Source organism: Schistocerca serialis, unplaced genomic scaffold, assembly GCF_023864345.2.
Source record: "Schistocerca serialis cubense isolate TAMUIC-IGC-003099 unplaced genomic scaffold, iqSchSeri2.2 HiC_scaffold_1362, whole genome shotgun sequence".
Classification (NCBI taxonomy): Eukaryota; Metazoa; Arthropoda; class Insecta; order Orthoptera; family Acrididae; genus Schistocerca; species Schistocerca serialis.
The window spans coordinates 45,000,964-45,145,142 of NW_026047583.1; positions in this window are offsets into that span (position 1 = coordinate 45,000,964).

Consider the following 144,179-nt stretch of genomic DNA (forward strand, 5'->3'; position numbering starts at 1 on the left):
TGTGCCTTTTGTATTTAATTCCGATGCAATTTCTGTGTTTCATCGTCAATAAGAAGGTCCAAGGATACAGTAAACCTGAAGTGAAGCATCGGAATCTATAACTAGTGTAACAGGAATGGTTCAAAACATAGTCAGTAAGAAGTGTCGTTCTTCATGTACTCAAGTCGGCATTGTGCTTTTTGCAATTAATTCCGATGCAATTTCTGTGTTTCTTCGTGAATAACAAGTTCCAAGGGATACAGTAAACCTGATGTGAAGCATCGGAATCTATAACTAGTGTCACAGGAATGGTCAGTAATAAGAGTCAGTCTTCTTGCCCTTAAGTCGGCATTGTGCCTTTTGTATTTAATTCCGATGCAACTTCTGTGTTTCAACGTCAATAAGAAGGTCCAAGGGATACAGTAAACTTGGAGTGAAGCATCGGAATCTATGACTAGTGTCACAGGAATGGTTCAAATCGTAGTCAGTAAGAAGTGTCGGTCTTCATGTACATAAGTCGGCATTGTGCCTTTTGTATTTAATTCCGATTCAATTTCTGTGTTTCATCGTCAATAAGAAGGTCCAAGGGATACAGTAAACGTGAAGTGAGGCATCGGAATCTATAACTAGTGTCACAGGAATGGTCAGTAGGAAGAGTCAGTCTTCTTGTCCTTAAGTCGGCATTGTGCCTTTTGTATTTAATTCCGATTCAATTTCTGTGTTTCAACGTCAATAAGAAGGTCCAAGGGATACAGTAAACCTGAAGTGAAGCATCGGAATCTACAACTAGTGTCACAGGAATGGTTCAAAACATAGTCAGTAGGATGTGTCGGTCTTCATGTACTTAAGTCGGCATTATGCCCGTTGTATTTAATTCCGATGCAATTTCTGTGTTTCATCGTCAATAAGATGGTCCAAGGGATACAGTAAACCTGGTGTGAAGAATCGGAATCTATAACTAGTGTCACAGGAATGGTCAGTAGGAAGAGTCAGTGTTCTTGTCCTTAAGTTGGCATTGTGCCTTTTGTATTTAATTCCGATGCAATTTCTGTGTTTCATCGTCAATAAGATGGTCCAAGGGATACAGTAAACCTGGAGTGAAGCATCGGAATCTATAACTAGTGTCACAGGAATGGTTCAAAACTTAGACAGTAGGAAGAGTCAGTCTTCTTGCCCTTAAGTCGGCATTGTGCCTTTTAAATTTAATTCCGATGTAATTTCTGTGTTTCATCGTCAATAATAAGATCCAAGGGATACAGTAAACCTGAAGTGAAGCATCGGAATCTATAACTAGTGTCACAGGAATGGTTCAAAAACATAGTCAGTAAGAAGTGTCCTTCTTCATGTACCTAAGTCGTCATTGTGACTTATGTATTTAATTCCGATGCAATTTCCGTGTTTCATTGTCAATAAGAAGGTCCAAGGGATACAGCAAACCTGAATTGAAGCATCGGAATCTATAACTAGTGTCACAGGAATGGTTTAAAACTTAGACAGTAGGAAGAGTCAGTCTTCTTGTACTTAAGACGGCATTGTGCTTTTTCTATTAAGTTCCGATGCAATTTCTGGGTTTCATCGTCAATAAGAAGGTCCAAGGGATACAGTAAACCTGAAGTGAAGCATCGGAATCTATAACTAGTGTCACAGGAATGGTTCAAACCGTAGACATTAGAAAGAGTCAGTCCTCTTGTACTTAAGTCGGCATTGTGCTTTTGTATTTAATTCCGATGCAATTTCTGTGTTTCATCGTCAATAAGAAGGTCCAAGGGATACAGTAAACCTGGAGTGAAGCATCGGAATCTATAACTAGTGTCACAGGAATGGTTCAAAACTTAGACAGTAGGAAGAGTCAGTCTTCTTGTACTTAAGTCGGCATTGTGCCTTTTGTATTTAATTCCGATGCAATTTCTGTGTATCATCGTCAATTGGATGGTCCAAGGGATACAGAAAACCTGAAGTGAAGCATCGGAATCTATAACTAGTGTCACAGGAATGGTTCAAAACATAGACAGTAGGAAGGGTCACGCTTCTTGTACTTAAGTCGGCAATGTGCCTTTTGTATTTAATTCCGATGCAATTTCTGTGTTTCATCGTCAATAAGAAAGTCCAAGGGATACGGTAAACCTGGAGTGAAGCATCGGAATCTATAACTAGTGTCACAGGAATGGTTCAAAACGTAGTCAGTAAGAAGTGTCGGTCTTCATGTACATAAGTCGGCATTGTGCCTTTTGTATTTAATTCCGATGCAATTTCTGTGTTTCATCGTCAATAAGAAGGTCAAAGGGATACAGTAAACCTGAAGTGAAGCATCGGAATCTATAACTAGAGTCATAGGAGTGGTCAGTATGAAGAGTCAGTCTTCTTGTCCTTAAGTCAGCATTGTGCTTTTTGTATTTAATTCCAATTCAATTTCTGTGTTTCATCGTCAATAAGAAGGTCGAAGGGATACAGTATACCTGAAGTGAAGCATCGGAATCTATAACTAGTGTCACAGCAATGGTTCAAAACGTAGTCAGTAAGATGTGTCGGTCTTCATGTACTTAAGTCGGCATTGTGCCTTTTGTATTTAATTCCGATTCAATTTCTGTGTTTCAACGTCAATAAGAAGGTCCAAGGGATACAGTAAACCTGAAGTGAAGCATCGGAAACTACAACTAGTGTCACAGGAATGGTTCAAAACATAGTCAGTAGGATGTGTCGGTCTTCATGTACTTAAGTCGGCATTATGCCCGTTGTATTTAATTCCGATGCAATTTCTGTGTTTCATCGTCAATAAGGTGGTCCAAGGGATACAGTAAACCTGGTGTGAAGAATCGGAATCTATAACTAGTGTCACAGGAATGGTCAGTAGGAAGAGTCAGTGTTCTTGTCCTTAAGTTGGCATTGTGCCTTTTGTATTTAATTCCGATGCAATTTCTGTGTTTCATCGTCAATAAGAAGGTCCACGGGATACAGTAAACCTGAAGTGAAGCATCGGAATCTATAACTAGTGTCATAGGAAGGGTTCAAAGCATAGTAAGAAGTGTCGGTGTTCATGTACTTAAGTCGGCATTGATCCTTTTGTATTTAATTCCGATGCAATTTCTGTGTTTCATCGTCAATAAGAAGGTCCAAGGGATACAGTAAACCTGAAGTGAAGCATCGGAATCTATAACTAGTGTCACAGGAATGGTTCAAAACGTAGACATTAGGAAGAGTCAGTGTTCTTGTACTTAAGTCGGCATTGTGCCTTTGTATTTAATTCCGATGCAATTTCTGTGTTTCTTCGTCAATAAGAAGGTCCAAGGGATACAGTAAACCTGGAGTGAAGCATCGGAATCTATAACTAGTGTCACAGGAATGGTTCAAAACTTAGACAGTAGGAAGAGTCAGTCTTCTTGTACTTAAGTCGGCATTGTGCCTTTTGTATTTAATTCCGATGCAATTTCTGTGTTTCATCGTCAATAAGATGGTCCAAGGGATACAGTAACCTGAAGTGAAGCATCGGAATCTATAACTAGTGTCACAGGAATGGTCAGTAGGAAGAGTCAGTCTTCTTGCCCTTAAGTCGGCATTGTGCCTTTTAAATTTAATTCCGATGTAATTTCTGTGTTTCATCGTCAATAATAAGATCCAAGGGATACAGTAAACCTGAAGTGAAGCATCGGAATCTATAACTAGTGTCACAGGAATGGTTCAAAAACATAGTCAGTAAGAAGTGTCCTTCTTCATGTACCTAAGTCGGCATTGTGACTTATGTATTTAATTCCGATGCAATTTCCGTGTTTCATTGTCAATAAGAAGGTCCAAGGGATACAGCAAACCTGAATTGAAGCATCGGAATCTATAACTAGTGTCACAGGAATGGTTTAAAACTTAGACAGTAGGAAGAGTCAGTCTTCTTGTACTTAAGACGGCATTGTGCTTTTTCTATTAAGTTCCGATGCAATTTCTGGGTTTCATCGTCAATAAGAAGGTCCAAGGGATACAGTAAACCTGAAGTGAAGCATCGGAATCTAAAACTAGTGTCACAGGAATGGTTCAAACCGTAGACATTAGGAAGAGTCAGTCCTCTTGTACTTAAGTCGGCATTGTGCTTTTGTATTTAATTCCGATGCAATTTCTGTGTTTCATCGTCAATAAGAAGGTCCAAGGGATACAGTAAACCTGGAGTGAAGCATCGGAATCTATAACTAGTGTCACAGGAATGGTTCAAAACTTAGACAGTAGGAAGAGTCAGTCTTCTTGTACTTAAGTCGGCATTGTGCCTTTTGTATTTAATTCCGATGCAATTTCTGTGTATCATCGTCAATTGGATGGTCCAAGGGATACAGAAACCTGAAGTGAAGCATCGGAATCTATAACTAGTGTCACAGGAATGGTTCAAAACATAGACAGTAGGAAGGGTCACGCTTCTTGTACTTAAGTCGGCAATGTGCCTTTTGTATTTAATTCCGATGCAATTTCTGTGTTTCATCGTCAATAAGAAAGTCCAAGGGATACGGTAAACCTGGAGTGAAGCATCGGAATCTATAACTAGTGTCACAGGAATGGTTCAAAACGTAGTCAGTAAGAAGTGTCGGTCTTCATGTACATAAGTCGGCATTGTGCCTTTTGTATTTAATTCCGATGCAATTTCTGTGTTTCATCGTCAATAAGAAGGTCAAAGGGATACAGTAAACCTGAAGTGAAGCATCGGAATCTATAACTAGAGTCATAGGAGTGGTCAGTATGAAGAGTCAGTCTTCTTGTCCTTAAGTCAGCATTGTGCTTTTTGTATTTAATTCCAATTCAATTTCTGTGTTTCATCGTCAATAAGAAGGTCGAAGGGATACAGTATACCTGAAGTGAAGCATCGGAATCTATAACTAGTGTCACAGCAATGGTTCAAAACGTAGTCAGTAAGAAGTGTCGGTCTTCATGTACTTAAGTCGTCATTGTGCCTTCTGTATTTAATTCCGATGCAATTTCTGTGTTTCATCGTCAATAAGCTGGTCCAAAAGATACAGTAAACCTCGTGTGAAGAATCGGAATCTATAACTAGTGTCACAGGAATGGTCAGAAGGAAGAGTCAGTCTTCTTGTCCTTAAGTCGGCATTGTGCCTTTTGTATTTAATTCCGATGCAATTATTGTGTTTTACCTTCAATAAGAGGGTCCAAGGGATACAGTAAACCTGATGTGAAGCATCGGAATCTATAACTAGTGTTACAGGGATGGTTCAAAACATAGTAAGACGTGTCGGTCTTCATGTACTTAAGTCGGCATTGAGCCTTTTGTATTTAATTCCGATGCAATTTCTGTGTTTCATCGTCAATAAGAAGGTCCAAGGGATACAGTAAACATGAAGTGAAGCATGGGAATCTATAACTAGTGTCACAGGAATGGTCAGTAGGAAGAGTCAGACTTCTTGTCCTTAAGTCGGCATTGTGCCTTTTGCATTTAATTCCGATGCAATTTCTGTGTTTCATCGTCAAAAAGAAGGTCCAAGGTATACAGTAAACCTGAAGTGAAGCATCGGAATCTATAACTAGTGTCACAGGAATGGTTCAAAACATAGTCGGTAATATGTGTCGGTCTTCATGTACTTAAGTCGGCATTGTGCCTTTTGTATTTAATTCCGATGCAATTTCTGTGTTTCATCGTCAATACGAAGGTCCAAGGGATACAGTAAAAATTAAGTGAAGCATCGGAACCTATAACTAGTGTCACTGGAATGGACAGTAGGAAGATTCAGTCTTCTTGTCCTTAGGTCGGCATAGTTCCTTTTGTATTTATTTCCCATGCAATTTCTGTGTTTCATCGTCAATAAGAAGTTCCAAGGGATACAGTAAACCTGGAGTGAAGCATCGGAATCTATAACTAGTGTCACAGGAATGGTTCAAAACTTAGACATTAGGAAGAGTCAGTCCCCTTGTACTTAAGTCGGAATTTTGCTTTTGTATTTAATTCCGATGCAATTTCTGCGTTTCATCGTCAATAAGACGGTCCAAGGGATACAGTAAACCTGGAGTGAAGCATCGGAATCTATAACTAGTGTCACAGGAATGGTTCAAAACTTAGACAGTAGGAAGAGTCAGTCTTCTTGTACTTAAGTCGGCATTGTGCCTTTTGTATTTAATTCCGATGCAATTTCTGTGTTTCATCGTCAATAAGAAGGTCCAAGGGATACAGTAAACCTGAAGTGAAGCATCGGAATCTATAACTAGTGTCACAGGAATTGTTCAAAACTTAGACAGTAGGAAGAGTCAGTCTTCTTGTACTGAAGTCGGCATTGTGCCTTTTGCATTTATTTCCGATGCAATTACTGTGTTTCATCGTCAATAAGAAGGTCCAAGGGATACAGTAAACCTGGAGTGAAGCAACGGAATCTATAACTAATGTCACAGGAATGGTTCAAAAATTAGACAGTAAGAAGTGTCGGTCTTCATGTACATAAGTCGGCATTGTGACTTTTGTATTTAATTCCAATGCAATGTCTGTGTTTCATCGTCAATAAGAAGGTCCAAGGGATACGGTAAACTTGGAGTGATGCATCGGAATCTATAACTAGTGTCTCTGGAATGGTTCAAAACAAAGTCAGTAAGAAGTGTCGGTCTTCATGTACTTAAGTCGGCATTGTGACTTTTGTATTTAATTCCGATGCAATTTCTGTGTTTCATCGTCAATAAGAAGGTCCAAGGATACAGTAAACCTGAAGTGAAGCATCGGAATCTATAACTAGTGTCACAGGAATGGTTCAAATCGTAGTCAGTAAGAAGTGTCGGTCTTCATGTACATAAGTCGGCATTGTGCCTTTTGTATTTAATTCCGATGCAATTTCTGTGTTTCATCGTCAATAAGAAGGTCCAAGGGATACAGTAAACGTGAAGTGAGGCATCGGAATCTATAACTAGTGTCACAGGAATGGTCAGTAGGAAGAGTCAGTCTTCTTGTCCTTAAGTCGGCATTGTGCCTTTTGTATTTAATTCCGATTCAATTTCTGTGTTTCAACGTCAATAAGAAGGTCCAAGGGATACAATAAACCTGAAGTGAAGCATCGGAATCTACAACTAGTGTCACAGGAATGGTTCAAAACATAGTCAGTAGGATGTGTCGGTCTTCATGTACTTAAGTCGGCATTATGCCCGTTGTATTTAATTCCCATGCAATTTCTGTGTTTCATCGTCAATAAGATGGTCCAAGGGATACAGTAAACCTGGTGTGAAGAATCGGAATCTATAACTAGTGTCACAGGAATGGTCAGAAGGAAGAGTCAGTCTTCTTGTCCTTAAGTCGGCATTGTGCCTTTTGTATTTAATTCCGATGCAATTATTGTGTTTTACCGTCAATAAGAGGGTCCAAGGGATACAGTAAACCTGAAGTGAAGCATCGGAATCTATAACTAGTGTTACAGGGATGGTTCAAAACATAGTAAGACGTGTCGGTCTTCATGTACTTAAGTCGGCATTGAGCCTTTTGTATTTAATTCCGATGCAATTTCTGTGTTTCATCGTCAATAAGAAGGTCCAAGGGATACAGTAAACATGAAGTGAAGCATGGGAATCTATAACTAGTGTCACAGGAATGGTCAGTAGGAAGAGTCAGACTTCTTGTCCTTAAGTCGGCATTGTGCCTTTTGTATTTAATTCCGATGCAATTTCTGTGTTTCATCGTCAAAAAGAAGGTCCAAGGTATACAGTAAACCTGAAGTGAAGCATCGGAATCTATAACTAGTGCCACAGGAATGGTTCAAAACATAGTCGGTAATATGTGTCGGACTTCATGTACTTAAGGCCGCATTGTGACTTTTGTATTTAATTCTGATGCAATTTCTGTGTTTCATCGTCAATACGAAGGACCAAGGGATACAGTAAAAATTAAGTGAAGCATCGGAACCTATAACTAGTGTCACTGGAATGGACAGTAGGAAGATTCAGTCTTCTTGTCCTTAGGTCGGCATAGTTCCTTTTGTATTTATTTCAGATGCAATTTCTGTGTTTCATCGTCAATAAGAAGTTCCAAGGGATACAGTAAACCTGGAGTGAAGCATCGGAATCTATAACTAGTGTCACAGGAATGGTTCAAAACTTAGACATTAGGAAGAGTCAGTCCCCTTGTACTTAAGTCGGAATTTTGCTTTTGTATTTAATTCCGATGCAATTTCTGCGTTTCATCGTCAATAAGACGGTCCAAGGGATACAGTAAACCTGGAGTGAAGCATCGGAATCTATAACTAGTGTCACAGGAATGTTTCAAAACTTAGACAGTAGGAAGAGTCAGTCTTCTTGTACTTAAGTCGGCATTGTGCCTTTTGTATTTAATTCCGATGCAATTTCTGTGTTTCATCGTCAATAAGAAGGTCCAAGGGATACAGTAAACCTGAAGTGAAGCATCGGAATCTATAACTAGTGTCACAGGAATTGTTCAAAACTTAGACAGTAGGAAGAGTCAGTCTTCTTGTACTGAAGTCGGCATTGTGCCTTTTGCATTTATTTCCGATGCAATTACTGTGTTTCATCGTCAATAAGAAGGTCCAAGGGATACAGTAAACCTGGAGTGAAGCAACGGAATCTATAACTAATGTCACAGGAATGGTTCAAAAATTAGACAGTAGGAAGAGTCAGTCTTCTTGTCCTTAAGTCCTCATTGTGCCTTTTGTTTTTAATTCCGATGAAATTCCTGTGTTTCTTCGTCAATAAGAAGGTCCAAGGGATACAGTAAACCTGAAGTGAAGCATCGAAATCTATAACTAGTGTTACAGGAATGGTTCAAAACATAGTCAGTAAGAAGTGTCGGTCTTCATGTACATAAGTCGGCATTGTGACTTTTGTATTTAATTCCAATGCAATGTCTGTGTTTCATCGTCAATAAGAAGGTCCAAGGGATACGGTAAACCTGGAGTGAAGCATCGGAATCTATAACTAGTGTCTCTGGAATGGTTCAAAACAAAGTCAGTAAGAAGTGTCGGTCTTCATGTACTTAAGTCGGCATTGTGACTTTTGTATTTAATTCCGATGCAATTTCTGTGTTTCATCGTCAATAAGAAGGTCCAAGGATACAGTAAACCTGAAGTGAAGCATCGGAATCTATAACTAGTGTCACGGGAATGGTTCAAATCGTAGTCAGTAAGAAGTGTCGGTCTTCATGTACATAAGTCGGCATTGTGCCTTTTGTATTTAATTCCGATGCAATTTCTGTGTTTCATCGTCAATAAGAAGGTCCAAGGGATACAGTAAACGTGAAGTGAGGCATCGGAATCTATAACTAGTGTCACAGGAATGGTCAGTAGGAAGAGTCAGTCTTCTTGTCCTTAAGTCGGCATTGTGCCTTTTGTATTTAATTCCGATTCAATTTCTGTGTTTCAACGTCAATAAGAAGGTCCAAGGGATACAGTAAACCTGAAGTGAAGCATCGGAATCTACAACTAGTGTCACAGGAATGGTTCAAAACATAGTCAGTAGGATGTGCCGGTCTTCATGTACTTAAGTCGGCATTATGCCCGTTGTATTTAATTCCGATGCAATTTCTGTGTTTCATCGTCAATAAGATGGTCCAAGGGATACAGTAAACCTGGTGTGAAGAATCGGAATCTATAACTAGTGTCACAGGAATGGTCAGTAGGAAGAGTCAGTGTTCTTGTCCTTAAGTCGGCATTGTGCCTTTTGTATTTAATTCCGATGCAATTTCTGTGTTTCATCGTCAATAAGAAGGTCTAAGGGATACAGTAAACCTGAAGTGAAGCATCGGAATCTATAACTAGTGTTATAAGAATGGTTCAAAGCATAGTAAGAAGTGTCGGTGTTCATGTACTTAAGTCGGCATTGATCCTTTTGTATTTAATTCCGATGCAATTTCTGTGTTTCATCGTCAATAAGAAGGTCCAAGGGATACAGTAAACCTGAAGTGAAGCATCGGAATCTATAACTAGTGTCACAGGAATTGTTCAAAACTTAGACAGTAGGAAGAGTCAGTCTTCTTGTACTGAAGTCGGCATTGTGCCTTTTGCATTTATTTCCGATGCAATTACTGTGTTTCATCGTCAATAGGAAGGTCCAAGGGATACAGTAAACCTGGAGTGAAGCATCGGAATCTATAACTAATGTCACAATAATGGTTCAAAACTTATACAGTAGGAAGAGTCAGTCTTCTTGTCCTTAAGTCGGCATTGTGCCTTTTGTATTTAATTCCGATGCAATTTCTGTGTTTCATCGTCAATAAGAAGGTCAGAGGGATACAGTAAAACTGGAGTGAAGCATCGGAATCTATAACTAGTGTCACAGGAATGGTTCAAAACTTAGACAGTAGGAAGAGTCAGTCTTCTTGTACTTAGGTCGGCATTGTGCCTTTTGTATTTAATTCCGATGCAATTTCTGTGTTTCATCGTCAATAAGAAGGTCCAAGGGATACAGTAAACCTGAAGTGAAGCATCGGAATCTATAACTAGTGTCACAGGAATTGTTCAAAACTTAGACAGTAGGAAGAGTCAGTCTTCTTGTACTGAAGTCGGCATTGTGCCTTTTGCATTTATTTCCGATGCAATTACTGTGTTTCATCGTCAATAAGAAGGTCCAAGGGATACAGTAAACCTGGAGTGAAGCATCGGAATCTATAACTAATGTCACAGGAATGGTTCAAAAATTAGACAGTAGGAAGAGTCAGTCTTCTTGTCCATAAGTCGGCATTGTGCCTTTTGTATTTAATTCCGATGCAATTTCTGTGTTTCATCGTCAATAAGAAGGTCCAAGGGATACAGTAAACCTGGAGTGAAGCAACGGAAACTATAACTAGTGTCACAGGAATGGTTCAAATCGTAGACATTAGGAAGAGTCAGTCTTCTTGTCCTTAGGTCCTCATTGTGCCTTTTGTTTTTAATTCCGATGAAATTCCTATGTTTCTTCGTCAATAAGAAGGTCCAAGGGATACAGTAAACCTGAAGTGAAGCATCGGAATCTATAACTAGTGTTACAGGAATGGTTCAAAACATAGTCAGTAAGAAGTGTCGGTCTTCATGTACATAAGTCGCCATTGTGACTTTTGTATTTAATTCCAATGCAATGTCTGTGTTTCATCGTCAATAAGAAGGTCCAAGGGATACAGTAAACCTGGAGTGAAGCATCGGAATCTATAACTAGTGTCTCTGGAATGGTTCAAAACTTAGACAGTAGGAAGAGTCAGTCTTCTTGTACTTAAGTCGGCATTGTGCCTTTTGTATTTAATTCCGATGCAATTTCTGTGTTTCATCGTCAATAAGATGGTCCAAGGGATACAGTAACCTGAAGTGAAGCATCGGAATCTATAAGTAGTGTCACAGGAATGGTCAGTAGGAAGAGTCAGTCTTCTTGCCCTTAAGTCGTCATTGTGCCTTTTAAATTTAATTCCGATGTAATTTCTGTGTTTCATCGTCAATAATAAGATCCAAGGGATACAGTAAACCTGAAGTGAAGCATCGGAATCTATAACTAGTGTCACAGGAATGGTTCAAAAACATAGTCAGTAAGAAGTGTCCTTCTTCATGTACCTAAGTCGGCATTGTGACTTATGTATTTAATTCCGATGCAATTTCCGTGTTTCATTGTCAATAAGAAGGTCCAAGGGATACAGCAAACCTGAATTGAAGCATCGGAATCTATAACTAGTGTCACAGGAATGGTTTAAAACTTAGACAGTAGGAAGAGTCAGTCTTCTTGTACTTAAGACGGCATTGTGCTTTTTCTATTAAGTTCCGATGCAATTTCTGGGTTTCATCGTCAATAAGAAGGTCCAAGGGATACAGTAAACCTGAAGTGAAGCATCGGAATCTATAACTAGTGTCACAGGAATGGTTCAAACCGTAGACATTAGGAAGAGTCAGCCCTCTTGTACTTAAGTCGGCATTGTGCTTTTGTATTTAATTCCGATGCAATTTCTGTGTTTCATCGTCAATAAGAAGGTCCAAGGGATACAGTAAACCTGGAGTGAAGCATCGGAATCTATAACTAGTGTCACAGGAATGGTTCAAAACTTAGACAGTAGGAAGAGTCAGTCTTCTTGTACTTAAGTCGGCATTGTGCCTTTTGTATTTAATTCCGATGCAATTTCTGTGTATCATCGTCAATTGGATGGTCCAAGGGATACAGAAAACCTGAAGTGAAGCATCGGAATCTATAACTAGTGTCACAGGAATGGTTCAAAACATAGACAGTAGGAAGGGTCACGCTTCTTGTACTTAAGTCGGCAATGTGCCTTTTGTATTTAATTCCGATGCAATTTCTGTGTTTCATCGTCAATAAGAAAGTCCAAGGGATACGGTAAACCTGGAGTGAAGCATCGGAATCTATAACTAGTGTCACAGGAATGGTTCAAAACGTAGTCAGTAAGAAGTGTCGGTCTTCATGTACATAAGTCGGCATTGTGCCTTTTGTATTTAATTCCGATGCAATTTCTGTGTTTCATCGTCAATAAGAAGGTCAAAGGGATACAGTAAACCTGAAGTGAAGCATCGGAATCTATAACTAGAGTCATAGGAGTGGTCAGTATGAAAAGTCAGTCTTCTTGTCCTTAAGTCAGCATTGTGCTTTTTGTATTTAATTCCAATTCAATTTCTGTGTTTCATCGTCAATAAGAAGTTCGAAGGGATACAGTATACCTGAAGTGAAGCATCGGAATCTATAACTAGTGTCACAGCAATGGTTCAAAACGTAGTCAGTAAGATGTGTCGGTCTTCATGTACTTAAGTCGGCATTGTGCCTTTTGTATTTAATTCCGATTCAATTTCTGTGTTTCAACGTCAATAAGAAGGTCCAAGGGATACAGTAAACCTGAAGTGAAGCATCGGAAACTACAACTAGTGTCACAGGAATGGTTCAAAACATAGTCAGTAGGATGTGTCGGTCTTCATGTACTTAAGTCGGCATTATGCCCGTTGTATTTAATTCCGATGCAATTTCTGTGTTTCATCGTCAATAAGATGGTCCAAGGGATACAGTAAACCTGGTGTGAAGAATCGGAATCTATAACTAGTGTCACAGGAATGGTCAGTAGGAAGAGTCAGTGTTCTTGTCCTTAAGTTGGCATTGTGCCTTTTGTATTTAATTCCGATGCAATTTCTGTGTTTCATCGTCAATAAGAAGGTCCAAGGGATACAGTAAACCTGAAGTGAAGCATCGGAACCTATAACTAGTGTCATAGGAAGGGTTCAAAGCATAGTAAGAAGTGTCGGTGTTCATGTACTTAAGTCGGCATTGATCCTTTTGTATTTAATTCCGATGCAATTTCTGTGTCTCATCGTCAATAAGAAGGTCCAAGGGATACAGTAAACCTGAAGTGAAGCATCGGAATCTATAACTAGTGTCACAGGAATGGTTCAAAACGTAGACATTAATAAGAGTCAGTGTTCTTGTATTTAAGTCGGCATTGTGCCTTTGTATTTAATTCCGATGCAATTTCTGTGTTTCTTCGTCAATAAGAAGGTCCAAGGGATACAGTAAACCTGGAGTGAAGCATCGGAATCTATAACTAGTGTCACAGGAATGGTTCAAAACTTAGACAGTAGGAAGAGTCAGTCTTCTTGTACTTAAGTCGGCATTGTGCCTTTTGTATTTAATTCCGATGCAATTTCTGTGTTTCATCGTCAATAAGATGGTCCAAGGGATACAGTAACCTGAAGTGAAGCATCGGAATCTATAACTAGTGTCACAGGAATGGTCAGTAGGAAGAGTCAGTCTTCTTGCCCTTAAGTCGGCATTGTGCCTTTTAAATTTAATTCCGATGTAATTTCTGTGTTTCATCGTCAATAATAAGATCCAAGGGATACAGTAAACCTGAAGTGAAGCATCGGAATCTATAACTAGTGTCACAGGAATGGTTCAAAAACATAGTCAGTAAGAAGTGTCCTTCTTCATGTACCTAAGTCGGCATTGTGACTTATGTATTTAATTCCGATGCAATTTCCGTGTTTCATTGTCAATAAGAAGGTCCAAGGGATACAGCAAACCTGAATTGAAGCATCGGAATCTATAACTAGTGTCACAGGAATGGTTTAAAACTTAGACAGTAGGAAGAGTCAGTCTTCTTGTACTTAAGACGGCATTGTGCTTTTTCTATTAAGTTCCGATGCAATTTCTGGGTTTCATCGTCAATAAGAAGGTCCAAGGGATACAGTAAACCTGAAGTGAAGCATCGGAATCTAAAACTAGTGTCACAGGAATGGTTCAAACCGTAGACATTAGGAAGAGTCAGTCCTCTTGTACTTAAGTCGGCATTGTGCTTTTGTATTTAATTCCGATGCAATTTCTGTGTTTCATCGTCAATAAGAAGGTCCAAGGGATACAGTAAACCTGGAGTGAAGCATCGGAATCTATAACTAGTGTCACAGGAATGGTTCAAAACTTAGACAGTAGGAAGAGTCAGTCTTCTTGTACTTAAGTCGGCATTGTGCCTTTTGTATTTAATTCCGATGCAATTTCTGTGTATCATCGTCAATTGGATGGTCCAAGGGATACAGAAACCTGAAGTGAAGCATCGGAATCTATAACTAGTGTCACAGGAATGGTTCAAAACATAGACAGTAGGAAGGGTCACGCTTCTTGTACTTAAGTCGGCAATGTGCCTTTTGTATTTAATTCCGATGCAATTTCTGTGTTTCATCGTCAATAAGAAAGTCCAAGGGATACGGTAAACCTGGAGTGAAGCATCGGAATCTATAACTAGTGTCACAGGAATGGTTCAAAACGTAGTCAGTAAGAAGTGAAGGTCTTCATGTACATAAGTCGGCATTGTGCCTTTTGTATTTAATTCCGATGCAATTTCTGTGTTTCATCGTCAATAAGAAGGTCAAAGGGATACAGTAAACCTGAAGTGAAGCATCGGAATCTATAACTAGAGTCATAGGAGTGGTCAGTATGAAGAGTCAGTCTTCTTGTCCTTAAGTCAGCATTGTGCTTTTTGTATTTAATTCCAATTCAATTTCTGTGTTTCATCGTCAATAAGAAGGTCGAAGGGATACAGTATACCTGAAGTGAAGCATAGGAATCTATAACTAGTGTCACAGCAATGGTTCAAAACGTAGTCAGTAAGAAGTGTCGGTCTTCATGTACTTAAGTCGTCATTGTGCCTTCTGTATTTAATTCCGATGCAATTTCTGTGTTTCATCGTCAATAAGATGGTCCAAAAGATACAGTAAACCTCGTGTGAAGAATCGGAATCTATAACTAGTGTCACAGGAATGGTCAGAAGGAAGAGTCAGTCTTCTTGTCCTTAAGTCGGCATTGTGCCTTTTGTATTTAATTCCGATGCAATTATTGTGTTTTACCGTCAATAAGAGGGTCCAAGGGATACAGTAAACCTGATGTGAAGCATCGGAATCTATAACTAGTGTTACAGGGATGGTTCAAAACATAGTAAGACGTGTCGGTCTTCATGTACTTAAGTCGGCATTGAGCCTTTTGTATTTAATTCCGATGCAATTTCTGTGTTTCATCGTCAATAAGAAGGTCCAAGGGATACAGTAAACATGAAGTGAAGCATGGGAATCTATAACTAGTGTCACAGGAATGGTCAGTAGGAAGAGTCAGACTTCTTGTCCTTAAGTCGGCATTGTGCCTTTTGTATTTAATTCCGATGCAATTTCTGTGTTTCATCGTCAAAAAGAAGGTCCAAGGTATACAGTAAACCTGAAGTGAAGCATCGGAATCTATAACTAGTGTCACAGGAATGGTTCAAAACATAGTCGGTAATATGTGTCGGTCTTCATGTACTTAAGTCGGCATTGTGCCTTTTGTATTTAATTCCGATGCAATTTCTGTGTTTCATCGTCAATACGAAGGTCCAAGGGATACAGTAAAAATTAAGTGAAGCATCGGAACCTATAACTAGTGTCACTGGAATGGACAGTAGGAAGATTCAGTCTTCTTGTCCTTAGGTCGGCATAGTTCCTTTTGTATTTATTTCCCATGCAATTTCTGTGTTTCATCGTCAATAAGAAGTTCCAAGGGATACAGTAAACCTGGAGTGAAGCATCGGAATCTATAACTAGTGTCACAGGAATGGTTCAAAACTTAGACATTAGGAAGAGTCAGTCCCCTTGTACTTAAGTCGGAATTTTGCTTTTGTATTTAATTCCGATGTAATTTCTGCGTTTCATCGTCAATAAGACGGTCCAAGGGATACAGTAAACCTGGAGTGAAGCATCGGAATCTATAACTAGTGTCACAGGAATGGTTCAAAACTTAGACAGTAGGAAGAGTCAGTCTTCTTGTACTTAAGTCGGCATTGTGCCTTTTGTATTTAATTCCGATGCAATTTCTGTGTTTCATCGTCAATAAGAAGGTCCAAGGGATACAGTAAACCTGAAGTGAAGCATCGGAATCTATAACTAGTGTCACAGGAATTGTTCAAAACTTAGACAGTAGGAAGAGTCAGTCTTCTTGTACTGAAGTCGGCATTGTGCCTTTTGCATTTATTTCCGATGCAATTACTGTGTTTCATCGTCAATAAGAAGGTCCAAGGGATACAGTAAACCTGGAGTGAAGCAACGGAATCTATAACTAATGTCACAGGAATGGTTCAAAAATTAGACAGTAGGAAGAGTCAGTCTTCTTGTCCTTAAGTCCTCATTGTGCCTTTTGTTTTTAATTCCGATGAAATTCCTGTGTTTCTTCGTCAATAAGAAGGTCCAAGGGATACAGTAAACCTGAAGTGAAGCATCGAAATCTATAACTAGTGTTACAGGAATGGTTCAAAACATAGTCAGTAAGAAGTGTCGGTCTTCATGTACATAAGTCGGCATTGTGACTTTTGTATTTAATTCCAATGCAATGTCTGTGTTTCATCGTCAATAAGAAGGTCCAAGGGATACGGTAAACCTGGAGTGAAGCATCGGAATCTATAACTAGTGTCTCTGGAATGGTTCAAAACAAAGTCAGTAAGAAGTGTCGGTCTTCATGTACTTAAGTCGGCATTGTGACTTTTGTATTTAATTCCGATGCAATTTCTGTGTTTCATCGTCAATAAGAAGGTCCAAGGATACAGTAAACCTGAAGTGAAGCATCGGAATCTATAACTAGTGTCACAGGAATGGTTCAAATCGTAGTCAGTAAGAAGTGTCGGTCTTCATGTACATAAGTCGGCATTGTGCCTTTTGTATTTAATTCCGATGCAATTTCTGTGTTTCATCGTCAATAAGAAGGTCCAAGGGATACAGTAAACGTGAAGTGAGGCATCGGAATCTATAACTAGTGTCACAGGAATGGTCAGTAGGAAGAGTCAGTCTTCTTGTCCTTAAGTCGGCATTGTGCCTTTTGTATTTAATTCCGATTCAATTTCTGTGTTTCAACGTCAATAAGAAGGTCCAAGGGATACAGTAAACCTGAAGTGAAGCATCGGAATCTACAACTAGTGTCACAGGAATGGTTCAAAACATAGTCAGAAGGATGTGTCGGTCTTCATGTACTTAAGTCGGCATTATGCCCGTTGTATTTAATTCCGATGCAATTTCTGTGTTTCATCGTCAATAAGATGGTCCAAGGGATACAGTAAACCTGGTGTGAAGAATCGGAATCTATAACTAGTGTCACAGGAATGGTCAGAAGGAAGAGTCAGTCTTCTTGTCCTTAAGTCGGCATTGTGCCTTTTGTATTTAATTCCGATGCAATTATTGTGTTTTACCGTCAATAAGAGGGTCCAAGGGATACAGTAAACCTGAAGTGAAGCATCGGAATCTATAACTAGTGTTACAGGGATGGTTCAAAACATAGTAAGACGTGTCGGTCTTCATGTACTTAAGTCGGCATTGAGCCTTTTGTATTTAATTCCGATGCAATTTCTGTGTTTCATCGTCAATAAGAAGGTCCAAGGGATACAGTAAACATGAAGTGAAGCATGGGAATCTATAACTAGTGTCACAGGAATGGTCAGTAGGAAGAGTCAGACTTCTTGTCCTTAAGTCGGCATTGTGCCTTTTGTATTTAATTCCGATGCAATTTCTGTGTTTCATCGTCAAAAAGAAGGTCCAAGGTATACAGTAAACCTGAAGTGAAGCATCGGAATCTATAACTAGTGTCACAGGAATGGTTCAAAACATAGTCGGTAATATGTGTCGGACTTCATGTACTTAAGGCCGCATTGTGCCTTTTGTATTTAATTCTGATGCAATTTCTGTGTTTCATCGTCAATACGAAGGACCAAGGGATACAGTAAAAATTAAGTGAAGCATCGGAACCTATAACTAGTGTCACTGGAATGGACAGTAGGAAGATTCAGTCTTCTTGTCCTTAGGTCGGCATAGTTCCTTTTGTATTTATTTCCCATGCAATTTCTGTGTTTCATCGTCAATAAGAAGTTCCAAGGGATACAGTAAACCTGGAGTGAAGCATCGGAATCTATAACTAGTGTCACAGGAATGGTTCAAAACTTAGACATTAGGAAGAGTCAGTCCCCTTGTACTTAAGTCGGAATTTTGCTTTTGTATTTAATTCCGATGCAATTTCTGCGTTTCATCGTCAATAAGACGGTCCAAGGGATACAGTAAACCTGGAGTGAAGCATCGGAATCTATAACTAGTGTCACAGGAATGGTTCAAAACTTAGACAGTAGGAAGAGTCAGTCTTCTTGTACTTAAGTCGGCATTGTGCCTTTTGTATTTAATTCCGATGCAATTTCTGTGTTTCATCGTCAATAAGAAGGTCCAAGGGATACAGTAAACCTGAAGTGAAGCATCGGAATCTATAACTAGTGTCACAGGAATTGTTCAAAATTTAGACAGTAGGAAGAGTCAGTCTTCTTGTACTGAAGTCGGCATTGTGCCTTTTGCATTTATTTCCGATGCAATTATTGTGTTTCATCGTCAATAAGAAGGTCCAAGGGATACAGTAAACCTGGAGTGAAGCAACGGAATCTATAACTAATGTCACAGGAATGGTTCAAAATTTAGACAGTAGGAAGAATCAGTCTTCTTGTCCTTAAGTCTTCATTGTGCCTTTTGTTTTTAATTCCGATGAAATTCCTGTGTTTCTTCGTCAATAAGAAGGTCCAAGGGATACAGTAAACCTGAAGTGAAGCATCGAAATCTATAACTAGTGTTACAGGAATGGTTCAAAACATAGTCAGTAAGAAGTGTCGGTCTTCATGTACATAAGTCGGCATTGTGACTTTTGTATTTAATTCCAATGCAATGTCTGTGTTTCATCGTCAATAAGAAGGTCCAAGGGATACGGTAAACCTGGAGTGAAGCATCGGAATCTATAACTAGTGTCTCTGGAATGGTTCAAAACAAAGTCAGTAAGAAGTGTCGGTCTTCATGTACTTAAGTCGGCATTGTGACTTTTGTATTTAATTCCGATGCAATTTCTGTGTTTCATCGTCAATAAGAAGGTCCAAGGATACAGTAAACCTGAAGTGAAGCATCGGAATCTATAACTAGTGTCACAGGAATGGTTCAAATCGTAGTCAGTAAGAAGTGTCGGTCTTCATGTACATAAGTCGGCATTGTGCCTTTTGTATTTAATTCCGATGCAATTTCTGTGTTTCATCGTCAATAAGAAGGTCCAAGGGATACAGTAAACGTGAAGTGAGGCATCGGAATCTATAACTAGTGTCACAGGAATGGTCAGTAGGAAGAGTCAGTCTTCTTGTCCTTAAGTCGGCATTGTGCCTTTTGTATTTAATTCCGATTCAATTTCTGTGTTTCAACGTCAATAAGAAGGTCCAAGGGATACAGTAAACCTGAAGTGAAGCATCGGAATCTACAACTAGTGTCACAGGAATGGTTCAAAACATAGTCAGTAGGATGTGTCGGTCTTCATGTACTTAAGTCGGCATTATGCCCGTTGTATTTAATTCCGATGCAATTTCTGTGTTTCATCGTCAATAAGATGGTCCAAGGGATACAGTAAACCTGGTGTGAAGAATCGGAATCTATAACTAGTGTCACAGGAATGGTCAGTAGGAAGAGTCAGTGTTCTTGTCCTTAAGTCGGCATTGTGCCTTTTGTATTTAATTCCGATGCAATTTCTGTGTTTCATCGTCAATAAGAAGGTCTAAGGTATACAGTAAACCTGAAGTGAAGCATCGGAATCTATAACTAGTGTCACAGGAATGGTTCAAAACATAGTCGGTAATATGTGTCGGACTTCATGTACTTAAGGCCGCATTGTGCCTTTTGTATTTAATTCTGATGCAATTTCTGTGTTTCATCGTCAATACGAAGGACCAAGGGATACAGTAAAAATTAAGTGAAGCATCGGAACCTATAACTAGTGTCACTGGAATGGACAGTAGGAAGATTCAGTCTTCTTGTCCTTAGGTCGGCATAGTTCCTTTTGTATTTATTTCCCATGCAATTTCTGTGTTTCATCGTCAATAAGAAGTTCCAAGGGATACAGTAAACCTGGAGTGAAGCATCGGAATCTATAACTAGTGTCACAGGAATGGTTCAAAACTTAGACATTAGGAAGAGTCAGTCCCCTTGTACTTAAGTCGGAATTTTGCTTTTGTATTTAATTCCGATGCAATTTCTGCGTTTCATCGTCAATAAGACGGTCCAAGGGATACAGTAAACCTGGAGTGAAGCATCGGAATCTATAACTAGTGTCACAGGAATGGTTCAAAACTTAGACAGTAGGAAGAGTCAGTCTTCTTGTACTTAAGTCGGCATTGTGCCTTTTGTATTTAATTCCGATGCAATTTCTGTGTTTCATCGTCAATAAGAAGGTCCAAGGGATACAGTAAACCTGAAGTGAAGCATCGGAATCTATAACTAGTGTCACAGGAATTGTTCAAAATTTAGACAGTAGGAAGAGTCAGTCTTCTTGTACTGAAGTCGGCATTGTGCCTTTTGCATTTATTTCCGATGCAATTACTGTGTTTCATCGTCAATAAGAAGGTCCAAGGGATACAGTAAACCTGGAGTGAAGCAACGGAATCTATAACTAATGTCACAGGAATGGTTCAAAAATTAGACAGTAGGAAGAGTCAGTCTTCTTGTCCTTAAGTCTTCATTGTGCCTTTTGTTTTTAATTCCGATGAAATTCCTGTGTTTCTTCGTCAATAAGAAGGTCCAAGGGATACAGTAAACCTGAAGTGAAGCATCGAAATCTATAACTAGTGTTACAGGAATGGTTCAAAACATAGTCAGTAAGAAGTGTCGGTCTTCATGTACATAAGTCGGCATTGTGACTTTTGTATTTAATTCCAATGCAATGTCTGTGTTTCATCGTCAATAAGAAGGTCCAAGGGATACGGTAAACCTGGAGTGAAGCATCGGAATCTATAACTAGTGTCTCTGGAATGGTTCAAAACAAAGTCAGTAAGAAGTGTCGGTCTTCATGTACTTAAGTCGGCATTGTGACTTTTGTATTTAATTCCGATGCAATTTCTGTGTTTCATCGTCAATAAGAAGGTCCAAGGATACAGTAAACCTGAAGTGAAGCATCGGAATCTATAACTAGTGTCACAGGAATGGTTCAAATCGTAGTCAGTAAGAAGTGTCGGTCTTCATGTACATAAGTCGGCATTGTGCCTTTTGTATTTAATTCCGATGCAATTTCTGTGTTTCATCGTCAATAAGAAGGTCCAAGGGATACAGTAAACGTGAAGTGAGGCAGCGGAATCTATAACTAGTGTCACAGGAATGGTCAGTAGGAAGAGTCAGTCTTCTTTTCCTTAAGTCGGCATTGTGCCTTTTGTATTTAATTCCGATTCAATTTCTGTGTTTCAACGTCAATAAGAAGGTCCAAGGGATACAGTAAACCTGAAGTGAAGCATCGGAATCTACAACTAGTGTCACAGGAATGGTTCAAAACATAGTCAGTAGGATGTGTCGGTCTTCATGTACTTAAGTCGGCATTATGCCCGTTGTATTTAATTCCGATGCAATTTCTGTGTTTCATCGTCAATAAGATGGTCCAAGGGATACAGTAAACCTGGTGTGAAGAATCGGAATCTATAACTAGTGTCACAGGAATGGTCAGTAGGAAGAGTCAGTGTTCTTGTCCTTAAGTCGGCATTGTGCCTTTTGTATTTAATTCCGATGCAATTTCTGTGTTTCATCGTCAATAAGAAGGTCTAAGGGATACAGTAAACCTGAAGTGAAGCATCGGAATCTATAACTAGTGTTATAAGAATGGTTCAAAGCATAGTAAGAAGTGTCGGTGTTCATGTACTTAAGTCGGCATTGATCCTTTTGTATTTAATTCCGATGCAATTTCTGTGTTTCATCGTCAATAAGAAGGTCCAAGGGATACAGTAAACCTGAAGTGAAGCATCGGAATCTATAACTAGTGTCACAGGAATTGTTCAAAACTTAGACAGTAGGAAGAGTCAGTCTTCTTGTACTGAAGTCGGCATTGTGCCTTTTGCATTTATTTCCGATGCAATTACTGTGTTTCATCGTCAATAAGAAGGTCCAAGGGATACAGTAAACCTGGAGTGAAGCATCGGAATCTATAACTAATGTCACAGGAATGGTTCAAAACTTAGACAGTAGGAAGAGTCAGTCTTCTTGTCCTTAAGTCGGCATTGTGCCTTTTGTATTTAATTCCGATGCAATTTCTGTGTTTCATCGTCAATAAGAAGGTCAGAGGGATACAGTAAAACTGGAGTGAAGCATCGGAATCTATAACTAGTGTCACAGGAATGGTTCAAAACTTAGACAGTAGGAAGAGTCAGTCTTCTTGTACTTAGGTCGGCATTGTGCCTTTTGTATTTAATTCCGATGCAATTTCTGTGTTTCATCGTCAATAAGAAGGTCCAAGGGATACAGTAAACCTGAAGTGAAGCATCGGAATCTATAACTAGTGTCACAGGAATTGTTCAAAACTTAGACAGTAGGAAGAGTCAGTCTTCTTGTACTGAAGTCGGCATTGTGCCTTTTGCATTTATTTCCGATGCAATTACTGTGTTTCATCGTCAATAAGAAGGTCCAAGGGATACAGTAAACCTGGAGTGAAGCATCGGAATCTATAACTAATGTCACAGGAATGGTTCAAAAATTAGACAGTAGGAAGAGTCAGTCTTCTTGTCCATAAGTCGGCATTGTGCCTTTTGTATTTAATTCCGATGCAATTTCTGTGTTTCATCGTCAATAAGAAGGTCCAAGGGATACAGTAAACCTGGAGTGAAGCAACGGAAACTATAACTAGTGTCACAGGAATGGTTCAAATCGTAGACATTAGGAAGAGTCAGTCTTCTTGTCCTTAAGTCCTCATTGTGCCTTTTGTTTTTAATTCCGATGAAATTCCTATGTTTCTTCGTCAATAAGAAGGTCCAAGGGATACAGTAAACCTGAAGTGAAGCATCGGAATCTATAACTAGTGTTACAGGAATGGTTCAAAACATAGTCAGTAAGAAGTGTCGGTCTTCATGTACATAAGTCGGCATTGTGACTTTTGTATTTAATTCCAATGCAATGTCTGTGTTTCATCGTCAATAAGAAGGTCCAAGGGATACAGTAAACCTGGAGTGAAGCATCGGAATCTATAACTAGTGTCTCTGGAATGGTTCAAAACAAAGTCAGTAAGAAGTGTCGGTCTTCATGTACTTAAGTCGGCATTGTGACTTTTGTATTTAATTCCGATGCAATTTCTGTGTTTCATCGTCAATAAGAAGGTCCAAGGATACAGTAAACCTGAAGTGAAGCATCGGAATCTATAACTAGTGTAACAGGAATGGTTCAAACATAGTCAGTAAGAAGTGTCGTTCTTCATGTACTCAAGTCGGCATTGTGCTTTTTGCAATTAATTCCGATGCAATTTCTGTGTTTCTTCGTGAATAACAAGTTCCAAGGGATACAGTAAACCTGATGTGAAGCATCGGAATCTATAACTAGTGTCACAGGAATGGTCAGTAGGAAGAGTCAGTCTTCTTGCCCTTAAGTCGGCATTGTGCCTTTTGTATCTAATTCCGATGCAACTTCTGTGTTTCATCGTCAATAAGAAGGTCCAAGGGATACAGTAAACTTGGAGTGAAGCATCGGAATCTATAACTAGTGTCACAGGAATGGTTCAAATCGTAGTCAGTAAGAAGTGTCGGTCTTCATGTACATAAGTCGGCATTGTGCCTTTTGTATTTAATTCCGATTCAATTTCTGTGTTTCATCGTCAATAAGAAGGTCCAAGGGATACAGTAAACGTGAAGTGAGGCATCGGAATATATAACTAGTGTCACAGGAATGGTCAGTAGGAAGAGTCAGTCTTCTTGTCCTTAAGTCGGCATTGTGCCTTTTGTATTTAATTCCGATTCAATTTCTGTGTTTCAACGTCAATAAGAAGGTCCAAGGGATACAGTAAACCTGAAGTGAAGCATCGTTATCTACAACTAGTGTCACAGGAATGGTTCAAAACATAGTCAGTAGGATGTGTCGGTCTTCATGTACTTAAGTCGGCATTATGCCCGTTGTTTTTAATTCCGATGCAATTTCTGTGTTTCATCGTCAATAAGATGGTCCAAGGGATACAGTAAACCTGGTGTGAAGAATCGGAATCTATAACTAGTGTCACAGGAATGGTCAGTAGGAAGAGTCAGTGTTCTTGTCCTTAAGTTGGCATTGTGCCTTTTGTATTTAATTCCGATGCAATTTCTGTGTTTCATCGTCAATAAGAAGGTCCAAGGGATACAGTAAACCTGAAGTGAAGCATCGGAATCTATAACTAGTGTTATAGGAATGGTTCAAAGCATAGTAAGAAGTGTCGGTGTTCATGTACTTAAGTCGGCATTGATCCTTTTGTATTTAATTCCGATGCAATTTCTGTAATTCATCGTCATTAAGAAGGTCCAAGGGATACAGTAAACCTGAAGTGAAGCATCGGAATCTATAACTAGTGTCACAGGAATGGTTCAAAACGTAGACATTAGGAAGAGTCAGTGTTGTTGTACTTAAGTCGGCATTGTGCCTTTGTATTTAATTCCGATGCAATTTCTGTGTTTCTTCGTCAATAAGAAGGTCCAAGGGATACAGTAAATCTGGAGTGAAGCATCGGAATCTATAACTAGTGTCACAGGAATGGTTCAAAACTTAGACAGTAGGAAGAGTCAGTCTTCTTGTACTTAAGTCGGCATTGTGCCTTTTGTATTTAATTCCGATGCAATTTCTGTGTTTCATCGTCAATAAGATGGTCCAAGGGATACAGTAACCTGAAGTGAAGCATCGGAATCTATAACTAGTGTCTCAGGAATGGTTCAAAACTTAGACAGTAGGAAGAGTCAGTAATCTTGTACTTAAGTCGGCTTTGTGCCTTTTGTATTTAATTCCGATGCAATTTCTGTGTTTCATCGTCAATAAGAAGGTCCAAGGTAAACAGTAAACCTGAAGTGAAGCATCGGAATCTATAACTAGTGTCACAGGAATAGTTCAAAACTTAGACAGTAGGAAGAGTCAGTCTTCTTGTACTGAAGTCGGCATTGTGCCTTTTGCATTTATTTCCGATGCAATTACTGTGTTTCATCGTCAATAAGAAGGTCCAAGGGATACAGTAAACCTGGAGTGAAGCATCGGAATCTATAACTAATGTCACAGGAATGGTTCAAAACTTAGACAGTAGGAAGAGTCAGTCTTCTTGTCCTTAAGTCGGCATTGTGCCTTTTGTATTTAATTCCGATGCAATTTCTGTGTTTCATCGTCAATACGAAGGTCCAAGGGATACAGTAAACCTGGAGTGAAGCAACGGAATCTATAACTAGTGTCACAGGAATGGTTCAAATCTTAGACATTAGGAAGAGTCAGTCTTCTTGTCCTTAAGTCCTCATTGTGCCTTTTGTTTTTAATTCCGATGAAATTTCTGTGTTTCATCGTCAATAAGAAGGTCCAATGGATACAGTAAACCTGAAGTGAAGCATCGGAATCTATAACTAGTGTTACAGGAATGGTTCAAAACATAGTCAGTAAGAAGTGTCGGTCTTCATGTACATAAGTCGGCATTGTGCCTTTTGTATTTAATTCCAATGCAATGTCTGTGTTTCATCGTCAATAAGACGGTCCAAGGGATACAGTAAACCTGGAGTGAAGCATCGGAATCTATAACTAGTGTCTCTGGAATGGTTCAAAACAAAGTCAGTAAGAAGTGTCGGTCTTCATGTACTTAAGTCGGCATTGTGCCTTTTGTATTTAATTCCGATGCAATTTCTGTGTTTCATCGTCAATAAGAAGGTCCAAGGGATACAGTAAACGTGAAGTGAGGCATCGGAATCTATAACTAGTGTCACAGGAATGGTCAGTAGGAAGAGTCAGTCTTCTTGTCCTTAAGTCGGCATTGTGCCTTTTGTATTTAATTCCGATTCAATTTCTGTGTTTTAACGTCAATAAGAAGGTCCAAGGGATACAGTAAACCTGAAGTGAAGCATCGGAATCTACAACTAGTGTCACAGGAATGGTTCAAAACATAGTCAGTAGGATGTGTCGTTCTTCATGTACTTAAGTCGGCATTGTGCCCGTTGTATTTAATTCCGATGCAATTTCTGTGTTTCATCGTCAATAAGATGGTCCAAGGGATATAGTAAACCTGGTGTGAAGAATCGGAATCTATAACTAGTGTCACAGGAATGGTCAGTAGGAAGAGTCAGTGTTCTTGTCCTTAAGTCGGCATTGTGCCTTTTGTATTAATTCCGATGCAATTTCTGTGTTTCATCGTCAATAAGAAGGTCCAAGGGAAACAGTAAACCTGAAGTGAAGCATCGGAATCTATAACTAGTGTCACAGGAATGGTTCAAAACATAGTCAGTAAGAAGTGTCGTTCTTCATGTACTCAAGTCGGCATTGTGCTTTTTGCAATTAATTCCGACGCAATTTCTGTGTTTCTTCATGAATAACAAGTTCCAAGGGATACAGTAAACCTGATGTGAAGCATCGGAATCTATAACTAGTGTCACAGGAATGGTCAGTAGGAAGAGTCAGTCATCTAGCCATTAAGTCGGCATTGTGCCTTTTGTATTTAATTCCGATGCAACTTCTGTGTTTCATCGTCAACAAGAAGGTCCAAAAGATACAGTAAACTTGGAGTGAAGCATCGGAACCTATAACTTGTGTCACAGGAATGGTTCAAATCGTAGTCAGTAAGAAGTGTCGGTCTTCATGTACATAAGTCGGCATTGTGCCTTTTGTATTTAATTCCGATGCAATTTCTGTGTTTCATCGTCAATAAGAAGGTCCAAGGGATACAGTAAACGTGAAGTGAGGCATCGGAATCTATAACTAGTGTCACAGGAATGGTCAGTAGGAAGAGTCAGTCTTCTTGTCCTTAAGTCGGCATTGTGCCTTTTGTATTTAATTCCGATTCAATTTCTGTGTTTCAACGTCAATAAGAAGGTCCAAGGGATACAGTAAACCTGAAGTGAAGCATCGGAATCTACAACTAGTGTCACAGGAATGGTTCAAAACATAGTCAGTAGGATGTGTCGATCTTCATGTACTTAAGTCGGCATTGTGCCCGTTGTATTTAATTCCGATGCAATTTCTGTGTTTCATCGTCAATAAGATGGTCCAAGGGATACAGTAAACCTGGTGTGAAGAATCGGAATCTATAACTAGTGTCACAGGAATGGTCAGTAGGAAGAGTCAGTGTTCTTGTCCTTAAGTCGGCATTGTGCCTTTTGTATTAATTCCGATGCAATTTCTGTGTTTCATCGTCAATAAGAAGGTCCAAGGGAAACAGTAAACCTGAAGTGAAGCATCGGAATCTATAACTAGTGTCACAGGAATGGTTCAAAACTTAGACAGTAGGAAGAGTCAGTCATCTTGTACTTAAGTCGGCTTTGTGCCTTTTGTATTTAATTCCGATGCAATTTCTGTGTTTCATCGTCAATAAGAAGGTCCAAGGGATACAGTAAACCTGAAGTGAAGCATCGGAATCTATAACTAGTGTCACAGGAATGGTTCAAAACTTAAACATTAGGAAGAGTCAGTCCCCTTGTACTTAAGTCGGAATTTTCCTTTTGCATTTAATTCCGATGCAATTTCTGTGTTTCATCGTCAATAAGACGGTCCAAGGGGTTACAGTAAACCTGGAGTGAAGCATCGGAATCCATAACTAGTGTCTCAGGAATGGTTCAAAACTTAGACAGTAGGAAGTGTCAGTCTTCTTGTACTTAAGTCGGCATTGTGCCTTTTGTATTTAATTCCGATGCAATTTCTGTGTTTCATCGTCAATTAGAAGGTCCAAGGGATACAGTAAACCTGAAGTGAAGCATCGGAATCTATAACTAGTGTCACAGGAATTGTTCAAAACTTAGACAGTAGGAAGAGTCAGTCTTCTTGTACTGAAGTCGGCATTGTGCCATTTGCATTTATTTCCGATGCAATTTCTGTGTTTCATCGTCAATAAGAAGGTCCAAGGGATACAGTAAACCTGGAGTGAAGCATCGCAATCTATAACTAGTGTCACAGGAATGGTTCGAAACTTAGACCGTAGGAAGAGTCAGTCTTCTTGTCCTTAAGTCGGCATTGTGCCTTTTGTATTTAATTCCGATGCAATTTCTGTGTTTCATCGTCAATAAGAAGGTCCAAGGGATACAGTAAACCTGAAGTGAAGCATCGGAATCTATAACTAGTATCACAGGAATGGTTCCAAACTTAGTCAGTAAGAAGTGTCGTTCTTCATGTACTCAAGTCAGCATTGTGCATTTTGTATTTAATTCCGATGCAATTTCTGTGTTTCATCGTCAACAAGAAGTTCCAAGGGATACAGTAAATCTGATGTGAAGCATCGGAATCTATAACTAGTGTCACCGGAATGGTCAGTAGGAAGAGTCAGTCTTCTTGCCCTTAAGTCGGCATTGTGCCTTTTGTATTTAATTCCGATGCAATTTCTGTGTTTCATCGTCAATAAGAAGGTCCAAGGGATACACTAAACCTGGAGTGAAGCATCGGAATCTATAACTAGTGTCACAGGAATGGTTCAAAACTTAGACAGTAGGAAGAGTCAGTCTTCTTGTACTTAAGTCGGCATTGTGCCTTTTGTATTTAATTCCGATGCAATTTTTGTGTTTCATCGTCAATAAGATGGTCCAAGGGATACAGTAACCTGAAGTGAAGCATCGGAATCTATAACTAGTGTCTCAGGAATGGTTCAATACTTAGACAGTAGGAAGAGTCAGTCATCTTGTACTTAAGTCGGCTTTGTGCCTTTTGTATTTAATTCCGATGCAATTTCTGTGTTTCATCGTCAATAAGAAGGTCCAAGGGAAACAGTAAACCTGAAGTGAAGCATCGGAATCTATAACTAGTGACACAGGTATGGTTCAAAACTTAAACATTAGGAAGAGTCAGTCCCCTTGTACTTAAGTCGGAATTTTCCTTTTGTATTTAATTCCAATGCGATTTCTGTGTTTCATCGTCAATAAGACGGTCCAAGGGATACAGTAAACCTGGAGTGAAGCATCGGAATCCATAACTAGTGTCACAGGAATGGTTCAAAACTTAGACAGTAGGAAGAGTCAGTCTTCTTGTACTTAAGTCGGCATTGTGCCTTTTGTATTTAATTCCGATGCAATTTCTGTGTTTCATCGTCAATTAGAAGGTCCAAGGGATACAGTAAACCTGAAGTGAAGCATCGGAATCTATAACTAGTGTCACAGGAATTGTTCAAAACTTAGACAGTACGAAGAGTCAGTCTTCTTGTACTGAAGTCGGCATTGTGCCTTTTGCATTTATTTCCGATGCAATTACTGTGTTTCATCGTCAATAAGAAGGTCCAAGGGATACAGTAAACCTGGAGTGAAGCATCGGAATCTATAACTAGTGTCACAGGAATGGTTCGAAACTTAGACAGTAGGAAGAGTCAGTCTTCTTGTCCTTAAGTCGGCATTGTGCCTTTTGTATTTAATTCCGATGCAATTTCTGTGTTTCATCGTCAATAAGAAGGTCCAAGGGATACAGTAAACCTGAAGTGAAGCATCGGAATCTATAACTAGTGTTACAGCAATGGTTCAAAACATAGTCAGTAAGAAGTGTCGGTCTTCATGTACTTAAGTCGGCATTGTGCCTTTCGTATTTAATTCCGATGCAATTTCTTTGTTTCATCGTCAATAAGAAGGTCCAAGGGATACAGTCAACCTGGAGTAAAGCAACGGAATCTATAACTAGTGGCACAGGAATGGTTCAAATCATAGTCAGTAAGATGTGTCGGTCTTCATGTACTCAAGTCGGCATTGTGCCTTTTGCATTTAATTCCGATGCAATTTCTGTGTTTCATCGTCAATAAGAAGGTCGAAGGGATACAGTAAACCTGAAGTGAAGCATCGGAATCTATAACTAGTGTTACAGGAACGGTTCAAAACATAGTCTGTAAGAAGTGTCGGTCTTCATGTACATAAGTCGGCATTGTGACTTTTGTATTTTAATTCCAATGCAATGTCTGTGTTTCATCGTCAATAAGAAGGTCCAAGAGATACAGTAAACCTGGAGTGAAGCATCGGAATCAATAACTAGTGTCTCTGGAATGGTTCAAAACAAAGTCAGTAAGAAGTGTCGGTCTTCATGTACTTAAGACGGCATTGTGCCTTTTGTATTTAATTCCGATGCAATTCCGTGTTGCATCGTCAATAAGAAGGTCCAAGGATACAGAAAACCTGAAGTGAAGCATCGGAATCTATAACTAGTATCACAGGAATGGTTCAAAACATAGTCAGTAAGAAGTGTCGTTCTTCATGTACTCAAGTCAGCATTGTGCATTTTGTATTTAATTCCGATGCAATTTCTGTGTTTCATCGTCAACAAGAAGTTCCAAGGGATACAGTAAATCTGATGTGAAGCATCGGAATCTATAACTAGTGTCACAGGAATGGTCAGTAGGAAGAGTCAGCCTTCTTGCCCTTAAGTCGGCATTGTGCCTTTTGTATTTAATTCCGATGCAATTTCTGTGTTTCATCGTCAATAAGAAGGTCCAAGGGATACACTAAACCTGGAGTGAAGCATGGGAATCTATAACTAGTGTCACAGGAATGGTTCAAAACATAGTCAGTAAGAAGTCTCGGTCTTCATGTACATAACTCGGTATTGTGCCTTTTGAGTGTAATTCCGATGCAATTTCTGTGTTTCATCGTCAATAAGAAGGTCCACGGGATACAGTAAAGCTGAAGTGAAGCGTCGGAATCTATAACTAGTGTCACAGGAATGGTTCAAAACATAGTCAGTAAGAAGTGTCCTTCTTCATGTACTTAAGTCGGCATTGTGCCTTTTGTATTTAATTCCGATGCAATTTCTGTGTTTCATTGTCAATAAGAAGGTCCATGGGATACAGTAAACCTGAAGTGAAGCATCGGAATGTATAACTAGTGTCACAGAAACGGTTCAAAACCTAGACAGTAGGAAGAGTCAGTCTTCTTGTACTTAAGTCGGCATTGTGCCTTTTGTATTTAATTCCGATGCAATTTCTGTGCTTCATCGTCAATACGAAGGTCCAAGGGATACAGTAAACCTGAAGTGAAGCATCGGAATCTATAAGTAGTGTCACAGGAATGGTTCAAAACATAGACAGTAGGAAGAGTCAGTCTTCTTGTACTTAAGAGGGCATTGTGCCTTTTGTATTTGATTCCGATGCAATTTCTGTGTTTCATCGTCAATAAGAAGGTCCAAGGGATACAGTAAACCTGAAGTGAAGCATCGGAATCTATAACTAGTGTCACAGGAATGGTTCAAAACATTGACAGTAGGAAGAATCAGTCTTCTTGTACTTAAGTCGGCATGGTGCCATTTGTATTTAATTCCGATGGAATTTCTGTGTTTCATCGTCAATTAGAAGGACCAAGGGATACAGTAAACCTGGAGTGAAGCATCGGAATCTATAACTAGTGTCACAGGAATGGTTCAAATCGTAGTCAGTAAGATGTGTCGGTCTTCATGTAAATAAGTCGGCATTGTGCCTTTTGTATTTAATTCCGATGCAATTTCTGTGTTTCTTCGTCAATAAGAAGGTCCAAGGGATACAGTAAACGTGAAGTGAAGCATCGGAATCTATAACTAGTGTCACAGGAAAGGTTCAAAACTTAGACAGTAGGAATAGTGAGTCTTCTTGTACTTAAGTCGGCATTGTGCTTTTTGTATTTATTTCCGATGCAATATCTGTGTTTCGTCGTCAATACAATGGTCCAAGGGATACAGTAACCTGAAGTGAAGCATCGGAATCTATAACTAGTGTCTCAGGAATGGTTCAAAACTTAGACAGTGGGAAGAGTCAGTCATCTTGTACTTAAGTCGGCTTTGTGCCTTTTGTATTTAATTCCGATGTAATTTCTGTGTTTCATCGTCAATAAGAAGGTCCAAGGGAAACAGTAAACCTGAAGTGAAGCATCGGAAACTATAACTAGTGTCACAGGAATGGTTCAAAACTTAGACATTAGGAAGAGTCAGTCCCCTTGTACTTATGTCGGAATTTTGCTTTTGTATTTAATTCCGATGCAATTTCTGTGTTTCATCGTCAATAAGACGGTCCAAGGGATACAGTAAACCTGGAGTGAAGCATCGGAATCTATAACTAGTGTCACAGGAATGGTTCAAAACTTAGACAGTAGTAAGAGTCAGTCTTCTTGTCCTTAAGTCGGCATTGTGCCTTTTGTATTTAATTCCGATGCAATTTCTGTGTTTCATCGTCAATAAGAAGGTCCAAGGGATACAGTAAACCTGAAGTAAAGTATCGGAGTCTGTAACTAGTGTCACAGGAAAGGTTCATAACATAGACAGTAAGAAGAGCCAGTCTCATTGTACTTGAGTCGTCATTGTGCCTTTTGTATTTCATTCCGATGCAATTTCTGTGTTTCATCGTCAATAAGAAGGTCCAAGGGATACAGTAAACCTGAAGTGAAGCATCGGAATCTACAACTTATGTCACAGGAATGGTTCAAAGCATAAACGGTAAGAAGTGTCAGTTTTCTTAAAATTAAGTCGGCATTGTGCCTTTTGTATTTAATTCCGAAGCAATTTCTGTGTTTCATCGTCAATAAGAAAGTCAGAGGGATACAGTAAACCTAAAAACAAGCATCGGAATCTATAACTAGTGTCACAGGAATGGTTCAAATCATAGACTGTGAGGAGAGTCAGTTTTCTTGTATTTAAGTCGGCATTGTGCCTTTTGTATTTAAATTCGATGCAATTTCTGAGTTTCATCGTCAATAAGAAGGTCCAAGGGATACAGTAAACCTGAAGTAAAGCATCGGACTCTATAAGTGGTGTCACAGGAATGGTTCAAAACATAGACAGTAGGAAGAGTCAGTCTTCTTGCGCTTAAGTCGGCATTGTGCCTTTTGTATTTCATTCCGATGCAATTTCTGTGTTTCATCGTCAATAAGAAGGTCCAAGCGATACAGTACACCTGGAGTGAAGCATCGGAATCTATAACTAGTGTCAGAGGAACGGTTCTAAACGTAGACAGTAAGAAGTGTCGGTCTTCATGTACTTAAGTCGGCATTGTGCAGTTTGTATTTAATTCCGATGCAATTTCTGTGTTTCATCGTCAATAAGAAGGTCCAAGGGATACAGTAAAGCTGAAGTGAAGCATCGGAATCTATAGCTAGTGTCAAAGGAATGGTTCAAAACATAGTCAGTAAGAAGTGTCGGTCTTTATGTACTTAAGTCGGCATTGTGCCTTTTGTATTTAATTCCGATGCAATTTCTATTTTTCATCGTCAATAAGAAGGTCCAAGGGATACAGTAAACCTGAAGTGAAGCATCGGAATATATAAGTAGTGTCACAGGAATGGTCAGTAGGAAGAGTAAGTCTTCTTGACCTTAAGTCGGCATTGTGCCTTTTGTATTTAATTCCGATGCAAATTCTGTGTTTCATCGTCAATAAGAAGGTCCAAGGGATACAGTAAACCTGGTGTGAAGAATCGGAATCTATAACTAGTGTCACAGGAATGGTCAGTAGGAAGAGTCAGTCTTCTTGTCCATAAGTCGGCATTGTGCCGTTTGTATTTAATTCCGATGCAATTTCTGTGTTCCAACGTCAATAAGAAGGTCCAAGGGATACAGTAAACCTGAAGTGAAGCATCGGAATCTATAACTAGTGTTACAGGAATAGGTTCAAAGCATAGTCAGTAAGAAGTGTCGGTCTTCATGTACTTAAGTCGGCATTGAGCATTTTGTATTTAATTCCCATGCAATTTCTGTGTTTCATCGTCAATAAGAAGGCCCAAGGGATACAGTAAACATGAAGTGAAGCATCGGAATCTTTAACTAGTGTCACAGGAATGGTTCAAATCTTAGACATTAGGAAGAGTCAGTCTTCTTGTCCTTAAGTCCTCATTGTGCCTTTTGTATTTAATTCCGATGAAATTTCTGTGTTTCATCGTCAATAAGAAGGTCCAAGGGATACAGTAAACCTGAAGTGAAGCATCGGAATCTATAACTTATGTCACAGGAATGGTTCAAAGCATAAACGGTAAGAAGTGTCAGTTTTCTTACAATTAAGTCGGCATTGTGCCTTTTGTATTTAATTCCGAAGCAATTTCTGTGTTTCATCGTCAATAAGAAAGTCAGAGGGATACAGTAAACCTGAAAAGAAGCATCGGAATCTATAACTAGTGTCACAGGAATGGTTCAAATCATAGACTGTGAGGAGAGTCAGTTTTCTTGTATTTAAGTCGGCATTGTGCCTTTTGTATTTAAATTCGATGCAATTTCTGAGTTTCATCGTCAATAAGAAGGTCCAAGGGATACAGTAAACCTGAAGTAAAGCATCGGACTCTATAAGTGGTTTCACAGGAATGGTTCAAAACATAGACAGTAGGAAGAGTCAGTCTTCTTGTGCTTAAGTCGGCATTGTGCCTTTTGTATTTCATTCCGATGCAATTTCTCTGTTTCATCGTCAATAAGAAGGTACAAGCGATACAGTAAACCTGGAGTGAAGCATCGGAATCTATAACTAGTGTCACAGGAATGGTTCTAAACGTAGACAGTAAGAAGTGTCGGTCTTCATGTACTTAAGTCGGCATTGTGCAGTTTGTATTTAATTCCGATGCAATTTCTGTGTTTCATCGTCAATAAGAAGGTCCAAGGGATACAGTAAAGCTGAAGTGAAGCATCGGAATCTATAGCTAGTGTCAAAGGAATGGTTCAAAACATAGTCAGTAAGAAGTGTCGGTCTTCATGTACTTAAGTCGGCATTGTGCCTTTTGTATTTAATTCCGATGCAATTTCTATTTTTCATCGTCAATAAGAAGGTCCAAGGGATACAGTAAACCTGAAGTAAAGCATCGGAATATATAAGTAGTGTCACAGGAATGGTCAGTAGGAAGAGTCAGTCTTCTTGACCTTAAGTCGGCATTGTGCCTTTTGTATTTAATTCCGATGCAAATTCTGTGTTTCATCGTCAATAAGAAGGTCCAAGGGATACAGTAAACCTGAAGTGAAGCATCGGTATCTATAACTAGTGTCGCAGGAAATTTCAAATCTTAGACATTAGGAGAGTCAGTCTTCTTGTACTTAAGTCGGCATTGTGCCTTTTGAATTTAATTCCGATGCAATTTCTGTGTTTCATCGTCAATAAGAACGTCCAAGGGATACAGTAAACCTGGTGTGAAGAATCGTAATCTATAACTAGTTTCGCAGGAATGGTCAGTAGGAAGAGTCAGTCTTCTTGTCCATAAGTCGGCATTGTGCCGTTTGTATTTAATTCCGATGCAATTTCTGTGTTTCATCGTCAATAAGAAGGTCAGAGGGATACAGTAAACCTGAAGTGAAGCATCGGAATCTATAACTAGTGTTACAGGAATGGTTCAAAACATAGTCAGTAAGAAGTGTCGGTCTTCATGTACTTAAGTCGGCATTGAGCATTTTGTATTTAATTCCCATGCAATTTCTGTGTTTCATCGTCAATAAGAAGGTCCAAGGGATACAGTAAACCTGAAGTGAAGCATCGGTATCTATAACTAGTGTCACAGGAAAGGTTCAAATCTTAGACATTAGGAGAGTCAGTCTTCTTGTACTTAAGTCGGCATTGTGCCTTTTGTATGTATTTCCGATGCAATCTCTGTGTTTCATCGTCAATAAGAAGGTCCAAGGGATACAGTAAACCTGGAGTGATGCATCGGAATCTATAACTAGTGTCACAGGAATTGTTCAAAACTTAGACAGTAGGAAGAGTCAGTCTAATTGTACTTAAGTCGGCATTGTGCCTTTTGAATTTAATTCCGATGCAATTTCTGTGTTTCAACGTCAATAAGAAGTTCCAAGGGATACAGTAAACCTGAAGTGAAGCATCGGAATCTATAACTAGTGTTACAGGAATGGTTCAAAGCATAGTCAGTAAGAAGTGTCGGTCTTCATGTACTTAAGTCGGCATTGAGCATTTTGCATTTAATTCCCATGCAATTTCTGTGTTTCATCGTCAATAAGAAGGTCCAAGGGATACAGTAAACATGAAGTGAAGCATCGGAATCTTTAACTAGTGTCACAGGAATGGTTCAAATCTTAGACATTAGGAAGAGTCAGTCTTCTTGTCCTTAAGTCCTCATTGTGCCTTTTGTATTTATTTCCGATGAAATTTCTGTGTTTCATCGTCAATAAGAAGGTCCAAGGGATACAGTAAAACTGAAGTAAAGTATCGGAATCTATAACTAGTGTCACAGGAAAGGTTCAAAGCATAAACTGTAAGAAGTGTCAGTTTTCTTACAATTAAGTCGGCATTGTGCCTTTTGTATTTAACTCCGATGCAATTTCTGTGTTTCATCGTCAATAAGAATGTCAGAGGGATACAGTAAACCTGAAAAGAAGCATCGGAATCTATAACTAGTGTCACAGGAATGGTTCAAATCATAGACTGTAAGGAGGGTCAGTTTTCTTGTACTTAAGTCGGCATTGTGCCATTTGTATTTAATTCCGATGCAATTTCTGTGTTTCATCGTTAATAAGAAGGTCCAAGGGATACAGTAAACCTGAAGTAAAGCATCGGAATCTATAACTAGTGTCACAGGAATGGTTCAAAACATAGACAGTAGGAAGAGTCAGTCATCTTGTGCTTAAGTCGGCTTTGTGCCTTTTGTATTTAATTCCGATGCAATTTCTGTGTTTCATCGTCAATAAGAAGGTCCAAGGGATGCAGTAAACCTGGTGTGAAGAATCGTAATCTGTAACTAGTTTCGCAGGAATGGTCAGTAGGAAGAGTCAGTCTTCTTGTCCATAAGTCGGCATTGTGCCGTTTGTATTTAATTCCGATGCAATTTCTGTGTTTCATCGTCAATAAGAAGGTCAGAGGGATACAGTAAACCTTAAGTGAAGCATCGGAATCTATAACTAGAGTTACAGGAATGGTTCAAAACATAGTCTGTAAGAAGTGTCGGTCTTCATGTACTTAAGTCGGCATTGAGCATTTTGTATTTAATTCCCATGCAATTTCTGTGTTTCATCGTCAATAAGAAGGTCCAAGGGATACAGTAAACCTGAAGTGAAGCATCGGTATCTATAACTAGTGTCGCAGGAAAGGTTCAAATCTTAGACATTAGGAGAGTCAGTCTTCTTGTACTTAAGTCGGCATTGTGCCTTTTGAATTTAATTCCGATGCAATTTCTGTGTTTCATCGACAATAAGAAGGTCCAAGGGATACAGTAAACCTGGTGTGAAGAATCGTAATCTATAACTAGTTTCGCAGGAATGGTCAGTAGGAAGAGTCAGTCTTCTTGTCCATAAGTCGGCATTGTGCCGTTTGTATTTAATTCCGATGCAATTTCTGTATTTTATCGTCAATAAGAAGGTCAGAGGGATACAGTAAACCTGAAGTGAAGCATCGGAATCTATAACTAGTGTTACAGGAATGGTTCAAAACATAGTCAGTAACAAGTGTCGGTCTTCATGTACTTAAGTCGGCATTGAGCATTTTGTATTTAATTCCCATGCAATTTCTGTGTTTCATCGTCAATAAGAAGGTCCAAGGGATACAGTAAACCTGAAGTGAAGCATCGGTATCTATAACTAGTGTCACAGGAAAGGTTCAAATCTTAGACATTAGGAGAGTCAGTCTTCTTGTACTTAAGTCGGCATTGTGCCTATTGTATGTATTTCCGATGCAATCTCTGTGTTTCATCGTCAATAAGAAGGTCCAAGGGATACAGTAAACCTGGAGTGATGCATCGGAATCTATAACTAGTGTCACAGGAATTGTTCAAAACTTAGACAGTAGGAAGAGTCATTCTAATTGTACTTAAGTCAGCATTGTGGCTTTTGAATTTAATTCCGATGCAATTTCTGTGTTTCATCGTCAATAAGAAGGTCCAAGGGATACAGTAAACCTGGAGTGAAGCATCGGAATCTATAACTAGTGTCACAGGAATGGTTCAAAACTTAGACAGTAGGAAGAGTCAGTCTACTTGTACTTAAGTCGGCATTGTGCCTTTTGAATTTAATTCCGATGCAATTTCTGTGTTTCATCGTCAATAAGAAGGTCCAAGGTATACAGTAAACCTGGTGTGAAGAATCGGAATATATAACTAGTGTCACAGGAATGGTCAGTAGGAAGAGTCAGTCTTCTTGTCCTTAAGTCGGCATTGTGCCGTTTGTATTTAATTCCGATGCAATTTCAGTGTTTCATCGTCAGTAAGAAGGTCCAAGGGATACAGTAAACCTTAAGTGAAGCATCGGAATCTATAACTAGTGTTACAGGAATGGTTCAAACATAGTAAGCAAGAAGTGTCGGTCTTCATGTACTTAAGTCATCATTGAGCCTTTGTATTTAATTCCGATGCAATATCTGTGTTTCATCGTCAATAAGAAAGTCCAAGGGATACAGTAAACCTGATGTGAAGCATCGGAATCTTTAACTAGGGTCACAGGAATGGTTCAAAACTTAGGTATTAGGAAGAGTCAGTCTTCTTGCACTTAAGTCGGCATTGTGCCTTTTGTATATAATTCCGATGCAATTTCTGTGTTTCATCGTCAATAAGAAGGTCCAAGGGATACAGTAAACCTGAAGTGAAGCATCGGAATCTATAACTAGTGTTACAGGAATGGTTCAAATCATAGTCAGTAAGAAGTGTCGGTCTTCATGTACTTAAGTCGGCATTGTGCCTTTTGTATTTAACTCCGATGCAATTTCTGTGTTTCATCGTCAATAAGAAGGTCCAAGCGATACAGTAAACCTGGAGTGAAGCATCGCAATCTATAACTAGTGTCACAGGAATGGTTCTAAACGTAGACAGTAAGAAGTGTCGGTCTTCATGTACTTAAGTCGGCATTGTGCATTTTGTATTTCATTCCGATGCAATTTCTGTGTTTCATCGTCAATAAGAAGGTCCAAGGGATACAGTAAAGCTGAAGTGAAGCATCGGCATCTATAGCTAGTGTCACAGGAATGGTTCAAAACATAGTCAGTAAGAAGTGTCAGTCTTCATGTACTTAAGTCGGCATTGTGCCTTTTGTATTTAATTCCGATGCAATTTCTGTGTTTCATCGTCAATAAGAAGGTCCATGGGATACAGTAAACCTGAAGTGAAGCATCGGAATCTATAAGTAGTGTCACAGGAGTGGTCAGCAGGAAGAGTCAGTCTTCTTGACCTTAAGTCGGCATTGTGCCTTTTGTATTTAAATCCGATGCCAATTCTGTGTTTCATCGTCAATAAGAAGGTCCAAGGGATACAGTAAACCTGGTGTGAAGAATCGGAATCTATAACTAGTGTCACAGGAATGGTCAGTAGTAAGAGTCAGTCTTCTTGTCCACAAGTCGGCATTGTGCCGTTTGTATTTAATTCCGATGCCATTTCTGTTTTTCAACGTCAATAAGAAGGTCCAAGGGATACAGTAAACCTGAAGTAAAGCATCGTAATCTATAACTAGTGTTACAGGAATGGTTCAAAGCATAGTCAGTAAGAAGTGTCGGTCTTCATGTACTTAAGTCGGCTTTGAGCATTTTGTATTTAATTCCCATGCAATTTCTGTGTTTCATCGTCAATAAGAAGGTCCAAGGGATACAGTAAACCTGAAGTGAAGCATCGGAATCTTTAACTAGTGTCACAGGAATGGTTCACATCTTAGACATTAGGAAGAGTCAGTCTTCTTGTCCTTAAGTCGGCATTGTGCCTTTTGTATTTAATTCCGATGCAATTTCTGTGTTTCATCGTCAATAAGAATGTCAGAGGGATACAGTAAACCTGAAAAGAAGGATCGGAATCTATAACTAGTGTCACAGGAATGGTTCAAATCATAGACTGTAAGGAGGGTCAGTTTTCTTGTACGTAAGTCGGAATTGTGCCATTTGTATTTAATTCCGATGCAATTTCTGTGTTTCATCGTCAATAAGAAGGTCCAAGGGATACAGTAAACCTGAAGTAAAGCATCGGAATCTATAACTAGTGTCACAGGAATGGTTCAAAACATAGACAGTAGGATGAGTCAGTCATCTTGTGCTTAAGTCGGCTTTGTGCCTTTTGTATTTAATTCCGATGCAATTTCTGTGTTTCATCGTCAATAAGAAGGTCCAATCGATACAGTAAACCTGGAGTGAAGCATCGGAATCTATAACTAGTGTCACAGGAATGGTTGTAAACGTAGACAGTAAGAAGTGTCGGTCTTCATGTACTTAAGTCGGCATTGTGCATTTCGTATTTAATTCCGATGCAAATTCTGAGTTTCATCGTCAATAATAAGGTCCAAGGGATACTGTAATCCTGGTGTGAAGAATCGGAATCTATAACTAGTTTCGCAGGAATGGTCAGTAGGAAGAGTCAGTCTTCTTGTCCATAAGTCGGCATTGTGCCGTTTGTATTTAATTCCGATGCAATTTCTGTGTTTCATCGTCAATAAGAAGGTCAGAGGGATACAGTAAACCTGAAGTGAAGCATCGGAATCTATAACTAGTGTTACAGGAATGGTTCAAAACATAGTCAGTAAGAAGTGTCGGTCTTCATGTACTTAAGTCGGCATTGAGCATTTTGTATTTAATTCCCATGCAATTTCTGTGTTTCAACGTCAATAAGAAGGTCCAAGGGATACAGTAAACCTGAAGTGAAGCATCGGTATCTATAACTAATGTCACAGGAATGGTTCAAAGCATAAACAGTAAGAAGTGTCAATTTTCTTATACTTAAGTCGGCATTGTGCCTTTTGTATTTAATTCCGATGCAATTTCTGTGTTTCATCGTCAATAAGAAGGTCCAAGGGATACAGTAAACCTGGAGTGAAGCATCGGAATCTATAACTAGTGTCACAATAATGGTTCAAAACTTAGACAGTAGGAAGAGTCAGTCTACTTGTACTTAAGTCGGCATTGTGCCTTTTGAATTTAATTCCGATGCAATTTCTGTGTTTCATCGTCAATAAGAAAGTCCAAGGGATACAGTAAACCTGATGTGAAGCATCGGAATCTTTAACTAGTGTCACAGGAATGGTTCAAAACTTAGGTATTAGGAAGAGTCACTCTTCTTGCACTTAAGTCGGCATTGTGCCTTTTGTATTTAATTCCGATGCAATTTCTGTGTTTCATCGTCAATAAGAAGGTCCAAGGGATACAGTAAACCTGAAGTGAAGCATCGGAATCTATAACTAGTGTTACAGGAATGGTTCAAATCATAGTCAGTAAGAAGTGTCGGTCTTCATGTACTTAAGTCGGCATTGTGCCTTTTGTATTTAACTCCGATGCAATTTCTGTGTTTCATCGTCAATAAGAAGGTCCAAGCGATACAGTAAACCTGGAGTGAAGCATCGCAATCTATAACTAGTGTCACAGGAATGGTTCTAAACGTAGACAGTAAGAAGTGTCGGTCTTCATGTACTTAAGTCGGCATTGTGCATTTTGTATTTCATTCCGATGCAATTTCTGTGTTTCATCGTCAATAAGAAGGTCCAAGGGATACAGTAAAGCTGAAGTGAAGCATCGGCATCTATAGCTAGTGTCACAGGAATGGTTCAAAACATAGTCAGTAAGAAGTGTCAGTCTTCATGTACTTAAGTCGGCATTGTGCCTTTTGTATTTAATTCCGATGCAATTTCTGTGTTTCATCGTCAATACGAAGGTCCATGGGATACAGTAAACCTGAAGTGAAGCATCGGAATCTATAAGTAGTGTCACAGGAGTGGTCAGCAGGAAGAGTCAGTCTTCTTGACCTTAAGTCGGCATTGTGCCTTTTGTATTTAATTCCGATGCCAATTCTGTGTTTCATCGTCAATAAGAAGGTCCAAGGGATACAATAAACCTGGTGTGAAGAATCGGAATCTATAACTAGTGTCACAGGAATGGTCAGTAGTAAGAGTCAGTCTTCTTGTCCACAAGTCGGCATTGTGCCGTTTGTATTTAATTCCGATGCCATTTCTGTTTTTCAACGTCAATAAGAAGGTCCAAGGGATACAGTAAACCTGAAGTAAAGCATCGTAATCTATAACTAGTGTTACAGGAATGGTTCAAAGCATAGTCAGTAAGAAGTGTCGGTCTTCATGTACTTAAGTCGGCTTTGAGCATTTTGTATTTAATTCCCATGCAATTTCTGTGTTTCATCGTCAATAAGAAGGTCCAAGGGATACAGTAAACCTGAAGTGAAGCATCGGAATCTTTAACTAGTGTCACAGGAATGGTTCACATCTTAGACATTAGGAAGAGTCGGTCTTCTTGTCCTTAAGTCGGCATTGTGCCTTTTGTATTTAATTCCGATGCAATTTCTGTGTTTCATCGTCAATAAGAATGTCAGAGGGATACAGTAAACCTGAAAAGAAGGATCGGAATCTATAACTAGTGTCACAGGAATGGTTCAAATCATAGACTGTAAGGAGGGTCAGTTTTCTTGTACGTAAGTCGGAATTGTGCCATTTGTATTTAATTCCGATGCAATTTCTGTGTTTCATCGTCAATAAGAAGGTCCAAGGGATACAGTAAACCTGAAGTAAAGCATCGGAATCTATAACTAGTGTCACAGGAATGGTTCAAATCATAGACAGTAGGATGAGTCAGTCATCTTGTGCTTAAGTGGGCTTTGTGCCTTTTGTATTTAATTCCGATGCAATTTCTGTGTTTCATCGTCAATAAGAAGGTCCAATCGATACAGTAAACCTGGAGTGAAGCATCGGAATCTATAACTAGTGTCACAGGAATGGTTGTAAACGTAGACAGTAAGAAGTGTCGGTCTTCATGTACTTAAGTCGGCATTGTGCATTTCGTATTTAATTCCGATGCAAATTCTGAGTTTCATCGTCAATAATAAGGTCCAAGGGATACTGTAAACCTGGTGTGAAGAATCGTAATCTATAACTAGATTCGCAGGAATGGTCAGTAGGAAGAGTCAGTCTTCTTGTCCATAAGTCGGCATTGTGCCGTTTGTATTTAATTCCGATGCAATTTCTGTGTTTCATCGTCAATAAGAAGGTCAGAGGGATACAGTAAACCTGAAGTGAAGCATCGGAATCTATAACTAGTGTTACAGGAATGGTTCAAAACATAGTCAGTAAGAAGTGTCGGTCTTCATGTACTTAAGTCGGCATTGAGCATTTTGTATTTAATTCCCATGCAATTTCTGTGTTTCAACGTCAATAAGAAGGTCCAAGGGATACAGTAAACCTGAAGTGAAGCATCGGTATCTATAACTAGTGTCACAGGAAAGGTTCAAATCTTAGACATTAGGAGAGTCAGTCGTCTTGTACTTAAGTCGGCATTGTGCCTTTTGTATGTATTTCCGATGCAATCTCTGTGTTTCATCGTCAATAAGAAGGTCCAAGGGATACAGTACACCTGGAGTGAAGCATCGGAATCTATAACTAGTGTCACAGGAATGGTTCAAAACTTAGACAGTAGGAAGAGTCAGTCTACTTGTACTTAAGTCGGCATTGTGCTTTTTGAATTTAATTCCGATGCAATTTCTGTGTTTCATCGTCAATAAGAAGGTCCAAGGGATACAGTAAACCTGAAGTGAAGCATCGGAATCTATAAGTAGTGTCACAGGAGTGGTCAGTAGGAAGAGTCAGTCTTCATGACCTTAAGTCGGCATTGTGCCTTTTGTATTTAATTCCGATGCAAATTCTGTGTTTCATCGTCAATAAGAAGGTCCAAGGGATACAGTAAACCTGGTGTGAAGAATCGGAATCTATAACTAGTGTCACAGGAATGGTCAGTAGTAAGAGTCAGTCTTCTTGTCCATAAGTCGGCATTGTGCCTTTTGTATTTAATTCCGATGCAATTTCTGTGTTTCATCGTCAATAAGAAGGTCCAAGGGATACAGTAAACCTGAAGTGAAGCATCGGAATCTATAACTTATGTCACAGGAATGGTTCAAAGCATAAACGGTAAGAAGTGTCAGTTTTCTTACAATTAAGTCGGCATTGTGCCTTTTGTATTTAATTCCGAAGCAATTTCTGTGTTTCATCGTCAATAAGAAAGTCAGGGGGATACAGTAAACCTGAAAAGAAGCATCGGAATCTATAACTAGTGTCACAGGAATGGTTCAAATCATAGACTGTGAGGAGAGTCAGTTTTCTTGTATTTAAGTCGGCATTGTGCCTTTTGTATTTAAATTCGATGCAATTTCTGAGTTTCATCGTCAATAAGAAGGTCCAAGGGATACAGTAAACCTACAGTAAAGCATCGGACTCTATAAGTGGTGTCACATGAATGGTTCAAAACATAGACAGTAGGAAGAGTCAGTCTTCTTGTGCTTAAGTCGGCATTGTGCCTTTTGTATTTCATTCCGATGCAATTTCTGTGTTTCATCGTCAATAAGATGGTCCAAGCGATACAGTAAACCTGGAGTGAAGCATCGGAATCTATAACTAGTGTCACAGGAATGGTTCTAAACGTAGACAGTAAGAAGTGTCGGTCTTCATGTACTTAAGTCGGCATTGTGCAGTTTGTATTTAATTCCGATGCAATTTCTGTGTTTCATCGTCAATAAGAAGGTCCAAGGGATACAGTAAAGCTGAAGTGAAGCATCGGAATCTATAGCTAGTGTCAAAGGAATGGTTCAAAACATAGTCAGTAAGAAGTGTCGGTCTTCATGTACTTAAGTCGGCATTGTGCCTTTTGTATTTAATTCCGATGCAATTTCTATTTTTCATCGTCAATAAGAAGGTCCAAGGGATACAGTAAACCTGAAGTAAAGCATCGGAATATATAAGTAGTGTCACAGGAATGGTCAGTAGGAAGAGTCAGTCTTCTTGACCTTAAGTCGGCATTGTGCCTTTTGTATTTAATTCCGACGCAAATTCTGTGTTTCTTCGTCAATAAGAAGGTCTAAGGGATACAGTAAACCTGAAGTGAAGCATCGGTATCTATAACTAGTGTCGCAGGAAAGGTTCAAATCTTAGACATTAGGAGAGTCAGTCTTCTAGTACTTAAGTCGGCATTGTGCCTTTTGAATTTAATTCCGATGCAATTTCTGTGTTTCATCGTCAATAAGAAGGTCAGAGGGATACAGTAAACCTGAAGTGAAGCATCGGAATCTATAACTAGTGTTACAGGAATGGTTCAAAACATAGTCAGTAAGAAGTGTCGGTCTTCATGTACTTAAGTCGGCATTGAGCATTTTGTATTTAATTCCCATGCAATTTCTGTGTTTCATCGTCAATAAGAAGGTCCAAGGGATACAGTAAACCTGAAGTGAAGCATCGGTATCTATAACTAGTGTCACAGGAAAGGTTCAAATCTTAGACATTAGGAGAGTCAGTCTTCTTGTACTTAAGTCGGCATTGTGCCTTTTGTATGTATTTCCGATGCAATCTCTGTGTTTCATCGTCAATAAGAAGGTCCAAGGGATACAGTAAACCTGGAGTGATGCATCGGAATCTATAACTAGTGTCACAGGAATTGTTCAAAACTTAGACAGTAGGAAGAGTCAGTCTAATTGTACTTAAGTCGGCATTGTGCCTTTTGAATTTAATTCCGATGCAATTTCTGTGTTTCAACGTCAATAAGAAGGTCCAAGGGATACAGTAAACCTGAAGTGAAGCATCGGAATCTATAACTAGTGTTACAGGAATGGTTCAAAGCATAGTCAGTAAGAAGTGTCGGTCTTCATGTACTTAAGTCGGCATTGAGCATTTTGTATTTAATTCCCATGCAATTTCTGTGTTTCATCGTCAATAAGAAGGTCCAAGGGATACAGTAAACATGAAGTGAAGCATCGGAATCTTTAACTAGTGTCACAGGAATGGTTCAAATCTTAGACATTAGGAAGAGTCAGTCTTCTTGTCCTTAAGTCCTCATTGTGCCTTTTGTATTTAATTCCGATGAAATTTCTGTGTTTCATCGTCAATAAGAAGGTCCAAGGGATACAGTAAAACTGAAGTAAAGTATCGGAATCTATAACTAGTGTCACAGGAAAGGTTCAAAGCATAAACTGTAAGAAGTGTCAGTTTTCTTACAATTAAGTCGGCATTGTGCCTTTTGTATTTAACTCCGATGCAATTTCTGTGTTTCATCGTCAATAAGAATGTCAGAGGGATACAGTAAACCTGAAAAGAAGCATCGGAATCTATAACTAGTGTCACAGGAATGGTTCAAATCATAGACTGTAAGGGGGGTCAGTTTTCTTGTACTTAAGTCGGCATTGTGCCATTTGTATTTAATTCCGATGCAATTTCTGTGTTTCATCGTTAATAAGAAGGTCCAAGGGATACAGTAAACCTGAAGTGAAGCATCGGTATCTATAACTAGTGTCACAGGAAAGGTTCAAATCTTAGACATTAGGAGAGTCAGTCTTCTTGTACTTAAGTCGGCATTGTGCCTTTTGTATGTATTTCCGATGCAATCTCTGTGTTTCATCGTCAATAAGAAGGTCCAAGGGATACAGTAAACCTGGAGTGATGCATCGGAATCTATAACTAGTGTCACAGGAATTGTTCAAAACTTAGACAGTAGGAAGAGTCAGTCTAATTGTACTTAAGTCGGCATTGTGCCTTTTGAATTTAATTCCGATGCAATTTCTGTGTTTCAACGTCAATACGAAGGTCCAAGGGATACAGTAAACCTGAAGTGAAGCATCGGAATCTATAACTAGTGTCACAGGAATGGTTCAAAACATAGACAGTAGGAAGAGTCAGTCATCTTGTGCTTAAGTCGGCTTTGTGCCTTTTGTATTTAATTCCGATGCAATTTCTGTGTTTCATCGTCAATAAGAAGGTCCAAGGGATACAGTAAACCTGGTGTGAAGAATCGTAATCTATAACTAGTTTCGCAGGAATGGTCAGTAGGAAGAGTCAGTCTTCTTGTCCATAAGTCGGCATTGTGCCGTTTGTATTTAATTCCGATGCAATTTCTGTGTTTCATCGTCAATAAGAAGGTCAGAGGGATACAGTAAACCTGAAGTGAAGCATCGGAATCTATAACTAGTGTTACAGGAATGGTTCAAAACATAGTCAGTAAGAAGTGTCGGTCTTCATGTACTTAAGTCGGCATTGAGCATTTTGTATTTAATTCCCATGCAATTTCTGTGTTTCATCGTCAATAAGAAGGTCCAAGGGATACAGTAAACCTGAAGTGAAGCATCGGTATCTATAACTAGTGTCACAGGAAAGGTTCAAATCTTAGACATTAGGAGAGTCAGTCTTCTTGTACTTAAGTCGGCATTGTGCCTTTTGTATGTATTTCCGATGCAATCTCTGTGTTTCATCGTCAATAAGAAGGTCCAAGGGATACAGTAAACCTGGAGTGATGCATCGGAATCTATAACTAGTGTCACAGGAATTGTTCAAAACTTAGACAGTAGGAAGAGTCAGTCTAATTGTACTTAAGTCGGCATTGTGCCTTTTGAATTTAATTCCGATGCAATTTCTGTGTTTCAACGTCAATACGAAGGTCCAAGGGATACAGTAAACCTGAAGTGAAGCATCGGAATCTATAACTAGTGTTACAGGAATGGTTCAAAGCATAGTCAGTAAGAAGTGTCGGTCTTCATGTACTTAAGTCGGCATTGAGCATTTTGTATTTAATTCCCATGCAATTTCTGTGTTTCATCGTCAATAAGAAGGTCCAAGGGATACAGTAAACATGAAGTGAAGCATCGGAATCTTTAACTAGTGTCACAGGAATGGTTCAAATCTTAGACATTAGGAAGAGTCAGTCTTCTTGTCCTTAAGTCCTCATTGTGCCTTTTGTATTTAATTCCGATGAAATTTCTGTGTTTCATCGTCAATAAGAAGGTCCAAGGGATACAGTAAAACTGAAGTAAAGTATCGGAATCTATAACTAGTGTCACAGGAAAGGTTCAAAGCATAAACTGTAAGAAGTGTCAGTTTTCTTACAATTAAGTCGGCATTGTGCCTTTTGTATTTAACTCCGATGCAATTTCTGTGTTTCATCGTCAATAAGAATGTCAGAGGGATACAGTAAACCTGAAAAGAAGCATCGGAATCTATAACTAGTGTCACAGGAATGGTTCAAATCATAGACTGTAAGGGGGGTCAGTTTTCTTGTACTTAAGTCGGCATTGTGCCATTTGTATTTAATTCCGATGCAATTTCTGTGTTTCATCGTTAATAAGAAGGTCCAAGGGATACAGTAAACCTGAAGTAAAGCATCGGAATCTATAACTAGTGTCACAGGAATGGTTCAAAACATAGACAGTAGGAAGAGTCAGTCATCTTGTGCTTAAGTCGGCTTTGTGCCTTTTGTATTTAATTCCGATGCAATTTCTGTGTTTCATCGTCAATAAGAAGGTCCAAGGGATACAGTAAACCTGGTGTGAAGAATCGTAATCTATAACTAGTTTCGCAGGAATGGTCAGTAGGAAGAGTCAGTCTTCTTGTCCATAAGTCGGCATTGTGCCGTTTGTATTTAATTCCGATGCAATTTCCGTGTTTCATCGTCAATAAGAAGGTCAGAGGGATACAGTAAACCTGAAGTGAAGCATCGGAATCTATAACTAGAGTTACAGGAATGGTTCAAAACATAGTCTGTAAGAAGTGTCGGTCTTCATGTACTTAAGTCGGCATTGAGCATTTTGTATTTAATTCCCATGCAATTTCTGTGTTTCATCGTCAATAAGAAGGTCCAAGGGATACAGTAAACCTGAAGTGAAGCATCGGTATCTATAACTAGTGTCGCAGGAAAGGTTCAAATCTTAGACATTAGGAGAGTCAGTCTTCTTGTACTTAAGTCGGCATTGTGCCTTTTGAATTTAATTCCGATGCAATTTCTGTGTTTCATCGTCAATAAGAAGGTCCAAGGGATGCAGTAAACCTGGTGTGAAGAATCGTAATCTATAACTAGTTTCGCAGGAATGGTCAGTAGGAAGAGTCAGTCTTCTTGTCCATAAGTCGGCATTGTGCCGTTTGTATTTAATTCCGATGCAATTTCAAAGTTTTATCGTCAATAAGAAGGTCAGAGGGATACAGTAAAACTGAAGTGAAGCATCGGAATCTATAACTAGTGTTACAGGAATGATTCAAAACATAGTCAGTAAGAAGTGTCGGTCTTCATGTACTTAAGTCGGCATTGAGCATTTTGTATTTAATTCCCATGCAATTTCTGTGTTTCATCGTCAATAAGAAGGTCCAAGGGATACAGTAAACCTGAAGTGAAGCATCGGTATCTATAACTAGTGTCACAGGAAAGGTTCAAATCTTAGACATTAGGAGAGTCAGTCTTCTTGTACTTAAGTCGGCATTGTGCCGTTTGTATTTAATTCCGATGCAATTTCTGTGTTTCATCGTCAATAAGAAGGTCAGAGGGATACAGTAAACCTGAAGTGAAGCATCGGAATCTATAACTAGTGTTACAGGAATGGTTCAAAACATAGTCAGTAAGAAGTGTCGGTCTTCATGTACTTAAGTCGGCATTGAGCATTTTGTATTTAATTCCCATGCAATTTCTGTGTTTCAACGTCAATAAGAAGGTCCAAGGGTTACAGTAAACCTGAAGTGAAGCATCGGTATCTATAACTAATGTCACAGGAATGGTTCAAAGCATAAACAGTAAGAAGTGTCAATTTTCTTATACTTAAGTCGGCATTGTGCCTTTTGTATTTAATTCCGATGCAATTTCTGTGTTTCATCGTCAATAAGAAGGTCCAAGGGATACAGTAAACCTGGAGTGAAGCATCGGAATCTATAACTAGTGTCACAGGAACGGTTCAAAACTTAGACAGTAGGAAGAGTCAGTCTACTTGTACTTAAGTCGGCATTGTGCCTTTTGAATTTAATTCCGATGCAATTTCTGTGTTTCATCGTCAATAAGAAGGTCCAAGGTATACAGTAAACCTGGTGTGAAGAATCGGAATATATAACTAGTGTCACAGGAATGGTCAGTAGGAAGAGTCAGTCTTCTTGTCCTTAAGTCGGCATTGTGCCGTTTGTATTTAATTCCGATGCAATTTCAGTGTTTCATCGTCAGTAAGAAGGTCCAAGGGATACAGTAAACCTGAAGTGAAGCATCAGAATCTATAACTAGTGTTACAGGAATGGTTCAAACATAGTAAGCAACAAGTGTCGGTCTTCATGTACTTAAGTCATCATTGAGCCTTTGTATTTAATTCCGATGCAATATCTGTGTTTCATCGTCAATAAGAAAGTCCAAGGGATACAGTAAACCTGATGTGAAGCATCGGAATCTTTAACTAGTGTCACAGGAATGGTTCAAAACTTAGGTATTAGGAAGAGTCACTCTTCTTGCACTTAAGTCGGCATTGTGCCTTTTGTATTTAATTCCGATGCAATTTCTGTGTTTCATCGACAATAAGAAGGTCCAAGGGATACAGTAAACCTGAAGTGAAGCATCGGAATCTATAACTAGTGTTACAGGAATGGTTCAAATCATAGTCAGTAAGAAGTGTCGGTCTTCATGTACTTAAGTCGGCATTGTGCCTTTTGTATTTAACTCCGATGCAATTTCTGTGTTTCATCGTCAATAAGAAGGTCCAAGCGATACAGTAAACCTGGAGTGAAGCATCGCAATCTATAACTACTGTCACAGGAATGGTTCTAAACGTAGACAGTAAGAAGTGTCGGTCTTCATGTACTTAAGTCGGCATTGTGCATTTTGTATTTAATTCCGATGCAATTTCTGTGTTTCAACGTCAATACGAAGGTCCAAGGGATACAGTAAACCTGAAGTGAAGCATCGGAATCTATAACTAGTGTTACAGGAATGGTTCAAAGCATAGTCAGTAAGAAGTGTCGGTCTTCATGTACTTAAGTCGGCATTGAGCATTTTGTATTTAATTCCCATGCAATTTCTGTGTTTCATCGTCAATAAGAAGGTCCAAGGGATACAGTAAACATGAAGTGAAGCATCGGAATCTTTAACTAGTGTCACAGGAATGGTTCAAATCTTAGACATTAGGAAGAGTCAGTCTTCTTGTCCTTAAGTCCTCATTGTGCCTTTTGTATTTAATTCCGATGAAATTTCTGTGTTTCATCGTCAATAAGAAGGTCCAAGGGATACAGTAAAACTGAAGTAAAGTATCGGAATCTATAACTAGTGTCACAGGAAAGGTTCAAAGCATAAACTGTAAGAAGTGTCAGTTTTCTTACAATTAAGTCGGCATTGTGCCTTTTGTATTTAACTCCGATGCAATTTCTGTGTTTCATCGTCAATAAGAATGTCAGAGGGATACAGTAAACCTGAAAAGAAGCATCGGAATCTATAACTAGTGTCACAGGAATGGTTCAAATCATAGACTGTAAGGGGGGTCAGTTTTCTTGTACTTAAGTCGGCATTGTGCCATTTGTATTTAATTCCGATGCAATTTCTGTGTTTCATCGTTAATAAGAAGGTCCAAGGGATACAGTAAACCTGAAGTAAAGCATCGGAATCTATAACTAGTGTCACAGGAATGGTTCAAAACATAGACAGTAGGAAGAGTCAGTCATCTTGTGCTTAAGTCGGCTTTGTGCCTTTTGTATTTAATTCCGATGCAATTTCTGTGTTTCATCGTCAATAAGAAGGTCCAAGGGATACAGTAAACCTGGTGTGAAGAATCGTAATCTATAACTAGTTTCGCAGGAATGGTCAGTAGGAAGAGTCAGTCTTCTTGTCCATAAGTCGGCATTGTGCCGTTTGTATTTAATTCCGATGCAATTTCCGTGTTTCATCGTCAATAAGAAGGTCAGAGGGATACAGTAAACCTGAAGTGAAGCATCGGAATCTATAACTAGAGTTACAGGAATGGTTCAAAACATAGTCTGTAAGAAGTGTCGGTCTTCATGTACTTAAGTCGGCATTGAGCATTTTGTATTTAATTCCCATGCAATTTCTGTGTTTCATCGTCAATAAGAAGGTCCAAGGGATACAGTAAACCTGAAGTGAAGCATCGGTATCTATAACTAGTGTCGCAGGAAAGGTTCAAATCTTAGACATTAGGAGAGTCAGTCTTCTTGTACTTAAGTCGGCATTGTGCCTTTTGAATTTAATTCCGATGCAATTTCTGTGTTTCATCGTCAATAAGAAGGTCCAAGGGATGCAGTAAACCTGGTGTGAAGAATCGTAATCTATAACTAGTTTCGCAGGAATGGTCAGTAGGAAGAGTCAGTCTTCTTGTCCATAAGTCGGCATTGTGCCGTTTGTATTTAATTCCGATGCAATTTCAAAGTTTTATCGTCAATAAGAAGGTCAGAGGGATACAGTAAAACTGAAGTGAAGCATCGGAATCTATAACTAGTGTTACAGGAATGATTCAAAACATAGTCAGTAAGAAGTGTCGGTCTTCATGTACTTAAGTCGGCATTGAGCATTTTGTATTTAATTCCCATGCAATTTCTGTGTTTCATCGTCAATAAGAAGGTCCAAGGGATACAGTAAACCTGAAGTGAAGCATCGGTATCTATAACTAGTGTCACAGGAAAGGTTCAAATCTTAGACATTAGGAGAGTCAGTCTTCTTGTACTTAAGTCGGCATTGTGCCGTTTGTATTTAATTCCGATGCAATTTCTGTGTTTCATCGTCAATAAGAAGGTCAGAGGGATACAGTAAACCTGAAGTGAAGCATCGGAATCTATAACTAGTGTTACAGGAATGGTTCAAAACATAGTCAGTAAGAAGTGTCGGTCTTCATGTACTTAAGTCGGCATTGAGCATTTTGTATTTAATTCCCATGCAATTTCTGTGTTTCAACGTCAATAAGAAGGTCCAAGGGTTACAGTAAACCTGAAGTGAAGCATCGGTATCTATAACTAATGTCACAGGAATGGTTCAAAGCATAAACAGTAAGAAGTGTCAATTTTCTTATACTTAAGTCGGCATTGTGCCTTTTGTATTTAATTCCGATGCAATTTCTGTGTTTCATCGTCAATAAGAAGGTCCAAGGGATACAGTAAACCTGGAGTGAAGCATCGGAATCTATAACTAGTGTCACAGGAACGGTTCAAAACTTAGACAGTAGGAAGAGTCAGTCTACTTGTACTTAAGTCGGCATTGTGCCTTTTGAATTTAATTCCGATGCAATTTCTGTGTTTCATCGTCAATAAGAAGGTCCAAGGTATACAGTAAACCTGGTGTGAAGAATCGGAATATATAACTAGTGTCACAGGAATGGTCAGTAGGAAGAGTCAGTCTTCTTGTCCTTAAGTCGGCATTGTGCCGTTTGTATTTAATTCCGATGCAATTTCAGTGTTTCATCGTCAGTAAGAAGGTCCAAGGGATACAGTAAACCTGAAGTGAAGCATCAGAATCTATAACTAGTGTTACAGGAATGGTTCAAACATAGTAAGCAACAAGTGTCGGTCTTCATGTACTTAAGTCATCATTGAGCCTTTGTATTTAATTCCGATGCAATATCTGTGTTTCATCGTCAATAAGAAAGTCCAAGGGATACAGTAAACCTGATGTGAAGCATCGGAATCTTTAACTAGTGTCACAGGAATGGTTCAAAACTTAGGTATTAGGAAGAGTCACTCTTCTTGCACTTAAGTCGGCATTGTGCCTTTTGTATTTAATTCCGATGCAATTTCTGTGTTTCATCGACAATAAGAAGGTCCAAGGGATACAGTAAACCTGAAGTGAAGCATCGGAATCTATAACTAGTGTTACAGGAATGGTTCAAATCATAGTCAGTAAGAAGTGTCGGTCTTCATGTACTTAAGTCGGCATTGTGCCTTTTGTATTTAACTCCGATGCAATTTCTGTGTTTCATCGTCAATAAGAAGGTCCAAGCGATACAGTAAACCTGGAGTGAAGCATCGCAATCTATAACTACTGTCACAGGAATGGTTCTAAACGTAGACAGTAAGAAGTGTCGGTCTTCATGTACTTAAGTCGGCATTGTGCATTTTGTATTTCATTCCGATGCAATTTCTGTGTTTCATCGTCAATAAGAAGGTCCAAGGGATACAGTAAAGCTGAAGTGAAGCATCGGCATCTATAGCTAGTGTCACAGGAATGGTTCAAAACATAGTCAGTAAGAAGTGTCAGTCTTCATGTACTTAATTCGGCATTGTGCCTTTTGTATTTAATTCCGATGCAATTTCTGTGTTTCGTCGTCAATAAGAAGGTCCATGGGATACAGTAAACCTGAAGTGAAGCATCGGAATCTATAAGTAGTGTCACAGGAGTGGTCAGCAGGAAGAGTCCGTCTTCTTGACCTTAAGTCGGCATTGTGCCTTTTGTATTTAATTCCGATGCCAATTCTGTCTTTCATCGTCAATAAGAAGGTCCAAGGGATACAGTAAACCTGGTGTGAAGAATCGGAATCTATAACTAGTGTCACAGGAATGGTCAGTAGTAAGAGTCAGTCTTCTTGTCCACAAGTCGGCATTGTGCCGTTTGTATTTAATTCCGATGCCATTTCTGTTTTTCAACGTCAATAAGAAGGTCCAAGGGATACAGTAAACCTGAAGTAAAGCATCGTAATCTATAACTAGTGTTACAGGAATGGTTCAAAGCATAGTCAGTAAGAAGTGTCGGTCTTCATGTACTTAAGTCGGCTTTGAGCATTTTGTATTTAATTCCCATGCAATTTCTGTGTTTCATCGTCAATAAGAAGGTCCAAGGGATACAGTAAACCTGAAGTGAAGCATCGGAATCTTTAACTAGTGTCACAGGAATGGTTCACATCTTAGACATTAGGAAGAGTCAGTCTTCTTGTCCTTAAGTCGGCATTGTGCCTTTTGTATTGAATTCCGATGCAATTTCTGTGTTTCATCGTCAATAAGAATGTCAGAGGGATACAGTAAACCTGAAAAGAAGGATCGGAATCTATAATAAGTGTCACAGGAATGGTTCAAATAATAGACTGTAAGGAGGGTCAGTTTTCTTGTACGTAAGTCGGAATTGTGCCATTTGTATTTAATTCCGATGCAATTTCTGTGTTTCATCGTCAATAAGAAGGTCCAATTGATACAGTAAACCTGAAGTAAAGCATCGGAATCTATAACTAGTGTCACAGGAATGGTTCAAAACATAGACAGTAGGATGAGTCAGTCATCTTGTGCTTAAGTCGGCTTTGTGCCTTTTGTATTTAATTCCGATGCAATTTCTGTGTTTCATCGTCAATAAGAAGGTCCAATCGATACAGTAAACCTGGAGTGAAGCATCGGAATCTATAACTAGTGTCACAGGAATGGTTGTAAACGTAGACAGTAAGAAGTGTCGGTCTTCATCTACTTAAGTCGGCATTGTGCATTTCGTATTTAATTCCGATGCAAATTCTGAGTTTCATCGTCAATAATAAGGTCCAAGGGATACTGTAAACCTGGTGTGAAGAATCGTAATCTATAACTAGTTTCGCAGGAATGGTCAGTAGGAAGAGTCAGTCTTCTTGTCCATAAGTCGGCATTGTGCCGTTTGTGTTTAATTCCGATGCAATTTCTGTGTTTCATCGTCAATAAGAAGGTCAGAGGGATACAGTAAACCTGAAGTGAAGCATCGGAATCTATAACTAGTGTTACAGGAATGGTTCAAAACATAGTCAGTATTAAGTGTCGGTCTTCATGTACTTAAGTCGGCATTGAGCATTTTGTATTTAATTCCCATGCAATTTCTGTGTTTCAACGTCAATAAGAAGGTCCAAGGGATACAGTAAACCTGAAGTGAAGCATCGGTATCTATAACTAGTGTCACAGGAAAGGTTCAAATCTTAGACATTACGAGAGTCAGTCGTCTTGTACTTAAGTCGGCATTGTGCCTTTTGTATGTATTTCCGATGCAATCTCTGTGTTTCATCGTCAATAAGAAGGTCCAAGGGATACAGTACACCTGGAGTGAAGCATCGGAATCTATAACTAGTGTCACAGGAATGGTTCAAAACTTAGACAGTAGGAAGAGTCAGTCTACTTGTACTTAAGTCGGCATTGTGCTTTTTGAATTTAATTCCGATGCAATTTCTGTGTTTCATCGTCAATAAGAAGGTCCAAGGGATACAGTAAACCTGAAGTGAAGCATCGGAATCTATAAGTAGTGTCACCGGAGTGGTCAGTAGGAAGAGTCAGTCTTCATGACCTTAAGTCGGCATTGTGCCTTTTGTATTTAATTCCGATGCAAATTCTGTGTTCCATCGTCAATAGGAAGGTCCAAGGGATACAGTAAACCTGGTGTGAAGAATCGGAATCTATAACTAGTGTCACAGGAATGGTCAGTAGTAAGAGTCAGTCTTCTTGTCCATAAGTCGGCATTGTGCCGTTTGTATTTAATTCCGATGCAATTTCTGTGTTTCAACGTCAATAAGAAGGTCCAAGGGATACAGTAAACCTGAAGTGAAGCATCGCAATCTATAACTAGTGTTACAGGAATGGTTCAAAAAATAGTCAGTAAGAAGTGTCGGTCTTCATGTACTTAAGTCGGCATTAAGTATTTTGTATTTAATTCCCATGCAATTTCTGTGTTTCATCGTCAATAAGAAGGTCCAACTGATACAGTAAACCTGAAGTGAAGCATCGGTATCTTTAACTAGTGTCACAGGAATGGTTCACATCTTAGACATTAGGAAGAGTCAGTCTTCTTGTCCTTAAGTCGGCATTGTGCCTTTTGTATTTAATTCCGATGCAATTTCTGTGTTTCATCGTCAATAAGAAGGTCCAAGGGATACAGTAAACCTGAAGTTAAGCATCGGAATCTTTAACTAGTGTCACAGGAATGGTTCACATCTTAGACATTAGGAAGAGTCAGTCTTCTTGTCCTTAAGTCGGCATTGTGCCTTTTGTAATTAATTCCGATGCAATTTCTGTGTTTCATCGTCAATAAGAAGGTCCAATTGATACAGTAAACCTGGAGTGAAACATCGGAATCTATAACTAGTGTCACAGGAATGGTTCAAAACCTAGACAGTAGGAAGAGTCAGTCTTCTTGCACTTAAGTCGGCATTGTGCCTTTTGTATTTAATTCCGATGCCACTTCTGTATTTCATCGTCAATAAGAAGGTCCAAGGGATACAGTAAACCTGAAGTGAAGCATCGGAATCTATAACTAGTGTCACAGGAATGGTTCAAAACTTAGACAGTAGGAAGAGTCAGTCTTCTTGTACTTACGTCGGCATTGTGCCTTTTGTATTTAATTCCGATGCAATTTCTGTGTTTCATCGTCAATAAGAAGGTCAGAGGGATACAGTTAACCTGAAGTGAAGCATCGGAAACTATTACTAGTGTCACATGAATGGTTCAAACCATAGACAGTAAGAAGAGTCAGTTTTCTTGTACATAAGTCGGCATTGCGCCTTTTCTATTTAAATCCGATGCAATTTTTTGTGTTTCATCGTCAATACGAAGGTCCAAGGGATACAGTAAACCTGAAGTAAAGCATCGGAATCTATAACTAGTGTCACAGGAATGGTTCAAACCTTAGACATTAGGAAGAGTCAGTCCTCTTGTACTTAAGTCGGCATTGTGCTTTTGTATTTAATTCCGATGCAATTTCTGTGTTTCATCGTCAATTAGAAGGTCCAAGGGATACAGTAAACCAGAAGTGAAGCATCGGAATCTATAACTAGTGTCACAGGAATGGTCAGTAGGAAGAGTCAGTCTTCTTGTCCTTAAGTCGGCATTGTGCCTTTTGTATTTAATTCCGATGCAATTTCTGTGTTTCATCGTCAATAAGAAGGTCCCAGGGATACAGAAAACCTGAAGTGAAGCATCGGAATCTATAACTAGTGTCAGAGGAATGGTTCAAAACTTAGAAAGTAGGAAGAGTCGGTCTTCTTGTACTTAGTCGGTATTGTGCCTTTTGTATTTGACCCCGATGCAATTGCTGTGTTTCTTCGTCAATAATAAGGTCCAAGGGAAACAGTAAACCTGGTGTGAAGAATCGGAATCTATAACTAGTGTCACAGGAATGGTCTGTAGGAAGAGTCAGTCTTCTTGTACTTAAGGCGGCATTGTGCCTCTTGTATTTAATTCCGATGCAATTTCTGTGTTTCATCGTCAATAAGAAAGTCGGAGGGATACAATAAACCTGAAGTGAAGCATCGGAACCTATAACTAGTGTCACAGGAAAGGTTCAAAAGATAGACAATAAGAAAAGCCAGTCTCTTTGTACTTGAGTCGTCACTGTGCCTCTTGTATTTAATTCGGATGCAATTCCTGTGCTTCATCGTCTATAAGAAGGTCAGAGGGATACAGTAAACCTGCAGTGAAGCATCGGAATCTATAACTAGTGTCACAGGAATTGTTCAAAACTTAGACATTAGGAAGAGTCAGTCCCCTTGTACTTAAGTCGGCATTTTGCTTTTGTATTTAATTCCGATGCAATTTCTGTGTTACATCGTTCATAAGAAGGTCCAAGGGATACAGTAAACCTGGAGTGAAGCATCGGAATCTATAACTAGTGTCACAGGAATGGTTCAAAACTTAGACAGTAGGAAGAGTCAGTCTTCTTGTACTTAAGTCGGCATTGTGCCTTTTGTATTTAATTCCGATGCAATTTCTGTGTTTCATCGTCAATAAGAAGGTCCAAGGGATACAGTAAACCTGAAGTGAAGCATCGGAATCTATAACTAGTGTTACAGGAATGGTTGAAATCATAGTCAGTAAGAATTGTCGGTCTTCATGTACTTAAGTCGGCATTGAGCATTTTGTATTTAATTCCGATGCAATTTCTGTGTTTCATCGACGATAAGAAGGGCCAAGGGATACAGTAAACCTGAAGTGAAGCATCGGAATCTATAACTAGTGTCACAGGAATGGTTCAAAACATAGACAGTAAGAAGAGCCAGTCTCCTTGTGCCTGAGTCGTCATTGTGCCTTTTGTATTTAATTCCGATGCAATTCCTGTGTTTCATCGTAAATAAGAAGGTCAGAGGGATACAGTAAACCTGAAGTGAAACATCGGAATCCATAAGTAATGTCACCGGAATGGTTCAAAGCATAAACAGTAAGAAGTGTCAGTTTTCTTATAAATAAGTTGGCATTGTGCCTTTTGTATTTAATTCCGATGCTATTTCTGTGTTTCATCGTCAATAAGAAAGTCAGAGGGATACAGTAAACCTGAAAAGAAGCATCGGAATCTATAACTAGTGTCATAGGAATGGTTCAAACGTAGACAGTAGGAAGAGTCAGTTTTCTTGTATATTAGTCGGCATTGTGCGTTTTCTATTTAATACCGATGTAATTTCTGTGTTTCATCGTCAATAAGAAGGTCCAAGGGATACAGTAAACCTGAAGTGAAGCATCGGAATCTATAACTAGTGTCACAGGAATGGTTCAAAACATAGTCAGCAAGAAGTGTCGGTCTTCATGTACTTAAGTCGGCATTGTGCCTTTTGTATTTAATTCCGATGCAATTTCTGTGTTTCATCGTCAATAAGATGGTTCAAGGGATACAGTAACCCTGAAGTGAAGCATCGGAATCTATAACTAGTGTCACAGGAATGGTCAGTAGGAAGAGTAAGTCTTCTTGTCCTTGAGTCGGCATTGTGCCTTTTGTATTTAATTCCGATGCAATTTCTGTGTTTCATCGTCAATAAGAAGGTCCAAGGGTACAGTAGACCTGAAGTGAACCATCGGAATCTATAACTAGTGTCACAGGAATGGTTCAAAACATAGTCAGTAGGAAATGTCGGTCTTCATGTACTTAAGTCGGCATTGTGCCTTTTGTATTTAATTATGATGCAATTTCTGTGTTTCATCGTCAATAAGAAGGTCCAAGGGATACAGTAAACCTGGTGTGAAGAATCGGAATCTATAACTAGTGTCACAGGAATGGTCAGTAGGAAGAGTCAGTCCGCTTGTCCTTAAGTCGGCATTGTGCCTTTTGTATTTAATTCCGATGCAATTTCTGTGTTTCATCGTCAATAAGAAGGTCCAAGGGATACAGTAAACCTGAAGTGAAGCATCGGAATCTATAACTAGTGTCACAGGAATGGTTCAAAACTTAGACAGTAGGAAGAGTCAGTTCCCTTGTACTTAATCGGCTTTTTGCCTTTTGTATTTAATTCCGATGAAATTTCTGTGTTTCATCGTCAATAAGAAGGTCCAAGGGATACAGTAAACCTGAAGTGAAGCATCGGAATCTGTAACTAGTGTCACAGGAATGGTTCAAAACTTAGACATTAGGAAGAGTCAGTCCCCATGTACTTAAGTCGGCATTTTTATTTTGTATTTAATTCCGATGCATTTTCTGTGTTTCATCGTCAATAAGAAGGTCCAAGGGATACAGTAAACCTGGAGAGAAGCATCGTAATCTATAACTAGTGTCACAGGAATGGTTTAAAACTTTGACAGTTGGAAGAGTCAGTCTTTTTGTACTTAAGTCGGCATTGTGCCTTTTGTATCTAATTCCGATGCAATTTCTGTGTTTCATCGTCAATAAGGAGGTCCAAGGTACACAGTAAACCTGGAGTGAGGCATCGGAATCTATAACTAGTGTCACAGGAATGGTTCAAATCTTAGACAGTTGGAAGAGTCAGTCTTCTTGTACTTCTGTCGGAATTGTGTCTATTGTATTTAATTGCGATGCAATTTCTGTGTTTCATCGACAATAAGAAGGTCCAAGGGATACAGTAAAACTGAAGTGAAGTATTTGATTCTATAACTAATGTCACAGGAATGGTTCAAAGCATAAACAGTAAGAAGTGTCAGTTTTCTTATAATTAAGTAGGCATTGTGACTTTTGAATTTAATTACGATGCAATTTCTGAGTTTCATCGCCAATAAGAAAGTCGGAGGGATACAGTAAACCTGGAAAGAAGCATCGGAATCAATAACTAGTGTCACAGTAATGGTTGAAATCATAGACAGTAAAGGGAGTCAGTTTTCTGGTACTTACGTCGGCATTGTGCCTTTCGTATTTAATACCGATGCAATTTATGTGTTTCATCGTCAATAAGAAAGTCAGAGGGATACAGTAGACCTGAAGTGAAGCATCAGACTCTATAACTAGTGTCACAGGAATAGTTCAAAATATAGACAGTAGAAACAGTCAGTTTTCTTGTACTTAAGTCGGCATTGTGCCTTTTGTATTTAATTCCGATGCAATTTCTGTGTTTCATCGTCAATTAGAAGGTCAGAGGGATACAGTAAACCTGAAGTGAAGCATCGGAAACTATAACTAGTGTCACATGAATGGTTCAAAACATAGACAGTAAGAAGAGTCAGTTTTCTTGTACTTAAGTCGGCATTGTGCCTTTTCTATTTAAATCCGATGCAATTTCTGTGTTTCATCGTCAATGCGAAGGTCAGAGGGATACAGTAAACCTGAAGTGAGGCATCGGAATCTATAACTAGTGTCACAGGAATGGTTCTAATCATAGACAGTATGAAGTGACAGTTTTCTTGTACTTAGTTCGGCATTGTGCGTTTTGTATTTAATTCCGATGCAATTTCTGTGTTTCGTCGTCGATAAGAAGGTCCAAGGGCTACAGTAAACCTGAAGTGAAGCATCGGAATCTATAACTAGTGTCACAGGAATGGTCTATAGGAAGAGTCAGTGTTCTTGTCCTTAAGTCGGCATTGTGCCTTTTGTATTGAATTCCGATGCAATGTATGTGTTTCATCGTCAATAAGAAGGTCCAAGGGATACATTAAACGTGAAGTGAAGCATTGGAATGTATAACTAGTGTCACAGGAATGGTCAGTAGGAAGAGTCAGTGTTCTTGTCCTTAAGTCGGCATTGTGCCTTTTGTATTTAATTCCGATGCAATTTATGTGTTTCATCGTCAATAAGAAGGTCCAAGGGATACAGTAAACGTGAAGTGAAGCATTGGAATGTATAACTAGTGTCACAGGAATGGTTCAAAACATAGTCAGTAGGAAGTGTCGGTCTTCATGTACATAAGTCGGCATTGTGCCTTTTGTATTCAATTCCGATGCAATTTCGGTGATTCATCGTCAATAAGAAGGTCCAAGGGATACAGTAAACCTGAAGTGAAGCATCGGAATTTGTAACTAGTGTCAGAGGAATGATTAAAAACTTAGACAGTAGGAAGAGTCAGTCCTCTTGTACTTAAGTCGGCATTGTGCCTTTTGTATTTAATTCCGACGCAATTTCTGTGTTTCTTCGTCAATAAGAAGGTCCAAGGAATACAGTAAACCTGGTGTGAAGAATCGGAATCTGGAACTAGTGTCACAGGAATGGTCAGTAGGAAGAGTCAGTCTTCTTGTCCTTAAGTCGGCATTGTTCCTTTTGTATTTAATTCCGATGCAATTTCTGTGTTTCGTCGTTAATAAGAAGGTCCAAGGGATACAGTAAACCTGAAGTGAAGCATCGGAATCTATAACTAGTGTCACAGGAATGGTTCAAAGCTTAGACAGTAGGAAGAGTCAGTCCCCTTGACCTTAAGTCGGCAATTTGCTTTTGTATTTAATTCCGATGCAATTTCTGTGTTTCATCGTCAATAAGAAGGTCCAAGGGATACAGTAAACCTGGAGTGAAGCATCGGAATCTATAACTAGTGTCACAGGAATAGTTCAAAAAATATACAGTATGAAGAGTCAGTCTTCTTGTACTTAAGTCGGCATTGTGCATTTTGTATTTAATTCCGATGCAATTTCTGTGTTTCATCGTCAATAAGAAGGTCCAAGGAATACAGTACACCTGAAGTGAAGTATCGGAATCTATAACTAGTGTCACAGGAAAGATTCAAAACATAGACAGTAAGAAGAGCCAGTCTCTTTGTGCTTGAGTCGTCATTGTGCCTTTTGTATTTAATTCCGATGCAATTCCTGTGTTTCATCGTCAATAAGAAGGTCAGAGGGATACAGTAAACCTGAAGTGAAGCATCGGAATCCATAAGTAATGTCACAGGAATGGTTCAAAGCATAAACAGTAAGAAGTGTCAGTTTTCTTATAAATAAGTTGGCATTGTGCCTTTTGTATTTAATTCCGATGCAATTTCTGTGTTTCATCGTCAATACGAAAGTCAGAGAGATACAGTAAACCTGAAAAGAAGCATCGGAATCTATAACTAGTGTCATAGGAATGGTTCAAAACATAGACAGTAAGAGGAGTCAGTTTTCTTGTATATAAGTCGGCATTGTGCGTTTTCTATTTAATTCCGACGCAATTTCTGTGTTTCATCCTCAATAAGAAGGTCCAAGGGATACAGAAAACCTGAAGTGAAGCATCGGAATCTATAACTAGTGTCACAGGAATGGTTCAAACATAGTCAGTAAGAAGTGTCGGTCTTCATGTACTTAAGTCGGCATTGTGCCTTTTGTATTTAATTCCGATGCAATTTCTGTGTTTCATCGTCATTAAGATGGTCCAAGGGATACAGTAACTTTGAAGTGAAGCATCGGAATCTATAACTAGTGTCACAGGAATGGTCAGTATTAAGAGTCAGTCTTCTTGTCCTCGAATCATCATTGTGCCTTTTGTATTTAATTCCGATGCAATTTCTGTGTTTTACCGTCAATAAGACGGTCCAAGGGTACAGTAGACCTGAAGTGAAGCATCGGAATCTATAACTAGTGTCACAGGAATGGTTCAAAACATAGTCAGTAGGAAATGTCGGCCTTCATGTACTTAAGTCGGCATTGTGCCTTTTGTATTTAATTCCGATGCAATTTCTGTGTTTCATCGTCAATAAGAAGGTCCAAGGGATACAGTAAACCTGGTGTGAAGAATCGGAATCTATAACTAGTGTCACAGGAATGGTCAGTAGGAAGAGTCAGTCCTCTTGTCCTTAAGTCGGCATTGTGCCTTTTGTATTTAATTCCGATGCAATTTCTGTGTATCATCGTCAATAAGAAGGTCCAAGGTATACAGTAAAAATGAAGTGAAGCATCGGCATCTATAACTAGTGTCACAGGAATGTTTCTAAACTTAGACAGCAGGAAGAGACAGTCTTCTTGTACTTAAGTCGGCAGTGTGCCTTTTGTATTTAATTCCGATGCAATTTCTGTGTTTCATCGTCAATAAGGAGGTCCAAGGTATACAGTAAACCAGGAGTGAGGCATCGGAATCTATAACTAGTGTCACAGGAATGGTTCAAATCTTAGACAGTAGGAAGAGTCAGTCTTCTTGTACTTCTGTCGGCATTGTGTCTATTGTATTTAATTCCGATGCAATTTCTGTGTTTCATCGTCAATAAGAAGGTCCAAGGGATACAGTAAACCTGAAGTGAAGAATTGGATTCTACATCTAATGTCACAGGAATGGTTCAAAGCATAAACAGTAAGAAGTGTCAGTTTTCTTATAATTAAGTCGGCATTGTGACTATTGAATTTAATTACGATGCAATTTCTGAGTTTCATCGCCAATAAGAAAGTCGGAGGGATACAGTAAACCTGGAAAGAAGCATCGGAATCAATAACTAGTGTCACAGGAATGGTTGAAATCATAGACAGTAAAGAGAGTCAGTTTTCTTGTACTTACGTCGGCATTGTGCCTTTCGTATTTAATACCGATGCAATTTATGTGTTTCATCGTCAATAAGAAAGTCAGAGGGATACAGTAGACCTGAAGTGAAGCATCGGAATCTATAACTACTGTCACAGGAATGGTTCTAATCATAGACAGTATGAAGTGACAGTTTTCTTGTACTTAGGTCGGCATTGTGCGTTTTGTATTTAATTCCGATGCCATTTCTGAGTTTCGCCGTCGATAAGAAGGTCCAAGTGCTACAGTAAACCTGAAGTGAAGCATCGGAATCGAAAACAGGTCTCACAGAAAAGGTTCAAAACATAGACAGTAAGAAGAGCCCGTCTTCTTGTACTTGAGTCGGCATTGAACCTTTTGTATTGAATTCCTGTGCAATTACTGTGTCTCATCGTCAATAAGAAGGTCAGAGGGATACAGTAAACCTGAAGTGAAGCATCGGAATCTGTAACTAGTGTCACAGGAATGGTTCAAAACATAGACAGTAAGAAGAGTCAGTTTTTTTGTACTTAAGGCGGCATTGTGCCTTTTGTACTTAACTCCGATGCAGTTTCAGTGTTTCATCGTCAATAAGAAGGTCAGAGGGTTACAGTAAACCTGAAGTGAAGTATCGGAATCTATAACTAGTGTCAGATGAATGGTTCAAATCATAGACAGTAAGAATCGTCAGTTTTCTTGTACTTAAGTCGGCATTGTGCCTTTTGTATTTAATTCCGATGCAATTTCTGTGTTTCATCGTCAATAAGTGGGTCTGAGGGATACAGTAAACCTGAAGTGAAGCATCGGAATCTATAACTAGTGTCACAGAAATGGCTCAAGACATAGACAGTAAGAAGAGTCAGTTTTCTTGTACTTATGTCGGCATTGTGCCTTTTGAATTTAATTCCGATGAACCTTCTGTGTTTCATCGTCAATAAGAAGGTCAGAGGGATACAGTAAACCTGAAGTGAAGCATCGGAATCTATAACTAGTGTCACAGGAATGGTTCAAACCATAGACAATAAGAAGAGTCAGTATTCTTGTACATAAGTCGGCATTGTGCGTTTTGTATTTAATTCCGATGCAATAGCTGTTTTTCATCGTCAATAAGATGGTCAGAGGGATACAGTAAACCTGAAGTGAAGCATCGGAATCTATAACTAGTGTCAAAGGAATGGTTAAAAACATACACAGTAAGAAGAGTCAGTTTTCTTCTACTTAAGTTGGCATTGTGCGTTTTCTGTTTAATTCCGATGCAATTTCTGTGTTTCATCGTCAATAAGAAGGTCGGAGGGATACAGTACACTTGAAGTGAAGCATCGGAATCTATAACTAGTGTTACAGGAATGGTTCAAAACATAGACAGTACGAAGAGTCAGTTTTCTTGTTCTTAAGTCGGCATTGTGACTTTTGTATTTAATTTCGATGCAGTTTCTGTGTTTCATCGTCAATAAGAAGGTCCAAGGGATACAGTAAACCTGAAGTGAAGCATCGGAATCTAAAACTGGTCTCACAGGAAAGGTTCAAAACACAGACAGTAAGAAGAGCCGATCTTCCTCTACTTGAGTCGTCAAAGTGCTTTTTGTGTTTATTTCCGATGCAATTTCTGTGTTTCATCGTGAATACGAAGGTCAGCTGGACACAGTAAACCTGAAGTGAAGCATCGGTATCTATAACTAGTGTCACAGGAATGGTTCAAAACATAGACAGTAAGAAGAGTCAGTTTTCTTGTACTTAAGTCGGCATTGTGCCTTTTGTATTTAATTCCGATGCAATTTCTGTGTTTCGTCGTCGACAAGAAGGTCCAAGGGATACAGTAAACCTGAAGTGAAGCATCGGAATCCAAAACCGGTCTCATAGGAAAGGTTCAAAACATAGACAGTAAGAAGAGCCAGTCCTCTTGTACTTGAGTCGGCATTGAGCCTTTGGTATTGAATTCCCGTGCAATTACTGTGTTTCATCGTCAATAAGAAGGTCGGAGGGATACAGTAAACCTGAAGTGTAGCATCGGAATCTGTAACTAGTGTCACAGAAATGGCTCAAGACATAGACAGTAAGAAGAGTCAGTCTTCTTGTACTTAAGTCGGCATTGTGGTTTTTGAATTTAATTCCGATGCAATTTCTGTGTTTCATCGCCAATAAGAAAGTCGGAGGGATACAGTAAACCTGAAAGGAAGCATCGGAATCAATAACTAGTGTTACAGGAAAGGTTCAAATCATAGACAGTAAGGAGAGTCAGTTTTCTTGTACTTACGTCGGCATAGTGCCTTTCGTATTTAATACCGTTGCAATTTCTGTGTTTCATCGTCAATAAGAAAGTCAGAGGGATACAGTATACCTGAAGTGAAGCATCGGAATCTGTAACTACTGTCACAGGAATGGTTCAAAACATAGACAGTAACAAGAGTCAGTTCTCTTGTACTTAAGTCGGCATTGTGCCTTTTGTATTTATTCCGATGCAATTTCTGTGTTTCATCGTCAATAAGAATGTCCCGAGGGATACAGTAAACCTGAAGTGAAGCATCAGAATCTATAACTAGTGTCACAGGAATGGTTCAAAACATAGACAGTAAGAACAGTCAGTTTTCTTGTACTTAAGTCGGCATTGTGCCTTTTGTATTTAATTCCGATGCAATTTCTGTGTTTCATCGTCAATAAGAAGGTCAGAGGGATACAGTAAACCTGAAGTGAAGCATCGGAAACTATAACTAGTGTCACATGAATGGCTCAAAACATAGACAGTAAGAAGAGACAGTTTTCTTGTACTTAAGTTGGCATTGTGCCTTTTCTATTTATATCCGATGCAATTACTGTGTTTCATCGTCAATACGAAGGTCAGAGGGATACAGTAAACCTGAAGTGAGGCATCGGAATCTATAACTAGTGTCACAGGAATGGTTCTAATCATAGACAGTAAGAAGTGTCAGTTTTCTTGTACTTAGGTCGGCATTGTGCGTTTTGTATTTAATTCCGATGCAATTTCTGTGTTTCGTCGTCGATAAGAAGGTCCAAGGGATACAGTAAACCTGAAGTGAAGCATCGGAATTCAAAACCGGTCTCACAGGAAAGGTTCAAAACATAGACAGTAAGAAGAGCCAGTCTTCTTGTACTTGAGTCGGCATTGAGCCTTTTGTATTGAATTCCCATGCAATTACTGTGTTTCATCGTCAATAAGAAGGTCAGAAGGATACAGTAAACCTGAAGTGAAGCATCGGAATCTGTAACTAGTGTCACAGGAATGGTTCAAAACATAGACAGTAAGAAGAGTCAGTTTTTTTGTACTTAAGGCGGCATTGTGCCTTTTGTACTTAATTCCGATGCAGTTTCAGTGTTTCATCGGCAATAAGAAGGTCAGAGGGTTACAGTAAAACTGAAGTGAAGTATCGGAATCTATAACTAGTGTCAGAGGAATGGTTCTAATCATAGACAGTAAGAATCGTCAGTTTTCTTGTACTTAAGTCGGCATTGTGCCTTTTGTATTTAATTCCGATGCAATTTCTGTGTTTCATCGTCAATAAGTAGGTCTGAGGGATACAGTAAACCTGAAGTAAAGCATCGGAATCTATAACTAGTGTCACAGAAATGGCTCAAGACATAGACAGTAAGAAGAGTCCGTTTTCTTGTACTTATGTCGGCATTGTGCCTTTTGAAATTAATTCCGATGAAATTTCTGGTTTCATCGTCAATAAGAAGGTCAGAGGGATACAGTAAACCTGAAGTGAAGCATCGGAATCTATAACTAGTGTCACAGGAATGGTTCAAACCATAGACAGTAGGAAGAGTCAGTTTTCTTGTACATAAGTCGGCATTGTGCGTTTTGTATTTAATTCCGATGCAATAGCTGTTTTTCATCGTCAATAAGATGGTCAGAGGGATACAGTAAACCTGAAGTGAAGCATCGGAATCTATAACTAGTGTCACAGGAATGGTTAAAAACATACACAGTAAGAAGAGTCAGTTTTCTTCTACTTAAGTTGGCATTGTGCGCTTTCTATTTAATTCCGATGCAATTTCTGTGTTTCATCGTCAATAAGAAGGTCGGAGGGATACAGTACACTTGAAGTGAAGCATCGGAATCTATAACTAGTGTTACAGGAATGGTTCAAAACATAGACAGTAAGAAGAGTCAGTTTTCTTGTTCTTAAGTCGGCATTGTGACTTTTGTATTTAATTCCGATGCAGTTTCTGTGTTTCATCGTCAATAAGAAGGTCCAAGGGATACAGTAAACCTGAAGTGAAGCATCGGAATCTAAAACTGGTCTCACAGGAAAGGTTCAAAACATAGACAGTAAGAAGAGCCGATCTTCCTCTACTTGAGTCGTCAAAGTGCTTTTTGTGTTTATTTCCGATGCAATTTCTGTGTTTCATCGTGAATACGAAGGTCAGAGGGACACAGTAAACCTGAAGTGAAGCATCGGTATCTATAACTAGTGTCACAGGAATGGTTCAAAACATAGACAGTAAGAAGAGTCAGTTTTCTTGTACTTAAGTCGGCATTGTGCCTTTTGTATTTAATTCCGATGCAATTTCTGGGTTTCATCGTCAATAAGAAGGTCAGAGGGATACAGTAAACCTGATGTAAAGTATCGGCATCTATAACTAGTGTCACAGGAATGGTTCAAAGCATAGAGAGTAAGAAGCGTCAGTTTACTTGTACTTACTTCGGCATTTTGCCTTTTGTATTTAATTCCGATGCAATTTCTGTGTTTCATCGTCAATAAGAAGGTCAGAGGGATACAGTAAACCTGAAGTGAAGCATCGGAATCTATAACTAGTGTCACAGGAAATGTTCTAAACTTAGACAGTAGGAAGAGTCAGTCTTCTTGTACTTAAGTCGGCATTGTGGCTTTTGAATTTAATTCCGATGCAATTTCTGTCTTTCATCGCCAATAAGAAAGTCGGAGGGATACAGTAAACCTGAAAGGAAGCATCGGAATCAATAACTAGTGTCACAGGAATGGTTCAAATCATAGACAGTAAGGAGAGTCAGTTTTCTTGTACTTACGTCGGCATTGTGCCTTTCGTATTTAATACCGTTGCAATTTCTGTGTTTCATCGTCAATAAGAAAGTCAGAGGCATACAGTATACCTGAAGTGAAGGATCGGAATCTGTAACTACTGTCACAGGAATGGTTCAAAACATAGACAGTAAGAAGAGTCAGTTCTCTTGTACTTAAGTCGGCATTGTGCCTTTTGTATTTATTCCGATGCAATTTCTGTGTTTCATCGTCAATAAGAAGGTCCCGAGGGATACAGTAAACCTGAAGTGAAGCATCAGAATCTATAACTAGTGTCACAGGAATGGTTCAAAACATAGACAGTAAGAACAGTCAGTTTTCTTGTACTTAGGTCGGCATTGTGCGTTTTGTATTTAATTCCGATGCAATTTCTGTGTTTCGTCGTCGATAAGAAGGTCCAAGGGATACAGTAAACCTGAAGTGAAGCATCGGAATTCAAAACCGGCCTCACAGGAAAGGTTCAAAGCATAGACAGTAAGAAGAGCCAGTCTTCTTGTACTTGAGTCGGCATTGAGCCTTTTGTATTGAATTCCCATGCAATTACTGTGTTTCATCGTCAATAAAAAGGTCAGAGGGATACAGTAAACCTGAAGTGAAGCAACGGAATCTGTAACTAGTGTCACAGGAATGGTGCAAAACATAGACAGTAAGCAGAGTCAGTTTTTTTGTACTTAAGGCGGCATTGTGCCTTTTGTATTTAATTCTGATGCAATTTCAGTGTTTCATCGTCAATAAGAAGGTCCGAGGGATACAGTATACCTGAAGTGAAGCATCGGAATCTGTAACGAGTGTCACAGGAAAGGTTCAAAACATAGACAGTAAGAAGAGTCAGTTTTCTTGTACATAAGTCGGCATTGTGCGTTTTGTATTTAATTCCGATGCAATAGCTGTTTTTCATCGTCAATAAGATGGTCAGAGGGATACAGTAAACCTGAAGTGAAGCATCGGAATCTATAACTAGTGTCACAGGAATGGTTAAAAACATACACAGTAAGAAGAGTCAGTTTTCTCGTACTTAAGTTGGCATTGTGCGTTTTCTTTTTAATTCCGATGCAATTTCTGTGTTTCATCGTCAATACGAAGGTCAGAGGGATACAGTAAACCTGAAGTGAGGCATCGGAATCTAAAACTAGTGTCACAGGAATGGTTCTAATCACAGACAGTAAGAAGTGTCAGTTTTCTTGTACTTAGGTCGGCATTGTGCGTTATGTATTTAATTCCGATGCAATTTCTGTGTTTCATCGTCAATAAGATGGTCAGAGGGATACAGTAAACCTGAAGTGAAGCATCGGAATCTATAACTAGTGTCACAGGAATGGTTAAAAACATACACAGTAAGAAGAGTCAGTTTTCTCGTACTTAAGTTGGCATTGTGCGTTTTCTTTTTAATTCCGATGCAATTTCTGTGTTTCATCGTCAATAAGAAGGTCCACGGGATACAGTAAACCTGAAGTCAAGCATCGGAATCTAAAACTGGTCTCACAGGAAAGGTTCAAAACATAGACAGTAAGAATGGCCGATCTTCCTGGACTTGAGTCGTCAAAGTGCTTTTTGTGTTTATTTCCGATGCAATTTCTGTGTTTCATTGTCAATACGAAGGTCAGAGGGATACAGTAAACCTGAAGTGAAGCATCGGAATCTATAACTAGTGTCACAGGAATTGTTCTAAACTTAGACAGTAGGAAGAGTCAGTCTTCTTGTACTTAAGTCGGCATTGTGCCTTTTGTATTTAATTCCGATGCAATTTCTGTGTTTCATCGTCAATAAGAACGTCCAAGGGATACAGTAAACCTGAAGTGAGGCATCGGAATCTATAACTAGTGTCACAGGAATGGTTCAAATCTTAGACAGTAGGAAGAGTTAGTCTTCTTGTACTTAAGTCGGCATTGTACGTTTTGTATTTAATTCCGATGCAATTTCTGTGTTTCATCGTCAATATGAAGGTCCAAGGGATACAGTAAACCTGAAGTGAAGTATCGGAATCTATAACTAATGTCACAGGAATGGTTCAATGCATAAACAGTAAGAAGTGTCAGTTTTCTTATAATTAAGTCGGCATTGCGACTTTTGAATTTAATTCCGGTGCAATTTCTGTGTTTCATCGCCAATAAGAAAGTCGGAGGGATACAGTAAACCTGAAAAGAAGCATCGGAATCTATAGCAACTGTCACAGGAATGGTTCAGATCATAGACAGTAAGTAGAGTCAGTTTTCTTGTACTTACGTCGGCATTGTGCCTTTCGTATTTAATACCGATGCAATTTCTGTGTTTCATCGTCAATAAGAAAGTCAGAGGGATACAGTAGACCTGAAGTGAAGCATCGGAATCTATAACTGCTGTCACAGGAATGGTTCAAAACATAGACAGTAAGAAGAGTCAGTTCTCTTGTACTTAAGTCAGCATTGTGCCTTTTGTATTTAATTCCGATGCAATTTCTGTGTTTCATCGTCAATAAGAAGGTCAGAGGGATACAGTAAACCTGAAGTGAAGCATCGGAATCTATAACTAGTGTCACAGGAAAGGTTCAAAACATAGACAGTAAGAAGAGTCAGTTTACTTGTACTTACTTCGGCATTGTGCCTTTTGTATTTAATTCCGATGCAATTTCTGTGTTTCACCGTCAATAAGAAGGTCAGAGGGATACAGTAAACCTGAAGTGAAGCATCGGAATCTATAACTAGTGTCACAGGAATTGTTCTAAACTTAGACAGTAGGGAGAGTCAGTCTTCTTGTACTTAAGTCGGCATTGTGCCTTTTGTATTTAATTCCGATGCAATTTCTGTGTTTCATCGTCAATAAGAAGGACCAAGGGATACAGTAAACCTGGAGTGAGGCATCGGAATCTTTAACTAGTGTCACAGGAATGGTTCAAATCTTAGACAGTAGGAAGAGTCAGTCTTCTTGTACTTCTGTCGGCATTGTGTCTATTGTATTTAATTCCGATGCAATTTCTGTGTTTCATCGTCAATAAGAAGGTCCAAGGGATACAGTAAACCTGAAGTAAAGTAATGGAATCTATAACTAATGTCACAGGAATGGTTCAAAGCATAAACTGTAAGAAGTGTAAGTTTTCTTATAATTCAGTCGGCATTGTGACTTTTGAATTTAATTCCGATGCAATTTCTGTGTTTCATCGCCAATAAGAAAGTCGGAGGGATACAGTAAACCTGAAAAGAAGCATCGGAATCAATAACTAGTGTCACAGGAATGGTTCAAATCATAGACAGTAAGGAGAGTCAGTTTTCTTGTAGTTGCGTCGGCATTGAGCCTTTCGTATTTAATACCGATGCAATTTCTGTGTTTCATCGTCAATAAGAAAGTTAGAGGGATATAGTAGACCTGAAGTGAAGCATCAGAATCTATAACTACTGTCACAGGAATGGTTCAAATCATAGACAGTAAGAAGAGTCAGTTCTCTTGTACTTAAGTCGGCATTGTGCCTTTTGTATTTATTCCGATGCAATTTCTGTGTTTCATCGTCAATAAGAAGGTCCCGAGGGATGCAGTAAACCTGAAGTGAAGCAACAGAATCTATAACTAGTGTCACAGGAATGGTTCAAAACATAGACAGTAAGAACAGTCAGTTTTCTTGTACTTAAGTCGGCATTGTGCCTTTTGTATTTAATTCCGATGCAATTTCTGTGTTTCATTGTCAATAAGAAGGTCAGAGGGATACAGTAAACCTGAAGTGAAGCATCGGAAACTATAACTAGTGTCACATGAATGATTCAAAACATAGACAGTAAGAAGAGTCAGTTTTCTTGTACTTAAGTCGGCATTGTGCCTTTTCTATTTAAATCCGATGCAATTTCTGTGTTTCATCGTCAATACGAAGGTCAGAGGGATACAGTAAACCTGAAGTGAGGCATCGGAATCTATAACTAGTGTCACAGGAATGGTTCTAATCACAGACAGTAAGATGTGTCAGTTTTCTTGTACTTAGGTCGCCATTGTGCGTTTTGTATTTAATTCCGATGCAATTTCTGTGTTTCGTCGTCGATAAGAAGGTCCAAGGGATACAGTAAACCTGAAGTGAAGCATCGGAATTCAAAACCGGTCTCACAGGAAAGGTTCAAAACATAGACAGTAAGAAGACCCAGTCTTCTTGTACTTGAGTGGGCATTGAGCCTTTTGTATTGAATTCCCATGCAATTACTGTGTTTCATCGTCAATAAGAAGGTCAGAGGGATACAGTAAACCTGAAGTGAAGCATCGGAATCTGTAACTAGTGTCACAGGAATGGTTCAAAACATAGACTGTAAGCAGAGTCAGTTTTTTTGTGCTTAAGGCGGCATTGTGCCTTTTGTATTTAATTCTGATGCAATTTCAGTGTTTCATCGTCAATAAGAAGGTCAGAGGGATACAGTAAACCTGAAGTGAAGTATCGGAATCTATAACTAGTGTCAGAGGAATGGTTCAAATCATAGACAGTAAGAAGCGTCAGTTTTCTTCTACTTAAGTCGGCATTGTGCCTTTTGTATTTAATTCCGATGCAATTTCTGTGTTTCATCGTCAGTAAGAAGGTCAGATGGATACAGTAAACCTAAAGTGAAGCATCGGAATCTATAACTAGTGTCACAGGAATGGTTCAAGACGTACACAGTAAGAAGAGTCAGTTTTCTCGTACTTAAGTTGGCATTGTGCGTTTTCTTTTTAATTCCGATGCAATTTCTGTGTTTCATCGTCAATAAGAAGGTCCACGGGATACAGTAAACCTGAAGCCAAGCATCGGAATCTGAAACTGGTCTCACAGGAAAGGTTCAAAACATAGACAGTTAGAATGGCCGATCTTCCTGGACTTGAGTCGTCAAAGTGCTTTTTGTGTTTCTTTCCGATGCAATTTCTGTGTTTCTTTGTCAATACGAAGGTCAGAAGGATACAGTAAACCTGAAGTGAAGCATCGGTATCTATTACTAGTGTCACAGGAATGGTTCAAGACATAGACAGTAAGAAGAGTCAGTTTTCTTGTACTTAAGTCGGCATTGTGCCTTTTGTATTTAATTCCGATGCAATTTCTGTGTTTCATCGTCAATAAGAAGGTCAGAGGGATACAGTAAACCTGAGGTGAAGCATCGGAATCTATAACTGGAGTCACAGGAAAGGTTCAAAACCTAGACAGTAAGAAGAGTCAGTTTACTTGTACTTACTTCGGCATTGTGCCTTTTGTATTTAATTCCGATGCAATTTCTGTGTTTCATCGTCAATAAGAAGGTCAGAGGGATACAGTAAACCTGAAGTGAAGCATCGGAATCTATAACTAGTGTCACAGGAATTGTTCTAAACTTAGACAGTAGGAAGAGTCAGTCTTCTTGTACTTAAGTCGGCATTGTGCCTTTTGTATTTAATTCCGATGCAATTTCTGTGTTTCATCGTCAATAAGAAAGTCCAAGGGATACAGTAAACCTGGAGTGTGGCATCGGAATCTATAACTAGTGTCACAGGAATGGTTCAAATCTTAGACAGTAGGAAGAGTTAGTCTTCTTGTACTTAAGTCGGCATTTTGCCTTTTGTATTTAATTCCGATGCAATTTCTGTGTTTCATCGTCAATATGATGGTCCAAGGGATACAGTAAACCTGAAGTGAAGTATCGGAATCTATAACTAATGTCACAGTAGTGGTTCAATGCATAAACAGTAAGAAGTGTCAGTTGTCATATAATTAAGTCGGCATTGTGTAATTTGTATTTAATTCCGATGCAATTTCTGTGTTTCATCGCCAATAAGAAAGTCGGAGGGATACAGTAACCCTGAAAAGAAGCATCGGAATCTATAACTAGTGTCACAGGAATGGTTCAGATCATAGACAGTAAGTAGAGTGAGTTTTCTTGTACTTACGTCTGCATTGTGCCTTTCGTATTTAATACCAATGCAATTTCTGTGTTTCATCGTCAATAAGAAAGTCAGAGGGATACAGTAGACCTGAAGTGAAGCATCGGAATCTATAACTGCTGTCACAGCAATGTTTCAAAACATAGACAGTAAGAAGAGTCAGTTCTCTTGTACCTAAGTCGGCATTGTGCCTTTTGTATTTATTCCGATGCATTTTCTGTGTTTCATCGTCAATAAGAAGGTCCCGAGGGATGCAGTAAACCTGAAGTCAAGCATTAGAATCTATAACTAGTGTCACAGGAATGGTTCAAAACATAGACATTAAGAACAGTCAGTTTTCTTGTACTTAAGTCGGCATTGTGCCTTTTGTATTTAATTCCGATGCAATTTCTGTGTTTCATTGTCAATAAGAAGGTCAGAGGGATACAGTAAACCTGAAGTGAGGCATCGGAATCTATAACTAGTGTCACAGGAATGGTTCTAATCACAGACAGTAAGAAGTGTCAGTTTTCTTGTACTTAGGTTGGCATTGTGCGTTTTGTATTTAATTCCGATGCAATTTCTGTGTTTCATCGTCGATAAGAAGGTCCAAGGGATACAGTAAACCTCACGTGAAGCATCGGAATTCAAAACCGGTCTCACAGGAAAGGTTCAAAACATAGACAGTAAGAAGAGCCAGTCTTCTTGTACTTGAGTGGGCATTGAGCCTTTTGTATTGAATTCCCATGCAATTACTGTGTTTCATCGTCAATAAGAAGGTCAGAGGGATACAGTAAACCTGAAGTGAAGTATCGGAATCTATAACTAGTGTCAGAGGAATGGTTCAAATCATAGACAGTAAGAAGCGTCAGTTTTCTTCTACTTAAGTCGGCATTGTGCCTTTTGTATTTAATTCCGATGCAATTTCTGTGTTTCATCGTCAGTAAGAAGGTCAGATGGATACAGTAAACCTAAAGTGAAGCATCGGAATCTATAACTAGTGTCACAGGAATGGTTCAAGACGTACACAGTAAGAAGAGTCAGTTTTCTCGTACTTAAGTTGGCATTGTGCGTTTTCTTTTTAAATCCGATGCAATTTCTGTGTTTCATCGTCAATAAGAAGGTCAGAGGGTTACAGTAAACTTGAAGTGAAGCATCGGAATCTATAACTAGTGTCACAGGAATGGTTCAAAACATAGACAGTTAGAATGGCCGATCTTCCTGGACTTGAGTCGTCAAAGTGCTTTTTGTGTTTATTTCCGATGCAATTTCTGTGTTTCTTTGTCAATACGAAGGTCAGAAGGATACAGTAAACCTGAAGTGAAGCATCGGTATCTATTACTAGTGTCACAGGAATGGTTCAAGACATAGACAGTAAGAAGAGTCAGTTTTCTTGTACTTAAGTCGGCATTGTGCCTTTTGTATTTAATTCCGATGCAATTTCTGGGTTTCCACGTCAATAAGAAGGTCAGAGGGATACAATAAACATGAAGTGAAGTATCGGCATCTATAACTAGTGTCACAGGAATGGTTCAAAGCATAGACAGTAAGAAGCGTCAGTTTTCTTGTACTGAAGTCGGCATTGTGCCTTTTGTATTTAATTCCGATGCAATTTCTGTGTTTCATCGTCAATAAGAAGGTCAGAGGGATACAGTAAACATGAGGTGAAGCATCGGAATCAATAACTAGAGTCACAGGAAAGGTTCAAAACATAGACAGTAAGAAGAGTCAGTTTACTTGTACTTACTTCGGCATTGTGCCTTTTGTATTTAATTCCGATGCAATTTCTGTGTTTCATCGTCAATAAGAAGGTCAGAGGGATACAGTAAACCTGGAGTGTGGCATCGGAATCTATAACTAGTGTCACAGGAATGGTTCTAATCACAGACAGTAAGAAGTGTCAGTTTTCTTGTACTTAGGTTGGCATTGTGCGTTTTGTATTTAATTCCGATGCAATTTCTGTGTTTCGTCGTCGATAAGAAGGTCCAAGGGATACAGTAAACCTGAAGTGAAGCATCGGAATTCAAAACCGGTCTCACAGGAAAGGTTCAAAACATAGACAGTAAGAAGAGCCAGTCTTCTTGTACTTGAGTGGGCATTGAGCCTTTTGTATTGAATTCCCATGCAATTACTGTGTTTCATCGTCAATAAGAAGGTCAGAGGGATACAGTAAACCTGAAGTGAAGCATCGGAATCTGTAACTAGTGTCACAGGATTGGTTCAAAACATAGACTGTAAGCAGAGTCAGTTTTTTTGTACTTAAGGCGGCATTGTGCCTTTTGTATTTAATTCTGATGCAATTTCAGTGTTTCATCGTCAATAAGAAGGTCAGAGGGATACAGTAAACCTGAGGTGAAGCATCGGAATCTATAACTAGAGTCACAGGAAAGGTTCAAAACATAGACAGTAAGAAGAGTCAGTTCACTTGTACTTACTTCGGCATTGTGCCTTTTGTATTTAATTCCGATGCAATTTCTGTGTTTCATCGTCAATAAGTAGATCCAAGGGATACAGTAAACCTGGAGTGAGGCATCGGAATCTATAACTAGTGTCACAGGAATGGTTCAAATCTTAGACAGTACGAGGAGTTAGTCTTCTTGTACTTAAGTCGGCATTGTGCCTTTTGTATTTAATTCCGATGCAATTTCTTTGTTTCATCGTCAATATGAAGGTCCAAGGGATACAGTAAACCTGAAGCGAAGTATCGGAATCTATAACTAATGTCACAGGAGTGGTTCAATGCATAAACAGTAAGATGTGTCAGTTTTCTTATAATTAAGTCGGCATTGTGACTTTTGTATTTAATTCCGATGCAATTTCTGTGTTTCATCGCCAATATGAAAGTCGGAGGGATACAGTAACCCTGAAAAGAAGCATCGGAATCTATAACTAGTGTCACAGGAATGGTTCAGATCATAGACAGTAAGTAGAGTCAGTTTTCTTGTACTTACGTCTGCATTGTGCCTTTCACATTTAATACCAATGCAATTTCTGTGTTTCATCGTCAATAAGAAAGTCAGAGGGATACAGTAGACCTGAAGTGAAGCATCGGAATCTATAACTGCTGTCACAGGAATGGTTCAAATCATAGACAGTAAGAAGAGTCAGTTCTCTTGTACTTAAGTCAGCATTGTGCCTTTAGTATTTAGTTCCGATGCAATTTCTGTGCTTCATCGTCAATAAGAAGGTCAGAGGGATACAGTAAACCTGAAGTGAAGCAACGGACACTATAACTAGTGTCACATGAATGGTTCAAAACATTGACAGTAAGAAGAGTCAGTTCTCATGTACTTAAGTCAGCATTGTGCCTTTTGTATTTCATTCCGATGCAATTTCTGTGTTTCATCGTCAATAAGAAGGTCAGAGGGATACAGTAAACCTGAAGTGAAGCATCGGAATCTATAACTAGTGTCACAGGAAAGGTTCAAAACATAGACAGTAAGAAGAGTCAGTTTACTTGTACTTACTTCGGCATTGTGCCTTTCGTATTTAATTCCGAAGCAATTTCTGTGTTTCATCGTCAATAAGAACGTCAGAGGGATACAGTAAACCTGAAGTGAAGCATCGGAATCTATAACTAGTGTCACAGGAATTGTTCTAAACTTAGACAGTAGGAAGAGTCAGTCTTCTTGTACTTAAGTCGGCATTGTGCCTTTTGTATTTAATTCCGATGCAATTTCTGCGTTTCATCGTCAATAAGAAGGACCAAGGGATACAGTAAACCTGGAGTGAGGCATCGGAATCTACAACTAGTGTCACAGGAATGGTTCAAATCTTAGACAGTGGGAAGTGTCAGTCTTCTTGTACTTCTGTCGGCATTGTGTCTACTGTAGTTAATTCCGATGCAATTTCTGTGTTTCATCGTCAATAAGAAGGTCCAAGGGATAAAGTAAACCTGAAGTGAAGTAATGGATTCTATAACTAATGTCACAGGAATGGTTCAAACCATATACAGTAAGAAGTGTAAGTTTTCTTATAATTCAGTCGGCATTGTGACCTTTGAATTTAATTCCGATTCAATTTCTGTGTTTCATCGCCAATAAGAAAGTCGAAGGGATACAGTAAACCTGAAAAGAAGCATCGGAATCAATAACTAGTGTCACAGGAATGGTTCAAATCATAGACAGTAAGGAGAGTCAGTTTTCTTGTACTTACGTCGGCATTGTGCCTTTCGTATTTCATACCGATGCAATTTCTGTGTTTCATCGTCAATAAGAAAGTCAGAGGGATACAGTAGACCTGAAGTGAAGCATCGGAATGTATAACTACTGTCACAGGAATGGTTCAAAACATAGACAGTAAGATGAGTCAGTTCTCTCGTACTTCAGTCGGCATTGTGCCTTTTGTATTTATTTCGATGCAATTTCTGTGTTTCATCGTCAATGAGAAGGTCCCGAGGGATGCAGAAAACCTGAAGTGAAGCATCAGAATCTATAACTAGTGTCACAGGAATGGTTCAAAACATAGACAGTAAGAACAGTCAGTTTTCTTGTACTTAAGTCGGCATTGTGCCTTTTGTATTTAATTCCGATGCAATTTCTGTGTTTCATTGTCAATAAGAAGGTCAGAGGGATACAGTAAACCAGAAGTGAAGCATCGGAAACTATAACTAGTGTCACATGAATGGTTCAAAACATAGGCAGTAAGAAGAGTCAGTTTTCTTGTACTTAAGTCGGCATTGTGCCTTTCCTATTTAATTCCGATGCAATTTCTGTATTTCATCGTCAATAAGAAGGTCAGAGGGATACAGTAAACCTAAAGTGAAGCATCGGAGTCTATAACTAGTGTCACAGGAATGGTTCAAGGCATAGACAGTAAGAAGAGTAAGTTTTCTTGTACATAAGTCGGCAGTGTGCGTTTTGTATTACATTCTGATGCAATTTCAGTGTTTCATCGTCAATAAGAAGGTCAGAGGGACACAGTAAACCTGAAGTGAAGCATCGGAATTCAAAACCGGTCTCACAGGAAAGGTTCAAAACATAGACAGTAAGAAGAGCCAGTCTTCTTGTACTTGAGTCGGCATTGAGCTTTTTGTATTGAATTCCCATGCAATTACTGTGTTTCATCGCCAATAAGAAGGTCAGAGGGATACAGTAAACCTGAAGTGAAGCATCGGAATCTGTAACTAGTGTCACAGGAATGGTTCAAAACATAGACAGAAAGCAGAGTCAGTGTTTTTGTACTTAAGGCGGCATTGTGCCTTTTGTATTTAATTCTGATGCAATTTCAGTGTTTCATCGTCAATAAGAAGGTCAGAGGGATACAGTAAACCTGAAGTGAAGTATCGGAATCTATAACTAGTGTCAGAGGAATGGTTCAAATCATAGACAGTAAGAAGCGTCAGTTTTCTTGTACTTAAGTCGGCATTGTGCCTTTCCTATTTAATTCCGATGCAATTTCTGTGTTTCATCGTCAATAAGAAGGTCAGAGGGATACAGTAAACCTAAAGTGAAGCATCGGAGTCTATAACTAGTGTCACAGGAATGGTTCAAGACATAGACAGTAAGAAGAGTCAGTTTTCTTGTACATAAGTTGGCATTGTGCGTTTTGTATTAAATTCTGATGCAATTTCAGTGTTTCATCGTCAATAAGAAGGTCAGAGGGACACAGTAAACCTGAAGTGAAGCATCGGAATGCAAAACCGGTCTCACAGGAAAGGTTCAAAACATAGACAGTAAGAAGAGCCAGTCTTCTTGTACTTGAGTCGGCATTGAGCTTTTTGTATTGAATTCCCATGCAATTACTGTGTTTCATCGTCAATAAGATGGTCAGAGGGATACAGTAAACCTGAAGTGAAGTATCGGAATCTATAACTAGTGTCAGAGGAATGGTTCAAATCATAGACAGTAAGAAGCGTCAGTTTTCTTGTACTTAAGTCGGCATTGTGCCTTTTGTATTTAATTCCGATGCAATTTCTGTGTTTCATCGTCAATAAGAAGGTCAGAGGGATACAGTAAACCTAAAGTGAAGCAACGGAATCTATAACTAGTGTCACAGGAATGGTTCAAGACATACACAGTAAGAAGAGTCAGTTTTCTCGTACTAAAGTTGGCATTGTGCGTTTTCTTTTTAATTCCGACGCAATTTCTGTGTTTCATCGTCAATAAGAAGGTCCACGGGATACAGTAAACCTGAAGTCAAGCATCGGAATCTAAAACTGGCCTCACAGGAAAGGTTCAAAACATAGACAGTAAGAATGGCCGATCTTCCTGGACTTGAGTCGTCAAAGTGCTTTTTGCGTTTATTTCCGATGCAATTTCTGTGTTTCATTGTCAATACGAAGGTCAGAGGGATACAGTAAACCTGAAGTGAAGCATCGGTATCTATAACTAGTGTCACAGGAATGGTTCAAGACATAGACAGTAAGAAGAGTCAGTTTTCTTGTACTTAAGTCGGCATTGTGCCTTTTGTATTTAATTCCGATGCAACTTCTGGGTTTCATCGTCAATAAGAAGGTCAGAGGGATACAATAAACATTAAGTGAAGTATCGGCATCTATAACTAGTGTCACAGGAATTGCTCTAAACATAGACAGTGGGAAGAGTCAGTCTTCTTGTACTTAAGTCGGCCTTGTGCCTTTTGTATTTAATTCCGATGCAATTTCTGAGTTTCATCGTAAATAAGAAGGACCAAGGGATACAGTAAACCTGGAGTGAGGCATCGGAATCTATAACCAGTGTCACAGGAATGGTTCAAATCATAGACAGTAGGGAGAGTCAGTTTTCTTGTACTTACGTCGGCATTGTTCCTTTCGTATTTCATACCGATGTAATTTCTGTGTTTCATCGTCAATATGAAAGTCAGAGGGATACAGTAGACCTGAAGTGAAGCATCGGAATCTATAACTACTGTCACAGGAATGGTTCAAATCATAGACAGTAAGGAGAGTCAGTTTTCTTGTACTTACGTCGGCATTGTTCCTTTCGTATTTCATACCGATGCAATTTCTGTGTTTCATCGTCAATATGAAAGTCAGAGGGATACAGTAGACCTGAAGTGAAGCATCGGAATCTATAACTACTGTCACAGGAATGGTTCAAAACATAGACAGTAAGAAGAGTCAGTTCTCTTGTACTTAAGTCGGCATTGTGCCTTTTGTAATTATTCCGATGCAATTTCTGTGTTTCATCGTCAATAAGAAGCTCCCGAGGGATGCAGTAAACCTAAAGTGAAGCATCAGAATCTATAACTAGTGTCACAGGAATGGTTCAAAACAGAGACAGTAAGATCAGTCAGTTTTCTTGTACTTAAGTCGGCATTGTGCCTTTTGTATTTAATTCCGATGCAATTTCTGGGTTTCATTGTCAATAAGAAGGTCAGAGGGATACAATAAACATGAAGTGAAGTATCGGCATCTATAACTGGTGTCACAGGAATGGTTCAAAGCATAGACAGTAAGAAGCGTCAGTTTTCTTGTACTGAAGTCGGTATTGTGCCTTTTGTATTTAATTCCGATGCAATTTCTGTGTTTCATCGTCAATAAGAAGGTCGGAGGGATACAGTAAACCTGAAGTAAAGCATCGGAATCTATAACTAGTGGCACAGGAATTGTTCTAAACTTAGACAGTAGGAAGAGTCAGTCTTCTTTTACTTAAGTCGGCATTGTGCCTTTCGTATTTAATACCGATGCAATTTCTGTGTTTCATCGTCAATAAGAAAGTCAGAGGGATACAGAAGACCTGAAGTGAAGCATCCGAATCTATAACTGCTGTCACAGGAATGGTTCAAAACATAGACAGTAAGAGGAGTCAGTTCTCTTGTACTTAAGTCAGCATTGTGCCTTTTGTATTTAATTCCGATGCAGTTTCTGTGTTTCATCGCCAATAAGAAGGTAAGATGGATACAGTACACCTGAAGTGAAGCATCGGAAACTATAACTAGTGTCACAAGAATGGTTCAAAACATAGACAGTAAGAAGAGTCAGTTTTCTTGTACTTAAGTCGACATTGTGACTTTTGTATTTCAATCCGATGTAATTTCTGTGTTTCATCGTCAATACGAAGGTCAGAGGGATACAGTAAACCTGAAGTGAAGTATCGTAATCTATAACTAGTGTCAGAGGAATGATTCAAATCATAGACAGTAAGAAGCGTCAGTTTACTTGTACTTAAGTCGGCATTGTGCCTTTTGTATTTAATTCCGATGCAATTTCTGTGTTTCATCGTCAATAAGAAGGTCAGAGGGATACAGTAAACCTAAAGTGAAGCATCGGAATCAATAACTAGTGTCACAGGAATGGTTCAAGACATAGACAGTAAGAAGAGTCAGTTTTCTTGTACTTATGTCGGCATTGTGCCTTTTGTATTTAATTCCGATGGATTTTCTGTGTTTCATCGCCAATAAGAAGGTCAGGGGGATACAGTAAACCTGAAGTGAAGCTACGGAACCTATAACTAGTGTCAGAGGAATGGTTCAATGCATAAACAGTAAGAAGTGTCAGTTTTCCTATAATTAAGTCGGCATTGTGACTTTTGTATTTAATTCCGATGCAATTTCAGTGTTTCATCGTCAATAAGAAGGTCAGAGGGATACAGGAAAGCTGAAAAGAAGCATCGGAATCTATAACTAGTGTCACAGGAATGGTTCTAATCATAGACACTAAGAAGTGTCAGTTTTCTTGTACTTAGGTTGGCATTGTGCGTTTTGTATTTAATTCCGATGCAATTTCTGTGTTTCGTCGTCGATAAGAAGGTCCAAGGGATACAGTAAACCTGAAGTGAAGCATCGGAATCCAAAACCGGTCTCACAGGAAAGGTTCAAGACATAGACAGTAAGAAGAGCCTGTCTACTTGTACTTGAGTCGGCATTGTGCCTTTTGTATTTAATTCCGATGCAATTTCAGTGTTTCATCGTCAATAAGAAAGTCAGAGGGATACAGTAGACCTGAAGTGAAGCATCGGAATCTATAACTACTGTCACAGGAATGGTTCAAAACATAGACAGTAAGAAGAGTCATTTCTCTTGTACTTAAGTCGGCATTGTGCCTTTTGTATTTATTCCGATGCAATTTCTGTGTTTCATCGTCAATAAGAAAGTCCCGAGGGATACAGTAAACCTGAAGTGAAGCATCAGAATCTATAACTAGTGTCACAGGAATGGTTCAAAACATAGACAGTAAGAACAGTCAGTTTTCTTGTACTTAAGTCGGCATTGTGCCTTTTGTATTTAATTCCGATGCAATTTCTGTGTTTCATCGTCAATAAGAAGGTCAGAGGGATACAGTAAACCTGAACTGAAGCATTGGAATCTATAACTGGTGTCACAGGAATGGTTCAAAGCATAGACAGTAAGAAGCGTCAGTTTTCTTGTACTGAAGTCGGCATTGTGCCTTTTGTATTTAATTCCGATGCAATTTCTGTGTTTCATCGTCAATAAGAAGGTCAGAGGGATACAGTAAACCTGAAGTGAAGCATCGGAATCTATAACTAGAGTCACAGGAAAGGTTCAAAACATAGACAGTAAGAAGAGTCAGTTTACTTGTACTTACTTCGGCATTGTGCCTTTTGTATTTAATTCCGATGCAATTTCTGTGTTTCATCGTCAATAAGAAGGTCGGAGGGATACATTAAACCTGAAGTGAAGCATCGGAATCTATAACTAGTGTCACAGGAATTGTTCTAAACTTAGACAGTAGGAGGAGTCAGTCTTCTTTTACTTAAGTCGGCATTGTGCCTTTCGTATTTAATACCGATGCAATTTCTGTGTTTCATCGTCAATAAGAAAGTCAGAGGGATACAGAAGACCTGAAGTGAAGCATCGGAATCTATAACTGTTGTCACAGGAATGGTTCAAAACATAGACAGTAAGAGGAGTCAGTTCTCTTGTACTTAAGTCAGCATTGTGCCTTTTGTATTTAATTCCGATGCAGTTTCTGTGTTTCATCGTCAATAAGAAGGTCAGATGGATACAGTAAACCTGAAGTGAAGCATCGGAAACTATAACTAGTGTCACAAGAATGGTTCAAAACATAGACAGTAAGAAGAGTCAGTTTTCTTGTACTTAAGTCGACATTGTGACTTTTGTATTTCAATCCGATGCAATTTCTGTGTTTCATCGTCAATACGAAGGTCAGAGGGATACAGTAAACCTGAAGTGAAGTATCGTAATCTATAACTAGTGTCAGGAGAATGATTCAAATCATAGACAGTAAGAAGCGTAAGTTTACTTGTACTTAAGTCGGCATTGTGCCTTTTGTATTTAATTCCGATGCAATTTCTGTGTTTCATCGTCAATAAGAAGGTCAGAGGGATACAGTAAACCTAAAGCGAAGCATCGGAATCTATAACTAGTGTCACAGGAATGGTTCAAGACATAGACAGTAAGAAGAGTCAGTTTTCTTGTACTTATGTCGGCATTGTGCCTTTTGTATTTAATTCCGATGAATTTTCTGTGTTTCATCGCCAATAAGAAGGTCAGAGGGATACAGTAAACCTGAAGTGAAGCTACGGAATCTATAACTAGTGTCAGAGGAATGGTTCAAATCATAGACAGTAAGAAGCGTCAGTTTTCTTGTACTGAAGTCGGCATTGTGCCTTTTGTATTTAATTCCGATGCAATTTCTGTGTTTCTTCGTCAATAAAAAGGTCAGAGGGATACAGTAAACCTGAAGTGAAGCAACGGAATCAATAACTAGAGTCACAGGAAAGGTTCAAAACATAGACAGTAAGAAGAGTCAGTTTACTTGTACTTACATCGGCATTGTGCCTTTTGTATTTAATTCCGATGCAATTTCTGTGTTTCATCGTCAATAAGAAGGTCAGAGGGATACAGTAAACCTGAAGTGAAGCATCGGAATCTATAACTAGTGTCACAGGAATTGTTCTAAACTTAGACAGTAGGAAGAGTTAGTCTTCTTGTACTTAAGTCGGCATTGTGCCTTTTGTATTTATTTCCGATGCAATTTCTGTGTTTCATCGTCAATATGAAGGTCCAAGGGATACAATAAACCTGAAGTGAAGTATCGGAATCTATAACTAATGTCACAGCAATGGTTCAATGCATAAACAGTAAGAAGTGTCAGTTTTCTTATAATTAAGTCGGCATTGTGCCTTTTGTATTTATTCCGATGCAATTTCTGTGTTTCATCGTCAATAAGAAAGTCCCGAGGGATACAGTAAACCTGAAGTGAAGCATCAGAATCTATAACTAGTGTCATAGGAATGGTTCAAAACATAGACAGTAAGAACAGTCAGTTTTCTTGTACTGAAGTCGGCATTGTGCCTTTTGTATTTAATTCCGATGCAATTTCTGTGTTTCATCGTCAATATGAAGGTCCAAGGGATACAATAAACCTGAAGTGAAGTATCGGAATCTATAACTAATGTCACAGGAATGGTTCAATGCATAAACAGTAAGAAGTGTCAGTTTTCTTATAATTAAGTCGGCATTGTGACTTTTGTATTTAATTCCGATGCAATTTCAGTGTTTCATCGTCAATAAGAAGGTCAGAGGGATACAGTAAAGCTGAAAAGAAGCATCGGAATCTATAACTAGTGTCACAGGAATGGTTCTAATCATAGACACTAAGAAGTGTCAGTTTTCTTGTACTTAGGTTGGCATTGTGCGTTTTGTATTTAATTCCGATGCAATTTCTGTGTTTCGTCGTCGATAAGAAGGTCCAAGGGATACAGTAAACCTGAAGTGAAGCATCGGAATCCAAAACCGGTCTCACAGGAAAGGTTCAAGACATAGACAGTAAGAAGAGCCTGTCTACTTGTACTTGAGTCGGCATTGTGCCTTTTGTATTTAATTCCGATGCAATTTCAGTGTTTCATCGTCAATAAGAAAGTCAGAGGGATACAGTAGACCTGAAGTGAAGCATCGGAATCTATAACTACTGTCACAGGAATGGTTCAAAACATAGACAGTAAGAAGAGTCATTTCTCTTGTACTTAAGTCGGCATTGTGCCTTTTGTATTTATTCCGATGCAATTTCTGTGTTTCATCGTCAATAAGAAAGTCCCGAGGGATACAGTAAACCTGAAGTGAAGCATCAGAATCTATAACTAGTGTCACAGGAATGGTTCAAAACATAGACAGTAAGAACAGTCAGTTTTCTTGTACTTAAGTCGGCATTGTGCCTTTTGTATTTAATTCCGATGCAATTTCTGTGTTTCATCGTCAATAAGAAGGTCAGAGGGATACAGTAAACCTGAACTGAAGCATCGGAATCTATAACTGGTGTCACAGGAATGGTTCAAAGCATAGACAGTAAGAAGCGTCAGTTTTCTTGTACTGAAGTCGGCATTGTGCCTTTTGTATTTAATTCCGATGCAATTTCTGTGTTTCATCGTCAATAAGAAGGTCAGAGGGATACAGTAAACCTGAAGTGAAGCATCGGAATCTATAACTAGAGTCACAGGAAAGGTTCAAAACATAGACAGTAAGAAGAGTCAGTTTACTTGTACTTACTTCGGCATTGTGCCTTTTGTATTTAATTCCGATGCAATTTCTGTGTTTCATCGTCAATAAGAAGGTCGGAGGGATACAGTAAACCTGAAGTGAAGCATCGGAATCTATAACTAGTGTCACAGGAATTGTTCTAAACTTAGACAGTAGGAGGAGTCAGTCTTCTTTTACTTAAGTCGGCATTGTGCCTTTCGTATTTAATACCGATGCAATTTCCGTGTTTCATCGTCAATAAGAAAGTCAGAGGGATACAGAAGACCTGAAGTGAAGCATCGGAATCTATAACTGTTGTCACAGGAATGGTTCAAAACATAGACAGTAAGAGGAGTCAGTTCTCTTGTACTTAAGTCAGCATTGTGCCTTTTGTATTTAATTCCGATGAGTTTTCTGTGTTTCATCGCCATTAAGAAGGTCAGAGGGATACAGTAAACTCGAAGTGAAGCATCGGAACCTATAACTAGTGTCACAGGAATGGTTCAAAACATAGACAGTAAGAAGAGTCAGTTTTCTTGTACATAAGTCGGCATTGTGCGTTTTGTATTTAATTCCGATGCAATAGCTGTATTTCATCGTCAATAAGATTGTCAGAGGGATACAGTAAACCTGAAGTGAAGCATCGGAATCTATAACTAGTGTCACAGGAATGGTTAAAAACATACACAGTAAGAGGAGTCAGTTTTCTTGTACTTAAGTTGGCATTGTGCGTTTTCTATTTAATTCCGATGCAATTTCTGTGTTTCATCGTCAATAAGAAGGTCCGCGGGATACAGTAAACCTGGAGTGAAGCATCAGAATCTATAACTAGTGTCTCTGGAATGGTTCAAAACTTAGACAGTAGGAAGAGTCAGTCATCTTGTACTTAAGTCTGCTTTGTGCCTTTTGTATTTAATTCCGATGCAATTTCTGTGTTTCATCGTCAATAAGAAGGTCCAAGGGAAACAGTAAACCTGAAGTGAAGCATCGGAATCTATAACTAGTGTCACAGGAATGGTTCAAAACTTAAACATTAGGAAGAGTTAGTCTTCTTGTACTTAAGTCGGCATTGTGCCTTTTGTATTTAATTCCGATGCAATTTGTGGGTTTCGTCGTCAATAAGTACGTCAGAGGGATACAATAAACATGAAGTGAAGTATCATCATCTATAACTAGTGTCACAGGAATGGTTCAAAGCATAGACAGTAAGAAGCGTCAGTTTTCTTGTACTGAAGTCGGCATTGTGCCTTTTGTATTTAATTCCGATGCAATTTCTGTGTTTCATCGTCAATAAGAAGGTCAGAGGGATACAGTAAACCTGAAGTGAAGCACCGGAATCTATAACTAGAGTCACAGGAAAGGTTCAAAACATAGACAGCAAGAAGAGTCAGTTTACTTGTACTTACTTCGGCATTGTGCCTTTTGTATTTAATTCCGATGCAATTTCTGTGTTTCATCGTCAATAAGAAGGTCCAAGGGAAACAGTAAACCTGAAGTGAAGCATCGGAATCTATAACTAGTGTCACAGGAATGGTTCAAAACTTAAACATTAGGAAGAGTTAGTCTTCTTGTACTTAAGTCGGCATTGTGCCTTTTGTATTTAATTCCGATGCAATTTCTGTGTTTCATCGTCAATATGAAGTTCCAAGGGATACAGTAAACCTGAAGTGAAGTATCGGAATCTATAACTAATGTCACAGGAATGGTTCAATGCATAAACAGTAAGAAGTGTCAGTTTTCTTATAATTAAGTCGGCATTGTGACTTTTGTATTTAATTCCGATGCAATTTCTGTGTTTCATCGTCAATAAGAAAGTCAGAGGGATACAGTAGACCTGAAGTGAAGCATCGGAATCTCTAACTGCTGTCACAGGAATGGTTCAAAACATAGACAGTAAGAAGAGTCAGTTCTCTTGTACTTAAGTCGGCATTGTGCCTTTTGTATTTAATTCCGATGCAATTTCTGTGTTTCATCGTCAATAAGGTCAGAGGGATACAGTAAACCTGAAGTGAAGCATCGGAAACTATAACTAGTGTCACATGAATGGTTCAAAACATAGACAGTAAGAAGAGTCAGTTTTCTTGTACTTAAGTCGACATTGTGACTTTTCTATTTAAATCCGATGCAATTTCTGTGTTTCATCGTCAATACGAAGGTCAGAGCGATACAGTAAACCTGAAGTGAAGCATCGGAATCTATAACTAGTGTCACAGGAATGGTTCAAAACGGAGACAGTAAGATGAGCCAGCCTTCTTGTACTTGAGTCGGCATTGTGCCTTTTGTATTTAATTCCGAAGCAATTTCTGTGTTTCATCGTCTATAAGAAGGTCAGAGGGATACAGTAAACCTGAAGTGAAGCATCGGAATCTATAACTAGTGTCACAGGAATGGTTCAAGACATACACAGTAAGAAGAGTCAGTTTTCTTGTACTTGTGTCGGCATTGTGCCTTTTGTATTTAATTCCGATGAGTTTTCTGTGTTTCATCGCCAATAAGAAGGTCAGAGGGATACAGTAAACCTGAAGTGAAGCATCGGAACCTATAACTAGTGTCACAGGAATGGTTCAAAACATAGACAGTAAGAAGAGTCAGTTTTCTTGTACATAAGTCGGCATTGTGCGTTTTGTATTTCATTCCGATGCAATAGCTGTTTTTCATCGTCAATAAGATGGTCAGAGGGATACAGTAAACCTGAAGTGAAGCATAGGAATCTATAACTAGTGTCACAGGAATGGTTAAAAACATACACAGTAAGAAGAGTCAGTTTTCTTGTACTTAAGTTGGCATTGTACGTTTTCTATTTAATTCCGATGCAATTTCTGTGTTTCATCGTCAATAAGAAGGTCCACGGGATACAGTAAACCTGGAGTGAAGCATCGGAATCTATAACTAGTGTCTCTGGAATGGTTCTAAACATAGACAGTAGGAAGAGTCAGTCTTCTTGTACTTAAGTCGGCATTGTGCCTTTTGTATTTAATTCCGTTGCAATTTCCGTGTTTCATCGTCAATAAGAAGGTCCAAGGGATACAGTAAACCTGGAGTGAGGCATCGGAATCAATAACTAGTGTCACAGGAATGGTTCAAATCTTAGACAGTAGGAAGAGTTAGTCTTCTTGTACTTAAGTCGGCATTGTGCCTTTTGTATTTAATTCCGATGCAATTTCTGTGTTTCATCGTCAATATGAAGGTCCAAGGGATACAGTAAACCTGAAGTGAAATATCGGAATCTATAACTAATGTCACAGGAATGGTTCAATGCATAAACAGTAAGAAGTGTCAGTTTTCTTATAATTAAGTCGGCATTATGACTTTTGTATTTAATTCCGACGCAATTTCTGTGTTTCATCGTCAATAAGAAAGTCAGAGGGATACAGTAGACCTGAAGTGAAGCATCGGAATCTCTAACTGCTGTCACAGGAATGGTTCAAAACATAGACAGTAAGAAGAGTCAGTTCTCTTGTACTTAAGTCGGCATTGTGCCTTTTGTATTTAATTCCGATGCAATTTCTGTGTTTCATCGTCAATACGAAGGTCAGAGGGATACAGTAAACCTGAAGTGAAGCATCTGAAACTATGACTAGTGTCACCGGAATGGTTCAAAACGTAGACAGTAAGATGAGCCAGCCTTCTTGTACTTGAGTCGGCATTGTGCCTTTTGTACTTAATTCCGAAGCAATTTCTGTGTTTCATCGTCAATAAGAGGGTTAGAGGGATACAGTAAACCTGAAGTGAGGCATCGGAATCTATAACTAGTGACACAGGAATGGTTCTAATCATAGTCACTAAGAAGTGTCAGTTTTCTTGTACTTAGGTCGGCATTGTGCGTTTTGTATTTAATTCCGATGCAATTTCGGTGTTTCGTCGTCGATAAGAAGGTCCAAGGGATACAGTAAACCTGAAGTGAAGCATCGGAATCCAAAACCGGTCTCACAGGAAAGGTTCAAGACATAGACAGTAAGAATAGCCTGTCTACTTGTACATGAGTCGGCATTGAGCCTTTTGTATCGAATTCCCATGCAATTACTGTGTTTCATTGTCAATAAGAAGGTCAGAGGGATACAGTAAACCTGAAGTGAAGCAACTTAATCTATAAATAGTGTCACAGGAATGGTTCAAAAATAGACAGTATGATGAGTCAGTTTTCTTGTACTTAAGTCAGCATTGTGCCTTTTGTATTTAATTCCGATGCAATTTCAGTGTTTCATCGTCAATAAGAAGGTCAGAGGGATACAGTAAACCTGAAGTGAAGTATCGGAATCTATAACTAGTGTCAGAGGAATGGTTCAAATCATAGACAGTAAGAAGCGTCAGTTTTCTTGTACTAAAGTCGGTTTTGTGCCTTTTGTATTCAATTCCGATGCATTTCCTGTGTTTCATCGTCAATAAGAAGGTCAGAGGGATACAGTAAACCTGAACTGAAGCATCGGAATCTATAACTAGTGTCACAGGAATGGTTCAAAACATAGACAGTAAGAAGAGTCAGTTTTCTTGTATTTATGTCGGCATTGTGCCTTTTGTATTTAATTATGATGTAATTTCTGTGTTTCATCGTCAATAAGAAGGTTAGAGGGATACAGTAAACCTGAAGTGAAGCATCGGAATCTATAACTAGTGATACAGGAATGGTTCAAAACATAGACAGTAAGAAGAGTCAGTTTTCTTGTACTTAAGTCGGCATTTTGCGTTTTGTATTTAATTCCGATGCAACTGCTGTTTTTCATCGTCAATAAGAAGGTCAGAGGGATACAGTAAACCTAAAGTGCAGCATCGGAATCTATAACTAGTGTCACAGGAATGGTTCAAAACATAGACAGTAAGAAGAGTCAGTTTTCTTGTACATAAGTCGGCATTGTGCGTTTTGTATTTAATTCCGATGCAATAGCTGTTTTTCATCGTCAATAAGATGGTCAGAGGGATACAGTAAACCTGATGTGAAGCATCGGAATCTATAACTAGTGTCACAGGAATGGTTAAAAACATACACAGTAAGAAGAGTCAGTTTTGTTGTACTTAAGTTGGCATTGTGCGTTTTCAATTTAATTGCGATGCAATTTCTGTGTTTCATTGTCAATACGAAGGTCAGAGGGATACAGTAAACCTGAAGTGAAGCATCGGTATCTATAACTAGTGTCACAGGAATGGTTCAAGACATAGACAGTAAGAAGAGTCAGTTTTCTTGTACTTAAGTCGGCATTGTGCATTTTGTATTTAATTCCGATGCAATTTCTGCGTTTCATCGTCAATAAGAAGGTCAGAGGGATACAATAAACATGAAGTGAAGTATCGGCATCTATAACTAGTGTCACAGGAATGGTTCAAAGCATAGACAGTAAGAAGCGTCAGTTTTCTTGTACTGAAGTCGGCATTGTGCGTTTTGTATTTAATTCCGATGCAATTTCTGTGTTTCATCGTCAATAAGAGGGTCAGAGGGATACAGTAAACCTGAAGTGAAGCATCGGAATCTATAACTAGAGTCACAGGAAAGGTTCAAAACATAGACAGTAAGAAGAGTCAGTTTACTTGTACTTACTTCGGCATTGTGCCTTTTGTATTTAATTCCGATTTAATTTCTGTGTTTCATCGTCAATAAGAAGGTCAGAGGGATACAGTAAACCTGAAGTGAAGCATCGGAATCTATAACTAGTGTCACAGGAATTGTTCTGAACTCAGACAGTAGGAAGAGTCGGTCTTCTTGTACTTAAGTCGGCATTGTGCCTTTTGTATTTAATTCCAATGCAATTTCTGTTTTTCATCGTCAATAAGAAGGTCCAAGGGGTACAGTAAACCTGGAGTGAGGCATCGGAATCTATAACTAGTGTAACAGGAATGGTTCAAATCTTAGACAGTAGGAAGAGTTAGTCTTCTTGTACTTAAGTCGGCATTGTGCCTTTTGTATTTAATTCCGATGCAATTTCTGTGTTTCATCGTCAATATGAAGGTCCAAGGGATACAGTAAACCTGAAGTTAAGTATCGGAATCTATAACTAATGTCACAGGAATGGTTCAATGCATAAACAGTAAGAAGTGTCAGTTTTCTTATAATTAAGTCGGCATTGTGACTTTTGTATTTAATTCCGATGCAATTTCTGTGTCTCATCGTCAATAAGAAAGTCAGAGTGATACAGTAGACCTGAAGTGAAGCATCGGAATCTCTAACTGCTGTCACAGGAATGGTTAAAAACATACACAGTAAGAAGAGTCAGTTTTCTTGTACTTAAGTTGGCATTGTGCGTTTTCTATTTAATTCCGATGCAATTTCTGGGTTTCATCGTCAATAAGAAGGTCGGAGGGATACAGTAAACCTGAAGTGAAGCATCGGAATCTATAACTAGTGTCACAGGAATGGTTCAAATCATAGACAGTAAGAAGAGTCAGTTTTCTTGTACTTAAGTCGACATTGTGACTTTTGTATTTAATTCCGATGCAATTTCTGTGTTTGATCGTCAATAAGAAGGTCCAAGGGATACAGTAAACCTGAAGTCAAGCATCGGAATCTGTAGCTGGTCTCACAGGAAAGGTTCAAAACATAGACAGTAAGATGAGCCGATCTTCCTGTACTTGAGTCGTCAAAGTGCCTTTTGTGTTTATTTCCGATGCAATTCTGTGTTTCATCGTCAATACGAAGGTCAGGCGGATACAGTAAACCTGAAGTGAAGCATCGGTATCTATCACTAGTGTCACAGGAATGGTTCAAAACATAGACAGTAAGAAGAGTCAGTTTTCTTGTACTTAAGTCAGCATTGTGCCTTTTGTATTTAATTCCGATGCAATTTCTGGGTTTCATCGACAAGAGGAAGGTCAGAGGGATACAGTAAACCTTAAGTGTAGTATCGGAACCTATAACTACTGTCACAGGAAAGGTTCAAAACATAGACAGTAAGAAGAGTCAGTTTTGTTGTACTTAATTCGGTATTGTGCCTTTTGTATTTAATTATGATGTAATTTCTGTGTTTCATCGTCAATAAGAAGGTCAGAGGGATACAGTAAACCTGAAGTGAAGCATCGGAATCTATAACTAGTGTCACAGGAATTGTTCTGAACTCAGACAGTAGGAAGAGTCGGTCTTCTTGTACTTAAGTCGGCATTGTGCCTTTTGTATTTAATTCCGATGCAATTTCTGTGTTTCATCGTCAATATGAAGGTCCAAGGGATACAGTAAACCTGAAGTGAAGTATCGGAATCTATAACTAATGTCACAGGAATGGTTCAATGCATAAACAGTAAGAAGTGTCAGTTTTTTTATAATTAAGTCGGCATTGTGACTTTTGTATTTAATTCCGATGCAATTTCTGTGTCTCATCGTCAATAAGAAAGTCAGAGGGATACAGTAGACCTGAAGTGAAGCATCGGAATCTCTAACTGCTGTCACAGGAATGGTTCAAAACATAGACAGTAAGAAGAGTCAGTTTTCTTGTACTTAAGTCGACATTGTGACTTTTCTATTTAAATCCGATGCAATTTCTGTGTTTCATCGTCAATACGAAGGTCAGAGGGATACAGTAAACCTGAAAAGAAGCATCGGAATCTATAACTAGTGTCACAGGAATGGTTCAAAACGTAGACAGTAAGATGAGCCAGCTTTCTTGTACTTGAGTCGGCATTGTGCCTTTTGTATTTAATTCCGAAGCAATTTCTGTGTTTCATCGTCAATAAGAGGGTCAGAGGGATACAGTAAACCTGAAGTGAGGCATCGGAATCTATAACTAGTGACACAGGAATGGTTCTAATCATAGACACTAAGAAGTGTCAGTTATCTTGTACTTAGGTCGGCATTGTGCGTTTTGTATTTAATTCCGATGCAATTTCGGTGTTTCGTCGTCGATAAGAAGGTCCAAGGGATACAGTAAACCTGAAGTGAAGCATCGGAATCCAAAACCGGTCTCACAGGAAAGGTTCAAGACATAGACAGTTAGAAGAGCCTGTCTACTTGTACATGAGTCGGCATTGAGCATTATGTATTGAATTCCCATGCAATTACTGTGTTTCATTGTCAATAAGAAGGTCAGAGGGATACAGTAAACCTGAAGTGAAGCAACTTAATCTATAAATAGTGTCACAGGAATGGTTAAAAAATAGACAGTAAGAAGAGACAGTTTTCCTGTACTTAAGTCGGCATTGTTCCTTTTGTATTTAATTCCGATGCAATTTCAGTGTTTCATCGTCAATAAGAAGGTCAGAGGGATACAGTAAACCTGAAGTGAAGTATCGGAATCTATAACTAGTGTCAGAGGAATGGTTCGAATCATAGACAGTAAGAAGCGTCAGTTTTCTTGTACTAAAGTCAGCATTGTGCCTTTTGTATTTAATTCCGATGCAATTTCAGTGTTTCATCGTCAATAAGAAGGTCAGTGGGATACAGTAAACCTGAAGTGGAGTATCGGAATCTATAACTAGTGTCAGAGGAATGGTTCAAATCATAGACAATAAGAAGCGTCAGTTTTTTGTACTAAAGTCGGCATTGTGCCTATTGTATTTAATTCCGATGCATTTTCTGTGTTTCATCGTCAATAAGAAGGTCAGAGGGATACAGTAAACCTGAAGTGAAGCATCGGAATTTATTACTAGTGTCACAGGAATGGTTCAAAACATAGGCAGTAAGAAGAGTGAGTTTCCTTGTATTTATGTCGGCATTGTGCCTTTTGTATTTAATTATGATGTAATTTCTGTGTTTCATCGTCAATAAGAAGGTTAGAGGGATACAGTAAACCTGAAGTGAAGCACCGGAATCTATAACTAGTGATACAGGAATGGTTCAAAACATAGACAGTAAGAAGAGTCAGTTTTCTTGTACTTAAGTCGGCAGTGTGCGTTTTGTATTTAATTCCGATGCAACTGCTGTTTTTCATCGTCAATAAGAAGGTCAGAGGGATACAGTAAACCTGAAGTGAAGCATCGGAATCTATAACTAGAGTCACAGGAATGGTTAAAAACATACACAGTAAGAAGAGTCAGTTTTCTTGTACTTAAGTTGGCATTGCGCGTTTTCTATTTAATTCCGATGCAATTTCTGTGTTTCATCGTCAATAAGAAGGTCGGAGGGATACAGTAAACCTGAAGTGAAGCATCGGAATCTGTAACTAGTGTCACAGGAATGGTTCAAAACATAGACAGTAAGAAGAGTCAGTTTTCTTGTACTTAAGTCGACATTGTGACTTTTGTATTTAATTCCGATGCAATTTCTGTGTTTGATCGTCAATAAGAAGGTCCAAGGGATACAGTTAACCTGAAGTCAAGCATCGGAATCTGTAGCTGGTCTCACAGGAAAGGTTCAAAACATAGACAGTAAGATGAGCCGATCTTCCTGTACTTGAGTCGTCAAAGTGCCTTTTGTGTTTATTTCCGATGCAATTTCTGTGTTTCATCGTCAATACGAAGGTCAGGCGGATACAGTAAACCTGAAGTGAAGCATCGGTATCTATCACTAGTGTCACAGGAATGGTTCAAAACATAGACAGTAAGAAGAGTCAGTTTTCTTGTACTTAAGTCGGCATAATGCCTTTTGTATTTAATTCCGATGCAATTTCTGGGTTTCATCGACAAGAAGAAGGTCAGAGGGATACAGTAAACCTTAAGTGTAGTATCGGAAGCTATAACTACTGTCACAGGAAAGGTTCAAAACATAGACAGTAAGAAGAGTCAGTTTTGTTGTACTTAATTCGGTATTGTGTCTTTTGTATTTAATTCCGATGCAATTTCTGTGTTTCATCGTCAATTAGAAGGTCAGAGGGATACAGTAAAAATGAAGTGAAGCATCGGAATCTATAACTAGCGTCACAGGAATGGTTCAAAACATAGGCAGTAAGAAGAGTCAGTTTTCTTGTACTTAAGTCTGCATTGTGACTTTTGTATTAAATTCCGATGCAATTTCTGTGTTTCAATCTTCAATAAGAAGGTCCAAGGGATACAGTAAACCAGAAGTCAAGCATCGGAATCTAAAACTGGTCTCACAGGAAAGGTTCAAACATAGACAGTAAGAAGAGCCAGTCTTCCTGTACTTGAGTCGCCAAAGTGCCTTTTGTATTTACTTCCGATGCAATTTCTGTGTTTCATGGTCAATACGAAGGTCAGAGGGATACAGTAAACCTGAAGTGAAGCATCGGGATCTATAACTAGTCTCACAGGAATGGTTCAAATCATAGACAGTAAGTAGAGTCAGTTTTCTTATAATTAAGTCGGCATTTTGCATTTTGTATTTAATTCCAATGCAATTTCTGTGTTTCAGCGTCAATAAGAAGGTCAGAGGGATACAGTAAACCTGAAGTGATGCATCGGAATCTATAACTAGTGTCACAGGAATGGTTCAAAACATAGACAGTAACAGGAGTCAGTTTTCTTGCACTTAACCCGACATTGTGCCTTTTCTATTTAATTCTGATGCAATTTCTGTGTTTCGTCGTCAATAAGAAGGTCCAAGGGATATAGTAAACCTGAAGTGAAGCATCGGAATCTGATACCAGTCTCACAGGAAAGGTTCATAAAATAGACATTAAGAAGAGCCAGTCCTCTGGCACTTGAGTCGGCATTGCGCCTTTTGTATTTAATTCCGATGCAATTTCTGTGTTTCATCGTCAATAAGACGGTCACATGGATAGAGTAAACCTGAAGTGAAGCATCGGAATCTATAACTAGTGTCACAGGTATGGTTCAAAACATAGTCAGTAAGAAGAGTCAGTTTTCTTGTACATAAGTCGGCATTGTGCCTTTTCTATTTAATTCCGATGCAACTACTGCGTTTCATCATCAATAAGAATGTCAGAGGTATACAGTAAAAATGAAGTGAAGCATCGGAATCTATATCTAGTGTCACAGGAGTGGTTCAAAACATAGACAGTAAGAACATTCAGTTTCCTTGTACTTATGTCATCATTGTGCCTTTTGTATTTAATTCCGATGCAATTTCTGTGTTTCATCGTCAATAAGAAGGTCAGAGGGATACAGTAAACCTGAAGTGAAGCATCGGAAACTATAACTAGTGTCACATGAATTGTTCAAAACATAGACAGTAAGAACAGTCAGTTTTCTTGTACTTAAGTCGGCATTGTGCCTCATCTATTGAAATTCGATGCAATTTCTGTGTTTCATCGTCAATACGAAGGTCAGAGGGATACAGTAAACCTGAAGTGAAGCATCGGAATCTATAACTTGTGTCACAGGAATGGTTCTAATCATAGACACTAAGAAGTGTCACTTTTCTTGTACTTAGGTCGGCATTGTGCGTTTTGTATTTAATTCCGATGCAATTTCTGTGTTTCGTCGTCGATAAGAAGGTCCAAGGTATACAGTAAACCTGAAGTGAAGCATCGGAATCCAAAACCGGTCTCACAGGAAAGGTTAAAGACATAGACAGTAAGAAGAGCCTGTCTACTTGTACTTGAGTCGGCATTGGGCCTTTTGTATTGACTTCCCATGCAATTACTGTGTTTCATCGTCAATAAGAAGGTCAGAGGGATACAGTAGACCTGAAGTGAAGCAACGGAATCTATAACTAGTGCCACAGGAATGGTTCAAAACATAGACAGTAATAAGAGTCAGTTTTCTTGTACCTAAGTCGGCATTGTGCCTTTTGTATTTAATTCCGATGCAATTTCAGTGTTTCATCGACAATAAGAAGGTCAGAGGGTTACAGTAAACCTGAAGTGAAGTATCGGAATCTATAACTAGTGTCAGAGGAATGGTTCAAATCAGAGACAGTAAGAAGCGTCAGTTTTCTTGTACTTAAGTCGGCTTTGTGCCTTTTGTATTTAATTCCGATGCATTTTCTGTGTTTCATCGTCAATAAGAAGGTCAGAGGGATACAGTAAACCTGAAGTGAGGCATCGGAATCTATAACGAGTGTCACAGGAATGGTTCAAAACATAGATAGTAAGAAGAGTCAGTTTTCTTGTACTTATGTCGGCATTGTGCCTTTTGTATATAATTCCGATGTAATTTCTGTGTTTCATCGTCAACAAGAAATTTAGAGGGATACAGTAAACCTGAAGTGAAGCATCGGAATCTATAACTAGTGTTACAGGAATGGTTCAAAACATAGACAGTAAGAAGAGTCAGTTTTCTTGTACTTAAGTCGGCATTGTGCGTTTTGTATTTAATTCCGATGCAACTGCTGTTTTTCATCGTCAATACGAAGGTCAGAGGGATACAGTAAACCTGAAGTGAAGCTTCGGAATCTATAACTAGAGTCACAGGAATGGTTAAAAACATACACAGGAAGAAGAGTCAGTTTTCTTGTACATAAGTCGGCATTGTGCATATTCTATTTAATTCCGATGCAATTTCTGTGTTTCATCGTCAATAAGAATGTCAGAGGGATACAGTAAACCTGAAGTGAAGCATCGGAATCTATATCTAGTGTCACAGGAGTGGTTCAAAACTTAGACAGTAAGAACAGTCAGTTTTCTTGTACATACGTCGGCATTGTGCCTTTTAAATTTAATTCCGATGCAATTTCTGTGTTTCATCGTCAATAAGAAGGTCAGAGGGATACAGTAAACTTGAAGTGAAGCGTCGGAAACTGTAACTAGTGTCACATGAATGGTTCAAAACATAGACAGTACGAAGAGTCAGTTTTCTTGTACTTAAGTCGGCATTGTGCCTCTTCTATTTAATTCCGATGCAAATTCTGTGTTTTATCGTTAATACGATGGTCAGAGGGATACAGTAAACCTGAAGTGAAGCATCGGAATCTACAACTAGTGTCACAGGAATTTTTCAAATCATAGTCAGTAAGAAGTGTCAGTTTTCTTGTACTTAGGTCGGCATTGTGCGTTTTGTATTTAATTCCGATGCAATTTCTGTGTTTCTTCGTCAATAAGAAGGTCCAAGGCTTACAGTAAACCTGAAGTGAAGCATCGGAATCTAAAAGCGATCTCACAGGAAAGGTTCAAAACATAGACAGTAAGAAGTGGCAGTCTTCTTGCACTTGAGTCGGCATTGAGCCTTTTGTATTGAATTCCCATGCAATATCTGTGTTTCATCGTCAATAAGAAGGTCAGAGGGATACAGTAAACCTGAAGTGAAGCATCGGAATCTATAACCGGTCTCACAGGAAAGGTTCAAAACATAGACAGTAAGAAGAGGCAGTCTTCTTGTACTTGAGCCGGCAATGAGCCTTTTGTATTGAATTCCCATGCATCATCTGTGTTTCATCGTTAATAAGTAGGTCAGAGGGATACAGTAAACCTGAAGTGATGCACCGGAATCTATAACTAGTGTCACAGGAATGGTTCAAAACATAGACAGTAGGAGGAGTCAGTTTTCTTGTACTTAACCCGGCATTGTGCCTTTTCTATTTAATTCCGATGCAATTTCTGTGTTTCGTCGTCAATAAGACGGTCCAAGGGATACAGTAAACCTGAAGTGAAGCATCGGAATCTAAAACCGGTCTCACAGGAAAGTATCATAGCATAGACTGTAAGAAGAGACAGTCTTCTGGCACATGAGTCGGCATTGTGCCTTTTGTATTTAATTCCGATGCAATTTCTGTGTTTCATCGTCAATAAGACGGTCAGATGGATAGAGTAAACCTGAAGTGAAGCATCGGAATCTATAACTAGTGTCACAGGTATGGTTCAAAACATACACAGTAAGAAGAGTCAGTTTGCTTGTACTTAAGTCGGCATTGTGCCTTTTCTATTTCATTCCGATGCAATTTCTGTATTTCGTCGTCAATAAGTAGGGCCAAGCGATACAGTAAACCTCAAGAGAAGCATCGGAATCTAAAACCGCTCTCACAGGAAAGGTTCAAATCATAGACAGTAAAAAGAGCCAGTTTTCTTGTACATAAGTCGGCATTGTGCATATTCTATTTAATTCCGATGCAATTTCTGTGTTTCATCGTCAATAAGAATGTCAGAGGGATACAGTAAACCTGAAGTGAAGCACCGGAATCTATAACTAGTGTCACAGGAATGGTTCAAAACATAGACAATAAGATGAGCCATCCTTCTTGTACTAGAGCCGGCATTGTGCCTTTTGTATTAAATTCCGATGCAATTTCTGTGTTTCATCGTCAATTCGAAGGTCAGAGGGATACAGTAAACCTGAAGTGAAGCATCGGAATCTATAACTAGTGTCACAGGAATGGTTCAAAACATAGACAATAAGATGAGCCATCCTTCTTGTACTAGAGCCGGCATTGTGCCTTTTGTATTAAATTCCGATGCAATTTCTGTGTTTCATCTTCAATAAGAAGGTCCAAGGGATACAGTAAACCTGGAGTGAGGCATCGGAATCTATAACTAGTGTCACAGGAATGGTTCAAATCTTAGACAGTAGGAAGAGTTAGTCTTCTTGTACTTAAGTCGGCATTGTGCCTTTTGTATTTAATTCCGATGCAATTTCTGTGTTACATCGTCAATATGAAGGTCCAAGGGATGCACTAAACCTGAAGTGAAGTATCGGAATCTATAACTAATGTCACAGGAATGGTTCAATGCATAAACAGTAAGAAGTGTCAGTTTTCTTATAATTAAGTCGGCATTGTGACTTTCGTATTTAGTTCCGATGCAATTTCTGTGTTTCATTGTCAATACGAAGGACAGAGGGATACAGTAAACCTAAAGTGAAGCATCAGTATCTATAACTAGTGACACAGGAATGGTTCAAGACATAGACAGTAAGAAGAGTCAGTTTTCTTGTACTTAAGTCGGCATTGTGCCTTTTGTATTTAATTCCGATGCAATTTCTGGGTTTCATCGTCAATAAGAAGGTCAGAGGGATACATACACATGAAGTGAAGTATCGGCATCTATAACTAGTGTCACAGGAATGGTTCAAAGCATAGACAGTAAGAAGCGTCAGTTTTCTTGTACTGAAGTCGGCTTTGTGCCTTTTGTATTTAATTCCGATGCAATTTCTGTGTTTCATCGTCAATAAGAAGGTCAGAGGGATACAGTAAACCTGAAGTGAAGCATCGGAATCTATAACTAGAGTCACAGGAAAGGTTCAAAACATAGACAGTAAGAAGAGTCAGTTTTCTTGTACTTATGTCGGCATTGTGCCTCTTCTATTTAAATCCGATGCAATTTCTGTGTTTCATCGTCAATTGGAAGGTCAGAGGGATACAGTAAGCCTGAAGTGAAGCATCGGAATCTATAACTAGTGTCACAGGAATGGTTCAAAACATAGACAGTAAGATGAGCCATCCTTCTTGTACTAGAGCCGGCATTGTGCCTTTTGTATTAAATTCCGATGCAATTTCTGTGTTTCATCTTCAATAAGAAGGTCAGAGGGATACAGTAAACCTGAAGTGAAGCATCGGAATCTATAACTAGTGTCACAGGAATTTTTCAAATCATAGACAGTAAGAAGTGTCAGTTATCTTGTACTTAGGTCGGCATTGTGCGTTTTGTATTTAATTCCGATGCAATTTCTGTGTTTCATCGTCAACAAGAAGGTACAAATCATACAGTAAACCTGAAGTGAAGCATTGGAATCTGAAACCTGTCTCACAGGAAAGGTTCAAAACATAGATAGTAAGAAGAGGCAGTCTTCTTGTACTTGAGTCGGCATTGTGCCTTTTGTATTGAATTCCCATGCAATATCTGTGTTTCATCGTCAATAAGAAGGTCAGAGGGATACAGTAAACACGAAGTGAAACATCGGAATCTATAATTAGTGTCACAGGACTGGTTCAGAACATAGACAGTAAGAAGAGTCAGTTTTCTTGTACTTAAGTCGGCATTGTGCCTTTTGTATTTAATTCCGATGCAATTTCAGTGATTCATCGTCAATAAGAAGGTCAGAGGGAAACAGTAAACCTGAAGTGAAGTATCGGAATCTTTAACTAGTGTCAGAGGAGTGGTTCGAATCATAGACAGTAAGAAGCGTCAGTTTTCTTGTACTTAAGTCGGCAATGTGCCTCTTGTATTTAATTCCGCTGCAATTTCTGTGTTTCATCGTTAATAAGAAGGTCAGAGGGATACAGTAAACCTGAAGTTAGGAATCGGAATCTATAACTAGTGTCACAGGAATGGTTCAAAACATAGACATTAAGAAGAGTCGGTTTTCTTGTACTTATGTCGGCATTGTGACTTTTCTCTTTAATTCCGATATAATTTCTGTGTTTCATCGTCAATAAGAAGGTCAGAGGGATACAGTAAATCTGAAGTGAAGCATCGGAGTCTATAACTAGTGTCACAGGAATGGTTCCAAACATAGACAGTAAGAGGAGTCAGTATTCTTGTACTTATGTCGGCATTGTGCCTTTTGTATTTAATTCCGATGCAATTTCTGTTTTTCATCGTCAATAAGAAGGTGAGAGGGATACAGTAAACCGGATGTGAAGCATCGGAATCTATAACTAGTGTCACAGGAATGGTTCAAAACATAGACAGTAAGAAGAGACAGTTTACTTGTACTTAATTCGGCATTGTGCCTTTCGTATTTAATTCCGATGCAATCTCCGTGTTTCTTCGTCAATAAGAAGGTCAGAGGGATACAGTAAACCTGTAGTGAAGCATCGGAATCCATAACTACTGTCACAGGATTGGTTCAGAACTTAGACAGTAAGAAGAGTCAGTTTACTTGTACTTAAGTTGGCATTGTGCCTTTTGTATTTAATTCCAATGAAATTCCTGCGTTTCATCGTCAATAAGACGGTCAGAGGGATAGAGTAAACCTGAAGTGAAGCATCGGAATCTATAACTAGTGTCACAGGTATGGTTCAAATCATAGACAGTAAGAAGAGTCAGTTTTCTTGTACTTAAGTCGGCATTGTGCCTTTTCTATTTAATTCCGATGCAATGTCTGTGTTTCGTCGTCAATAAGAAGGGCCAAGGAATACAGTAAACGCGAAGTGAAGCATCGGAATCTAAAACCGGTCACACAGGAAAGGTTCAAAACATAGACAGTAAGAAGAGCAGTCTCCTTGTACTTGATTCGGCATTGTGCCTTTTGTATTTAATTCCGATGCAATTTCTGTGTTTCATTGTCAATAGGAAGGTCAGAGGGATGCAGTAAACCTGAAGTGAAGCATCGTAATCTATAACTAGTGTCACACGAATGCTTCTAAACAAAGACAGTAAGAAAGGTCAGTCTTCTCGTACCTAAAACGGCATTGTGCCTTTTGTATCCAGTTCCGATGCAATATCTGGGTTTCATCGTCAATAAGAATGTCAGAGGGATACAGTAAACCTGAAGTGAAGTATCGAAATCTATAACTAGTGTCACAGGAATGGTTCAAATCGTAGACAGATAGAAGCGTCAGTTTTCTTGTACTTGAGTCGGCATTGTGCCTTTTGTATTTAATTCCAAAGCAATTCCTGTGTTTCATCGTCAATAGGAAGTTCAGAGGGATGCAGTAAACCTGAAGTGAAGCATCGGAATCTATAACTAGTGTCACAGGAATGGTTCTAATCATAGACAGTAGGAAGAGTCAGTCTTCCTGTACTTGAGTCGCCAAAGTGCCTTTTGTGTTTATTTCCGATGCAATTTCTGTGTTTCATCGTCAATAAGAAGGTCAGAGGGATACAGTAAACGTGAAGTGAAGCATCGGTATCTATAACTAGTGTCACAGGAATGGTTCAAAGCATAGACAGTAAGAAGCGTCAGTTTTCTTGTACTGAAGTCGGCATTGTGCCTTTTGTATTTAATTCCGATGCAATTTCTGTGTTTCATCGTCAATAAGAAGGTCAGAGGGATACAGTAAACCTGAAGTGAAGCATCGGAATCTATAACTAGAGTCACAGGAAAGGTTCAAAACATAGACAGTAAGAAGAGTCAGTTTACTTGTACTTACTTCGGCATTGTGCCTTTTGTATTTAATTCCGATGCAATTTCTGTGTTTCATCGTCAATAAGAAGGTCAGAGGGATACAGTAAACCTGAAGTGAAGCATCGGAATCTATAACTAGTGTCACAGGAATTGTTCTGAACTTAGACAGTAGGAAGAGTCAGTCTTCTTGTACTTAAGTCAGCATTGTGCCTTTTGTATTTAATTCCGATGCAATTTCTGTGTTTCATCGTCAATAAGAAGGTCCAAGGGATACAGTAAACCTGGAGTGAGGCATCGGAATCTATAACTAGTGTCACAGGAATGGTTCAAATCTTAGACAGTAGGAAGAGTTAGTCTTCTTGTACTTAAGTCGGCATTGTGCCTTTTGTATTTAATTCCGATGCAATTTCTGTGTTACATCGTCAATATGAAGGTGCAAGGGATACACTAAACCTGAAGTGAAGTATCGGAATCTATAACTAATGTCACAGGAATGGTTCAATGCATAAACAGTAAGAAGTGTTAGTTTTCTTATAATTAAGTCGGCATTGTGACTTTTGTATTTAATTCCGGTGCAATTTCTGTGTTTCATTGTCAATACGAAGGTCAGAGGGATACAGTAAACCTGAAGTGAAGAATCAGTATCTATAACTAGTGACACAGGAATGGTTCAAGACATAGTCAGTAAGAAGAGTCAGTTTTCTTGTACTTAAGTCGGCATTGTGCCTTTTGTATTTAATTTCGAAGCAATTTCTGTGTTTCATCGTCATTAAGAGGGTCAGAGGGATACAGTAAACCTGAAGTGAGGCATCGGAATCTATAACTAGTGACACAGGAATGGTTCTAATCATAGACACTAAGAAGTGTCAGTTTTCTTGTACTTAGGTCGGCATTGTGCGTTTTGTATTTAATTCCGATGCAATTTCGGTGTTTCGTCGTCGATAAGAAGGTCCAAGGGATACAGTAAACCTGAAGTGAAGCATCGGAATAAAAACCGGTCTCACAGGTAAGGTTCAAGACATAGACAGTAAGAAGAGCCTGTCTACTTGTACATGAGTCGGCATTGAGCCTTTTGTATTGAATTCCCATGCTATTTCTGTGTTTCATTGTCAATAAGAAGGTCAGATGGATACAGTAAACCTGAAGTGAAGCAACTTAATCTATAAATAGTGTCACAGGAATGGTTCAAAAATAGACAGTAAGAAGAGTCAGTTTTCTTGTACTGAAGTCGGCATTGTGCCTTTTGTATTTAATTCCTATGCAATTTCTGTGTTTCATCGTCAATAAGATGGTCAGAGGGATACAGTAAACCTGAAGTGAAGCATCGGAATCTATAACTAGAGTCACAGGAAAGGTTCAAAACATAGACTGTAAGAAGAGTCAGTTTACTTGTACTTACTTCGGCATTGTGCCTTTTGTATTTAATTCCGATGCAATTTCTGTGTTTCATCGTCAATAAGAAGGTCAGAGGGATACAGTAAACCTGAAGTGAAGCATCGGAATCTATAACTAGTGTCACAGGAGTTGTTCTGAACTTAGACAGTAGGAAGAGTCAGTCTTCTTGTACTTAAGTCGGCATTGTGCCTTTTGTATTTAATTCCGATGCAATTTCTGTGTTACATCGTCAATATGAAGGTCCAAGGGATACACTAAACCTGAAGTGAAGTATCGGAATCTATAACTAATGTCACAGGAATGGTTCAATGCATAAACAGTTAGAAGTGTCAGTTTTGTCATAATTAAGTCGGCATTGTGACTTTTGTATTTAATTCCGATGCAATTTCTGTGTTTCATCGTCAATAAGAAAGTCAGAGGGATACAGTAGACCTGTAGTGAAGCATCGGAATCTCTAACTGCTGTCACAGGAATGGTTCAAAACATAGACAGTAATAAGAGTCAGTTCTCTTGTACTTAAGTCGGCATTGTGCCTTTTGTATTTAAACCCGTTGCAATTTCTGTGTTTCATCGTCAATAAGAAGGTCAGAGGGATACAGTAAACCTGAAGTGAAGCATCGGAATCTATAACTAGTGTCACAGGAATGGTTCAAATGTAGACAGTAAGATGAGCCAGCCTTCTTGTACTTGAGTCGGCATTGTGCCTTTTGTATTTAATTTCGAAGCAATTTCTGTGTTTCATCGTCATTAAGAGGGTCAGAGGGATACAGTAAACCTGAAGTGAGGCATCGGAATCTATAACTAGTGACACAGGAATGGTTCTAATCATAGACACTAAGAAGTGTCAGTTTTCTTGTACTTAGGTCGGCATTGTGCGTTTTGTATTTAATTCCGATGCAATTTCGGTGTTTCGTCGTCGATAAGAAGGTCCAAGGGATACACTAAACCTGAAGTGAAGCATCGGAATCCAAAACCGGTCTCACAGGTAAGGTTCAAGACATAGACAGTAAGAAGAGCCTGTCTACTTGTACATGAGTCGGCATTGAGCCTTTTGTATTGAATTCCCATGCTATTTCTGTGTTTCATTGTCAATAAGAAGGTCAGATGGATACAGTAAACCAGAAGTGAAGCAACTTAATCTATAAATAGTGTCACAGGAATGGTTCAAAAATAGACAGTAAGAAGAGTCAGTTTTCTTGTACTTAAGTCGGCATTGTGCCTTTTGTATTTAATTCTGATGCATTTTCTGTGTTTCATCGTCAATAAGAAGGTCAGAGGGATACAGTAATCCTCAAGTGAAGCATCGGAATCTATAACTAGTGTCACAGGAATGGTTCAAAACATAGACAGTAAGAAGAGACAGTTTTCTTGTATTTATGTCGGCATTGTGCCTTTTGTATGTAATTATGATGTAATTTCTGTGTTTCATCGTCAATAAGAAGGTTAGAGGGATACAGTAAACCTGAAGTAAAGCATCGGAATCTATAACTAGTGATACAGGAATGGTTCAAAACACAGACAGTAAGAAGAGTCAGTTTTCTTGTACATAAGTCGGCATTGTGCGTTTTGTATTTAATTCCGATGCAATTTCTGGGTTTCATCGTCAATAAGAAGGTCAGAGGGATACAATAAGCATGAAGTGAAGTATTGGCATCTATAACTAGTGTCACAGGAATGGTTCAAAGCATAGACAGTAAGAAACGTCAGTTTTCTTGTACTGAAGTCGGCATTGTGCCTTTTGTATTTAATTCCGATGCAAATTTCTGTGTTTCATCGTCAATAAGAAGGTCAGAGGGATACAGTAAACCTGAAGTGAAGCATCGGAATCTATAACTAGTGTCACAGGAATGGTTCAAAACATAGACAGTAAGAAGAGTCAGTTTTCTTGTACATAAGTCGGCATTGTGCGTTTTGTATTTAATTCCGATGCAATAGCTGTTTTTCATCGTCAATAAGATGGTCAGAGGGATACAGTAAACCTGAAGTGAAGCATCGGAATCTATAACTAGTGTCACCGGAATGGTTAAAAACATACACAGTAAGAAGAGTCAGTTTTGTTGTACTTAAGTTGGCATTGTGCGTTTTCTATTTAATTCCGATGCAATTTCTGTGTTTCATCGTCAATAAGAAGGTCCACGGGATACAGTAAACCTGAAGTCAAGCATCGGAATCTAAAACTGGTCTCACAGGAAAGGTTCAAAACATAGACAGTAAGAAGGGCCGATCTTCCTGTACTTGAGTCGTCAAAGTGCTTTTTGTGTTTATTTCGGGTGCAATTTCTGTGTTTCATTGTCAATACGAAGGTCAGAGGGATACAGTAAACCTGAAGTGAAGCATCGGTATCTATAACTAGTGTCAGAGGAATGGTTCAAATCATAGACAATAAGAAGCGTCAGTTTTTTGTGTTAAAGTCAGCATTGTGCCTTTTGTATTTAATTCCGATGCATTTTCTGTGTTTCATCGTCAATAAGAAGGTCAGAGGGATACAGTAAACCTGAAGTGAAGCATCGGAATCCAAAACCGGTCTCACAGGAAAGGTTCAAGACATAAACAGTAGGAAGAGCCTGTCTACTTGTACTTGAGTCGACATTGAGCCTTTTGTATTGAATTCCCATGCAATTACTGTGTTTCATTGTCAATAAGAATGTCAGAGGGATATTGTAAACCTGAAGTGAAGCAACGGAATCTATAAATAGTGTCACAGGAATGGTTCAAAACATAGACAGTAAGAAGAGTCAGTTTTCTTGTACTTAAGTCGGCATTGTGCCTTTTGTCTTTAATTCCGATGCAATTTCAGTGTTTCATCGTCAATAAGAAGTTCAGTGGGATACAGTAAACCTGAAGTGGAGTATCGGAATCTATAACTAGTGTCAGAAGAATGGTTCAAATCATAGACAATAAGAAGCGTCAGTTTTTTGTGTTAAAGTCGGCATTGTGCCTTTTGTATTTAATTCCGATGCATTTTCTGTGTTTCATCGTCAATAAGAAGGTCAGAGGGATACAGTAAACCTGAAGTGAGGCATCGGAATCTATAACTAGTGTCACAGGAATGGTTCTAATCATAGACACTAAGAAGTGTCAGTTTTCTTGTACTTACGACGGCATTATGCGTTTTGTATTTAATTCCGATGCAATTTCGGTGTTTCGTCGTCGATAAGAAGGTCCACGGGATACAGTAAACCTGAAGTCAAGCATCGGAATCTAAAACTGGTCTCACAGGAAAGGTTCAAAACATAGACAGTAAGAAGGGCCGATCTTCCTGTACTTGAGTCGTCAAAGTGCTTTTTGTGTTTATTTCGGGTGCAATTTCTGTGTTTCATTGTCAATACGAAGGTCAGAGGGATACAGTAAACCTGAAGTGAAGCATCGGTATCTATAACTAGTGTCACAGGAATGGTTCAAGACATAGACAGTAAGAAGAGTCAGTTTTCTTGTACTTAAGTCGGCATTGTGCCTTTTGTATTTAATTCCGATGCAATTTCTGGGTTTCATCGTCAATAAGAAGGTCAGAGGGATACAATAAACATGAAGTGAAGTATTGGCATCTATAACTAGTGTCACAGGAATGGTTCAAAGCATAGACAGTAAGAAACGTCAGTTTTCTTGTACTGAAGTCGGCATTGTGCCTTTTGTATTTAATTCCGATGCAATTTCTGTGTTTCATCGTCAATAAGAAGGTCAGAGGGATACAGTAAACCTGAAGTGAAGCATCGGAATCTATAACTAGAGTCACAGGAAAGGTTCAAAACATAGACAGTAAGAAGAGTCAGTTTACTTGTACTTACTTCGGCATTGTGCCTTTTGTATTTAATTCCGATGCAATTTCTGTGTTTCATCGTCAATAGGAAGGTCAGAGGGATACAGTAAACCTGAAGTCAAGCATCGGAATCTGTACCTAGTGTCACAGGAATTTTTCTGAACTTAGACAGTAGGAAGAGTCAGTCTTCTTGTACTTAAGTCGGCATTGTGCCTTTTGTATTTAATTCCGATGCAATTTCTGTGTTTCATCGTCAATATGAAGGTCCAAGGGATACAGTAAACCTGAAGTGAAGTATCGGAATCTATAATTAATGTCACATGAATGGTTCAATGCATAAACAGTAAGAAGTGTCAGTTTTCTTATAATTAAGTGGGCATTGTGACTTTTGTATTTAATTCCGATGCAATTTCTGTGTTTCATCGCCAATAAGAAAGTCGGAGGGATACAGTAAACCTGAAAAGAAGCATCGGAATCTATAACTAGTGTCACAGGAATGGTTCAGATCATAGACAGTAAGTAGAGTCAGTTTTCTTGTACTTACGTCGGCATTGTGCCTTTCGTATTTAATACCGATGCAATTTCTGTGTTTCATCGACAATAAGAAAGTCAGAGGTATACAGTAGACCTGAAGTGAAGCATCGGAATCTCTAACTGCTGTCACAGGAATGGTTCAAAACATAGACAGTAAGAAGAGTCAGTTTTCTTGTACTTAAGTCGACATTGTGACTTTTCTATTTTAATCCGATGCAATTTCTGTGTTTCATCGTCAATACGAAGGTCAGAGGGATACAGTAAACCTGAAGTTAAGCATCGGAATCTATAACTAGTGTCACAGGAATGGTTCAAAACGTAGACAGTAAGATGAGCCAGCCTTCTTGTACTTGAGTCGGCATTGTGCCTTTTGTATTTCATTCCGATGCAATTTCTGTGTTTCATCGTCAATAAGAGGGTCAGAGGGATACAGTAAACCTGAAGTGAGGCATCGGAATCTATAACTAGTGTCACAGGAATGGTTCTAATCATAGACACTAAGAAGTGTCAGTTTTCTTGTACTTACGACGGCATTATGCGTTTTGTATTTAATTCCGATGCAATTTCGGTGTATCGTCGTCGATAAGAAGGTCCAAGGGATACAGTAAACCTGAAGTGAAGCATCGGAATCCAAAACCGGTCTCACAGGAAAGGTTCAAGACATAGACAGTAGGAAGAGCCTGTCTACTTGTACTTGAGTCGACATTGAGCCTTTTGTATTGAATTCCCATGCAATTACTGTGTTTCATTGTCAATAAGAATGTCAGAGGGATATTGTAAACCTGAAGTGAAGCAACGGAATCTATAAATAGTGTCACAGGAATGGTTCAAAACATAGACAGTAAGAAGAGTCAGTTTTCTTGTACTTAAGTCGGCATTGTGCCTTTTGTATTTAATTCCGATGCAATTTCAGTGTTTCATCGTCAATAAGAAGTTCAGTGGGATACAGTAAACCTGAAGTGGAGTATCGGAATCTATAACTAGTGTGAGAGGAATGGTTCAAATCATAGACAATAAGAAGCGTCAGTTTTTTGTGTTAAAGTCGGCATTGTGCCTTTTGTATTTAATTCCGATGCATTTTCTGTGTTTCATCGTCAATAAGAAGGTCAGAGGGATACAGTAAACCTGAAGTGAAGCATCGGAATCTATAACTAGTGTCACAGGAATGGTTCAAAACATAGGCAGTAAGAAGAGTCAGTTTTCTTGTATTTATGTCGGCATTGTGCCTTTTGTATTTAATTATGATGTAATTTCTGTGTTTCATCGTCAATAAGAAGGTTAGAGGGATACAGTAAACCTGAAGTGAGGCATCGGAATATATAACTAGTGATACAGGAATGGTTCAAATCATAGACAGTAAGAAGAGTCAGTTTTCTTGTACTTAAGTCGGCATTGTGCGTTTTGTATTTAATTCCGATGCAACTGCTGTTTCTCATCGTCAATAAGAAGGTCAGAGGGATACAGTAAACCTGAAGTGAAGCATCGGAATCTATAACTAGAGTCACAGGAATGGTTAAAAACATACACAGTAAGAAGAGTCAGTTTTCTTGTACTTAAGTTGGCATTGTGCGTTTTCTATTTAATTCCGATGCAATTTCTGGGTTTCATCGTCAATAAGAAGGTCGGAGGGATACAGTAAACCTTACGTGAAGCATCGGAATCTATAACTAGTGTCACAGGAATGGTTCAAATCATAGACAGTAAGAAGAGTCAGTTTTCGTGTACTTAAGTCGACATTGTGACTTTTGTATTTAATTCCGATGCAATTTCTGTGTTTGATCGTCAATAAGAAGGTCCAAGGGATACAGTAAACCTGAAGTGAAGCATCGGAAACTATAACTGGTGTCACATGAATGGTTCAAAACATAGACAGTAAGAAGAGTCAGTTTTCTTGTACTTAAGTCGACATTGTGACTTTTCTATTTAAATCCGATGCAATTTCTGTGTTTCATCGTCAATAAGAAGGTCAGAGGGATACAGTAAACCTGAAGAGAAGCATCGGAATCTATAACTAGTGTCACAGGAATGGTTCAAATGTAGACAGTAAGATGAGCCAGCCTTCTTGTACTTGAGTCGGCATTGTGCCTTTTGTATTTAATTTCGAAGCAATTTCTGTGTTTCATCGTCATTAAGAGGGTCAGAGGGATACAGTAACCCTGAAGTGAGGCATCGGAATCTATAACTAGTGACACAGGAATGGTTCTAATCATAGACACTAAGAAGTGTCAGTTTTCTTGTACTTAGGTCGGCATTGTGCGTTTTGTATTTAATTCCGATGCAATTTCGGTGTTTCGTCGTCGATAAGAAGGTCCAAGGGATACAGTAAACCTGAAGTGAAGCATCGGAATCCAAAACCGGTCTCACAGGTAAGGTTCAAGACATAGACAGTAAGAAGAGCCTGTCTACTTGTACATGAGTCGGCATTGAGCCTTTTGTATTGAATTCCCATGCTATTTCTGTGTTTCATTGTCAATAAGAAGGTCAGATGGATACAGTAAACCTGAAGTGAAGCAACTTAATCTATAAATAGTGTCACAGGAATGGTTCAAAAATAGACAGTAAGAAGAGTCAGTTTTCTTGTACTTAAGTCGGCATTGTGCCTTTTGTATTTAATTCCGATGCATTTTCTGTGTTTCATCGTCAATAAGAAGGTCAGAGGGATACAGTAATCCTCAAGTGAAGCATCGGAATCTATAACTAGTGTCACAGGAATGGTTCAAAACATAGACAGTAAGAAGAGACAGTTTTCTTGTATTTATGTCGGCATTGTGCCTTTTGTATGTAATTATGATGTAATTTCTGTGTTTCATCGTCAATAAGAAGGTTAGAGGGATACAGTAAACCTCAAGTAAAGCATCGGAATCTATAACTAGTGATACAGGAATGGTTCAAATCATAGACAGTAAGAAGAGTCAGTTTTCTTGTACTTAAGTCGGCATTGTGCGTTTTGTATTTAATTCCGATGCAACTGCTGTTTCTCATCGTCAATAAGAAGGTCAGAGGGATACAGTAAACCTGAAGTGAAGCATCGGTATCTATAACTAGTGTCACAGGAATGGTTCAAGACATAGACAGTAAGAAGAGTCAGTTTTCTTGTACTTAAGTCGGCATTGTGCCTTTTGTATTTAATTCCGATGCAATTTCTGGGTTTCATCGTCAATAAGAAGGTCAGAGGGATACAATAAACATGAAGTGAAGTATTGGCATCTATAACTAGTGTCACAGGAATGGTTCAAAGCATAGACAGTAAGAAACGTCAGTTTTCTTGTACTGAAGTCGGCATTGTGCCTTTTGTATTTAATTCCGATGCAATTTCTGTGTTTCATCGTCAATAAGAAGGTCAGAGGGATACAGTAAACCTGAAGTGAAGCATCGGAATCTATAACTAGAGTCACAGGAAAGGTTCAAAACATAGACAGTAAGAAGAGTCAGTTTACTTGTACTTACTTCGGCATTGTGCCTTTTGTATTTAATTCCGATGCAATTTCTGTGTTTCATCGTCAGTAGGAAGGTCAGAGGGATACAGTAAACCTGAAGTCAAGCATCGGAATCTGTACCTAGTGTCACAGGAATTTTTCTGAACTTAGACAGTAGGAAGAGTCAGTCTTCTTGTACTTAAGTCGGCATTGTGCCTTTTGTATTTAATTCCGATGCAATTTCTGTGTTTCATCGTCAATATGAAGGTCCAAGGGATACAGTAAACCTGAAGTGAAGTATCGGAATCTATAATTAATGTCACATGAATGGTTCAATGCATAAACAGTAAGAAGTGTCAGTTTTCTTATAATTAAGTGGGCATTGTGACTTTTGTATTTAATTCCGATGCAATTTCTGTGTTTCATCGCCAATAAGAAAGTCGGAGGGATACAGTAAACCTGAAAAGAAGCATCGGAATCTATAACTAGTGTCACAGGAATGGTTCAGATCATAGACAGTAAGTAGAGTCAGTTTTCTTGTACTTACGTCGGCATTGTGCCTTTCGTATTTAATACCGATGCAATTTCTGTGTTTCATCGACAATAAGAAAGTCAGAGGTGTACAGTAGACCTGAAGTGAAGCATCGGAATCTCTAACTGCTGTCACAGGAATGGTTCAAAACATAGACAGTAAGAAGAGTCAGTTTTCTTGTACTTAAGTCGACATTGTGACTTTTCTATTTTAATCCGATGCAATTTCTGTGTTTCATCGTCAATACGAAGGTCAGAGGGATACAGTAAACCTGAAGTTAAGCATCGGAATCTATAACTAGTGTCACAGGAATGGTTCAAAACGTAGACAGTAAGATGAGCCAGCCTTCTTGCACTTGAGTCGGCATTGTGCCTTTTGTATTTCATTCCGAAGCAATTTCTGTGTTTCATCGTCAATAAGAGGGTCAGAGGGATACAGTAAACCTGAAGTGAGGCATCGGAATCTATAACTAGTGTCACAGGAATGGTTCTAATCATAGACACTAAGAAGTGTCAGTTTTCTTGTACTTACGACGGCATTATGCGTTTTGTATTTAATTCCGATGCAATTTCGGTGTTTCGTCGTCGATAAGAAGGTCCAAGGGATACAGTAAACCTGAAGTGAAGCATCGGAATCCAAAACCGGTCTCACAGGAAAGGTTCAAGACATAGACAGTAGGAAGAGCCTGTCTACTTGTACTTGAGTCGACATTGAGCCTTTTGTATTGAATCCCCATGCAATTACTGTGTTTCATTGTCAATAAGAATGTCAGAGGGATATTGTAAACCTGAAGTGAAGCAACGGAATCTATAAATAGTGTCACAGGAATGGTTCAAAACATAGACAGTAAGAAGAGTCAGTTTTCTTGTACTTAAGTCGGCATTGTGCCTTTTGTATTTAATTCCGATGCAATTTCAGTGTTTCATCGTCAATAAGAAGTTCAGTGGGATACAGTAAACCTGAAGTGGAGTATCGGAATCTATAACTAGTGTGAGAGGAATGGTTCAAATCATAGACAATAAGAAGCGTCAGTTTTTTGTGTTAAAGTCGGCATTGTGCCTTTTGTATTTAATTCCGATGCATTTTCTGTGTTTCATCGTCAATAAGAAGGTCAGAGGGATACAGTAAACCTGAAGTGAAGCATCGGAATCTATAACTAGTGTCACAGGAATGGTTCAAAACATAGGCAGTAAGAAGAGTCAGTTTTCTTGTATTTATGTCGGCATTGTGCCTTTTGTATTTAATTATGATGTAATTTCTGTGTTTCATCGTCAATAAGAAGGTTAGAGGGATACAGTAAACCTGAAGTGAGGCATCGGAATATATAACTAGTGATACAGGAATGGTTCAAATCATAGACAGTAAGAAGAGTCAGTTTTCTTGTACTTAAGTCGGCATTGTGCGTTTTGTATTTAATTCCGATGCAACTGCTGTTTCTCATCGTCAATAAGAAGGTCAGAGGGATACAGTAAACCTGAAGTGAAGCATCGGAATCTATAACTAGAGTCACAGGAATGGTTAAAAACATACACAGTAAGAAGAGTCAGTTTTCTTGTACTTAAGTTGGCATTGTGCGTTTTCTATTTAATTCCGATGCAATTTCTGGGTTTCATCGTCAATAAGAAGGTCGGAGGGATACAGTAAACCTTACGTGAAGCATCGGAATCTATAACTAGTGTCACAGGAATGGTTCAAATCATAGACAGTAAGAAGAGTCAGTTTTCGTGTACTTAAGTCGACATTGTGACTTTTGTATTTAATTCCGATGCAATTTCTGTGTTTGATCGTCAATAAGAAGGTCCAAGGGATACAGTAAACCTGAAGTGAAGCATCGGAAACTATAACTGGTGTCACATGAATGGTTCAAAACATAGACAGTAAGAAGAGTCAGTTTTCTTGTACTTAAGTCGACATTGTGACTTTTCTATTTAAATCCGATGCAATTTCTGTGTTCCATCGTCAATAAGAAGGTCAGAGGGATACAGTAAACCTGAAGAGAAGCATCGGAATCTATAACTAGTGTCACAGGAATGGTTCAAATGTAGACAGTAAGATGAGCCAGCCTTCTTGTACTTGAGTCGGCATTGTGCCTTTTGTATTTAATTTCGAAGCAATTTCTGTGTTTCATCGTCATTAAGAGGGTCAGAGGGATACAGTAAACCTGAAGTGAGGCATCGGAATCTATAACTAGTGACACAGGAATGGTTCTAATCATAGACACTAAGAAGTGTCAGTTTTCTTGTACTTAGGTCGGCATTGTGCGTTTTGTATTTAATTCCGATGCAATTTCGGTGTTTCGTCGTCGATAAGAAGGTCCAAGGGATACAGTAAACCTGAAGTGAAGCATCGGAATCCAAAACCGGTCTCACAGGTAAGGTTCAAGACATAGACAGTAAGAAGAGCCTGTCTACTTGTACATGAGTCGGCATTGAGCCTTTTGTATTGAATTCCCATGCTATTTCTGTGTTTCATTGTCAATAAGAAGGTCAGATGGATACAGTAAACCTGAAGTGAAGCAACTTAATCTATAAATAGTGTCACAGGAATGGTTCAAAAATAGACAGTAAGAAGAGTCAGTTTTCTTGTACTTAAGTCGGCATTGTGCCTTTTGTATTTAATTCCGATGCATTTTCTGTGTTTCATCGTCAATAAGAAGGTCAGAGGGATACAGTAATCCTCAAGTGAAGCATCGGAATCTATAACTAGTGTCACAGGAATGGTTCAAAACATAGACAGTAAGAAGAGACAGTTTTCTTGTATTTATGTCGGCATTGTGCCTTTTGTATGTAATTATGATGTAATTTCTGTGTTTCATCGTCAATAAGAAGGTTAGAGGGATACAGTAAACCTGAAGTAAAGCATCGGAATCTATAACTAGTGATACAGGAATGGTTCAAAAGACAGACAGTAAGAAGAGTCAGTTTTCTTGTACATAAGTCGGCATTGTGCGTTTTGTATTTAATTCCGATGCAATTTCTGGGTTTCATCGTCAATAAGAAGGTCAGAGGGATACAATAAACATGAAGTGAAGTATTGGCATCTATAACTAGTGTCACAGGAATGGTTCAAAGCATAGACAGTAAGAAACGTCAGTTTTCTTGTACTGAAGTCGGCATTGTGCCTTTTGTATTTAATTCCGATGCAATTTCTGTGTTTCATCGTCAATAAGAAGGTCAGAGGGATACAGTAAACCTGAAGTGAAGCATCGGAATCTATAACTAGTGTCACAGGAATGGTTCAAAACATAGACAGTAAGAAGAGTCAGTTTTCTTGTACATAAGTCGGCATTGTGCGTTTTGTATTTAATTCCGATGCAATAGCTGTTTTTCATCGTCAATAAGATGGTCAGAGGGATACAGTAAACCTGAAGTGAAGCATCGGAATCTATAACTAGTGTCACCGGAATGGTTAAAAACATACACAGTAAGAAGAGTCAGTTTTGTTGTACTTAAGTTGGCATTGTGCGTTTTCTATTTAATTCCGATGCAATTTCTGTGTTTCATCGTCAATAAGAAGGTCCACGGGATACAGTAAAACTGAAGTCAAGCATCGGAATCTAAAACTGGTCTCACAGGAAAGGTTCAAAACATAGACAGTAAGAAGGGCCGATCTTACTGTACTTGAGTCGTCAAAGTGCTTTTTGTGTTTATTTCGGGTGCAATTTCTGTGTTTCATTGTCAATACGAAGGTCAGAGGGATACAGTAAACCTGAAGTGAAGCATCGGTATCTATAACTAGTGTCACAGGAATGGTTCAAGACATAGACAGTAAGAAGAGTCAGTTTTCTTGTACTTAAGTCGGCATTGTGCCTTTTGTATTTAATTCCGATGCAATTTCTGGGTTTCATCGTCAATAAGAAGGTCAGAGGGATACAATAAACATGAAGTGAAGTATTGGCATCTATAACTAGTGTCACAGGAATGGTTCAAAGCATAGACAGTAAGAAACGTCAGTTTTCTTGTACTGAAGTCGGCATTGTGCCTTTTGTATTTAATTCCGATGCAATTTCTGTGTTTCATCGTCAATAAGAAGGTCAGAGGGATACAGTAAACCTGAAGTGAAGCATCGGAATCTATAACTAGAGTCACAGGAAAGGTTCAAAACATAGACAGTAAGAAGAGTCAGTTTACTTGTACTTACTTCGGCATTGTGCCTTTTGTATTTAATTCCGATGCAATTTCTGTGTTTCATCGTCAATAGGAAGGTCAGAGGGATACAGTAGACCTGAAGTCAAGCATCGGAATCTGTACCTAGTGTCACAGGAATTTTTCTGAACTTAGACAGTAGGAAGAGTCAGTCTTCTTGTACTTAAGTCGGCATTGTGCCTTTTGTATTTAATTCCGATCCAATTTCTGTGTTTCATCGTCAATATGAAGGTCCAAGGGATACAGTAAACCTGAAGTGAAGTATCGGAATCTATAATTAATGTCACATGAATGGTTCAATGCATAAACAGTAAGAAGTGTCAGTTTTCTTATAATTAAGTGGGCATTGTGACTTTTGTATTTAATTCCGATGCAATTTCTGTGTTTCATCGCCAATAAGAAAGTCGGAGGGATACAGTAAACCTGAAAAGAAGCATCGGAATCTATAACTAGTGTCACAGGAATGGTTCAGATCATAGACAGTAAGTAGAGTCAGTTTTCTTGTACTTACGTCGGCATTGTGCCTTTCGTATTTAATACCGATGCAATTTCTGTGTTTCATCGACAATAAGAAAGTCAGAGGTATACAGTAGACCTGAAGTGAAGCATCGGAATCTCTAACTGCTGTCACAGGAATGGTTCAAAACATAGACAGTAAGAAGAGTCAGTTCTCTTGTACTTAAGTCGGCATTGTGCCTTTTGTATTTAATTCCGATGCAATTTCTGTGTTTCATCGTCAATAAGAAGGTCAGACGGATACAGTAAACCTGAAGTGAAGCATCGGAAACTATAACTAGTGTCACATGAATGGTTCAAAACATAGACAGTAAGAAGAGTCAGTTTTCTTGTACTTAAGTCGACATTGTGACTTTTCTATTTTAATCCGATGCAATTTCTGTGTTTCATCGTCAATACGAAGGTCAGAGGGATACAGTAAACCTGAAGTTAAGCATCGGAATCTATAACTAGTGTCACAGGAATGGTTCAAAACGTAGACAGTAAGATGAGCCAGCCTTCTTGTACTTGAGTCGGCATTGTGCCTTTTGTATTTCATTCCGAAGCAATTTCTGTGTTTCTTCGTCAATAAGAGGGTCAGAGGGATACAGTAAACCTGAAGTGAGGCATCGGAATCTATAACTAGTGTCACAGGAATGGTTCTAATCATAGACACTAAGAAGTGTCAGTTTTCTTGTACTTACGACGGCATTATGCGTTTTGTATTTAATTCCGATGCAATTTCGGTGTTTCGTCGTCGATAAGAAGGTCCAAGGGATACAGTAAGCCTGAAGTGAAGCATCGGAATCCAAAACCGGTCTCACAGGAAAGGTTCAAGAAATAGACAGTAGGAAGAGCCTGTCTACTTGTACTTGAGTCGACATTGAGCCTTTTGTATTGAATTCCCATGCAATTACTGTGTTTCATTGTCAATAAGAATGTCAGAGGGATATAGTAAACCTGAAGTGAAGCAACGGAATCTATAAATAGTGTCACAGGAATGGTTCAAAACATAGACAGTAAGAAGAGTCAGTTTTCTTGTACTTAAGTCGGCATTGTGCCTTTTGTATTTAATTCCGATGCAATTTCAGTGTTTCATCGTCAATAAGAAGTTCAGTGGGATACAGTAAACCTGAAGTGGAGTATCGGAATCTATAACTAGTGTCAGAGGAATGGTTCAAATCATAGACAATAAGAGGCGTCAGTTTTTTGTGTTAAAGTCGGCATTGTGCCTTTTGTATTTAATTCCGATGCATTTTCTGTGTTTCATCGTCAATAAGAAGGTCAGAGGGATACAGTAAACCTGAAGTGAAGCATCGGAATCTATAACTAGTGTCACAGGAATGGTTCAAAACATAGGCAGTAAGAAGAGTCAGTTTTCTTGTATTTATGTCGGCATTGTGCCTTTTGTATTTAATTATGATGTAATTTCTGTGTTTCATCGTCAATAAGAAGGTTAGAGGGATACAGTAAACCTGAAGTGAGGCATCGGAATATATAACTAGTGATACAGGAATGGTTCAAATCATAGACACTAAGAAGAGTCAGTTTTCTTGTACTTAAGTCGGCATTGTGCGTTTTGTATTTAATTCCGATGCAACTGCTGTTTCTCATCGTCAATAAGAAGGTCAGAGGGATACAGTAAACCTGAAGTGAAGCATCGGAATCTATAACTAGAGTCACAGGAATGGTTAAAAACATACACAGTAAGAAGAGTCAGTTTTCTTGTACTTAAGTTGGCATTGTGCGTTTTCTATTTAATTCCGATGCAATTTCTGGGTTTCATCGTCAATAAGAAGGTCGGAGGGATACAGTAAACCTTACGTGAAGCATCGGAATCTATAACTAGTGTCACAGGAATGGTTCAAATCATAGACAGTAAGAAGAGTCAGTTTTCGTGTACTTAAGTCGACATTGTGACTTTTGTATTTAATTCCGATGCAATTTCTGTGTTTGATCGTCAATAAGAAGGTCCAAGGGATACAGTAAACCTGAAGTCAAGCATCGGAATCTAAAGCTGGTCTCACAGGAAAGGTTCAAAACATAGACAGTAAGGTGAGCCGATCTTCCTGTACTTGAGTCGTCAAAGTGCCTTTTGTGTTTATTTCCGATGCAATTTCTGTGTTTCATCGTCAATACGAAGGTCAGGCGGATACAGTAAACCTGAAGTGAAGCATCGGTATCTATCACTAGTGTCACAGGAATGGTTCAAAACATAGACAGTAAGAAAAGTCAGTTTTCTTGTACTTAAGTCGGCATTGTGCCTTTTGTATTTAATTCCGATGCAATTTCTGGGTTTCATCGACAAGAAGAAGGTCAGAGGGATACAGTAAACCTTAAGTGAAGTATCGGAAGCTATAACTAGTGTCACAGGAAAGGTTCAAAACATAGACAGTAAGAAGAGTCAGTTTTGTTGTACTTAATTCGGTATTGTGCCTTTTGCATTTAATTCCGATGCAATTTCTGTTTTTCATCGTCAATTAGAAGGTCAGAGGGATACAGTAAACCTGAAGTGAAGCATCGGAATCTTTAAGTACTGTCACAGGAAAGGTTCAAAACATAGACAGTAAGAAGAGTCATTTTACTTGTACTTAAGTTGGCATTGTGCCTTTTGAATTTAATTCCGATGAAATTTCTGTGTTTCATCGTCAATAAGGCGGTCAGAGGGATACAGTAAACCTGAAGTGAAGCATCGGAATCTATAACTAGCGTCACAGGAATGGTTCAAAACATAGACAGTAAGAAGAGTCAGTTTTCTTGTACTTAAGTCTGCATTGTGACTTTTGTATTTAATTCCGATGCAATTTCTGTGTTTCAATCTTCAATAAGAAGGTCAGAGGGATACAGTAAACCTGAAGTGATGCATCGGAATCTATAACTAGTGTCACAGGAATGGTTCAAACATAGACAGTAACAGGAGTCAGTTTTCTTGCACTTAACCCGACATTGTGCCTTTTCTATTTAATTCCGATGCAATTTCTGTGTTTCGTCGTCAATAAGAAGGTCCAAGGGATACAGTAAACCAGAAGTGAAGCATCGGAATCTAATACCGGTCTCACAGGAAAGGTTCATAACATAGACAGTAAGAAGAGCCAGTCCTCTGGCACTTGAGTCGGCATTGCGCCTTTTGTATTTAATTCCGATGCAATTTCTGTGTTAGATCATCAATAAGAAGGTCCAAGGGATACAGTAAACCTGAAGTCAAGCATCGGAATCTAAAGCTGGTCTCACAGGAAAGGTTCAAAACATAGACAGTAAGATGAGCCGATCTTCCTGTACTTGAGTCGCCAAAGTGCCTTTTGTATTTACTTCCGATGCAATTTTTGTGTTTCATGGTCAATAAAAAGGTCAGAGGGATACAGTAAACCTGAAGTGAAGCATCGGGATCTATAACTAGTCTCACAGGAATGGCTCAATTCATAGACAGTAAGTAGAGTCAGTTTTCTTATAATTAAGTCGTCATTGTGCCTTTTGTATTTAATTCCAATGCAATTTCTGTGTTTCATGGTCAATAAGAAGGTCAGAGGGATACAGTAAACCTGAAGTGATGCATCGGAATCTATAACTAGTGTCACAGGAATGGTTCAAATCATAGACAGTAACAGGAGTCAGTTTTCTTGCACTTAACCCGACATTGTGCCTTTTCTATTTAATTCCGATGCAATTTCTGTGTTTCGTCGTCAATAAGAAGGTCCAAGGGATACAGTAAACCTGAAGTGAAGCATCGGAATCCAATACCGGTCTCACAGGAAAGGTTCATAACAGAGACAGTAAGAAGAGCCAGTCCTCTGGCACTTGAGTCGGCATTGCGCCTTTTGTATTTAATTCCGATGCAATTTCTGTGTTTCATCGTCAATAAGACGGTCACATGGATAGAGTAAACCTGAAGTGAAGCATCGGAATCTATAACTAGTGTCACAGGTATGGTTCAAAACATAGACAGTAAGAAGAGTCAGTTTTCTTGTACATAAGTCGGCATTGTGCCTTTTCTACTTAATTCCGAAGCAACTACTGCGTTTCATCGTCAATAAGAATGTCAGAGGTATACAGTAAAAATGAAGTGAAGCATCGGAATCTATATCTAGTGTCACAGGAGTGGTTCAAAACATAGACAGTAAGAACAGTCAGTTTTCTTGTACTTATGTCGGCATTGTGCCTTTTGTATTTAATACCGATGCAATTTCTGTGTTTCATCGTCAATAAGAAGCTCAGAGGGATACAGTAAACCTGAAGTGAAGCATCGTAAACTATAACTAGTGTCACATGAATGGTTCAAAACATAGACAGTAAGAAGAGTCAGTTTTCTTGTACTTAAGTCGGCATTGTGCCTCTTCTATTTAAATCCGATGCAATTTCTGTGTTTCATCGTCAATACGAAGGTCAGAGGGATACAGTAAACTTGAAGTGAAGCATCGGAATCTATAACTAGTGTCACAGGAATGGTTCTAATCATAGACACTAAGAAGTGTCAGTTTTCTTGTACTTAGGTCGGCATTGTGTGTTTTGTATTTAATTCCGATGCAATTTCTGTGTTTCGTCGTCGATAAGAAGGTCCAAGGTATACAGTAAACCTGAAGTGAGGCATCGGAATCCAAAACCGGTCTCACAGGAAAGGTTCAAGACATAGAGAGTAAGAAGAGCCTGTCTACTTGTACTTGAGTCGGCATTGAGCATTTTGTATTGAATTCCCATGCAATTACTGTTTTTCATCGTCAATAAGAAGGTCAGAGGGATACAGTAGACCTGAAGTGAAGCAACGGAATCTATAACTAGTGTCACAGGAATTTTTCTGAACTTAGACAGTAGGAAGAGTCAGTCTTCTTGTACTTAAGTCGGCATTGTGCCTTTTGTATTTAATTCCGATGCAATTTCTGTGTTTCATCGTCAATAAGAAGGTCCAAGGGATACAGTAAACCTGGAGTGAGGCATCGGAATCTATAACTAGTGTCACAGGAATGGTTCAAATCTTAGACAGTAGGAAGAGTTAGTCTTCTTGTACTTAAGTCGGCATTGTGCCTTTTGTATTTAATTCCGATGCAATTTCTGTGTTTCATCGTCAATATGAAGGTCCAAGGGATACAGTAAACCTGAAGTGAAGTATCGGAATCTATAATTAATGTCACAGGAATGGTTCAATGCATAAACAGTAAGAAGTGTCAGTTTTCTTATAATTAAGTCGGCATTGTGACTTTTGTATTTAATTCCGATGCAATTTCTGTGTTTCATCGCCAATAAGAAAGTCGGAGGGATGCAGTAAACCTGAAAAGAAGCATGGGAATCTATAACTAGTGTCACAGGAATGGTTCAGATCATAGACAGTAAGTAGAGTCAGTTTTCTTGTACTTACGTCGGCATTGTGCCTTTCGTATTTAATACCGATGCAATTTCTGCGTTTCATCGTCAATAAGAAAGTCAGAGGGATACAGTAGACCTGACGTGAAGCATCGGAATCTCTAACTGCTGTCACAGGAATGGTTCAAAACATAGACAGTAAGAAGAGTCAGTTCTCTTGTACTTAAGTCGGCATTGTGCCTTTTGTATTTAATTCCGATGCAATTTCTGTGTTTCATCGTCAATAAGAAGGTCAGAGGGATACAGTAAACCTGAACTGAAGCATCGGAAACTATAACTAGTGTCACATGAATGGTTCAAAACATAGCCAGTAAGAAGAGTCAGTTTTCTTGTACTTCAGTCGACATTGTGACTTTTCTATTTAAATCCGACGCAATTTCTGTGTTTCATCGTCAATACGAAGGTCGGAGGGATACAGTAAACCAGAAGTGAAGCATCGGAATCTATAACTAGTGTCACAGGAATGGTTCAAAACGTAGACAGTAAGATGAGCCAGCCTTCTTGTACTTGAGTCGGTATTGTGCCTTTTGTATTTCATTCCGAAGCAATTTCTGTGTTTCATCGTCAATAAGAGGGTCAGAGGGATACAGTAAACCTGAAGTGAGGCATCGGAATCTATATCTAGTGTCACAGGAATGGTTCTAATCATAGACACTAAGAAGTGTCAGTTTTCTTGTACTTACGACGGCATTATGCGTTTTGTATTTAATTCCGATGCAATTTCGGTGTTTCGTCGTCGATAAGAAGGTCCAAGGGATACAGTAAACCTGAAGTGGAGTATCGGAATCTATAACTAGTGTCAGAGGAATGGTTCAAATCATAGACAATAAGAAGCGTCAGTTTTTTGTACTAAAGTCGGCATTGTGCCTTTTGTATTTAATTCCGATGCATTTTCTGTGTTTCATCGTCAATAAGAAGGTCAGAGGGATACGGTAAACCTGATGTGAAGCATCGGAATCTATAACTAGTGTCACAGGAATGGTTCAAAACATAGGCAGTAAGAAGAGTCAGTTTTCATGTATTCATGTCGGCATTGTGCCTTTTGTATTTAATTATGATGTAATTTCTGTGTTTCATCGTCAATAAGAAGGTTAGAGGGATACAGTAAACCTGAAGTGAAGCATCGGAATCTATAACTAGTGATACAGGAATGGTTCAAAACATAGACAGTTAGAAGAGTCAGTTTTCTTGTACTTACGTCGGCATTGTGCCTTTCGTATTTAATACCGATGCAATTTCTGCGTTTCATCGTCAATAAGAAAGTCAGAGGGATACAGTAGACCTGACGTGAAGCATCGGAATCTCTAACTGCTGTCACAGGAATGGTTCAAAACATAGACAGTAAGAAGAGTCAGTTCTCTTGTACTTAAGTCGGCATTGTGCCTTTTGTATTTAATTCCGATGCAATTTCTGGGTTTCATCGACAAGAAGAAGGTCAGAGGGATACAGTAAACCTGAAGTGAAGCATCGGAATCTATAAGTACTGTCACAGGAAAGGTTCAAAACATAGACAGTAAGAAAAGTCATTTTACTTGTACTTAAGTTGGCATTGTGCCTTTTGAATTTAATTCCGATGAAATTTCTGTCTTTCGTCGTCAATAAGGCGGTCAGAGGGATATAGTAAACCTGAAGTGAAGCATCGGAATCTATAACTAGCGTCACAGGAATGGTTCGAAACATAGACAGTAAGAAGAGTCAGTTTTCTTGTACTTAAGTCTGCATTGTGACTTTTGTATTTAATTCCGATGCAATTTCTGTGTTTCAATCTTCAATAAGAAGGTCAGAGGGATACAGTAAACCTGAAGTGATGCATCGGAATCTATAACTAGTGTCACAGGAATGGTTCAAAACATAGACACTAACAGGAGTCAGTTTTCTTGCACTTAACCCGACATTGTGCCTTTTCTATTTAATTCCGATGCAATTTCTGTGTTTCGTCGTCAATAAGAAGGTCCAAGGGATACAGTAAACCAGAAGTGAAGCATCGGAATCTAATACCGGTCTCACAGGAAAGGTTCATAACATAGACAGTAAGAAGAGCCAGTCCTCTGGCACTTGTGTCGGCATTGCGGCTTTTGTATTTAATTCCGATGCAATTTCTGTGTTAGATCATCAATAAGAAGGTCCAAGGGATACAGTAAACCTGAAGTCAAGCATCGGAATCTAAAGCTGGTCTCACAGGAAAGGTTCAAAACATAGACAGTAAGATGAGCCGATCTTCCTGTACTGGAGTCGCCAAAGTGCCTTTTGTATTTACTTCCGATGCAATTTCTGTGTTTCATGGTCAATAAGAAGGTCAGAGGGATACAGTAAACCTGAAGTGAAGCATCGGGATCTATAACTAGTCTCACAGGAATGTCTCAATTCATAGACAGTAAGTAGAGTCAGTTTTCTTATAATTAAGTCGTCATTGTGCCTTTTTTATTTAATTCCAATGCAATTTCTGTGTTTCAGCGTCAATAAGAAGGTCAGAGGGATACAGTAAACCTGAAGTGATGCATCGGAATCTATAACTAGTGTCACAGGAATGGTTCAAAACATAGACAGTAACAGGAGTCAGTTTTCTTGCACTTAACACGACATTGTGCCTTTTCTATTTAATTCCGATGCAATTTCTGTGTTTCGTCGTCAATAAGAAGGTCCAAGGGATACAGTAAACCTGAAGTGAAGCATCGGAATCTAATACCGGTCTCACAGGAAAGGTTCATAACAGAGACAGTAAGAAGAGCCAGTCCTCTGGCACTTGAGTCGGCATTGCGCCTTTTGTATTTAATTCCGATGCAATTTCTGTGTTTCATCGTCAATAAGACGGTCACATGGATAGAGTAAACCTGAAGTTAAGCATCGGAATCTATAACTAGTGTCACAGGTGTGGTTCAAAACATATACAGTAAGAAGAGTCAGTTTTCTTGTACATAAGTCGGCATTGTGCCTTTTCTATTTAATTCCGATGCAACTACTGCGTTTCATCGTCAATAAGAATGTCAGACGTATACAGTAAAAATGAAGTGAAGCATCGGAATCTATATCTAGTGTCACAGGAGTGGTTCAAAACATAGACAGTAAGAACAGTCAGTTTTCTTGTACTTATGTCGGCATTGTGCCTTTTGTATTTAATTCCGATGCAATTTCTGTCTTTCATCGTCAATAAGAAGGTCAGAGGGATACAGTAAACCTGAAGTGAAGCGTCGGAAACTATAACTAGTGTCACGTGAATGGTTCAAAACATAGACAGTAAGAAGAGTCAGTTTTCTTGTACTTAAGTCGGCATTGTGCCTCTTCTATTTATATCCGATGCAATTTCTGTGTTTCATCGTCAATACGAAGGTCAGAGGGATACAGTAAACTTGAAGTGAAGCATCGGAATCTATAACTAGTGTCACAGGAATGGTTCTAATCATAGACAGTAAGAAGCGTCAGTTTTCTTGTACTTAAGTCGGCTTTGTGCCTTTTGTATTTAATTCCGATGCATTTTCTGTGTTTCATCGTCAATAAGAAGGTCAGAGGGATACAGTAAACCTGAAGTGAAGCATCGGAATCTATAACTAGTGTCACTGGAATGGTTCAAAACATAGATAGTAAGAAGAGTCAGTTTTCTTGTACTTAAGTCGGCATTGTGCCTTTTGTATTTAATTCCGATGTAATTTCTGTGTTTCGTCGTCGATAAGAAGGTCTAAGGTATACAGTAAACCTGAAGTGAGGCATCGGAATCCAAAACCGGTCTCACAGGAAAGGTTCAAGACATAGACAGTAAGAAGAGCCTGTCTACTTGTACTTGAGTCGGCATTGAGCCTTTTGTATTAAATTCCCATGCAATTACTGTGTTTCATCGTCAATAAGAAGGTCAGAAGGATGCAGTAGACCTGAAGTGAAGCAACGGAATCTATAACTAGTGTCACAGGAATGGTTCAAAACATAGACAGTAATAAGAGTCAGTTTTCTTGTACCTAAGTCGGCATTTTGCCTTTTGTATTTAATTCCGATGCAATTTCAGTGTTTCATCGTCAATAAGAAGGTCAGAGGGATACAGTAAACCTGAAGTGAAGTATCGGAATCTATAACTAGTGTCAAAGGAATGGTTCAAATCATAGACAGTAAGAAGCGTCAGTTTTCTTGTACTTAAGTCGGCTTTGTGCCTTTTGTATTTAATTCCGATGCATTTTCTGTGTTTCATCGTCAATAAGAAGGTCAGAGGGATACAGTAAACCTGAAGTGAAGCATCGGAATCTATAACTAGTGTCACTGGAATGGTTCAAAACATAGATAGTAAGAAGAGTCAGTTTTCTTGTACTTAAGTCGGCATTGTGCCTTTTGTATTTAATTCCGATGTAATTTCTGTGTTTCATCGTCAATAAGATGGTTAGAGGGATACAGTAAACCTGAAGTGAAGCATCGGAATCTATAGCTAGTGTCACAGGAATGGTTCAAAACATAGACAGTAAGAAGAGTCAGTTTTCTTGTACTTAAGTCGGCATTGTGCGTTTTGTATTTAATTCCGATGCAACCGCTGTTTTTCATCGTCAATAAGAAGGTCAGAGGGATACAGTAAACCTGAAGTGAAGCATCGGAATCTATAACTAGTGTCACCGGAATGGTTAAAAACATACACAGTAAGAAGAGTCAGTTTTGTTGTACTTAAGTTGGCATTGTGCGTTTTCTATTTAATTCCGATGCAATTTCTGTGTTTCATCGTCAATAAGAAGGTCCACGGGATACAGTAAAACTGAAGTCAAGCATCGGAATCTAAAACTGGTCTCACAGGAAAGGTTCAAAACATAGACAGTAAGAAGGGCCGATCTTACTGTACTTGAGTCGTCAAAGTGCTTTTTGTGTTTATTTCGGGTGCAATTTCTGTGTTTCATTGTCAATACGAAGGTCAGAGGGATACAGTAAACCTGAAGTGAAGCATCGGTATCTATAACTAGTGTCACAGGAATGGTTCAAGACATAGACAGTAAGAAGAGTCAGTTTTCTTGTACTTAAGTCGGCATTGTGCCTTTTGTATTTAATTCCGATGCAATTTCTGGGTTTCATCGTCAATAAGAAGGTCAGAGGGATACAATAAACATGAAGTGAAGTATTGGCATCTATAACTAGTGTCACAGGAATGGTTCAAAGCATAGACAGTAAGAAACGTCAGTTTTCTTGTACTGAAGTCGGCATTGTGCCTTTTGTATTTAATTCCGATGCAATTTCTGTGTTTCATCGTCAATAAGAAGGTCAGAGGGATACAGTAAACCTGAAGTGAAGCATCGGAATCTATAACTAGAGTCACAGGAAAGGTTCAAAACATAGACAGTAAGAAGAGTCAGTTTACTTGTACTTACTTCGGCATTTTGCCTTTTGTATTTAATTCCGATGCAATTTCTGTGTTTCATCGTCAATAGGAAGGTCAGAGGGATACAGTAAACCTGAAGTCAAGCATCTTAATCTGTACCTAGTGTCACAGGAATTTTTCTGAACTTAGACAGTAGGAAGAGTCAGTCTTCTTGTACTTAAGTCGACATTGTGACTTTTCTATTTTAATCCGATGCAATTTCTGTGTTTCATCGTCAATACGAAGGTCAGAGGGATACAGTAAACCTGAAGTTAAGCATCGGAATCCATAACTAGTGTCACAGGAATGGTTCAAAACGTAGACAGTAAGATGAGCCAGCCTTCGTGTACTTGAGTCGGCATTGTGCCTTTTGTATTTCATTCCGAAGCAATTTCTGTGTTTCATCGTCAATAAGAGGGTCAGAGGGATACAGTAAACCTGAAGTGAGGCATCGGAATCTATAACTAGTGTCACAGGAATGGTTCTAATCATAGACACTAAGAAGTGCCAGTTTTCTTGTACTTACGACGGCATTATGCGTTTTGTATTTAATTCCGATGCAATTTCGGTGTTTCGTCGTCGATAAGAAGGTCCAAGGGATGCAGTAAGCCTGAAGTGAAGCATCGGAATCCAAAACCGGTCTCACAGGAAAGGTTCAAGAAATAGACAGTAGGAAGAGCCTGTCTACTTGTACTTGAGTCGACATTGAGCCTTTTGTATTGAATTCCCATGCAATTACTGTGTTTCATTGTCAATAAGAATGTCAGAGGGATATAGTAAACCTGAAGTGAAGCAACGGAATCTATAAATAGTGTCACAGGAATGGTTCAAAACATAGACAGTAAGAAGAGTCAGTTTTCTTGTACTTAAGTCGGCATTGTGCCTTTTGTATTTAATTCCGATGCAATTTCAGTGTTTCATCGTCAATAAGAAGTTCAGTGGGATGCAGTAAACCTGAAGTGGAGTATCGGAATCTATAACTAGTGTCAGAGGAATGGTTCAAATCATAGACAATAAGAAGCGTCAGTTTTTTGTGTTAAAGTCGGCATTGTGCCTTTTGTATTTAATTCCGATGCATTTTCTGTGTTTCATCGTCAATAAGAAGGTCAGAGGGATACAGTAAACCTGAAGTGAAGCATCGGAATCTATAACTAGTGTCACAGGAATGGTTCAAAACATAGGCAGTAAGAAGAGTCAGTTTTCTTTTATTTATGTCGGCATTGTGCCTTTTGTATTTAATTATGATGTAATTTCTGTGTTTCATCGTCAATAAGAAGGTTAGAGGGATACAGTAAACCTGAAGTGAGGCATCGGAATATATAACTAGTGATACAGGAATGGTTCAAATCATAGACAGTAAGAAGAGTCAGTTTTCTTGTACTTAAGTCGGCATTGTGCGTTTTGTATTTAATTCCGATGCAACTGCTGTTTCTCATCGTCAATAAGAAGGTCAGAGGGATACAGTAAACCTGAAGTGAAGCATCGGAATCTATAACTAGAGTCACAGGAATGGTTAAAAACATACACAGTAAGAAGAGTCAGTTTTCTTGTACTTAAGTTGGCATTGTGCGTTTTCTATTTAATTCCGATGCAATTTCTGGGTTTCATCGTCAATAAGAAGGTCGGAGGGATACAGTAAACCTTACGTGAAGCATCGGAATCTATAACTAGTGTCACAGGAATGGTTCAAATCATAGACAGTAAGAAGAGTCAGTTTTCGTGTACTTAAGTCGACATTGTGACTTTTGTATTTAATTCCGATGCAATTTCTGTGTTTGATCGTCAATAAGAAGGTCCAAGGGATACAGTAAACCTGAAGTCAAGCATCGGAATGCAAAGCTGGTCTCACAGGAAAGGTTCAAAACATAGACAGTAAGGTGAGCCGATCTTCCTGTACTTGAGTCGTCAAAGTGCCTTTTGTGTTTATTTCCGATGCAATTTCTGTGTTTCATCGTCAATACGAAGGTCAGGCGGATACAGTAAACCTGAAGTGAAGCATCGGTATCTATCACTAGTGTCACAGGAATGGTTCAAAACATAGACAGTAAGAAAAGTCAGTTTTCTTGTACTTAAGTCGGCATTGTGCCTTTTGTATTTAATTCCGATGCAATTTCTGGGTTTCATCGACAAGAAGAAGGTCAGAGGGATACAGTAAACCTTAAGTGAAGTATCGGAAGCTATAACTAGTGTCACAGGAAAGGTTCAAAACATAGACAGTAAGAAGAGTCAGTTTTGTTGTACTTAATTCGGTATTGTGCCTTTTGCATTTAATTCCGATGCAATTTCTGTTTTTCATCGTCAATTAGAAGGTCAGAGGGATACAGTAAACCTGAAGTGAAGCATCGGAATCTTTAAGTACTGTCACAGGAAAGGTTCAAAACATAGACAGTAAGAAGAGTCATTTTACTTGTACTTAAGTTGGCATTGTGCCTTTTGAATTTAATTCCGATGAAATTTCTGTGTTTCATCGTCAATAAGGCGGTCAGAGGGATACAGTAAACCTGAAGTGAAGCATCGGAATCTATAACTAGCGTCACAGGAATGGTTCAAAACATAGACAGTAAGAAGAGTCAGTTTTCTTGTACTTAAGTCTGCATTGTGACTTTTGTATTTAATTCCGATGCAATTTCTGTGTTTCAATCTTCAATAAGAAGGTCAGAGGGATACAGTAGACCTGAAGTGATGCATCGGAATCTATAACTAGTGTCACAGGAATGGTTCAAACATAGACAGTAACAGGAGTCAGTTTTCTTGCACTTAACCCGACATTGTGCCTTTTCTATTTAATTCCGATGCAATTTCTGTGTTTCGTCGTCAATAAGAAGGTCCAAGGGATACAGTAAACCAGAAGTGAAGCATCGGAATCTAATACCGGTCTCACAGGAAAGGTTCATAACATAGACAGTAAGAAGAGCCAGTCCTCTGGCACTTGAGTCGGCATTGCGCCTTTTGTATTTAATTCCGATGCAATTTCTGTGTTAGATCATCAATAAGAAGGTCCAAGGGATACAGTAAACCTGAAGTCAAGCATCGGAATCTAAAGCTGGTCTCACAGGAAAGGTTCAAAACATAGACAGTAAGATGAGCCGATCTTCCTGTACTTGAGTCGCCAAAGTGCCTTTTGTATTTACTTCCGATGCAATTTTTGTGTTTCATGGTCAATAAGAAGGTCAGAGGGATACAGTAAACCTGAAGTGAAGCATCGGGATCTATAACTAGTCTCACAGGAATGGCTCAATTCATAGACAGTAAGTAGAGTCAGTTTTCTTATAATTAAGTCGTCATTGTGCCTTTTGTATTTAATTCCAATGCAATTTCTGTGTTTCATGGTCAATAAGAAGGTCAGAGGGATACAGTAAACCTGAAGTGATGCATCGGAATCTATAACTAGTGTCACAGGAATGGTTCAAATCATAGACAGTAACAGGAGTCAGTTTTCTTGCACTTAACCCGACATTGTGCCTTTTCTATTTAATTCCGATGCAATTTCTGTGTTTCGTCGTCAATAAGAAGGTCCAAGGGATACAGTAAACCTGAAGTGAAGCATCGGAATCCAATACCGGTCTCACAGGAAAGGTTCATAACAGAGACAGTAAGAAGAGCCAGTCCTCTGGCACTTGAGTCGGCATTGCGCCTTTTGTATTTAATTCCGATGCAATTTCTGTGTTTCATCGTCAATAAGACGGTCACATGGATAGAGTAAACCTGAAGTGAAGCATCGGAATCTATAACTAGTGTCACAGGTATGGTTCAAAACATAGACAGTAAGAAGAGTCAGTTTTCTTGTACATAAGTCGGCATTGTGCCTTTTCTATTTAATTCCGATGCAACTACTGCGTTTCATCGTCAATAAGAATGTCAGAGGTATACAGTAAAAATGAAGTGAAGCATCGGAATCTATATCTAGTGTCACAGGAGTGGTTCAAAACATAGACAGTAAGAACAGTCAGTTTTCTTGTACTTATGTCGGCATTGTGCCTTTTGTATTTAATACCGATGCAATTTCTGTGTTTCATCGTCAATAAGAAGCTCAGAGGGATACAGTAAACCTGAAGTGAAGCATCGTAAACTATAACTAGTGTCACATGAATGGTTCAAAACATAGACAGTAAGAAGAGTCAGTTTTCTTGTACTTAAGTCGGCATTGTGCCTCTTCTATTTAAATCCGATGCAATTTCTGTGTTTCATCGTCAATACGAAGGTCAGAGGGATACAGTAAACTTGAAGTGAAGCATCGGAATCTATAACTAGTGTCACAGGAATGGTTCTAATCATAGACACTAAGAAGTGTCAGTTTTCTTGTACTTAGGTCGGCATTGTGTGTTTTGTATTTAATTCCGATGCAATTTCTGTGTTTCGTCGTCGATAAGAAGGTCCAAGGTATACAGTAAACCTGAAGTGAGGCATCGGAATCCAAAACCGGTCTCACAGGAAAGGTTCAAGACATAGAGAGTAAGAAGAGCCTGTCTACTTGTACTTGAGTCGGCATTGAGCATTTTGTATTGAATTCCCATGCAATTACTGTTTTTCATCGTCAATAAGAAGGTCAGAGGGATACAGTAGACCTGAAGTGAAGCAACGGAATCTATAACTAGTGTCACAGGAATTTTTCTGAACTTAGACAGTAGGAAGAGTCAGTCTTCTTGTACTTAAGTCGGCATTGTGCCTTTTGTATTTAATTCCGATGCAATTTCTGTGTTTCATCGTCAATAAGAAGGTCCAAGGGATACAGTAAACCTGAAGTGAAGTATCGGAATCTATAATTAATGTCACAGGAATGGTTCAATGCATAAACAGTAAGAAGTGTCAGTTTTCTTATAATTAAGTCGGCATTGTGACTTTTGTATTTAATTCCGATGCAATTTCTGTGTTTCATCGCCAATAAGAAAGTCGGAGTGATGCAGTAAACCTGAAAAGAAGCATGGGAATCTATAACTAGTGTCACAGGAATGGTTCAGATCATAGACAGTAAGTAGAGTCAGTTTTCTTGTACTTACGTCGGCATTGTGCCTTTCGTATTTAATACCGATGCAATTTCTGCGTTTCATCGTCAATAAGAAAGTCAGAGGGATACAGTAGACCTGACGTGAAGCATCGGAATCTCTAACTGCTGTCACAGGAATGGTTCAAAACATAGACAGTAAGAAGAGTCAGTTCTCTTGTACTTAAGTCGGCATTGTGCCTTTTGTATTTAATTCCGATGCAATTTCTGTGTTTCATCGTCAATAAGAAGGTCAGAGGGATACAGTAAACCTGAACTGAAGCATCGGAAACTATAACTAGTGTCACATGAATGGTTCAAAACATAGCCAGTAAGAAGAGTCAGTTTTCTTGTACTTAAGTCGACATTGTGACTTTTCTATTTAAATCCGACGCAATTTCTGTGTTTCATCGTCAATACGAAGGTCGGAGGGATACAGTAAACCAGAAGTGAAGCATCGGAATCTATAACTAGTGTCACAGGAATGGTTCAAAACGTAGACAGTAAGATGAGCCAGCCTTCTTGTACTTGAGTCGGTATTGTGCCTTTTGTATTTCATTCCGAAGCAATTTCTGTGTTTCATCGTCAATTAGAGGGTCAGAGGGATACAGTAAACCTGAAGTGAGGCATCGGAATCTATATCTAGTGTCACAGGAATGGTTCTAATCATAGACACTAAGAAGTGTCAGTTTTCTTGTACTTACGACGGCATTATGCGTTTTGTATTTAATTCCGATGCAATTTCGGTGTTTCGTCGTCGATAAGAAGGTCCAAGGGATACAGTAAACCTGAAGTGGAGTATCGGAATCTATAACTAGTGTCAGAGGAATGGTTCAAATCATAGACAATAAGAAGCGTCAGTTTTTTGTACTGAAGTCGGCATTGTGCCTTTTGTATTTAATTCCGATGCATTTTCTGTGTTTCATCGTCAATAAGAAGGTCAGAGGGATACGGTAAACCTGATGTGAAGCATCGGAATCTATAACTAGTGTCACAGGAATGGTTCAAAACATAGGCAGTAAGAAGAGTCAGTTTTCATGTATTCATGTCGGCATTGTGCCTTTTGTATTTAATTATGATGTAATTTCTGTGTTTCATCGTCAATAAGAAGGTTAGAGGGATACAGTAAACCTGAAGTGAAGCATCGGAATCTATAACTAGTGATACAGGAATGGTTCAAAACATAGACAGTTAGAAGAGTCAGTTTTCTTGTACTTAAGTCGGCATTGTGCGTTTTGTATTTAATTCCGATGCAACTGCTGTTTCTCATCGTCAATAAGAAGGTCAGAGGGATACAGTAAACCTGAAGTGAAGCATCGGAATCTATAACTAGTGTCACAGGAATGGTTCAAATCATAGACCGTAAGAAGAGTCGGTTTTCTTGTACTTAAGTCGACATTGTGACTTTTGTATTTAATTCCGATGCAATTTCCGTGTTTGATCGTCAATACGAAGGTCCAAGGGATACAGTAAACCTGAAGTCAAGCATCGGAATCTAAAGCTGGTCTCACAGGAAAGGTTCAAAACATAGACAGTAAGATGAGCCGATCTTCCTGTACTTGAGTCGTCAAAGTGCCTTTTGTGTTTAATTCCGATGCAATTTCTGTCTTTCATCGTCAATAAGAAGGTCAGAGGGATACAGTAAACCTGAAGTGAAGCGTCGGAAACTATAACTAGTGTCACGTGAATGGTTCAAAACATAGACAGTAAGAAGAGTCAGTTTTCTTGTACTTAAGTCGGCATTGTGCCTCTTCTATTTATATCCGATGCAATTTCTGTGTTTCATCGTCAATACGAAGGTCCAAGGGATACAGTAAACCTGAAGTGAAGTATCGGAATCTATAATTAATGTCACATGAATGGTTCAATGCATAAACAGTAAGAAGTGTCAGTTTTCTTATAATTAAGTGGGCATTGTGACTTTTGTATTTAATTCCGATGCAATTTCTGTGTTTCATCGCCAATAAGAAAGTCGGAGGGATACAGTAAACCTGAAAAGAAGCATCGGAATCTATAACTAGTGTCACAGGAATGGTTCAAATCATAGACAGTAAGAAGCGTCAGTTTTCTTGTACTTAAGTCGGCATTGTGCCTTTTGTATTTAATTCCGATGTAATTTCTGTGTTTCATCGTCAATAAGATGGTTAGAGGGATACAGTAAACCTGAAGTGAAGCATCGGAATCTATAGCTAGTGTCACAGGAATGGTTCAAAACATAGACAGTAAGAAGAGTCAGTTTTCTTGTACTTAAGTCGGCATTGTGCGTTTTGTATTTAATTCCGATGCAACCGCTGTTTTTCATCGTCAATAAGAAGGTCAGAGGGATACAGTAAACCTGAAGTGAAGCTTCGGAATCTATAACAAGAGTCACAGGAATGGTTAAAAACATACACTGGAAGAAGAGTCAGTTTTCTTGTACTTAAGTTGGCATTGTGCGTTTCCTGTTTAATTCCGAAGCAAATTCTGTGTTTCATCGTCAATAAGAGGGTCCAAGGGATACAGTAAACCTGAAGTCAAGCATCGGAATCTAAAACTGGTCTCACAGGAAAGGTTCAAAACATAGACAGTAAGAAGAGCCAGTTTTCTAGTACTTGAGTCGGCATTGTGCATTTTGAATTTAATTCCGATGCAATTTCTGTGTTTCATCGTCAATAAGAAGGTCCGAGGGATACAGTAAACCTGAAGTCAAGCATCGGAATCTATAACTAGTGTCACAGGAATGGTTCAAAACATAGACAGTAAGAAGAGTCAGTTTTCTTGTACATAAGTCGGCATTGTGCATATTCTATTTAATTCCGATGCAATTTCTGTGTTTCATCGTCAATAAGAATGTCAGAGGGATACAGTAAACCTGAAGTAAAACATCGGAATCTATATCTAGTGTCACAGGAGTGGTTCAAAACATAGACAGTAAGAACAGTCAGTTTTCTTGTACATACGTCGGCATTGTGCCTTTTGTATTTAATTCCGATGCAATTTCTGTGTTTCATCGTCAATAAGAAGGTCAGAGGGATACAGTAAACCTGAAGTGAAGCATCGGAAACTGTAACTAGTGTCACATGAATGGTTCAAAGCATAGACAGTAAGAAGAGTCAGTTTTCTTGTACTTAAGTCGGCATTGTGCCTCTTCTATTTAATTCCGATGCAATTTCTGTGTTTCATCGTTAATACGAAGGTCAGAGGGATACAGTAAAACTGAAGTGAAGCATCGGAATCTATAACTAGTGTCACAGGAATTTTTCAAATCATAGACTGTAAGAAGTGTCAGTTTTCTTGTACTTAGGTCGGCATTGTGCGCTTTGTATTTAATTCCGATGCAATTTCTGTGTTTCTTCGTCAATAAGAAGGTCCAAGGCATACAGTAAACCTGAAGTGAAGCATCGGAATCTAAAAGCGGTCTCACAGGAAAGGTTCAAAACATAGACAGTAAGAAGTGGCAGTCTACTTTTACTTGAGTCGGCATTGAGCCTTTTGTATTGAATTCCCATGCAATATCTGTGTTTCATCGTCAATAAGAAGGTCAGAGGGATACAGTAAACCTGAAGTGAAGCATCGGAATCCATAACCGGTCTCACAGGAAAGGTTTAAAACATAGACAGTAAGAAGAGGCAGTCTTCTTGTACTTGAGCCGGCAATGAGCCTTTTGTATTGAATTCCCATGCAATATCTGTGTTCCATCGTTAATAAGTAGGTCAGAGGGATACAGTAAACCTGAAGTGAAGCATCGGAATCTATAACTAGTGTCACAGGAATGGTTCAAAACATAGACAGCAAGAAGAGTCAGTTTTCTTGTACTTAGGTCGGCATTGTGCGTTTTGTATTTAATTCCGATGCAATTTCTGTGTTTCATCGTCAACAAGAAGGTCCAAATCATACAGTAAACCTGAAGTGAAGCATTGGAATCTGAAACCTGTCTCACAGGAAAGGTTCAAAACATAGATAGCAAGAAAAGGCAGTCTTCTTGTACTTGAGTCGGCATTGTGCCTTTTGTATTGAATTCCCATGCAATATCTGTGTTTCATCGTCAATAAGAAGGTCAGAGGGATACAGTAAACCTGAAGTGAAGCATCGGAATCTATAACTAGTGTCACAGGACTGGTTCAGAACATAGACAGTAAGAAGAGTCAGTTTTCTTGTACTTAGGTCGGCATTGTGCGTTTTGTATTTAATTCCGCTGCAATTTCTGTGTTTCATCGTCAATAAGAAGGTCAGAGGGATACAGTAAACCTGAAGTGAAGCATCGGAATCTATAACTAGTGTCACAGGTATGGTTCAAAACTTAGACAGTAAGAAGAGTCAGTTTTCATGTACTTAATTCGGCATTGTGCCTTTTGTATTTAATTCCGATGCAATTTCCGTGTTTCTTCGTCAATGAGAAGGTCAGAGGAATACAGTAAACCTGAAGTGAAGCATCGGAATCCGTAACTACTGTCACAGGAATGGTTCAAATCATAGACAGTAAGAAGAGCCAGTCTTCTTGTACTTGAGTCTGCATTGTGCCATTTCTATTTAATTCCGATGCAATTTCTGTGCTTCATCGTCAATAAGAAGGTCAGAGGGATACAGTAAACCTGAAGTGCAGCTTCGGAATCTATAACTAGTGTCACAGGAATGGTTCAATACGTAGATAGTAAGAAGTGTCAGTCTTCTTGTACTTAAATCGGCATTGTGCCTTTTCTATTTAATTCCGATGCAATTTCTGTGCTTCATCGCCAATAAGAAGGTCAGAGGGATACAGTGAACCTGAAGTGAAGCATCGGAATCGCTAACTAGTGTAACAGGAATGGTTCAAAACGTAGAGAGTAAGAAGATTCAGTCTTTTTGTTCTTAAGTTGGCATTGTGCCTTTTGTATTGAATTCCGATGCAATTTCTGTGTTTCATCGTCAACAAGTAGGTCAGAGGGATACAGTAAACCTGAAGTGAAGCAACGGAATCTATAACTAGTGTCACAGGAATGCTTCTAAACATAGACAGTAAGAAAGGTTAGTCTTCTCGTACCTAAGACGGCATTGTGCCTTTTGTATCCAATTCCGATGCAATTTCTGGGTTTCATCGTCAATAAGAAGGTCAGAGCGATACAGTAAACCTGAAGTGAAGTATCGATATCTATAACTGGTGTCACAGGAATCGTTCAAATCATAGACAGATAGAAGCGTCAGTTTTCTTGTACTTAAGTCGGCATTGTGCCTTTTGTGTTTAATTCCGACGCAATTTCTGTGTTTCATCGTCAATAAGAAGGTCAGAGGAATACAGGAAACCTGAAGTGAAGCATCGGAATCTATAACTAGTGTCACAGGAATGGTTCAAAAAATACACAGTAAGAAGAGTTAGTTTTCTTGTACTTATGTCGGCATTGTGCCTTTTGTATTTATTTCTGATGAAATTTCTGTGATTCATCGTCAATAAGAAGGTCAGAGGGATACAGTAGACCTGAAGTGAAGCATCGGAATCCATAACTTGTTTCACAGGAATGGTTCAAACCATAGACAGTAAGAAGAGTAAATTTTCTTGTACTTATGTCTGCATTGTGCATTTTGTATTTAATTCTGATGCAATTTCTGTGTTTCATCGTCAATAAGAAGGTCAGAGGGATACAGTAAACCTGAAGTCAAGCATCGGAATCTAAAGCTGGTCTCACAGGAAAGGTTCAAAACATAGACAGTAAGATGAGCCGATCTTCCTGTACTTGAGTCGTCAAAGTGCCTTCTGTGTTTATTTCCGATGCAATTTCTGTGTTTCATCGTCAATACGAAGGTCAGGCGGATACAGTAAACCTGAAGTGAAGCATCGGTATCTATCACTAGTGTCACAGGAATGGTTCAAAACATAGACAGTAAGAAGAGTCAGTTTTCTTGTACTTAAGTCGGCATTGTGCCTTTTGTATTTAATTCCGATGCAATTTCTGGGTTTCATCGACAAGAAGAAGGTCAGAGGGATACAGTAAACCTGAAGTGAAGCATCGGAATCTATAAGTACTGTCACAGGAAAGGTTCAAAACATAGACAGTAAGAAAAGTCATTTTACTTGTACTTAAGTTGGCATTGTGCCTTTTGAATTTAATTCCGATGAAATTTCTGTCTTTCATCGTCAATAAGGCGGTCAGAGGGATACAGTAAATATGAAGTGAAGCATCGGAATCTATAACTAGCGTCACAGGAATGGTTCGAAACATAGACAGTAAGAAGAGTCAGTTTTCTTGTACTTAAGTCTGCATTGTGACTTTTGTATTTAATTCCGATGCAATTTCTGTGTTTCAATCTTCAATAAGAAGGTCAGAGGGATACAGTAAACCTGAAGTGATGCATCGGAATCTATAACTAGTGTCACAGGAATGGTTCAAAACATAGACACTAACAGGAGTCAGTTTTCTTGCACTTAACACGACATTGTGCCTTTTCTATTTAATTCCGATGCAATTTCTGTGTTTCGTCGTCAATAAGAAGGTCCAAGGGATACAGTAAACCTGAAGTGAAGCATCGGAATCTAATACCGGTCTCACAGGAAAGGTTCATAACAGAGACAGTAAGAAGAGCCAGTCCTCTGGCACTTGAGTCGGCATTGCGCCTTTTGTATTTAATTCCGATGCAATTTCTGTGTTTCATCGTCAATAAGACGGTCACATGGATAGAGTAAACCTGAAGTTAAGCATCGGAATCTATAACTAGTGTCACAGGTATGGTTCAAAACATATACAGTAAGAAGAGTCAGTTTTCTTGTACATAAGTCGGCATTGTGCCTTTTCTATTTAATTCCGATGCAACTACTGCGTTTCATCGTCAATAAGAATGTCAGACGTATACAGTAAAAATGAAGTGAAGCATCGGAATCTATATCTAGTGTCACAGGAGTGGTTCAAAACATAGACAGTAAGAACAGTCAGTTTTCTTGTACTTATGTCGGCATTGTGCCTTTTGTATTTAATTCCGATGCAATTTCTGTCTTTCATCGTCAATAAGAAGGTCAGAGGGATACAGTAAACCTGAAGTGAAGCGTCGGAAACTATAACTAGTGTCACGTGAATGGTTCAAAACATAGACAGTAAGAAGAGTCAGTTTTCTTGTACTTAAGTCGGCATTGTGCCTCTTCTATTTATATCCGATGCAATTTCTGTGTTTCATCGTCAATACGAAGGTCAGAGGGATACAGTAAACTTGAAGTGAAGCATCGGAATCTATAACTAGTGTCACAGGAATGGTTCTAATCATAGACACTAAGAAGTGTCAGTTTTCTTGTACTTAGGTCGGCATTGTGTGTTTTGTATTTAATTCCGATGCAATTTCTGTGTTTCGTCGTCGATAAGAAGGTCTAAGGTATACAGTAAACCTGAAGTGAGGCATCGGAATCCAAAACCGGTCTCACAGGAAAGGTTCAAGACATAGACAGTAAGAAGAGCCTGTCTACTTGTACTTGAGTCGGCATTGAGCCTTTTGTATTGAATTCCCATGCAATTACTGTGTTTCATCGTCAATAAGAAGGTCAGAAGGATGCAGTAGACCTGAAGTGAAGCAACGGAATCTATAACTAGTGTCACAGGAATGGTTCAAAACATAGACAGTAATAAGAGTCAGTTTTCTTGTACCTAAGTCGGCATTTTGCCTTTTGTATTTAATTCCGATGCAATTTCAGTGTTTCATCGTCAATAAGAAGGTCAGAGGGATACAGTAAACCTGAAGTGAAGTATCGGAATCTATAACTAGTGTCAAAGGAATGGTTCAAATCATAGACAGTAAGAAGCGTCAGTTTTCTTGTACTTAAGTCGGCTTTGTGCCTTTTGTATTTAATTCCGATGCATTTTCTGTGTTTCATCGTCAATAAGAAGGTCAAAGGGATACAGTAAACCTGAAGTGAAGCATCGGAATCTATAACTAGTGTCACTGGAATGGTTCAAAACATAGATAGTAAGAAGAGTCAGTTTTCTTGTACTTAAGTCGGCATTGTGCCTTTTGTATTTAATTCCGATGTAATTTCTGTGTTTCATCGTCAATAAGATGGTTAGAGGGATACAGTAAACCTGAAGTGAAGCATCGGAATCTATAGCTAGTGTCACAGGAATGGTTCAAAACATAGACAGTAAGAAGAGTCAGTTTTCTTGTACTTAAGTCGGCATTGTGCGTTTTGTATTTAATTCCGATGCAACCGCTGTTTTTCATCGTCAATAAGAAGGTCAGAGGGATACAGTAAACCTGAAGTGAAGCTTCGGAATCTATAACAAGAGTCACAGGAATGGTTAAAAACATACACTGGAAGAAGAGTCAGTTTTCTTGTACTTAAGTTGGCATTGTGCGTTTCCTGTTTAATTCCGAAGCAAATTCTGTGTTTCATCGTCAATAAGAGGGTCCAAGGGATACAGTAAACCTGAAGTCAAGCATCGGAATCTAAAACTGGTCTCACAGGAAAGGTTCAAAACATAGACAGTAAGAAGAGCCAGTTTTCTAGTACTTGAGTCGGCATTGTGCATTTTGAATTTAATTCCGATGCAATTTCTGTGTTTCATCGTCAATAAGAATGTCCGAGGGATACAGTAAACCTGAAGTCAAGCGTCGGAATCTATAACTAGTGTCACAGGAATGGTTCAAAACATAGACAGTAAGAAGAGTCAGTTTTCTTGTACATAAGTCGGCATTGTGCATATTCTATTTAATTCCGATGCAATTTCTGTGTTTCATCGTCAATAAGAATGTCAGAGGGATACAGTAAACCTGAAGTAAAACATCGGAATCTATATCTAGTGTCACAGGAGTGGTTCAAAACATAGACAGTAAGAACAGTCAGTTTTCTTGTACATACGTCGGCATTGTGCCTTTTGTATTTAATTCCGATGCAATTTCTGTGTTTCATCGTCAATAAGAAGGTCAGAGGGATACAGTAAACCTGAAGTGAAGC